The following is a 144,179-nucleotide window of genomic DNA, read 5'->3' as shown; positions in this document are numbered from 1 at the left end:
GTTGAAAATGTTTCACTCCATAGATTAAAATGTTAATGCTTTAAATAATTTGAATTAATCTCCAAAGTTAACCCTCGAGTCAACCTTGTCGCAGTTCTGGTCAAAAAGCACTTTTTCTACGTGTGTTTGTGGATAGCGTTGGCTAGATTTAATGTACAGTATATGCCAAAAAAGTAGCTCAGTATCACATTGTGGACTCACATTACAATAATCCATGTTTGTTTTTAAAAAACAATCACTATTAAGCTTGTGAACAACAAGTGTCACACCTTTCACCCTAGTTGCAGAACTGGACCAGTTAGGGTTAGAGTTAGGGTTAGGGTTAGGGAAACCCTAGGGTAACCCTAACCCCCTAACCCTAACCACAACCCTAACCCCAACCCTAACCCTAACCCTCACCCTAATTTAAGAAATGGTTAAAATCCTGAAAATGAATAAATATTCGATATGTATGGTGAGGACTGAGGTTAATAATGATATTCATGAAAGAAAATTGGAACAATACATGAAAAAGATATGTTTTACTGAGATCGCAGTTTCGGTCACTAGGGAGACAGGTAGTGGATTTTTAAAGGTTGACTCGAGGGTTAAAGCATTAAATTGGACATCCCTACTAAAAACACATATTATGTCTACATGTAACAATACCTCTTTGTCATGTCTAACAACACCTCTTAGCGTCTAACACCTCTTAGTGTCTAACAACTTCTCTAAGTGTCTAACAACACATCTTAGTGTCTAATAACACATCTTAGGCATGTCTAACAACACCTCTTAGTAATTTCTAACAACACCTCTTAGTCATGTCTAACAACACCTCTTAGTCATATCTAACAACACCTCTCAGTCATGTCTAACAATACCTTTTAGTAACTAACAACACTTCTTAATGTCTAACAATACCTTGTTGTCATGTCTAACAATACCTCTTAGTGTCTAACACCTCTTAGTGTCTAATAACACCTCTTAGTCATGTCTAACAACACCTCTAACAACACCGCTTAGTCATGTCTAACAAAACCTCTTAGTCATGTCCAATAACACCTCTTAGTCATGTCTAACAACTCATCTTAGTCATGTTTCACAACACCTATTTAGTCATGTCTAACAAGACCCCTTAGTCATGTATAACAAGACCTCTTAGTCATGTCTAACAACATCTCATAATCATGTATAATGTGGTGGAACCAGAGAGGTAAATTATTCATGTGATCAAATCATCTTGGTTGATACAAATGTATTGTTTAAACATGGTAAATCAAATACAATTTTGGTTAGGAGTTTGGTCAAAGACTTGACGTTCTCTGGCCAGGATAATTGGGTCAAGCACCACCCTCTCTCTGTGGGGTCACCTTATAAGCTATCTGGGATGAAAGGGTGCGGGAATGGATGGTCAGGTGATGGGTGAAGAAAGGAGGGTACAGGGGCGAGGGAGGTGTTAACAAAAGGTATTGCAAAGAAATTTCACACTAAGAACACCTCTTAGTGTCTAACAACACCTCTTAGTCATGTCTAACAAAACCTCTTAGTCATGTCTAAAAAAATTCTTAGTCATGTCTAACAATGTTCTTTAGTCATGTCTAACAACACCTCTTAGTCACGTCTAAAAAAAAAACTCTTAGTCATGTCTAACAATGTTCTTTAGTCATGGCTAACAACACCTCTTAGTCATGTCTAACAACGTCCCTTAGTCATGTCTAACAATATCCCATCGTCATGTCTAACAACACATCTTAGTCATGTCTAAGAATGTCCCTTAGTCATGCCCAACAACACCTCTTAGGTCGCTTTCACACAGGGGCTGTTTGGTCCGGACTTTCGGACCAGAATTCGATAGTCCGGTTTTTCGGGTTTGTGTGAATGCGTGTCGAACTCGGTTCGCGGACCAAACAGGCGAACTCTGGTCCGCCTGAAAACGTCGGTCTCGGTTCGCTTCATCGGACCAAATGCGAACCAAATATAGGAAGTGATTATTATTACCACTGCTCGCAGCACTCACTGCAAAACAAGCACACTGCATCTCTATCTCTCTATCTCTCTATCTATCTATCTATCTATCTATCTCTCTATCTCTCTATCTATCTATCTATCTATCTATCTATCTATCTATCTATCTATCTATCTATCTATCTATCTATCTATCTATATATCTGTGCATCTTGGGAAGAAGGAAGCTTATTATATTATTAATAAAACAGCTACTTGTGGGCACTCATAAAAACACCGTGGTCTACAAGTTGTTTAGCGAGAGGATGGTGGTAATGTGCTTCAATAGAACAATGGATCAATGCCATGTCAAAACTCGCCTCCGCAGACAGTCCACACACAGACACACACGCGCGCGCGCGCGCACACACACAGGCTCGCAGCCACACACACATTTCCACTGTCCAATAGACAAGCGCCCTTTTCGACCGTGTGACATTGTTCAGAAGGTTCGGTGCGCCTCACAGATTTCTATGTGAACGCAGGCGAACCAAATGAAGAATGCAACAATGTTGCAACTTCACCACCAGAACCGCACCGAGTCCACCAAAACTATATGTGAAAGCGACCTTAGTCATGTCCATCAACACATCTTAGTCATGTCTAACAACACCTCTTAGTCATGTCCATCGACACATCTTAGTCATGTCTAACAATGTCCCTTAGTCATGTCTAACAACACCTCTTATTCATGTCCATCAACACATCTTAGTCATGTCTAACAATGTCCCTTAGTCATGCCCAACAACAAATCTTAGTCATGTCCATCAACACATCTTAGTCATGTCTAACAATGTCCCTTAGTCATGTCTAACAACACCTCTTAGTCATGTCCATCAAAACATCTTAGTCATGTCTAACAACACCTCTTAGTAGGGGTGTAACGGTACACAAAAACCATGGTTCGGTACATACTTCGGTTTTGAAGTCACGGTTCGGTACGGGTTTTCGGTACAGTGGGGGAAAGTTTGGCTTTCCATGTTCCACTCAGGGGTGATGTAGTGTGCAGTAACTAATTGTACTTGTAGGGCTGTCAACAAATATTCTATATTGAAATTAATAATCGACTTATAAAGAAAAGAAAAAATATTAATAATTATATTAGATTGTGAAAAAAACAGCCCCGGTGGGCGGTTAACATACCGTTGTATTCGTTCGGTACACACTAGAGCAGTTCGGTACGGTACGGTACACACTGAAACGGTTTGGTTCGGTACGGATACGTGTACCTTTACACCCCTACCTCTTAGTCATGCCCAACAACAAATCTTAGTCATGTCTAACAACATCTCTTAGTCGTGTCTAACAACGACCCTTAGCTGTTCTAAAATCACTGTAAAACACGGCCTCTTGTGGCTTATTGCTTAGTCCCAGTGCTCAGCAAACCTCTCCATTGTCAAGCAAACCCATCAATTTGTCTTTGTACCTGAATCATTTATAGACCCTGGAGAGAGATACAGAGGGAAACACTGATACTGGCAGAGAGACAATAGATAGACAGACAGACAGACAGACATACAGACAGACGGAAGGCAGACATACAGACAGACAGACAGACAGACAGACAGACAGACAGACAGACAGACAGACAGACAGACAGACAGACAGACAGACAGACAGACAGACAGACAGACAGACAGACAGACAGACAGACAGACAGACAGACAGGCAGGGGTCAGGCAGACCGACAGACAAACTGAGATAGGCAGGCGAGCGGGCAGGCGAGCGGGCAGACAGACAGGCAGGTCGACAGGCAGACAGACAGGCAGACACGCAGGCAGATAGATAGACTAATATACAGACAGACAGGCAGGCAGGTAGACATGCAAGCAGACATACAGGCAGCTAGACTGACAGAAAGAGATAAGCAGGTGGGCAGGCAGACAGACATAGAGAGAGAGAGAGCTGTCCTGGACATCTCTCTCTACTAACCCAGCTACTCCACTCACCCTAGCCCTGCCTACTTCCTAACTGCCCCTACCCCTTCCTCCCATTGGCTGGCTGTCTGTCCCTCAGCCTTTCTCTCTTCTATCTCAGATCAGACCCACAGTGAACCTGCTTTATCCATCTATTCATCCTTCCCTCTTCTTCCTTTTCTCTGCTCGGACCATCTTCTGTCGTTCCTCATCATCTATCTATTTTTCCTATCTATCTATCTATCTATCTATCTATCTATCTATCTATCTATCTATCTATCTATCTATCTATCTATCTATCTATCTATCTATCTATCTATCTATCTATCTATCTATCTATCTATCTATCTATCTATCTTATATTAACCTTCCCTCCTTTCTCTGATCTATATCTATCTATCTATCTATCTATCTATCTATCTATCTATCTATCTATCTATCTATCTATCTATCTATCTATCTATCTATCTATCTATCTATCTATCTATCTATCTATCTATCTATCTATCTATCTATCTTTTCAATTTAAAGAAATGCGGTCAACCTGGCCGTGTTAAAGCTCAACGAGCAGGGCCTACTGGACAGGTTGAAAAACAAGTGGTGGTATGACAAAGGAGAATGTGGCAGCGGAGGAAAGGATTCCAAGGTTAGCCCCGCCCCCTGTCTCCCAGGGAGACCCCCCCCCAACCCTGTATCCCCGGGGGGCAGGGCAGCCCTAGGGAATGTGTCCTGTAACACAGGCATCTGTCCCAGCCTACAGCCCCACGTTAGGACACCAGTCCTAGCCTACAGCCCCACGTAGTACACCTGTCCGAGCCTCCAGCCTCACGTAGGACACCTGTCCGAGCCTCCAGCCTCACGTAGGACACCTGTCCGAGCCTACAGCCTCACGTAGGACACCTGTCCGAGCCTACAGCCTCACGTAGGACACCTGTCCGAGCCTACAGCCTCACGTAGGACACCAGTCCTAGCCTACAGCCTCACGTAGGACACCTGTCCCAGCCTACAGCCTCACGTAGGACACCAGTCCTAGCCTACAGCCCCATGTCAGGACACCTGTCCCAGCCTACAGCCCCATGTCAGGACACCTGTCCCAGCCTACAGCCCCACGTAGTACACCTGTCTCAGCCTCTAGTGCCACATTAGGACATCTGTTCCAGCCTCTAGCCTCACATAAGACACCTGTTCCAGCCTCCAGCCCCACGTAGGACACCTGTCCGAGCCTACAGCCTCACATAGGACACCTGTCTCAGCCTCCAGCCTCATGTAGGACATCTCTCTCAGCCTCCAGACTCACACAGGACACCTCTCTCAGCCTCCAGCCTCACATAGGACACCTGTCCGAGCCTCCAGACTCACACAGGACACCTCTCTCAGCCTCCAGCCTCACGTAGGACACCTGTCCCAGCCTACAGCCCCACGTTAGGACACCAGTCCTAGCCTACAGCCCCACGTCAGGACACTTGTCCCAGCCTACAGCCCCATGTTAGGACACCTGTCCCAGCCTACAGCCCCACGTAGTACACCTGTCTCAGCCTCTAGTGCCACATTAGGACATCTGTTCCAGCCTCTAGCCTCACATAAGACACCTGTTCCAGCCTCTAGCCTCACATAAGACACCTGTTCCAGCCTCCAGCCTCATGTAGGACACATGTCCCAGCCTCACGTAGGACACCTGTCTCAGCCTCCAGCCTCATGTAGGACACTTGTCCCAGCCTACAGCCCCACGTAGTACACCTGTCTCAGCCTCCAGCCTCATGTAGGACATCTCTCTCAGCCTCCAGCCTCACCTGTCTCAGCCTCCAGACTCACACAGGACACCTCTCTCAGCCTCCAGCCTCACGTAGGACACCTGTCTCAGCCTCCAGCCTCACCTGTCTCAGCCTCTAGCCTCACGTAGGACACCTGTCTCAGCCTCCAGCCTCACCTGTCTCAGCCTCTAGCCTCACGTAGGACACCTGTCTCAGCCTCCAGCCTCACGTAGGACACCTGTCCCAGCCTCCAGCCCTATGTAGGACAGAGGAGATGGAAGGGGGGGTGGGGTCTGATCTTTAACCTCTCTGTGTATTTTGCCATCTAGGAATACATGTTTCTACTGTATATAAAGAATAATAAATCCTGTGTCCTCTTGTCAATGTTCTGTCACTGCTAACCTTGTGTAAACAGAGTTTCTTACATTTACATTTAGTCATATAGTTGACGCTTCTATCCAAAGTGACTTACTTCTTCAAGTTGAGATTATGACAGGGTTAAAGGTTAAACGTTTCCGTTGAGCAAAAGATTAGCTACAATATTATGTGCTTTTCCACAGTGGATAAACCTTTTTTGGACAATATCTGTCAAGCAATTCACTTTTACTGAATTGTATTTTCCCACATACTGTAGCATTCCAAGCATGACAACTGAAACCAATTGGGTCCCTTTACAAACAGACACTAAAAACACTTATCATTTGCCATATAATACCAAAGTTAAATCTAACTACAAAGGAAGGAATTGATGTATGTCTGTCTGTGTCTGTCTGTCCTGTCCTTTGCATATCTCAAGAACTGTTAGGGGATGCAGTTTGACAAATTTGGTGCAATTTGGGCATATGGTGGCACTATAGTGTGTATCTGTCCTTCACATATCTCAAGAACCGTTCATCCAATCAACTTTGTGCTCCATGGCCTTATTTTGTGGAGGAACCAAGAGAGTGCAGTGTCGAATTTTGTGGTATTTGACCAGATGGTGGCGCTATAACAACAAACTTTATGTTTGACGGTTGTATTGCTGAGGACCCAAGGAAATGCAGTATAGGGTGTGAAGTAAATCGGATGAGCGGTTCTCAAGAATGCTGCAAGCAGCCATACCACAGGTCTCCATAACACTGCAAGCAGTCACACCACAGATCTCCACAACGCTGCAAGCAGTGATACCACAACTTCCACAATCAAACTATTTGGGTGGAATAAACCTTTACAACTTTAAGTTAATTGACACCTCCCATAAGTATCTACGACAAACAGTTAATGAGATATGAAAGGGGGCATGGTTTATTCCAATGGACAACAACAACAACAACAACATCAACAGGTTCACTATGACATGTTGTAAAAAGGGGCCAGAGAGCTTATTGCATTCAAAAGGTGTAACTTTATGCTGAATATGTATTTCAATGGACTTTAATGTACAATAAAATACTTATCATTGACTGGACACTGGGTGGCTTGGTAGTGTAGAGGTCTAAGCACTGGAGATGCTGGGTAGTGTAGATGTCTAAGCACTGGAGCAGCTGGGTAGTGTAGATGTCTAAGCACTGGAGAGGCTGGGTAGTGTATGTAGAGGTCTAAGGACTGGAGTGGCTGGGTAGTGTAGAGGTCTAAGCACTGGAGAGGCTGGGTAGTGTAGAGGTCTAAGGACTGGAGTGGCTGGGTAGTGTAGAGGTCTAAGGACTGGAGTGGCTGGGTAGTGTAGAGGTTTAAGCACTGGAGTGGCTGGGTAGTGTAGAGGTCTAAGGACTGGAGTGGCTGGGTAGTGTAGAGGTCTAAGCACTGGAGTGGCTGGGTAGTGTAGAGGTCTAAGCACTGGAGTGGCTGGGTAGTGTAGAGGTTTAAGCACTGGAGCGACTGGGTAGTGTAGAGGTCTAAGCACTGGAGTGGCTGGGTAGTGTAGAGGTTTAAGCACTGGAGAGGCTGGGTAGTGTAGAGTTTTAAGCACTGGAGAGGCTGGGTAGTGTAGAGGTTTAAGCACTGGAGAGGCTGGGTAGTGTAGAGGTTTAAGCACTGGAGAGGCTGGGTAGTGTAGAGGTCTAAGCACTGTAGTGGCTGGGTAGTGTAGAGGTCTAAGCACTGGAGTGGCTGGGTAGTGTAGAGGTTTAAGCACTGGAGAGGTTGGGTAGTGTAGAGGTCTAAGACTGTAGTGGCTGGGTAGTGTAGAGGTCTAAGCACTGGAGTGGCTGGGTAGTGTAGAGGTTTAAGCACTGGAGAGGCTGGGTAGTGTAGAGGTCTAAGCACTGTAGTGGCTGGGTAGTGTAGAGGTCTAAGCACTGTTGTGGCTGGGTAGTGTAGAGGTCTAAAACTGTAGTGGCTGGGTAGTGTAGAGGTCTAAGCACTGGAGTGGCTGGGTAGTGTAGATGTTTAAGCACTGGAGAGGCTGGGTAGTGTAGAGGTCTAAGCACTGTAGTGGCTGGGTAGTGTAGAGGTCTAAGCACTGGAGCGACTGCGTAGTGTAGAAGTCTAAGCACTGGAGTGACTGGGTAGTGTAGAGGTTTAAGCACTGGAGTGGCTGGGTAGTGTAGAAGTCTAAGCACTGGATATGCTGGGTAGTGTAGAGGTTTAAGCACTGGAGAGGCTGGGTAGTGTAGAGTTTTAAGCACTGGAGAGGCTGGGTAGTGTAGAGGTTTAAGCACTGGAGAGGCTGGGTAGTGTAGAGGTTTAAGCACTGGAGAGGCTGGGTAGTGTAGAGGTCTAAGCACTGGAGTGGCTGGGTAGTGTAGAGGTTTAAGCACTGGAGAGGCTGGGTAGTGTAGAGGTCTAAGCACTGTAGTGGCTGGGTAGTGTAGAGGTCTAAGGACTGGAGTGGCTGGGTAGTGTAGAGGTCTAAGCACTGGTGTGGCTGGGTAGTGTAGAGGTCTAAAACTGTAGTGGCTGGGTAGTGTAGAGGTCTAAGCACTGGAGTGGCTGGGTAGTGTAGATGTTTAAGCACTGGAGAGGCTGGGTAGTGTAGAGGTCTAAGCACTGTAGTGGCTGGGTAGTGTAGAGGTCTAAGCACTGGAGCGACTGGGTAGTGTAGAAGTCTAAGCACTGGAGTGACTGGGTAGTGTAGAGGTTTAAGCACTGGAGTGGCTGGGTAGTGTATAAGTCTAAGCACTGGATATGCTGGGTAGTGTAGAGGTTTAAGCACTGGAGAGGCTGGGTAGTGTAGAGTTTTAAGCACTGGAGAGGCTGGGTAGTGTAGAGGTTTAAGCACTGGAGAGGCTGGGTAGTGTAGAGGTTTAAGCACTGGAGAGGCTGGGTAGTGTAGAGGTCTAAGCACTGGAGTGGCTGGGTAGTGTAGAGGTTTAAGCACTGGAGAGGCTGGGTAGTGTAGAGGTCTAAGCACTGTAGTGGCTGGGTAGTGTAGAGGTCTAAGCACTGGAGTGGCTGGGTAGTGTAGAGGTTTAAGCACTGGAGAGGCTGGGTAGTGTAGAGGTCTAAGCACTGTAGTGGCTGGGTAGTGTAGAGGTCTAAGCACTGGTGTGACTGGGTAGTGTAGAGATCTAAGCACTGCCGCAGCTGGGTAGTGTAGAGGTGGGTCTAAGCACTGGAGTGGCTGAGTAGTGTAGAGATCTAAGCCAGTGGGGTATGGGTCCTGGTCATTGCAAAAGCGACTCCTACTGGTCGGTCTGTTCAACAGGGGGGAGATAGCCTGAACCTCTGTGTGCGTTACACTCTCCCAGTGAAACTCCTAGCTGTCGGGTTAAAAGGGGAAAAAAGCGTATGGCGACTCCACGTGTATCGGAGGACACATGTGGTAGTCTACACCCTCCGAGACCGACAGTAGGGTAGTCTACACCCTCCCCAGACAGACAGTAGGGTAATCTACACCCTCCCCAGTCCGACAATAGGGTAGTCTACACCCTCCCCAGACCAACAGTAGGGCAGTGCAACAACCAGGAAGGGAATTGGCATAATTCACAAAATTGGAGGATGCGAGAATGTATGAAAAAGAGATAAAATGTTGTGGGATAAAACTTGAACATCCCCAAGTAAGTACAAGAAGCGTAAAACTACTTATGGTTAAAGACAGAACCCTAACGCTATTAAGATAAGATATTCCTTTATTGATCCCCTTGGGGAAATTCAGGCATTATACTGTAGCAACATGGGGGAGGGGGAGGGGAGGTACCGGTACATACAGGTAATAGTGGAAGACATAATACAGGTAATACAATTATGGTACAGTAGAAAAGTAAAAATAGGCAGTGTAAACAATATAATACATATATTAGGGCTGGGCGATATGGCCTAAACATCACATCCGATTTACGATTTTAATCGATTTTTTTCTCTTAAAAACTAGAAACACAAAGGAAATCATTCAAAGCTTTGTTTTTATTTGACACAAAAATATTATCAAACCAAGATGAATTTCCCTATTTGGGATTGAAGTGCAAACCTAACTTTCACCAATCTTCACTTACATTTTTTTTAATAATAATAATATATATAAAAGGTTACTCTTGATCAAACAAAGATGAATGTCCCTATTGGGATTAATAGTGCAATAACTTGCTTCTAACTTTCACCAAACATCACTTTTTGTAAAATAAAAGGACTAAAAAATATATATATACTGTATATATTTTTCTTTTTCTTTTTGAAAATCGATTTTCATTTTTTTTTAATCATCCTAAATCATGAATTTGAATTAGTCGATCAAATCGATTAATCGCCCAGCCCTAATATATATATATATAATTAACTCTGAGTATACGCATCAGTTATATTATGCATTACAATAAATATAGTTACAATAGACACTAGAATCTAAATATATACTATGAGTAAGTAAGTATACAGTATACATACACAGGTGCAGTATGCATAAGGTACGGCGTGATATACATCATACGTTATACGTTGTCCGCATGGCCGTAGCCAGCTATGAGGTCACAGAGGTCTGGACCTCGGTAACTATTTGTAACTATTAAAAAAAAAATATATATATTATAAAAAAAAAAAAATTATATATATATTTTTTTTAAAGTTTGGTCAACGACCGGCCCACTACTAGGCTGGGACAGCGGCCCATTGGTACTGACTGACACTGGGTTGGCCCAATCATGACTCGTGGTACATGACTGAGAGGGGGCTGGTACATGACTGAGAGGGGGCTGGAAGATGACTGAGAGGGGGCTGGTACATTACAGAGGGGGGCTGGTACATGACTGAGAGGGGGCTGTGGTACATGACTGAGAGGGGGCTGGTAGATGACTGAGAGGGGGCTGGTACATGGCAGAGGGGGGCTGGTACATGACTGAGTTGGGGCTGTGGTACATGACTGAGAGGGGGCTGTGATACATGACTGAGATGGGGCTGTGGTACATGACTGAGAGGGGGCTGTAGTACATGACTGAGAGGGGGCTGTGGTACATGACTGAGAGGGGGGCTGTGGTACATGACTGAGAGGGGGCTGTGGTACATGACTGAGAGGGGGCTGGTACATGACTGAGAGGGGGCTGGTACATGACTGAGATGGGGCTGTGGTACATGACTGAGAGGGGGCTGGTAGATGACTGAGAGGGGGCTGGTACATGACTGAGAGGGGGCTGGTATACATGACTGAGAGGGGGCTGGTACATGACTGAGAGGGGCCTGGTATACATGACTGAGAGGGAGCTGGTACATGACTGAGAGGGGGCTGGTATATATATATTTTTTAAAGTTTGGTCAACGACCGGCCCACTACTAGGCTGGGACAGCGGCCCATTGGTACTGACTGACACTGGGCTGGCCCAATCATGACTCGTGGTACATGACTGAGAGGGGGCTGGTACATGACTGAGAGGGGGCTGGTAGATGACTGAGAGGGGGCTGGTACATGACAGAGGGGGGCTGGTACCTGACTGAGAGGGGCTGGTACATGACTGAGAGGGGGCTGTGGTACATGACTGAGAGGGGGCTGGTAGATGACTGAGAGGAGGCTGGTACATGACAGAGGGGGGCTGGTACATGACTGAGATGGGGCTGTGGTACATGACTGAGAGGGGGCTGTGGTACATGACTGAGATGGGGCTGTGGTACATGACTGAGAGGGGGCTGTAGTACATGACTGAGAGGGGGCTGGTATACATGACTGAGAGGGGGCTGGTACATGACTGAGAGGGGCCTGGTATACATGACTGAGAGGGAGCTGGTACATGACTGAGAGGGGGATGGTACATGACTGAGAGGGGGCTGGTATATATATATTTTTTAAAGTTTGGTCAACGACCGGCCCACTACTAGGCTGGGACAGCGGCCCATTGGTACTGACTGACACTGGGCTGGCCCAATCATGACTCGTGGTACATGACTGAGAGGGGGCTGGTACATGACTGAGAGGGGGCTGGTAGATGACTGAGAGGGGGCTGGTACATGACAGAGGGGGGCTGGTACATGACTGAGAGGGGCTGGTACATGACTGAGAGGGGGCTGTGGTACATGACTGAGAGGGGGCTGGTAGATGACTGAGAGGAGGCTGGTACATGACAGAGGGGGGCTGGTACATGACTGAGATGGGGCTGTGGTACATGGCTGAGAGGGGGCTGTGGTACATGACTGAGATGGGGCTGTGGTACATGACTGAGAGGGGGCTGTGGTACATGACTGAGAGGGGGCTGTGGTACATGACTGAGAGGGGGCTGGTAGATGACTGAGAGGGGGCTGGTACATGACAGAGGGGGGCTGGTACATGACTGAGATGGGGCTGTGGTACATGACTGAGAGGGGGCTGTGGTACATGACTGAGATGGGGCTGTGGTACATGACTGAGAGGGGGCTGTGGTACATGACTGAGAGGGGGCTGTGGTACATGACTGAGAGGGGGGCTGTGGTACATCACTGAGAGGGGGCTGTGGTACATGACTGAGAGGGGGCTGGTACATGACTGAGAGGGGGGCTGGTACATGACTGAGAGGGGGCTGGTACATGACTGAGATGGGGCTGTGGTACATGACTGAGAGGGGGCTGGTAGATGACTGAGAGGGGGCTGGTACATGACTGAGAGGGGGCTGGTATACATGACTGAGAGGGGGCTGGTACAAAACTGAGAAGGAGCTGGTATACATGACTGAGAGGGAGCTGGTACATGACTGAGAGGGGGCTGGTACATGACTGAGAGGGGGCTGGTATACAGGACTGAGACGGGGCTGTGGTACATGACTGAGAGGGGGCTGATATACAGGACTGAGAGGGGGCTGGTATACATGACTGAGAGGGGGCTGGTACATGACTGAGAGGGGGCTGGTATACATGACTGAGAGGAGGCTGGTACATGACTGAGAGGGGGCTGGTATACAGGACTGAGAGGGGGCTGGTATACATGACTGAGAGGAGGCTGGTACATGACTGAGAGGGGGCTGGCTGGTACATGACTGAGAGGTGGCTGGTACATGACTGAGAGGGGGCTGGTACCATGTATTGTGCATCATTGTAGGTCAAACCATTAAAAAGTTAACTTCCACGGCAGCCATTTGGGATTTTGGTCTCTCACAAATTGTCCCGCTTTTTTTTTTTTAAATACACCCGGCTAAATTTGTTTATTAACCCTCCTAGATGACAAATCCATTAAGAAACGAAGTGCCACAGATGACCCAACTACTAGGTCCATATAGTCTCATCATAATATTATTTAAAAAATCATTAGGATAAGGGTTCCCTTGATAAAGATGCATGAAAAGGCTGTATAATATACAACACCTGTAGCTCAACTGCAAAAACTGCTTTTTTGATTTGATTAGATTTGTATTTGGAAATTAAAAACACATCATAAAAACAAATTATCTTGACCAATTTATATTCCTGAGGATATCACCTAAAAGCATTAATTAAAACACTTATTTCCAAGGTGGTCCTCGATGGAAGACATAAAAACACATAGCCTACTCAACTGCAAATTTTTGCTCAACTGCAAAAATGTATGCCTACTTATGTATTAGCCTACAAGGAAAAACACATTCACAACAGGTAGCAAAGTTTATTTTCAGCCAAGTATGGTAATAAGGTAACTATTAGGATATATATGGTATGGATTACTTGCTTATAACTTATTACTATCTGTGGTAGCTCTAGTCTCCACCTACACAAATAGTTTTTGTGCTGTCCATTGAGCATGCACCTTCACGTGGTAGGCACATTAACTGTAGGTCAAACTCCCCAAACAAACAAACACACCATTGATTTAATTGCTATATAAATCACGCATACAAAGATCTAACTATTACTCCTCTCTGAACATGAATATAAAACAAAAAGGTGATGTATTAACTGTGTAAACCTTATGCAATATTCATCATTGATATTTGGATACTTGAAATCTGTATGAACTGAGTAGTTAGTATCAAATTAAATAAGATGGAACAGCTCCACGCATTCATTGAATAAACAACTATTTGCTCATTACCAGTATGGTATTGCTTAAATTGTACAGCTTTTTGCACATCTTGGTCAGGGAATTCCAACAATTCTGGACCTGAATGTACCAGTTAATTGTAATCATCTCTCTCTCCTTGTGTCTAGTCAAGTCAGGTTGTGGAGGAGAGAGACAGGGATGAACAGGCTATAGACTACTTTGCCCATCCGGTGCCTGCTATGATGCAGGTGTTTTTACATCACCACCCAAAACAAGATTCAGCCAAGAGCAAGTGAGTTCACTGGTCCACTTGTCCATGGCACTTACTACCCAGCTTTGTAGTGGTTTGGGGGAATAGTACAGTAGGTACGCATATTTAAGGGGACCGCAAGGATGGTGTACTGGTGGGTGGTGTCCGACCGATTATGGTGGGCCGGTCTGGGCCAAAAGAAAAAAAGGGGACCTCCCTAATTTCTAAACCCTGGCTACGGCCCTGGTTGTCCGTATAGGTAGGTAGTTTAGGTGGGAGTCAGACACACCTGATCAGAGGCCAGACCCAGACTTTAAAATAAAAATTTAAATCTGAAAGTCTATATTCTAAAGCTCCCAGGTAGCCAGTCCAGAAAGATGATTCAGTCTCCTGCAACATTTTAACTTCTGCTCTGTTTATATGGGTCTTAAATAGTAATTATCACAATGTTTCCAAAGAATGACAACACAGTAGAATTACAAGATAATGTAAAGTGCTTTGCTTCTGTCTCTGTGTCTCTCTGCCTGTCCAGGGAACAAGCCTGTAGCCAATAGTTCCCAGGGCTGGCTGGGGCAGCATGGCTGTGCTACATGACGTGACACAGGGGAGTCCCACCCACATGTATGTAGCTCCTCCCCCCCGGACCCCCCACAACCAATGAGCAGACACACATGAACCACGTGGGACTCCGCCTCGGTCACCTTGTCTTGACTTGAGTTGTGAAAATGTCAAATGTCAAATGAATAACATAAAATAACATGTCCTATGATGTTATTTATGTTATTTTTACACGCGAAGAACCCCGGTAAACCTTGCGGTTTTGAAACTGAGTGAAGCAGGCGTCTTAGACAAACTGAAAAACAAATGGTGGTATGACAAGGGAGAGTGTGGACCCAAGGACTCTGGAAGTAAGGTCAGTCTCACCACTCTGTGACGCAGACGCTAGCCTGAAATCAGCAGTAGCATCAGCCATACATTTCTCTATTAGTGTTAGCTATACACTAGATACCTAAAGGTTGCTACTAGCCTGAAACTCATTGTGAGCATGCTTCAGTTCACCATCTAGCACGTTGTTGAATTTACCTTGATCATTACATCTCTATTTCCACTCACATCATAGCTATAGATAACAATTCATGTTCTATTTTGATCACACAGATATTAGTCGAAAGATGCTAACCTGAATGTCATTCTTAATACTCCATATTAGACTTAAACAATGGCATTAGCATCATGAATTAGCATCAATATCTCTATTCTAATTAGCATTAGCAGTGCTATCTCTATTCAATTTAGCATTCACAATATTATCTCTATTCAACTTAGCATGAGCAATATTATCTCTATTAAACTTAGCATGAGCAATATTATCTCTATTAAACTTAGCATTAGCAATAGTATCTCTTCCAATTAGCAATATTATTATATATATTCCAATTAGCATTAGCAATATTATCTCTATCCCAATTAGCATTAGCAATCGTATCTATATTCTGGTTTGCATTAGCAACACTGTCTATAGTCCAATTAGCATGAGCAATATTATCACTGTTTAACTGTGAAATGGAATGCTGTAATCATTGTTCAGGCTAAAGCTTGCTCACTGATCTCACTAATGATTTAAGTTAAATTATGTTACAAGCTATCCATGTTGTAATGATTGTTTCATAGTTGTAGTAGTTGCATGTGTTGTAGTAGTAGTAGTATGTAATGTAATTGTTGTAGCACTATAGCACCTATAGTAAATGGCTGCTTTTTTATATAGTACCATTAGTACTAAACATAGTGCCCATATGAAAGTGATCACTAAGAATCCATTGTGATTAAAATAATTGTGTAGTGAAACTGTTTGTCTGTCTAACCTTCTGTTTCCTCTTGTCGTTTCTCTGCCCCCACCCCCATTCTCCCCTCTTCCCCTTCTCTTCCTCCTCTTCCTCTATCTTCCCCTCCTCCCATCTCTCCTCTCCTTCCTCCTCTCTTCCCTCCTCTCTTCCTCCTCCTCTCTTCCTCCTTCCTCCTCTCTTTCTCATTTCTTCTCTTCCTCCTCCTCCTTTCTACTTCCTCCTTTCTTCCTCCTCTCTTTCTCCTTCCTCTTCTCTTCTTTTTCCTCCTCTCTTTCTCCTTCCTCCTCTTCCCTCCTCTCTTTCTCCTCTTATCGTCCTCCTCTCTTCCTACTTCCTCCTCTCTTTCTCCTCTCTTCCCTCTTGTATTTTATCCTCCTTTCTCCTTCCTCCCCTCTTTCTTCTCCTATCATCCTCCTTTCGCCTCTCTTTCTCCTCCTCTCTTCCTCCTCTTCTCTTCCTCCTACTCTTTCTTTTATCCTCTCTTTCTTCCTCTTCTCTTTCTCCTCCTCTTTCTTCCTCATCTCTTTCTCTTTCCTCCCAACTTCCCCCCTCCTCTTTCTTCCTCCTCTCTTTCTTACCTCCTCTCTTTCTTCTTCCTCCTCTCTTTTTTCCCTTCTCTCTTCCTCCTCTCTTCCTCCTTCCTCCTCTCTTTCTTCCTCCTTCTCTTCCTCCTCCTCTCCAGGACAAGTCGTCTCAGGCCCTGAGCCTGTCCAATGTGGCGGGTGTCTTCTACATCTTGGTGGGGGGTCTGGGCCTGGCCATGGTGGTGGCCCTGGTCGAGTTCTGCTACAAGTCCCGGGCTGAAGCCAAGCGCATGAAGGTGGACCTTAGCCCCTCCCACTGCCCCAGCCCTTCTCCCAGCACCCAGAATCTAGCCACTTATAGAGAGGGCTACAACGTGTACGGCTCTGAGGGGGTCAAGATATAATAGGGGTATGATTAGGTGGGGTCTTGGTGCTACAGTGTTTGAGGGTTTGGTGGAAGTCCTATTAGCCTCTCCACTGCCCTCTTATTGTTGGTATTCATGGTGTGTGGTGATGAGCTTGTTGTCTTTTGTTTTTTAGTTTGTTTGTTCATTTTTAATTTTTGTTTATCAGTCGTGATAGCTTATCGCCTTTTGTGTTTGTTGCTCACAACACATGTTTGTTTCCATGGTTTATTATAATTTTTTATTTGAGTTTGTTTTTAGGATTTAAAGGATAATTCTGGTTATAACTGGCTTCAAATCTTTGCATGGTGTTATTCACTGTTAAAGATGAAAAAAGAAAATGTATATTCTCCTTTGGTTCATTACAATTTACTCAAGCCTAGTAACAGACACAATGTTTCTGATACTGGAACTACATTCCCTGAGATCCATAGATGTCCCTAGATACCAATAACATGCAAATGGACCTTGTAGAAGTGGCGCAATCTTCCATTTACTTAGTTATGTATTTTCTGTAAAATCTTTGGAAAATATGGCTAGGGCTTAAGAGGTTAACGTTTTTATTTTAAGTTTTATTTATTACCTCTTAACACATTGGGCGCCATGCATTGTGCCCATCATTATGCCCTCTCTGCCACCGCTGTAAGCCTATGGAGATGTTTACCTTCTTTGCAGGGCTATAACTTTTTAAATATTATAGCTATATCTGCATTACTATGGCCCATTCAACATCGGGTATCTATCGTTCCGGATGTGGTGTTAATACGTTGTGTTAATAACGTCGAGAATATAAGTATGTTTTTAAGCTTTTCTGCTATAATTCCAAAAACACGTTATAGGCCCTGAAGCATATGATAGATTATCGATTGCCGTTTCTTTCCTATACACGCTATATTAAAAATGCAAATGTATATGATCGGTATACATTATGCTTCATCATGCGTGAAGGAAAGGGGGGGGGGGGGGTCGTTTATAATTCCTTGATTGTCAGTAACGGCTTTATTTAGTATGGGTTGATATATTGATCAGATGGATTGCAAACAAAGAAATGGACAATCAAGCTGAAAGTAACGTTAGTTTCCTCTTACCGTTTGCCGATGAGACTTCCGGTGTAACTCGCCCGACCATCCACCAGGCGGCGGTATTGAGGTGTTGCAATATCAGAACAGGGTCCGGCTGCGATCCGGAGGGAGGCTGGATGAATTATGAATGCCATGGCGAAAGAATGAAATATTGATCCCTAACACGTTGTTGGCGTTCAACGCATGGCGGGCAATAACGATTTACGCCGTTCTTGGCGCACAATGTGTTAAGCATCAGGCAAAAACGGGGCCATTTTTGTTTTTGTTTTTGACGACCGCATACCTTTTTTGCAAAGCTTAGCTTTACACTTTATACTTATAGCACATGCATGGTCTCTTTTGAAAGGTAACATTCTGAAATAGCTAAAGCACTTTGTATAAGAGAAACAGAGGTTTGAAGTTTGAACACACTGAAGTAAAAGTTGTGTGTACTCACATTTCTGTTTAGTGGTTGCCAGAAGCCTGTTTTTAAGTTCCAGCATAGAGGTAGGAGCTGGAAAACACTGCGGTTCCATAGCCTGAAGTCTTATAGTAAAGGTCCAAATTTTATGAAAATCTCACGGAATATTTGTGTTTGAGAAAGGTTTTGGTAATGTGTGTACCGGTAAAAAAGTGATTATCCAAAATGGCAGGCCACTTCCACTCGATTCTGACGCTTGAGTCAGGACAAAGTAATTCTTCGTAAAAACTTTCCCCACCTTCCTCCACTCTCACCCGCCCGTCTGGGATCGCTTTCGGAGCAGACACTCCTTGGCTACAACGGTGATCAATAATTTGCACCATCTGAGGTGATTGGTCAGTTCAGGACTGTTCAAAACCGGACGTGGTCACTTGATGGAGCGGCCTGTCAAATGGCGCTCGCTGGATATATCGTCATGTAACTCGAGACCCGAAGCACACAATTGGTTTGAGTGTGGTGGCGATCGAAAGGCGGAAAATTGAACTTTTGAGCATTGTATTGGATGATCAGCGAAAAATGCAGCCCAGAGCCGGTAGACGAGCGCAAAGTGAGTGCGAGTGCGCACAAGTGCGTGATGGCCCGCCGTCGGGCCGTCCGATGTTTAACTCATTGACGGCCACTAGCTTTCGCCATCTGCACTGTTTGGTGCCAGCGTTAATGACCATTTTAGCAATGTTTGCAGACCCATTATGTGTTCTGTATTATAGCTATGGAGACAATAGTATGGCTTATTTTACAGGCATTGTTCATAGTCCATTACTGACTAATCAGTTCATTTCTACACACTGTAGTTTGTTACACGCTACACGCTAAATATCGCCCCATTTCCAAAAAAATAAGTCTTTTTCCATACATCGCGAGATATGACACATTATGCAATACGCCCAAATTGTTCTGGTTGATCCCCTGAAGCCCCAAACACTCCAAAATCAAAGGTATATACCATGTACTATGTGTCTTCACAAAATCATCAGGGGAGGGGGGTTGTTTTAACTCAAAACTGTGATCGTTACCAAAAGCAAGTTTTACGTCCGGTAAGCTACGATACTGTGATCGGTACAGATTCAGAAGCATGTTTTACGTAAAAAAAAATACCAGCAGGTTACCTAAGATGGACCTTACCTCAGTCAGAAAGTACTCCAAAATGATCCCATGGCTCGTGTATATTGGGCATGGCTACCATACGGGAAATAATATCTCTGAGGCACCAAATCTTCCACCGATTGCTATGTTGTGATCCACTCCTAGGCGGAAACAGCCGGAGTGGATCACAAGACAAGTGATATCCTCAGTTCCCAGTTCAAAAGGTAGGCGATACTGCCACCTGGTGAGATTCGATCGTCATTGCAATTCCAACGTAGGTAGATGAATCACAGACACCTAGAGGGCTCCGGCTGACCGTATAGAATGCGGCTCAAAGGAAAAGATCAAAGGATCAAAACCTGAGTATATAGTATGTGACCTTCCTCTGAGCAGTAGAGCCGGTCAGCCCCTCCTCACAATCTCCCCTTTGAGTCTGCCAACCCTCACCTTCTAAACCATCACCTTCCCTTCCTCCTGTGAGTGACCAAGCCCACCCCTGGATGTGCAAGGTCACCTATCAAATGCAGTTGTCTACCTGTGGCCTGTCACTGTTTGTGCTGCCTGCTGATTGGTTTGTTGAGGGTTTTCTCTGTGTGTGTCACCAACCTGCTGTTTGGTTCATTTGAGAGTTTGCTCTGTGTGTCACCAACCTGCTGTTTGGTTCGTTTGAGTGTTTACTGTGTGTGTCACCAACCTGCTAGTTTGTGAATGTGTTTTCCAAGGTTTCTTAAAGGAACACTGTACACTGTATTTGCCATCTTCCCCCAGAGTCAGACAAGAAGATTGATATCAGTTTAAAGGTAGAATCTGTAATATTGTCAAACAACAACCTCTAGGCAAAAGATGACTGTTGACAGTTTTTGTTTTGGTCTGATGTGTGGGTTGGATTTCAGTGGGTATAGGGGAGGGGCTGCAACTGCTGGCCACACCTCAGACTCCAGAGAGGTCTGGAGAAGACACTTCAGACCAAAACAAAATAATTTAACAAAGCGCAATACCAAAGCGGTCAGCCAGGGCTTGAAAAACTTAGCTACCAGGGCAACAACGCTAACGTTAGCTCCACGGTCAGCCAGGGCTTGAAAAACTTAGCTACCAGGGCAACAACAGTAAACAACAAACCGTAAAAGCACAAAAACAATTTTTTTTAGGCCAGGTGTCACAACATGCAAGCCAATGAAAATAATGGTTTGGAATAGTTAGGACTGCATCGAAAAATCTGCTCCAAATGCATATTTGCTCGGAAAACCACAACATCTCATTTTTACTTATTATTTCTACATGAGGTAAATACAATGTGTAAATAAGACCGTTTTGGAGTTGTTGGAAGGTGTATTTCTTCGCTTTTGAGCTAGGCCCCCCTGCTTCCATGCTGTGTGCTAAGCTATGCTAGCATGCAACCAGTTCTCTCTCTGTGTATTGATCTCTCTTTGTACTGGTCTATCTCTGTACAGATCTCTCTGTACTGGTCTCTCTCTCTCTCTACTTGTCTCTCTCTGTACTGGACACAGATGAAACAGATAGTGATCTTCTTGTCTGACTCTGGGGGAGTAAATTATGTGTATTTCCCAAACTGCAGTGTTCCTTTAATCTTGATGTACTATGTGGTCTGTGCTTGGAACCAGCTGGATGAACATATATGCAGGGATGGATCTTTAAAGGATACAGTCAGTGTGGAGGAAGGATGAGGGTTCTCTCTCAGCAGAGATTTGGGGGTTTGGAACGAGAGGGGATCCGGTCAGAACCCTGGTAGAACCAACCATCCCTGTATATATGGATTTGTGTGTGTGTGTGTGTGTATGTGTGTTCAGTATGTATCAGTATTGGTTACATGTATCTTCATTTTCAGACAAAGTCTGACGACTGTTCCTCCTCTCTCCTCCTCTCTCATCTCCTCTCCCCTCCTCTCTCATCTCCTCCTCTCCCCATCTCCTCTCTCCTCTCCTCTCTCTCCTTATCTCTACTCTTCTTTCCTGTCCTCTCTCTCCTTCCCTCTCCTCTCCTCCTCGCTCCTCTCCTCCTCTCCTCCTCTCTCTTCTCCTCTCCTCTCATCTTCTCCTCTCGCTCCTTCCCTTCCTCCTCTCTCCTCTTCTCTCCACTCTCATTTCCTCTCCTCCTCTCCTCGCTCCTCTCCTTCCCTTCATCCTCTCTCCTCTCTCCTTTCCTCTCTCCTCTCTTCCCTTCCTCCATCTCTCTCCACCTCTCTCTCTCCATCCCTCCATCTCTAGCTGCCGTTTTCTGAAGCCATGAGGAACAAGGCTCGTCTGTCCATCACAGGGAGTGTGGGGGAGAATGGGCGTGTCCTGAGTCCAGACTGCCCCAAGGCTGTGCATGCTGACCACGCCCCCCTGTACACTGGACATGCCCCCCTGTACACTGGCCACGCCCCCCTGCATCACCCCGGCCTCACAATGGTTTCCTCCGGTCTGCCCTGAAACCAAAACACCTGGCGTGCCTTAACACAAACACAGACACACACGAACAGACTCACACACACACACATACTTAGACCTACACTATACGCACACATATATACATAAAGACATACATACGTAGGCATGAATACAGACACATATTCAGACTTATAAACACACACACACAGACACATACTCCAGCACTTGAAAAAACAGGTATGCACACACAGCTCCATAGTCATGTCATGGACCTGATGCCATTGCTACACACACATAAGCATTATTGCACACACACACACACACACACACATTACCACACACACACACACACACACACACACACACACACACACACACACACACACACACACACACACACACATTACCACATACACACACACATTACCACACACACGCACACACACACTCACACACTGAACTATAACTATGGTGAGAGAAGAAGGACAATATGAAGGTTTTCTATCTCAAAACATAGAACCAACTGAAATGTGAAACTATCATGATGGTGATGATGAAGATGATATCGACAACCTTCTCTAATGTGACTTGATTAGATGAGTTAAGCCACACACCCTGATAATGCCTTACCAGAAACAAAGACTTCAAGATCTCTATCATCACCATCACATCATCATCATCATCGTCATCATCATCATCATCATCATCATCATCAACATCACCATCACCATCATCACACCATCATGATATATGATATGATATGATATTTTCATTTATAATGCGCCCCCCAGCCGATCTTTACATCGGTCTGGGGCGCAGCCCGGGGAAAAAATTATACGAATAATTGACAGGACAATGGAGACAGGGAACCAGGCAGACGGATAGACAGAGAACATAAGAACACCTCAGACACACAACACAACAGCAAAGTAACTCAATGATCATCTAGAGCGAAAAGGTGGGTTTTAAGCAAGGCCTTGAATGTCTGTACAGTGTTGGCAGACTTGATGTTGAGAGGGAGCTTATTTCACAGTGTAATCACTGCAAAGGCCCGGAAACCCTTTGTCACCAGTTTGGCCCGTGGGACCCTCAGACACAGTTGGTCATTCGATCTGAGGGATCTGGAGCTCATGGAGCTCATTGAGGAACTCTTGGCTCTTGGACCAAGAGTTCCTCAATGTAGGCCAGAGCAAGACCATTGAGGGCTTTATAAGCGAATAACATGGTTTTGAATTTGATTCTCTTCCTCACTGGGAGCCAATGGAGAGAGACAAGGACTGGGGAGATGATGTCATCATCATCACCATCACCATCATCATCATAGTCGTCATCATATTCACCTGCAGAATGACCTTCATCACCAAGATAATCATCTTTGAAGACCAGGAAACTGTAAACTTGAAAGCTTTTGGACTTTTTGTCACAAAGTCCTGCTACTTCGCCATGGACTATTGGACCTGCTGAATGAGCTTTTCATATACACACACACAAACACACACACGCACACATGGCTCAGCGCAGTCACATGGGTTAGTAAAAATAGATAACAGTAATTAATGAACTTCATCAAAGGACATCTTCATGACAGTAAAACTATGTGGAAACTGGAGGTTGAACTGTATACTCTGATAAGGACATTTGTCCCACATGAGTCTCAGTACCAGCGGTTCTCAACCTCAGGCTCTGGACCCCCCACAGGGACACAAGCTGCTTTATGGATAATTTCAGGAATTACTCAAATATTTCTTATAATGAAAAATATTATATTGTGTAAACTACTGTAGAGTCGGTTGCAGTCAACTACCAGCTGCAAACGGGTCTGACCATTTATCCCAGGTAGTCAGTGCGGCCGCCTGTGGATCCCATGGTCCTAGGTTCAAATCCACTCAGTTACATTGGTGGCAGCGGTGGGATCTCACTGCCCTGCGAATCTGTATCCAGGTTTATGTAGAAAGAGGGGGTGGGATCTCAGTGCCTTAACCCTGGGAAAGTGCGCACATGGACAAAAGAACATGCAAGGACAGACTTCTCAGGGGGAGGACAACTGTAAAGTCAACCAGCACCTGCTAACGGGTCGGACCCTTTAGTTCAGCTGGTTAGTGCAGCCACCTGTGGATCCTATGGTCCCAGGTTCAAATCCACTCATTTACATATTGTGTTCATAAACACTGGGATGATATAACGAATATTTAAACATTTTAGATCTCATTCATTAATGCTAGAATTTGGTACATGAGAACAAACAGATTTATTTGTTATATTACAAAGATGAAATATAATGTCTTCCAGAGTAGTGTCCTTAAACCTATGTCAAGGAGGTTCAACAATTAGCTATCATCTTAGCATTGGCAGCATTTAGGAGCAGGACATTTAATGAAATCCATATTTTAATACTGGATCAACATGCCTCTAAATTAAAGTAGTTTAATTAGCAAAGTAGATCTGGGTGTCATCAGTCAAAATAATAAGAGACAGAGCCTTGTGGTACACCAAACTGCACTGTGGAGTACTTAGAAGTCGTATCAATGTGGAGTACACTATGTGTACTATCTGTAATAGGATCTAATCCACAATTTGTATGGTTCTTCATCTTATGTTCTGTAAATAGGAACCTGTTGGCAGCTTGTTGGTACAGTAGGTTGTAAGCAGGCATCTGTTTGTTTTTCTTAAATCCACTAGGTGGCGCCACAGTGACTCCTACAGCAGGAGAAAACCATATCAGATGGCATGGTTTTTAAAAACCTGTAAATAATAATCTGTAGCAAAACTGATCTCACCTCTTTCTTCTATGTTAGATAATCATTGCAATAATGGATCGAATTCTTTTTTTTATTTAAATTTTTTCTAACAAATCTACATAATATATATATATAATACAAATACAAATATATATATAATACAAATGGATATATATATATATATACCTATAGGGATTGGAGTCCATGGCGCACATTCTGTTAGTCAGCTGTTTGTCCTGCTGTAGTCAACATGTCTTTCTGTAACACCAAGAGTTTCACTCCAACATGAAACAGAGCACACTGGCATGACAGTAGAAATCACTCGAATATTACTGATGGTAGAAATCACTAGAGAATATTACTGATGGTAGAAATCACTAGAATATTACTGATGGTAGAAATCTTTAGAGAATAGTACTGACGGTAGAAATCACTAGAGAATATTACTGACTTTAACGTCTGTCAAGAGACCTTTGATATCTGACTATTTTATCTGTACTTTACAAACATGAGGAAACAGTTTTTTTTATTAGAAATTAAGTTTTGGAATGAAACCCTTCACACACATATACACACACACATACACATTGTTGGGTCTATAGTGTTGTAATGATCACTAGAGTTTGTGATAATCTGTGTTTAATCCTAGATGCTTGTATTTCTTTGCTTCTCAGTTTGTGTTGTTTTCTGTTGTGGACCTGAGGAGAAAGGATCTGACTGGGGAAGCTCTCTTTACCAAACCTGGTCTCACAATACAAGAGGTTATAAACAGAGCTCAACTTAGACTCCCTGATAGATGCCAAGAGCCTGAATAATAACAATGTGATTTGATTTTCTTACATTTTCACACATAAAAGGATGTTAGATCTCTCTAATGGAGAAAAATAAATATATTTCAATCATGTTTGTCCAGTGACTCCAAACTTATGGTCTAAGCCTCTATTGTTTCTATTGACTATTAGCATAGCTGTTTGCCAAAAACACCTCTCCTGGAGTTTTAAGCTATAGGGTAGTGGTCCGTATCCACTTCCATTAATTTGTGCTAGGCTATCTTGCAGCTGGATAACTTTCTACTGAACGCACAAGAAGAGGACAGTGAAAGAGTGGTATCGGTCGATCCAAAATGTGTACGATCTAGTCCATCCACAATGTATATGATCTGGTCCATCTATAATTTGCATGATCTGGTCCATCCATATGTCTTCATATCTCTGTTTTGTTTTTGTATTGCATGTGGGTCAATTACTGATTGAAATTATTTCAACTACTTTGGTCTGCCTGGAGTTCAAAAGGGGTGGGGCTATCAGCCTGTGGGACAATCTAATTGGATGCACTGTGCCGGGCATGATGAATTAATCCAAGAAAAGGAAATTGGATCCATCGCATGAGCATTCGCATGGTCTGCCTTCAACCATCTGTTGCTACTGAAGGAGTTCTAAAGCTGTGGCTCTGGACCCAGAATGATCCGTAGACCAGTTTATTTTGGGACCCTTCACACCAGTTGTAGTATATGTGACCCGGCCCAGCGGTAAGAGGCGCATGTCTGGAAGTCACATTGCGAGAACATTTATATTAGGCCATGTCCAGACGAAACCGATTTCGGTCGTATCTGTCAAAGTATTTTATCGTATGCATCTTTCATCTACACCGAACTGCGTTCTGGGAGCCTGAATACGCTATTTTCTGCTCCCAGAGTGGGCAAATCTTGTGTCGCCGTCTTTACAAGCCTATACGTGTCTTTTCCTGAAACGATGACGCGATAGCCCACCTCTCCCTTAACACATTGGTCGCCAAAAACGACTTACGCCGTTTTTGCCCGCCATGCGGTGAACGCCAACAACGGCGTACGCCGTTTTTGGGATCAATATTTAATTTTTTCGCCATGGCATTCATAATTCATCCAGCCAACCCCCGGACTCCAGCGGGACCCTGTATGAGATTGCAACGCCTCAATACCACCGCCTGGTGGATGGCCGGGCGAGTTACACTCTCGCCGAAACCGGAAGTGCCGATTGGTGCGTCGAGGAAATCCCTCCGGCAGTCACATCTTGTTACGGGACTCCAGACAAACACTATAGTGCATTTGGATCGCTTCCATAACGCAATAATCTATATGATTTCGGCGTTTATTGCGCCATACAAACCGGAAATGGATGTAGGAGATCGGCGTCAAATAATTAGGATCTTTCTCCTCCAGTCTCATCGGTGCACGGTAAGAGGACACTAACGTTATTTTCAGCCCGATTGTTTATTCATTTCACTGCAAACCATCTGATCAGCGTATCAACCCATAGTAAATAAAGCCGTTACTGACGATCAAGGAATTATAAACAACCCCCCCCCCCTTTCCTTCACGCATGATGAAGCATAATGTTATGGTTTGTAACCGACCCCAATCGCACAACACAAGACAGGTATGAGAGTAAGCCAAAACAGGGCAAATATTTATTATAGAACAAAAAGCGGCACAGTCCCTTTAAGGGAGAACACAAAAACACTAGAGTCAAGGAAATATGGAAAATGCGGCACTGTGCCTTTAAGAGGCGAACAGGCTAAGGGACTAAGGCTAAGGGCCAGGGCTAAGGGCCAGGGCTAAGTGTCAGGGCCAGGACCAGGGGCACTGGAGAGGGGGACAGGGACAGAGGCCCGGAGAGGCGGGCTGGAGACAGGGACAGAGAACAGGGTTAAGGCCTTGGACAGGGCGAGGGCCAGAGCTGCTTACAGGGATGAGGACAGGGTTCCGACGGCAGAGGCCGGGCACGGGAACAGGGGCCCGACGGCGGAGGCCTGGCACGGGGACAGGGGCCAGACGGCGGAGGCCTGGCACGGGGACAGGGGCCCGACGGCGGAGGCCTGGCACGGAGATCCTCTTCGTCCCTACACAGAGTAGGGTTCTGCTGCTCTTAACGGAATCCTCCTCCTCCTCCTCGGATGCTGCAGACGGGCAGCGCAGAACACAGGGGGTCCCAGGGGACCGGGGCGAGAACACGCCATCCTCCCGTGGAAATAGGGAGCGATGACGAGCCGGGGTCCGAGGAGAACGGGATGAGCACCCGCCATCCTCCCGTGGAAATAGGGAGCGATGACGAGCCGGGGTCCGAGGGGAACGGGATGAGCACCCGCCATCCTCCCGTGGAAATAGGGAGCGATGACGAGCCGGGGTCCGAGGGGAACGGGATGAGCACACGCCGTCCTCCCGTGGAATAATAGGGAGCGACGGCGAGCCTCACCCCAGGAACGAGGATCACGAAGAGACGCCATCCTCCCGTGGAAATAGGGGTGATGGCTGGCATGTCGTCTCATGCCGGAGACGCGGCAGGTGATGGTAACGTACAGAATACAGACCAGCACACAGAACTCCATGAACACAGAACGACCCGACAAGGACTGGAGGGGAGCCTGCAACCTAAGTACTCTCCCGAGCAGATTGCAAACTCCCAACAGGTGCGTGAAGGTAGAGGAACAAGAACGTCCAAGGGTGGGGGCTGGTGAAGGAGAGTAGACAGGGAAAATTCTCACAAGGGTGGGGGCTGGTGAAGGAGAGTAGACAGGGAATGTCCAAAGGTGGGGGCTGGTGAGGAGAGGACAGGGAAAAAAGGTCCAGGGAAACAGGCGAATCCTCACGGTACCTCCCCCTCCACGGGAGCCACCGGGCGACCAAAAAAATCAGACAGCGGGGCAGGGGACAAGACAAAGCAACACAAAAAAATTAAAATGGGCCATGCTAGCAGGGGAAGCTACACCTAAAGTGGGGCTAGCAGAGGGACAGGGTAGCTGCCAGAGCATTTCTAGCTACAGGGCCTATGCTAGCTGTAATGCTACATTAGCATAGAGGCTGCGCTAGCTGCCGGAGCTAGGCTAGCAGACAGGGCTGGACTAGCAAAGGAGAACAAACTAGCTGAAAGGACAGTCCTAGCTGTGGGGAACAGGGTAGCTAACAGGGGAGCTAACGAGGCTAACAGGGGAGCTAACAGGGAAGCTAACAGGGGAGCTAACAGGGGAGCTAATATGAGAACTAACAGGGGAGCTAAAGAGGCTAACAGGGGAGCTAACAGGGGAACCAAAGAGGCTAACTCACATACACTGTCTGTGCTGGCTGGGGTCGTCGACTGGTCGGGTCGTACTGTTATGGTTTGTAACCGACCCCAATCACACAACACAAGACAGGTATGAGAGTAAGCCAAAACAGGGCAAATATTTATTATAGAACAAAAAGCGGCACAGTCCCTTTAAGGGAGAACACAAAAACACTAGAGTCAAGGAAATATGGAAAATGCGGCACTGTGCCTTTAAGAGGCGAACAGGCTAAGGGACTAAGGCTAAGGGCCAGGGCTAAGTGTCAGGGCCAGGACCAGGGGCACTGGAGAGGGGGACAGAGGCCCGGAGAGGCGGGCTGGAGACAGGGACAGAGAACAGGGTTAAAGCCTTGGACAGGGCGAGGGCCAGAGCTGCTTACAGGGATGAGGACAGGGTTCCGACGGCGGAGGCCGGGCACGGGGACAGGGGCCCGACGGCGGAGGCCTGGCACGGAGATCCTCTTCGTCCCTACACAGAGTAGGGCTCTGCTGCTCTTAATGGAATCCTCCTCCTCCTCCTCGGATGCTGCAGACGGGCAGCGCAGAACACAGGGGGTCCCAGGGGACCGGGGCGAGAACACGCCATCCTCCCGTGGAAATAGGGAGCGATGACGAGCCGGGGTCCGAGGGGAACGGGATGAGCACCCGCCATCCTCCCGTGGAAATAGGGAGCAATGACGAGCCGGGGTCCGAGGGGAACGGGATGAGCACACGCCGTCCTCCCGTGGAATAATAGGGAGCGACGGCGAGCCTCACCCCAGGAACGAGGATCACGAAGAGACGCCATCCTCCCGTGGAAATAGGGGGTGATGGCTGGCACGTCGTCTCACGCCGGAGACGCGGCAGGTGATGGTAACGTACAGAATACAGACCAGCACACAGAACTCCATGAACACAGAACGACCCGACAAGGACTGGAGGGGAGCCTGCAACCTAAGTACTCTCCCGAGCAGATTGCAAACTCCCAACAGGTGCGTGAAGGTAGAGGAACAAGAACGTCCAAGGGTGGGGGCTGGTGAAGGAGAGTAGACAGGGAAAATTCTCGTAAGGGTGGGGGCTGGTGAAGGAGAGTAGACAGGGAATGTCCAAAGGTGGGGGCTGGTGAGGAGAGGACAGGGAAAAAAGGTCCAGGGACACAGGCGAATCCTCACACATAATGTATACCGATCATATACATTTGAATTTTTTAATATAGCGTGTATAGGAAAGAAACGCCAATCGATAATCTATTATGCTTCAGGGCCTATAACTACTGTTTTTGGAATTACAGCAGAAAAGATTAAAAACATACTTATATTCTCGACGCTAGTAACACAACAATGTATGAATGAAAAAATATAACGTTCCCACATCCGGAACGATAGATAATCAATGTTGAATGGGCCATAGTAATGTCAATATAGCAATACAATTAAAAAAGTTATAGCCCTGCAAAGAAGGTAAACATCTCCATAGGCTTTCAACGGTGGCAGACTGGCTATATTGATGGATATAAACCCATGACGCCCAATGTGTTAATCCGCATGCAAACCCAGCCAACATCACAACAACAATGGCATCGTACAGAGTAGTTGCATTCGTGTTACAGAAGCTATTGAGCTTGATCGGGCTTTTACAGCTAAATGTACTGCCCCTGTAGGCCTACTACCACTGTCGACAACAGATTGACATCTCCCTTAATCCGCATGCGCAAACCCAGCCAACAAAAAATAAACATGATACATATATGTCTTATATGTCCAGATATGTCCTGGCTAGAAGTGTTTATTAAACACCGGGAGGCTACTAGCTAGAGATTAGTGTCACATACTGTAGCTTTTTCTGAAAACCCAAGTAGTAGCCAAGCACATACTATTCCATAACATACGCCTTCAGTTGATCATGACAAATCCTCTCTTACCTTGAGATTAAAAAGCCTCCATAATTTAGTAAATAGTATTCCCATGGCTGGTGTTGAGATTTTACGATGCCAGCTTGTGAGAATTCGTTGTAGCCAGCCAGCTAGTTGATGCTATTCAATGCTATCAACATTAGCACTAACATACTCAACTAACGTTAATGTCATTCAAAATGTATTAACATAGGCTAGCTACAACACACAGTAACGACTAATACAATTACATGCATCATTCATTGTTTACAATGCACGGGTGGAGCTAGTCGAAAGGACTGGACACAGAGACAAGTTAAACATCAATCAATTAATTTAATACAACAGGTAGTTCGAGCTGCCTCCGACCGCACCACGGGGCTATTATATAATACGGCTTTGACGCGCTCTTTCTCTCCTGCCGATTAAAGGCATTCCTCCACCTCATCATTGAATGCCTTGCGCCGCGGTGTGTCTCTCCTATTCTTTGGAAACTAGCATCAGCTCAGAACCGGACCACACAAGTTATTCTACTAGCGTCTAAAACAGGAAAGACATGTATTTTGTACATTTGTGGCACGCACTTATTTGTTGAGACGATTTTCGTTTTACGGAAAACCTTTTTATTTTTTTTTCGCCTGATTTTCTATTTTTCTCCCCATCCCAATTTTAGTCGTTATGCCAATTCCCCCCCTCCCCTACCTGGTTGTTGTGCGCATGTTCCTCCTACTGGTCGGTACAAGGGAACCCTGAAGTCCACCACATGCTTCCTCCGACACATGTGGAGACAGCCAGTGGCTCTCTTCTCACCTGGCAGCAAGGACTCTCATTGGTGAAGCGTAACGTGTGGGAGGTCACGCTGCCTTCACCATTTCCTGCCTTTCGCTGAGCAGGCGCCCAGACTTGACCTGTAGGCATCGCTGTCCACAACGCCAGATTACCACCCACGACTTCCCTCCCCCTAACTCAGCCAAACGAGTTAGTATGACGACCGGCCAAAGCCGCAGGGCAATGCTGACTCCGGGAGTCGAGACCGCACCCTCTTGCATTGGTGACGAGCGCAATCTCCGCTACGCCACCCGACCGCCCACGGAAAACCTTTTTTGAATGAAAACGAAATGAAAACGAAAAAGATCAAAATTGTTTTCGTCTGGACATAGCCTTAGAATCACATTAATGGTTTTGTTGGCTAATCATCAGCCACCGGCCTTTGTTCTCATGTTTCTGTTGACGCCCATAAAAAGCACATGGCTTTTCTGTTGAAATTGCAACTATTCACCGGGTTATTCAACGAATCAACTATCAGTTGAAGATATGAGGAACTCTTTTGTGAGTGTTTCTTTACCTTCGTTGGGGGAAATCTAGGATTTCCCGGATCAATCAATGTAGACAGTCAGGTAAAAAAATTTATAAAACATGGTTTAATACACCAAAATAGGTTCAGGTAAATCAAAGAGATACAGCAGATGACTCAGAGTGAACACTGTCCGAGTGTGTCCAGACTGAGCTCAAGATCCGGTGATAGAGTTGTGCCCTTCCCTTCCTGATGACTTGTCGTACAGAACTTGTAAGTCGCTTTGGATAAATACCACCAACTGTATTGGTTACATTATATACAGGAGAAGTGAGAGGTGTGTCTATTGTCTTGGGGTAGTTGGACTGGAAAGGCGAGTGTTGTGGTTGGTCTGTTATGTGGGGGGTTTCGGGGTGGTGAAGGGGGGGGGTTGAAGGTTAGACAAATTTAGACAGAACTTGGTAATTGGGGGACAATGGGCTGTGTGACGGATGCGTCTGTGCGCCGCACCCGCACATGTTAACTTGTTCTGTTCCCTCACCCTTATTGTTTGTTTAGTTTGTTGTTTTTAATTTTTTTTTTAATCTTTTCCCCCCTCCTTTTTTCCGATTTTTCTCCCATCCCACTGTTAGTCGTTATGCCAATTCCCAACCCCCTTCCTGGTTGTTGCGCACCCCCCCTACTGTTGGTCTGGGAGGCCGGAGACTGTCACATGTTTTCCTCCGACACATGTGCAGCCAGCCGGCAGCCAGCCTGGCAGCGCAGATTCTCACCGGGAGAGTGTAACGTGTGGAAGGTCACACTACCTTTCTCCAGATCCTACCCTCGCTGTGCAGGCGCCCCGACCGAACTGTAGGGGTCGCTGTCCACAACGCCCAGGACCCACCCACTGCTTCCCTCCCCCTAACTCAGCCAAACGAGTTAGTATAGCGATCATCCCAAGCCAAGGCAATGCTGACTCTCTGGGAGTCGAGACCGCAGCCTCTTGCATTGGTGACGAGCACAATCTCCGCTACGCCACCTGACCGCCCCATTGTTTAGTTAGTTAATGTATGTTTGTACAGGTTTACATTCATGATGCACATACACTATTTCTATTTCCCCATAAAGACACATGACACATAGATTTGAATACTGATATCATATCCATTCTTTATTATCTGACTTACATGGTTTAAGTGCATCCCCCCCTCCCAGTGAGCTGTGGTGTTCCACAAGGAAGCATACTAGGACCGCTACTGTTCCTAATTTATGCAAATTACATGTCGTCAGCTTGTGACCGCAACTTGTTCTTGTTCGCGGACAACTCAGCCCTGCTGGTCTCTGACAAGAACAAGTTACAGGTTGAAAAAACCCTCAGCTCAGAACTCGGCAGAATCTGCACCTGGCTCGCTGATAACAAACTATCATTACACCTGGGTAAAACATTCTAAAACAAGTTCATTCTCTTCGGATCAAATAACAAACTCAGCAAGACCGACGGCTTCTCAGTTACAGTGGGTTACAATATTGTCACAAGGAAAGATGAAATTACATACCTAGGTTCCATCCTAGAGGCAAATATTTCCTGTGAAATGGCATCCAATGTAATAAAAAAAAGTCAACCCACGAACTAGATTCTTGTACCGGATCTCCTCTCTGGTAAACAAGAATACCCTGAAGACTCTGGCAGGAGCACTCATTCAAGGGTACTACGACTATGCTTGCACCTCATGGTACCAAAGCACCTCAAAGGCGCTAAAAACAAGATTACAAACATCACAAAACAAACTGGTCAGACTACTACTTGACCTTACTCCTAGAACCCACCTCACCCCTGCCCACTTTGACTACCTAGGATGGCTTAGAGTAGACGACAGAGTACAGCAACTTGCAATGGGCCTGGTCTACAAGATACACTACATGACTAAGGTACCCATGTACATGTCAAAATACTTCCCAAAGGTCAGTGAATACCACAACCACAACACCAGAGGGAGCTCCACAAATGTTAAACCCAGATTCGGCTCAAACAAGGGACTAAACACGTTTCGCAATTATGCCACATCAATGTGGAACGCCGTACCCAAAGCTGTAAAGGAATGTGAATCACTACCCACTTTAAAAACCACTCTCAAAGAGCACCTACGGGAGACTGCAATTCGTAACTGACCCCTGTAAATGTCCTAACCCAACCCCCTCCAATGTACAGTAAATGTCCTAACCCAATAATACACGAGACCCTCTTCTTGGGACCAAGTAAGGTTTCGTCGATATTCCAATGTACAGTTTCCCCCACCCCGCCTACCCAACCCCCCCACACCCAACCACCTCCAATGTACAGTCCCCCCCCCCCTCCTCAAATGTACAGTTTCTACGTCATTGTATTGTAATTTAGTTTTGTTATGTATTTCCTTATTAATTAAGATTATTGGTTGTTCAGTTTGGTAGTTATGTTGTGTGCGTATTGTTTATTAGATTAATCGGAATTGTAAGATATTATTTTAAGTAAAATATGAATTATCAATTAACCTACTTATGTTAATGTTCTGGCCAGGACCTATATATAGTTTTGAGTTCTCATTTGTCTTTGTCTTCCGTTCCCTTCAGGTCTGTTCTGTCCTGCTTTTATTATTTGGACCATTTGTGTTCTATTTAGTCAATTATGTATTTGCATGGGTATCTTAAATAAAGCCCCTATTTTTTGCCTACACCACTGTGTCCTCCTCGTCTGGCTGCTTGGTCCCTTACAGGCTGTCTGTCAGGAAGGGGGTAATTAAAATTTGGGGTGGCGGGCGAGATACAGTTATTCCACACTGGTATGACTGGTAAAGGACTGGTAAAGGACTGGTACAGGACTATATGACTGCTATAGGACTGTTAAAGGACTGATAAAGGACTGGTACAGGATCTATCACATACATCTCTTGATCTCATAATCTCTTTTACCAGTCCTATACCAGTCCTTGGTAAAGGACTGGTATAGGACTGGTAAAATACTGGTAAAGGACTGAAACAGGATCTACCACATCCATCTCTAGATCTCATAGGACTGGGAGTAGACATAATTTCCATAATGAAATATAATAATAAATGCAGATGTTTTAATAGTTTCCCTTGCATGAATAAACTTCTGAAATAACATTATGATAACGGTAAGTGGCAGTAATGGTGTAACACTAGCATTCAAACTACCAGAAAAAATATAGAAATGTTAAAGACATTGCTAAACAAACGTAGTGATGAAAATATATACTTTAACTGCTGTTTTGATAGAGTTAGTTAATCTTGGCTACATTTGAAAAAGAAACACCACATCACTTACGCCGGACGCGTCTATATTAATCCCAGCCGAAGAGTGCAAGAGCGCTTCCGCAATCTTCGCCATACGCCAGTACGGTAATGCGCATTTCCTTTTCCTTCGCCCAGGTGCTCGCCGCGCATGCGCATGAGGTCGCCGCTTGGTTCGACGCGGTTCAGACCATAGATATATATAGATATCTATGGTTCAGACCCCCATTCAACACTAATCACAGATGCCAGAACGCGCCATATTAATATATGCAGATGGTCAATCACATTAATACTATATGCTATTGCTATTGCTATATATTGCTATTGCTATGTCATTTGCCACTACACTACTACAGCACAGTGCTGGTGTAACTGGTGTTTACATCCGGGTCTGACAGGGTCACGTGGTGGAGATCGACCAATGGGAGGGAGGTTTAACCTCTTAAGTCAGATCGGCTGGTACTGTGCCGAGATTTATTTCACGTCACAAATAGATCAATACAGTCGAGCAAATGACTGATACAGGACTGGTAAAGGACTGGTACAGGACACAGCAAAGGACTGGTACTGGGACTGGTATAAGACTGGCACAGGATATATCACATACAGTACATCTCTAGATCTCATATAGGACAGGCATATATATGACTGGTAAAGGACTGGTATAGGCTGATTGATTGATTGATTGAAAACTTTATTAACAGATTGCATAATGGATACAATACAGTATGGCTCAATACACACAATTGTTAAGGGGATGCAGACCAGAGAAAGACTTTCATCTTGTTTACATCAGGGTCCCCCATTTTCAATTCATCATAACATTTATGACATACACGACATACAAATAAACAGTACTGTTACATCCAGACATTTATGATATACAAATATACAGTACTGTTTAAGAGACAGTGTTTATAAAATAGAGTATATACATTTGAGGGGGAAGAAACTGCACATTGGGGGGGGGGGGGGGGGGGGGGGGGGTTGGACATTTACAGGGGCCAGTTTCGAATTGCAGCCTTTCGTAGGTGCTCTTTGAGAGCGGTTTTGAAGGTGGGTAGGGATTCACATTATTTTACGGCTGTGGGTAGGGCGTTCCACATTGATGTGGCATAATTGGGAAATGTGTTTAGTCCCTTGTTTGAGCCAAATCTGGTTTGAACAGGATTTGTGGAACTCCCTTTGGTGTTGTGGTCATGGTATTCACTGACCTTTGGGAAGTATTTCGACATGTACATGGGTACCTTAGTGGTGTAGTGTATCTTGTAGACCAGGTCCATTGCAAGTTGCTGTACTCTGTCGTCTACTCTAAGCCATCCTAGGTTGTCAAAATGGGCAGGGGTGAGGTGGGTTTTATAGGACTAAGGTCAAGCAGTAGTCTGACCAGTTTGTTTTGTGATGTTTGTAATCTTGTTTTTAGTGCCTTTGAGGTGCTTTGGTACCATGAGGTGCAAGCATAGTCGTAGTACCCTTGAATGAGTGCTCCTGTTAGAGTCTTCAGGGTATTCTTGTTTACCAGAGGAGATCCGGTACAAGAATCTTGTTCGTTGGTTGACTTTTTTGATTACATTGGTTGCCATTTTGTCACAGGAAATATTTACCTCTAGGATGGAACCCAGGCAGGGCCGCCTCAGGGGGTGTGCGAGCAGTGCGGTCGCACAGGGCCTCGCGGGAAGGGGGGCCTCGCAAAATTAAAATTAAAAAAAAATTAAAAAAAAAATTATTTATTTTTTATTATTATTTTTTTTTATTTTTTTTATTTTTTTTTGCGAGGCCCCCCTTCCCGCGAGGCCCTTTTTCATCACAGACCTAAAATCTAGTTTTGCTTATATGCTTATATATTTCACATTAGACACGTTTGTAGAATGTGTCTGACTTCCTGCCTCTGCGGCTCTGCAGACTGCAGTTTTCCGGTTTCTGCGGATTTGCTGCTCTACAGATTTTAGGATAGTGTTTCCGGCCCGTCTGCCGTAATACCAAATAGAAGAAGAAGACACACGAGGTAGATAATTCAGCGCTATTCAGAGGAGCGAGGCGAGTGGATGTCTTTTCAAAAGCCGCATGGATCAGAAGAAATTACACCGTGGGCCAAGAAAGTCTCCTTCCAACTTTACCATTGGCGCCGGATTGATACTGCGTTATGGTGAGTCAACCTATGATTATATTCCCGCCGTGGACCTATGCTCTCTTTCTCTCTCTCTGGAGCCAAACTGGTCGACTAGCTAATATAGTACTACTAGTAGCTAACGGTGTGTGCCTGGTGTCAGCGCCTGTATTGCTTTTCTCATGTTGTAGTTTCAGTGGTAGTGCGTTAGCTCATGGTTAGCGATAGCCGGGTTGAGCTAACTGGCTAACTGATAGCATCAAAGTAACGTGCGCAGCCAGCAGCTAACGTCGTAGCTAGCTGCCGGCTGCGCACGTTACTTTGATGCCATCAGTTAGCCTAGGCTAGAGTTAGCTGTTAGCTTGTGCTACGAGTCGACCATTGACATTAGCCGTGAGAATAGCAGGGGGTTCTGGCTTATTTTGTCCCGCCAGCGAGAGGCCTTTCGTCAACGTGGAGACCTGTGTTGCGGCCTTTCGCCCTGCGTTCCTTTTGTGCAGGTAAGATTAATGAAAATGTCATGACATTACCCGACTCTTCCTTCCTTCCCCTCCCGAATGTTTTGTTAATAACGATGTTTTTTTCCAGGCAAAACATATGCTACTTCACAACATTTGGAGATACGACATGTGCTGTGTGTGAATGTCTTGGTCGCTTGTGTAGCTTGGGTAGCGTTGGGCCGTTGGCCAAAGCTGTGTGTGGCCTGGTGTCACAGTACCTGGCTAGCCTATTTAGCTGATGTCGGCCATTGGCTCCTTGCTGCTTTGGTTTCTCTGGTATAGACCCTCTTCTTGTTGGATTTAAGTGTTGATCTTTGTCCTTTTGGATCTCTCATACATGCTCTAGTCTCTCTCTAACACACACACACATGACAAACACACATGTTCTCTCTCTCTCTCTCTCTCTCTCTCTCTTTCTAACACACACAGTCTGCCTATGGCGGCCTTTCTCGATGGCTAGGCTGTGCTCAAGGATCTTCAGTCACAGTGCTCAGGTATTCTGCCACTGTGTACTCTCTGTTTAGGGCCAAATAGCATTTCAATTTCTTTCCAATGTGTCTCTCTCTCTCTCTCTCTCTCTCTCTCTCTCTCTCTCTCTCTCTTGGATTTAAGTGTTGATCTTTGTCCTTTTGAATCTCTCATACATGCTCTAGTCTCTCTCTAACACACACACACATGACAAACACACATGTTCTCTCTCTCTCTCTCTCTCTTTCTAACACACACAGTCTGCCTATGGCGGCCTTTCTCGATGGCTAGGCTGTGCTCAAGGATCTTCAGTCACAGTGCTCAGGTATTCTGCCACTGTGTACTCTCTGTTTAGGGCCAAATAGCATTTCAATTTCTTTCCAATGTGTCTCTCTCTCTCTCTCTCTGTACACTGTATATTGACTGTAGAACGGGAGCTCTCTCTCGCTCTCTCTTTTGCTATATGTTGACTTTATCATGCCCCGCCTCGGGCAGCGCTATTATTTAAGAATATGTTGACTGTATAACAGTAGCGGCCGCTGCTGCTGGTGCCTTGTAGGTCGCAGTTCTCGTTAATAGGTCGAGTTGAAAATGTAATGCTCTGAGATGCTCTGGAGCAATCTCTCTCTGTCTCTCGGATCAATCAAATCAAATAATTAACACATGTATGTTGTCATTTTAAACAACTCACCATTCATTCATTATGCATCAGCAGCAACACAAACACGCACAGCTCTCTCTCTCTCTCTCTCGCTCTCTCTCTCTCTCGCTCTCTCACTCTCTCTCAGATGATGTCAGATCCATTCAATAATAAACACATTTGTAAAGCTCGTTATTTTAAACAAGTTACCATTCATTGTCTGAGTGGTTATGTCCCACATGCAGCGAAATTAGAGAGAGAGAGAGAGCGAGAGAGAGAGAGAGAGAGAGAGAGAGAGAGAGAGCGAGAGAGAGAGAGCATTTTACTAGTAAAGTTACATTTTCAACAAGATTGCTGCTATTTAAACACTTCATGGAAACGGGGTAACGTTAACCTTATGTCGACTGTAGTATTGTATGACCTCGACATAACGTTTAAACGTTAACGTTACTCCGTTTCCATGCAGTAATTATAAAAGTGGCCGGCTAACGGAGCTAACAGCTAGCAGTAGCTGTAACGTTACAACGTTATGCGGCATCAGTAGACAACGTATCATGTATTAAACTAGAGTTAAGATCGCTAATCTACCTTGTTGTTGGCTTGTTGTTGTTGATAAAGTATATCCACTCCATGGCATTGTCCATCCAGCCTGTGTTGATGTCCATCCATTGTCCATACATGTCCCTCCACACTGCATCCATAGCTTGCAAGCTGTGTGAGTGAAGAGCTGTGTCTTTGTCCATTTCCGCCTCGAACAGCCTGCAAACTACCTGGCGTTCTATCGCCATGCTATAAGACAAACTCTAACCTTAACCAACTTTGAAAGAGTGCCTAAGCTCAGTGTAGTTGCTGTTGTTGTTGACGAGTCGACTGAACTGTTGTTAAGCCAACCCGAGAAATGCGGCTATGGAAAAAAACTGGCATCGCGTCGGCCAATCAGAGAGCGTCTCCACGAAATGCGGCTATGGAAAATTCTTCACGGAAGTTCACTCGGCTGCCTAGACCGCTTCAAATCGCGCTCGGATTCCAACATAATAGTCATATTTCAACGCACAACGCCGTATGCACTGATTGGCTGTGACGGAGACAGCGATCAAACTGTGACGCGCACGCAGAGCGCTATCGCTTCTTGCCCGGGCGAGAAATACGAAAAAATAAAAAAAAACGTCACTTCCTGCCCATGAAAACGATGTTTTTTTTATTTAGATAATAACGTTATATTGTGCATTGGAAATACAAACATACTTAAAATGAGTAAATATTATTAATTTTAAACATGTTTATATTATTTATAGGGCTATAAAACAAAAAAACTAAAAACGTATTTGTCTTGTTCTCTCATATAACCAGGGTAGGAGCTGAGGGGGGGCGGCGCCCGAGCGCCCCTAGTGGTAGAGCCGCCACTGCTGTATAAAAAAATATATATATATATATTTTTTTTTAACCTTTTGGGGGGGGGGGGGGGGGGGGGGGGCCTCGCGTTAAATCTCGCACAGGGCCTCGCATTTCTCCCAGGCGGCCCTGAACCCAGGTATGTAATTAAATCTTTCCTTGCGACAATATTGTCACCCACTGTAACAGAGAAGCCGTTGGTCTTGCTGAGTTTGTTAATTGATCCAAAGGGCTGGCTCTACCACATACATCTCTAGATCTCATAATGGGTCTGGTAAAGGACTGGTAAAGGGGAGTAGACATAATTTCCATAATGAAATATAATAATAAACCCAGATTTAATAGTTTACCTTGCATGAATTCACGTCTGAAATAACAGTATTATAACGGTAGGTGGGGGACCCTGATGTAAACAAGACTAAAGTCTTTCTCTGGTCTGCATCCCCTTAACAATTGTGTGTATTGAGCTGTACTGTATCCATTCTGCAATCTGTTAATTAAAGTTTTCAATCAATCAATAATGGTGCAACGCTAGCGTTCAAACTACCAGTGTAATGAAACTACCAATGTAATAAAAAAAGTCAACCAACAAACTAGATTCTTGTACCGGATCTCCTCTCTGGTAAACAAGAATACCCTGAAGACTCTGGCAGGAGCACTCATTCAAGGGTACTACGACTATGCTTACACCTCATGGTACCAAAGCACCTCAAAGGCGCTAAAAACAAAATTACAAACATCACAAAACAAACTGGTCAGACTACTGCTTGACCTTACTCCTAGAACCCACCTCACCCCTGCCCACTTTGACAACCTAGGATGGCTTAGAGTAGACGACAGAGTACAGCAACTTGCAATGGGCCTGGTCTACAAGATACACTACACGACTAAGGTACCCATGTACATGTCAAAATACTTCCCAAAGGTCAGTGAATACCACGACCACAACACCAGAGGGAGCTCCACAAATCATGTTAAACCCAGATTAGGCTCAAACAAGGGACACAACACGTTTCGCATTTATGCCACATCAATGTGGAACGTCCCTACCCACAGCTGTAAAGGAATGTGAATCACTACCCACTTTCAAAACCACTCTCAAAGAGCACCTACGGGAGACTGCAATTCGAAACTGGCCCCTGTAAATGTCCTAACCCAACCCCCTCCAATGTACAGTAAATGTCCTAACCCAATAATACACAAGACCCTCTTCTTGGGACCAAGTAAGGTATCGTCGATAATCAAATGTACAGTTACCCCCCCCCCACCCCGCCTACCCAAACCACCACCTCCAATGTACAGTTCCCCCCCCCCCCACCCCACCTACCCAACCCCCCCCCCCCCATCCACCCCACATACCCAACCTCCTCCAATGTACAGCCCCCCCCCACCCCAACCCCACCCCCCCAACCTCCTCCAATGTACAGTTTCTTTGTCAAATGTATATACTCTCTTTTTTAGACTCTTTTTTTGTATCACAAACAGTACTGTATATTTGTAAATCTGGTATGTCATAAATGTATAGATGTAGCAGTACTGTCTATCTGTATGTCATATCTTTTAAAGGTATGCTACGATTAGCCCTTTATGAAACATGTAACTGTTTTACCTGATGCTATTGTTGATGTGATTATGCTCCTTGCCACTGCACAAATGACCCTCTGTATTTATATTTGAATTGTATGTTTTTTGTTTAATGCCCTGTTTTATGTTGAAACTTGTTGTGTGCTGTGTTGGTCAGGACTCCCTGGAAGAAGAGATCTTGTATCTCAATGGGACATTCCTGGATAAATAAAGGATAAATAAAAAAATAAAAATAAAAATAAATATCTGTTCGCCCTGCCGAGACCCAGAACTGAAGAAAACTGTAATGTACAGGGCAATGTCCTACTGGAATAGACTTCCACAATATTTGGTTTCAATTACCAGTAAGGTGGGATTCAAGAGGAGACTAAGAGTGGCTGTAATGCAGAAAGAGATTGATTTTGGTTGGGTCTAATCTGTGTCTAATGAATGGGTTCTTGTGTTGGGTTATGTGTTGATTTGGAATGTCTTTGTCTAGTGGTTATGAGGAGTATTAGAGTATGAGTGTATGGAATGTCGTGCTGTTTTTGAGCATGTTTTAGTTTTCTCTGAGATGTCTTAGTTTGTTGTTTTATTGATATTTGTTATTGTTCTATATTAGAAAATTTGGCATACATATTTGTTTGTATGTCTGATTTTGATTGGTTTAATGTTCTATAATTGTTTGTATATTTTATTGGTGTTTTATTGATATTTGTATTGTTTTTAGGTTGTTTTATTGATTATTCTTGTTTAATTTTATATGTTTGGATCCAGACCCCAGGAAGAATAGTCGCTGCTGAGGCAGTTACTAATGGGGATCTGAAATAAAGAAATGTCATATATGTTATGATAAATTGAAAATGGGGGACTCTGATGTAATCAAGATGAAAGTCTTTCTCTGGTCTGCATCCCCTTAACAATTGTGTGTATTTAGCTGTACTGTATTGTACCCATTCTGCAATCTGTTAATAAAATGTTCAATCAATCAATCAATCAATCAATCCAGAAAAAAAGACAGAGACGTTAAACCTCCCATTGGTCACGTCTCTACTTTCCGTAGCTCCATTTCTGCAGACCCCTCTCTGATTGGTTGAGCCCATTTCTGCAGACCCCTCTCTGATTGGCCGAGCGCGCGCATGCGCATGAGCCGCGACAAGCGGATGGGAGCCGAATCCCGGATCCGAGTTTTCTGATGAATACCCCCAAAACATGGAAGTCGCGAACGCAATTTATACGCATGTAAGTATTGATTACGCCATAACGAATCATTAAAGAAATATACCGTTAACTGGAATATGTTGTGTGTGCCTTTACACATATTTATGTAATTGGTTTGTCATTAAAAACCAATAATAATCGCTCGCATCGCCGGCTTCGCTGACCAGAGCTCTCTCAGATTCAACGTTTTAATTGCAGCCTGGAACATACATGTTTCGGAACCAATGTGTAACTAGACAGTTACAATATAACATTTATATTAATTAACCCAATTAATGCCTTAAGAGAAAGAGTCTGGTGGTCAATGTCACTTCGGATTGCTACGGAAATGTTGTGTCTTACTAATAATAACTAATTCCTTGGTCAATAGAAGTATCTGTGATACTTTCTGAATATGATTTGGGAACATCAAATGGGCAGGGTTATAATAGAAGAAAGACAGTGTAAACAATATAATTAACTCTGAATATAATAATGAGGAAAAAGAAACAGGATACACAACAAGGTGCATGAGATGAGGTTATATGTAGAACATGGTGGTACAGTTACAGTAAGTGGGGAGTGTAAACACTAAACAGTGATTCAAACCCCCTCAATGTACAGTTTCTGACAGCTGGGCTGTGTTGAACTTGTCACGTGAAATAACGTTATGTGAATAAACCGCGAAATAACATAACGTTATGTTATATAACGTTACAATGTATAGTTTCTAACAGCTGGCTGTGTTGTGAAATGTGCATAACGTTATGAATAAACCGCGAAGTCACGCTAAATAACGTTATACGCGAATCTGGTAGTACATTTCTTTTTATCTTCTTGATATGATAACAGGCGTGTTCGAGATGGGATAGGCGGACGCAGATCTGCGCAGGTTATACTGCGTCTCTACATTTCGTAGCTCCATTTCTGCAGACCCCTCTCTGATTGGTTGAACTCCATTTCTGCAGACCCCTCTCTGATTGGTTGAGCGAAGCCCCTCTCTAAGGTAGGCGAGGGAGGTGCGCATAAGGTTATTGAGGTCGATGACTAGCTCAACTGGTTCGCCGCCTTGCTGTGGATCCTGCGGTTGGTGACAAGTTCGATTCCCTTCAATTTTTATTTTTTATTTTTTTTAACATGCATTCTTTCGCCGGTTAAGTTTAGGCATGTTAAGTTTAGGCATTGTTTCGGAGTTGGTTAAGGTTAGGGTTAAGGTTAGGCATTGTTTCGGAGTTGGTTAAGGTTAGAAGGGTTAAGTTTAGGCGCTGTTTCGGAGTTGGTTAAGGTTAGAGTTTGTCTTAGAGCATAGCAATATTCTTTCGTAGTTGGTTAAGGTTATGGTTAAGTTTAGGCATTGTTTCGGAGTTGGTTAAGGTTAGGGTTAAGGTTAGGCATTGTTTCGGAGTTGGTTAAGGTTAGAAGGGTTAAGTTTAGGCGCTGTTTCGGAGTTGGTTAAGGTTAGAGTTTGTCGCAGAGACTAGGCGTGTTCGAGATGGGATAGGCGGACGCAGATCTGCGCAGGTTTTACTACGGCCTCGCCAAGCGCGTTGCATGACGGTTAGAATGTTGTCCGACTTGCTCTGAAAATCTGACGAGGCGAGGCGCGGAACTCTCGCGGGAGCGAGCCACGCACAGCCTTCAGAGCGAGGCTCCACAGTACCTCTCACTCGGCTGCTCCCGGCTGGGAAGCGACTTGCTACGGTCGCGCAAAGCGCCTATTGGCTCAGAAAAGTTGTCAGTCACCAGCCACGTGACAGCCAGGGAGTTATGAGACGTTTGATTGATTGATTGATTGATTGAAAACTTTATTATGTTATGCGTTATCATCATATCATCATGATAAACTTCAAGCTGTCAGACACACACATACACACATGCGTCGTCTGTTTTGCCTCAACACTGTATATATAATTCTGTTTTGCCTCAATATACACAGTATACATATATATATTGATGCAAAACAGAATTATTCAGCAGTGTGTTGTGTGTGCGTGCGGCCAGGAGCGCGCAACAATATGGTATACATTATGGTATATGAATAGTATATTCCACTATAGCAGTATATGGTGTGCTGTACATTTGAATCTGATCTAATTTTGCACACGCCCATCGCATTATAATGAGCTGGACAGGTGTGTAATGTGTGTGTGGTGAGTGACGTGAAAGCGTATCTGCCATGCGAGACTAGGCGAGAGGCTCTCGTGAAATCGGCAGTGTCCGCCCTTTTAACTCCTCCCCCGGCTTCACTCGGCTACTCTCGTCTACTAGTCGAGGCCAGGCATGCGTTGTTCATGGGACGGGGTAGCACGGTGTGCAAGCTCACTCGCTATTTGCATATCAATAGCGCCGGTCGTCAGGTGTGTTAAATACGTTCTCAGACACATTCACACCTTAACTTGTTGTGAAGACGTGTTACATTCCATTCGTAGAGGCAATTAGGCACTGTCTTTAGTCTGTGCCCAAGCGAGGGGACATTAAATGCGCATTCGCGGGAGCGCGTGCACGTGGTGCGTGTCACCCCAGATGATTTCAATAACGCACCACTGGTCGAGGCAAACCGAAATCCATCTCGAACAAGCCTGTACTGTGGAGCCTCGCTCTGAAGGCTGTGTGTGGCTCGATTCCGCGCCTCGTCTCGTCAGATTTTCAGAGATTGAATTGATTGAAAACTTTATTAACAGATTGCAGAATGGGTACAATACAGTACAGCTCAATACACACAATTGTTAAGGGGATGCAGACCAGAGAAAGACTTTCGTCTTGTTTACATCAGGGTCCCTGATGAGCAAGTCGGACAATATTCTAACCGTCATGCAACGTGCTTGGCGAGGCCGTAGTAAAACCTGCGCAGATCTGCGTCCGCCTATCCCATCTCGAACACGCCTTTTGTCTTAGAGAATGGCAATAGACAGCCTATTTCCGCGCTGCAGCTCTCTCGCGCTGCCGTGGTCACATGGGCGTCATGGCCAATCAGAGAAAACGCGGAAGCACGCGACGTACTCTTCCGCTGGGAGCTACACGCAAAGGGCTCTGACGCAGACGAGAGGCTCTCGTGAAATCTGAAGAGTCCGACGAACTTCTCACTCCTCCCCCGGCTGCACTCGGCTACTCTCGTCTATTTTCGAGGCGAACCGAAATCCATCTCGAACACGCCTATTACGTCCGCCTTTTGCCGCGTGCGAGCTAAACCAATCAGAGAGGGGCTTCGCTCAACCAATCAGAGAGGGGCTTCGCTCAACCAATCAGAGAGGGGTCTGCAGAAATGGAGCTACGGAAAGTAGAGACGCCCATTGGTCGGTCTCCGCCACGTGACCCTGTCAAACCCGGATGTAAACACCAGTTAAACCATCGCTGTGTTGCGTCTCTACAATTCGTAGCCGCATTTCTGCAGACCCCTCTCTGATTGGTTTAGCTCGTCACGTGGTAAAAGGCGGATGTAATGTTATCATATCAAGATTGAAGATAAAAAGATATGTACTACCAGATTCGCGTATAACGTTATTTCGCGTGACTTCGCGGTTTATTCATAACGTTATGCACATTTCACAACACAGCCAACTGTTAGAAACTGTACATTGTAACATTATATAACATAACAGAATTAGTTATTATTTCGCGGTTTATTCACATAACGTTATATTGTTTACACTGTCTTTCTTCTATTATAACCCTCCCAAATCATATTCAGAAAGTATCACAGAGACTTCTATTGACCAAGGAATTAGTTATTATTTCGCGGTTTATTCACATAACGTTATATTGTTTACACTGTCTTTCTTCTATTATAACCCTCCCAAATCATATTCAGAAAGTATCACAGAGACTTCTATTGACCAAGGAATTAGTTATTATTAGTAAGGCACAACATTTAATGACAAACCAATTACATAATCCAACATATGTGTAAAGGCGCACACAACATATTCCAGTTAACGGTATATTTTTTTAATGATTCGTAATACTTCCATGCGTATAAATTGCGTTCGCGACCTCCATGTTTTGGGGGTAGTCATCAGAAACCTCGGATCCGGGATTCGGTTCCCATCCGTCGGGCAACAACTGTGGGTTTTCAGCCTCTCTCTGGAGCTTAACGGAGTTTCGAGTCCTGGCTAGAGGAGCTTGTCGCGGCTCATGCGCATGCGCGCGCTCGGCCAATCAGAGAGGGGTCTGCAGAAATGGCTTCAACCAATTAGAGAGGGATCTGCAGAAATGCGGCTACGAATTGTAGAGACGCCGCTGGCGTTGGAGGAGTGTTTACAACATGGAGTGCAGTGTGCAGCATGTCCTGATGGACTGTATTAAGTACAGAGAACAACGAAATTCCTTCTTTAGAGTTCTTTCTTCTCGGGGAGTTAATTCTTTCTCTTTGCCTTCATTTCTAGGCCTGGGTGAATGAGAACCACCAAGAGAGAGCTAGTGCTGTTGTGCAGTTCCTGCTTGCCGTGGGGCTGTATAACAGAATATAGGGAGGGCTGGACGCGTATCTACAGTGCTCCATCTGTCCTGTGGAGGGCGGCAATACACCTAGACGCGTAGAAGAAGAAGAGTGTTTACCGTAAGGCAGGAAACAGTGGAGCATGTGTTAGTGGAGTCACTGGAGTGTAGAAAATACAAACAAGAGAGACCGATCCTCAAAGACCGGTTGGAGAGAGACCACATCAAGCCTGGAGGTGAGAGAATTGTTGCGACTGAGCTCAGGGAATGTGGGGTACAGGGCCATTTTTAATTTTCTAAATAGTACAGGTTTGAGTGGAAGGATAGAGTAGTAGTAGTAGTAATAATTATCATGTGCATAATCCATCTAGATCCACACTCCATTTCAGAAGGTGGCGGTAATGCACCAAAAAGTTTGTGCCAACTGCCATTAAAAACCAGAAGAAGTGTTTACCGTATACAGCCAATAGTGTCGTTGTTTTCAATATTCAAGATATGTATTTGTAAATGTATGTTTAAGGCAATAGTGTATGTATTTTAGTAACTTTATTATTATGTATTTATGTCTACCAGGATACCCGAGGAGAGGATTTGAACACGGTATCCTGACTAGACTTCAGGATACTATCAATCTGAAGTGATATATCATCATGGATATTATTAGAAGGTGATATGATGTGTCCGGTTCGGTGGGCGTTCCGGTGCAGCTCATGGAGACCAAGCCGGTCTGAGTGGCTGCTGGCGGCCCGGTGCGTCCAACCAGAGGAGAAGGACAGGATCGGTCAGTTCCTCTTCGCCAAAGATGCCAAGTCCGCAATGGTCAGTTGACGTGTTTTTTTGCAGTTTGTGTGCAACAAATGTGGCCAGTCCTTAATGAAATCATTCAAATGTGCGTGTATATCTAGTAACGTTCTCTTTTGATCTGCCCCCACCGCTCTTTATCACTCTATTTCTATATTATTTCTCTCTCCCTCTATTTCTCTATATATAATTATTTGTATGCCTTTCTCTTGTTCTCTCTTTCTCCCTCACTCTAGGCTGGCAGGTTATTATTGAGGATGTTCGTTTGTGAGAGGATGAATATTCCCTGGTCTGAGATTAGATTGGAACGTTCTCCCAGAGGCAAGCCTTACCTGGCCAACCCACCCAAGGTGCTGAGAATACTGATTTGATTGATTGATTGATTGAAAATTGTATTAACATTGCAGAATGGGTACAATATAGTACAGCTCAATACACAAAATTGTTAAGGGGATGCAGACCAGAGAGACTTTAGTCTTGTTTACATCAGGGTCCCTCATTTTAAATTAATCATAACATATATTACATACATGACATACAGATAGACAGTATTGTTACATCTAGACATTTATGACATACCAGATATACAAATATACAGTACTGTTTATTATGAGTACAAAAATTGTCTAAAAAGAGAGTATACATTTGCGGGGGAAGAAACTGTACATTGGAGGAGGTTGGGTAGGGGGGGGTAGTAATCCCATTACTGTCATACAACACTAAGAATAAGGAATACTAAGTTCAGTTAACATTATTAATTCATGCCTGCTGCATTTAAATCCAAATCCAAGTGGGACCTTTTTTAGTCAGTTTGTCTGTGAAATGGTTATTAGGCTACTGGTAAGTGGACAAATAAGGGATCATGTATAGCTACGAGGTCATTGTCGCAAAATAATTGACCGACACTGCGTTCTGGAACACAGAGGCGCAACCGGGGTGTTCTAAACGCAGTGAAGGTCAATTATTTTGCGACAATGACCGAGTATAGCTATACATTATCCCGCTTATTACAGGGCTAACTTACTAACAATATACCTAATTAATTTTACACCATCGACAAGACTAGATCAAATGCAGACGCAGTTGTTCTGTGGCTCCTCTGTCATCGCCGGCAGCCGGCAGGTGTGTGGACTTGATTGCACTGATGTAGTGCAGCTGTGCATAATGGTAATGCTTAGCTTTCGTGACTGCGATCAAAATGCTTGATTGTGATTGGTCAATAGCGCTCTGTTGCCCCTAACAGCGGTCATTATTGCGCGTTGCCCATGACAGCAGTGAATTATCGAGAAATAATTGACCGCTGTCAGGGGCAACCGAGCGCTATTGACCAATCACAATCAAGCATTTTGGCGAATGTTAAAACGCCATGTAATAAGACAAACTACCGTAATTCCTCTAATAGTAACCCCGGCTTGTATTTGTTTTAACTAGGGATGTCCCGATCCGATCACGTGATCGGGATCGGCGTCGATCACGTGCTTTTCAGAGGATCGGGGATCGGGAAAAAATAATAATAAATCGGCAGTCAAAAAAAAATTGTATTCAACAAACATGACCATGTCCACGTCTTAAACTCATACGGAGGCCTTAGTTTTGGTTTTAAATTACATATAATATATCATCATTAATGTATTTATTGTCACACAGAGCAGAATAATTGTCCACAACAAACACATTCCCCTTTAATTTACACCGTTGCAACAAACACATTCCCTTTTAATTTAGACCGGCTACACGCTACACGCTCCACATCACAACAACAGTACAACACGTCGCTCCCGAAACACGGTTAATATCCACTGACTTGAGCAGCTAGACTTAATGTCAGAGGTTTGGAACTAAGTATTTTAAAATAGAAAGTCAAGCCAGTTGCAATGTTTGCAAGGAGGACAGGCTGGAGGCGAAGTTTTCAGACTAACTTTTCACCTGGAGGATAACGTGACTGAGGATTATCGTCTGCGTTTCAGACCAGAATGGACGTAAGTCGAACACTGAATGTATACTAATGTGCAAACATATATTGAAACTTTTAATATTTCTCATATGAAGCAGAAGCACATTTCTCAGGGTGAATGTAATAACAAAAGCCTCCGCGCTCGCGCCCCGGACTATAGGCAACAGATGGGCTTGTCTCGCTCTGCCAGTTTCTGACAAAAATGCGTCAAAATTGATTACTAATGTGAAAGATCGGATCGGAAACGATCGGATCGATAGATATTTAAAATCACATGATCGGGATCGGATCTGGAGCAAAAAAAGGCGATCGGGACATCCCTAGTTTCAACTGTAGCGGATACCAGGCTTGTATTAGGAGGAGGCATGTATAAGAGAGAGGCCTATATTTCTAATTTTCAAACCGATCATAATGAATAAATCAACATTTTGTGTCAGTTTGAACCCAGTAAAATGTACTTGGTTCATTTATTGAAACCAAGTACTGTATGAAATACGGTAGTAAACAGTGCAATTACAGGTGGCCAAAAAAAGTTAAATAAAATAAAATAGTGCAATCACAATACTGATATAATAATAATAATAACTTCATTTTATACAATTCTGAGGTAGGCTTACTCTCTTGGTAAACATTAACACCATACCATTATATGGTATTTACTGCACAGCCAGGCCAGCATATAACAACAATAACAAAATATATTGCCTATGGTAAATCCGTTGAGGGAAATACCGTAATTCCTCTAATATACATGAAACCCGGCTTGTATTAGGAGGCCGGCTTATAATTGCTTAGCTCAACAGCGCACCCGGTCATTAATAGAGACCCGGTTTTTAATTGAATACCGGTTACTATTAGAGGAATTACGGTATATCACATAATATAATATTCGACAGCATTGTTTAAGTCGGCTGTTTAGGTGCATTACATTATTTCGTTTTGTCTATGATAGAGATGGATTAAACAGTGACTGAGATAAAAAAAGATTTTTTGATCAAATTATTTTTATTACATTTTTTCCTTCACATGAAACGAGACAAAACACAATACAGTAATAATAAACAAGAATACATTTCCATTGGGATCTCAGGCATTAAAGCGTTCCGTCTTGAGACGGATTTCCGTCAATTTGATTATATTTATATAATATTTTCATATATATATAAATTATATAAAGTTTGCCAATAGGGATGTATCAGTAGTATTGGCAGTGGTAGTAGTCGTAATAGTAATCCAGTCTATTTTTTTTATTTTCTAAAAAATAAACTAGTTCAACACAGGTAACCACTTTTGCTTAAAGGGGAACTATTTTACTATTTATTTCACTATTTGGGCACTTTTACACAATTCCTGTGAGTCTATGGAACACATCTGTAATTTTTCTTTTTTTATTCATTGTTTTGTATTTCTAATCAAGTACTCAAAAACAGCATTTTTCTACCTCAAGATCTTAAGCCGTTTTGAGGCTGGGCTCCAACCACTGTAATCCTAACCCTGCCACATTATTATGCAGCTGAGACATCTCTGAGATCACAGATCAGCACATTTTCAGATGACTCAGTTCAGTGAGGGTGAATATTGTGAGAGGAGAATTGGAAGAATGCGCCAATATGAGAATTAGAGACATAGATCCTATTAATATAAGTCCACATAGCTAGGAAACAATGCTAAACACTGAAAAAGGCCATTTATAAGATGGTTCCCCTTTAATTTCTTTGATGGCTCAAATGTATGCTCTAGTGTCGATTTTGTGTTGTGAGCACTCGCCATCAATCAGAAGCTAGCCACAATACTTGCATTCACGCTCTCCAGCACACAGCCTCCCTGCCTGGCACAACAACCACAACAGTAGGGTCTATAGTCACAGTCAGGACAGTAGCTATACAAGTAGGCTCCCTTAAAACGGTAATGCTATAAAAAAAATAAAAATAAAATATAGTGGAGGTTAAAATAAGAATATGACTTGGCCTGAAAAAAAGCGGAGATTTTTCTTTGCTTTAATCTAGGGCTGTCTTAAATACTTTGAAGCTTCAAAGCTTCGTTCGATGGCACAAGCTTAGCATAAAAAAAAATCGAAGTAAAAAGAAATATATATATATATATATATATATATATATATATATATTTTTTTTTTTGCCTCAAATCTTGCGCCTCCATTCCAATGAAACAAAAGTAAGCGGCGCCTCGACTCCACCTCTCTACAACAAGCATGTGGAGATTATCTGTGTTGAAAACAACAAGGACATGTGCAGCAGACATGTCGACAAAGAAGTCATCAGACGTGTGGTTACACTTTAAAATATGCAAAGACAATGCCCAAAAAGCCGAGTGCCAGATATGCCAGCATATGGCATATCACAACTCTACAACAACTTTGTCAAATCACCTAAAAAACGTAAGTATCGTTGTACACGACGGCGACACCACACAAAACATTAATGTGTTACCAAGTTGGCGAATTTAATTGTAATCATCTGCTTTTGTAGGTGCATTGTCTGATATAATTATAAATTATAAATTAAATATAATATAATTGTTTGCTTGATAGACGAAGGTTGCAACATAATTATGTAATGTCATGTCGTTGGCTGTGAGAGCAGCCCCACTGCACCCAGGCAGCGCAGCCGAGTGAAACCTTGTTTCAGAATTGTCAGTGTTCTTATTTTATGATCTTGTGTTCTCAGGCCTGCTCGTGCCCTGAAGCCTGGGGCTGGAGTTTCAACCTGTCCCACCAGGGAGACTACACTGTGCTGGCCGCGGAGCAGAGACGGCAAGTTGGAGTGGACATTATGAAGACCACCATGCCAGGTAACAGTGTGTGTGTGTTAAGTTAAATGCTTACTCTACATTATGAAGACCACCATGCCAGGTAACAGTGTATGTGTGTTTGCTGCTTACTCTACATTATGAAGACCACCATGCCAGGTAACAGTGTATGTGTGTTTGCTGCTTACTCTACATTATGAAGACCACCATGCCAAGTAACAGTGTGTGTGTTTGCTGCTTACTCTACATTATGAAGACCACCATGCCAGGTAACAGTGTGTGTGTGTTAAGTTTGCTGCTTACTCTACATTATGAAGACCACCATGCCAGGTAAAAGTGTGTGTGTGTTTTCTGCTTACTCTACATTATGAAGACCACCATGCCAGGTAACTGTGTGTGTGTGTGTGTGTGTTAAGTTTGCTGCTTACTCTACATTATGAAGACCACCATGCCAGGTAAAAGTGTGTGTGTGTTTGCTGCTTACTCTACAATCTACATTATGAAGACCACCATGCCAGGGAACAGTGTGTGTGTTTGCTGCTTAATCTATTCTTGGTTGTTGTTGCTGCTGCTGTGACCATTTCCCCATGGGGATTAAAACCTAATGTAATGTAATGATGGTTACTGATGGTCTCAGGATTAGAAAGTAATGTAACGTAAAGTAATGTAACGTAAAGTAATGTAATGATCAATTGATTGAACACTTATTAACAGATTGCAGAATGGGTACAATACAGTACAGCTCAATACTAACAACTGCTAAGAGGATGAAGACCAGAAAAAGACTTTCATCTTGTTTACATAAGGGTCCTCCATTTTCAATTCATCAAGTCATTTATGACATACAAGACATACAAATATACGGTACTGTGTACATCCAAAGGGGAAAAAAATACATTGGGTGGGGGGGAGGGGTGGATTTTGACATTTACCGGGGCCAGTTTCTAATTGCAGCCACCCATAGGTGCTCTTTGAGAGCGGTTTTGAAGGAGGGTAGGGAGGGATTCACATTCCTTTACGGCTGTGGGTAGGGCGTTCCACATTATTGTGGCATAATTGCAAAACGTGTTTAGTCCCTTGTTTGAGCCGAATCTGGGTTGAACGTGATTTGTGGAACTCCCTCTGGTGTTGTGGTCATGGACTTCACTGACCTTTAGGAAGTATTTCGACAGGTACATGGGTATCTTCGTGTAGTGTATCATGTAGACCAGGCCCATTGCAAGTTGCTGTACTCTGTTGTCTACTCTAAGCCATCCTAGATTGTCAAAATGGGCAGGGGTAAGGTGGGTTTTAGGAGTGGTCTGACCAGTTTGTTTTGTGATGTTTGTAGCCTTGTTTTTAGGGCCTTTGCGGTGCTTAGGTACCATGAGGTGCAAGCATAGTCGTAGTACCCTTGAATGAGTTCTCCTGTTAGAGTCTTCAAGGTATTCTTATTTACCAGAGAGGAGATCCTGTACACAAATCTTGTACGTTGGTTGACTTTTTTTATTACATTGGTTGCCATTTTGTCACCGGAAAGATTTTCCTCTAGGATGGAACCCAGGTAGGTAATTTCATCTTTCCTTGTGACAATATTGTTACCCACTGTAACTGAGAAGCCGTTGGCCTTGCTGAGTTTGCTATTTGATCCAAAGAGAATGGACTCTGTTTTACCCAGGTGTAATGATAGATTGTTATCAGCGAGCCAGGTGCAGATTCTGCCGAGTTCAGAGCTGAGGGCTTTTTCAACCTGCAACTTGTCCCTGTCAGAGACCAGCAGGGCCAAGTCGCCCGCGAACATGGGGCTGATGCTTACTGATCTCTCAGGATTAAAAAGTTATGTAAAGTGATGTAATGTACTGTAATGTAATGATGGTTATTGATATCAGGATTACAAAGTAATGTGACGTGATTTAATGTAATGTAATGATGGTTACTGGTCTCAGGATGGACACATTGTCCTGTGTTTATTTATTAAACTGGAATATCCTCCAATTGGTTTCTTATCTTGACCACACAGTGTCACTGTTTACCTTTTTAATGTTGGAGTCAGCCATTAATAAAATTGTAATTATAGAATAGAAATAATACAACATAATACAAATAATACAACAGAATAAAAATACAGAATGTGATTAGTAATACAATTCAAATGATAAGAAAAAAACAAACGATAAAGGAAATTAAACATTAACATTGAAGATGAATGAACACAATGAATTAAATATCCAGTTAACCATTTCAGAATTACAACCACACCGGTATGTCCAGAACCTTGACAATCCAGTAATTTGTCAAAACAGCCACTGGCCAATGAAAGCTGTGAAACAAATAAAGTATCTCTCTCTTTCTTTCTCTTAGGTACCAGCTCAGTGTCAGAGTTTTTCAGGATAATGTCTCGTCAGCTGACAGATTCTGAGTGGCGAGTTGTCCGTCAATCGGGATCAGAACGGCAGCAGCTCCACGCCTTCTACCGCTACTGGGTAACAATGACAACCACCCCTGTAACCATGACAACCACACCACCCTGTCACTCCCATAACCATTAATAGGTCAGAGTTCAAGAGAATCCATTGTCCATCCATCTAGTTTAATATGATACCTTCACCATAACTAGTTTAATATGATAACTTCAATATTTTATCCAAAGCGCTTTACAATTTGTTCCTCACATCTCATTCACTCACACATTCATACACAGACGGCGGAGGCAACCATGCAAGGTGCCAACCTGCTCATCAGGAGCAATTAGTGTCATGCTCAAGGACACTTCGACACGCTGCCCGGGAGGCGCGGGAATCAAACCGGATTACCAGACGACTGCTCTACCTCCCAAGCCACTGTCGCCCCTAATATTGTACTCACCTTATCTAGTTTCATATAATACCCATCTTCACCATATCTAGTTTAATATTGTACTCCCACTATATTTAGTTTAATATGATACCATCACAATATCTAGTTTAATATGATACATTCACCATATCTATTTTAATGATACCTTCACCAAATCTAGTTTAATAAGATTATCTAACCATATCTAGTTTAATATGATGCTCTCACCATTTCTAGTTTAACTCTTTAGTGCCACCTCTTTGCCCATCTCTACTGACTGGTGCTAGCTTTTCTTGACCATTTTCACGATATTTCACGATCTTTGCGGAGCTATTGTATATTATATAGCTATGGAGACACTATTTCTAGTCCCACACTAAAATCCAGGCTGGTTTTCTAGATTGTGAGATAAAGTGTGTTTTGTGCAGCGTATGCGCAAATCTCGCGGCTGCTCGCTTGAAACCTATATTATTGCCAGGTCAAAGGTAAACACGTGACCTTATTTCTTCACAAAGCCGGGGGTTTTTTATATCCGACGCTGCGATCATATAAACGCATGTTTTATGATGGAGTTTTAGATGTTACCTTTGGTTTAGAGGTACTCCATTTCTCACTTCAAGTCCAAAGGTGTCTTGAATCAGAAGAGGATCAATACATATAACGTTAGGTAGCCCTCATCCGTCTTCTTCATCTGCTCGGGCCAGACTATAGACTGAGCCGAATAGGTTTCCTCATCAGTCGGTTTGATTATAGATGTTTTACCAGTAGTGCTTAGTCCAACAAACGCACCTTATCGTCCATAATCATCATCCGTATAATCCATTTAGTCTTTTTCATAATATCCAATAGTTCGCTCGCCATTGCATTGCAGCCAGGTTACTATTGTGTGCTCGGGCCAGACTATACCACGGAGCGGAATAGGTTTCCTCGTCGGTCGGTTTGATTATAGTTATTTTTCGTATAGCTTTGCGCTCTGCTCTATTGGAACTGTCCCTATAATCATATGCTATCTCCGGCTGTGCAGCTGGATACTGTTGCCGCGAGAGGCAGTCGGCTGGCCGACAGTCTTGCGACGCGGGCTCTCCGCCTCTGTTTGATCACGTCGATTAGCGGTGAGCGGCCGGGGCGGACGGTCTAAAAAGATGTGTCAGTTGTGCGGGGTCGGCTGCTCAGGCATACGGCCCCGCAGTACAGCCGGCTCCAAGCGAGGATTCCTTCGTTACCTCTCCATCACGTCCGAGGGGATTGCGTGGAGGGGACGGGGGGTTCTTGTTTGACGCCCCACGTAAACAGAGGCTTTGTTTTCCTGGGAGCCCCGATTCCCAGTCTGGGTTCGAGTCCCAAGTCTCTGAGGAGGGATGGCCTCTGCCATCCACACTGGACGTTGGCCCCCGCCTATCAAAAAGAAAGTGGGTTGTGCTTCCCGGCGCGAGGGGTGCGAGCTTGCATGTTTTTTAGCCAGAGCTCAAGGCGGCAGCAGGCCGCATAAAACGGGGCTTCGCTGTCGACGCCACTGTATCTCTGGCAACGCCGTCCTGTGAGGGAGGCGGGTGTTGTCTGCCCTTTTTTTCTTTGTGCTAAAGAAGAGGCAGTCGGCTGTCTGAAGTGATCAGGCCTGCATCGCTATTCCACACATTACACAGCTTCAGTAGTAGCCGGTATCTAACAGTGGGCCTTTGAGAGCTAGCCGTTAGCTTGCTGCTGCGTTAGCCGATAGCTAACGCTGGGCCGGTGAAGGCTAGCCGTTAGCTTGGTGCTAACCGCCAGCCTGGAGTTAGCCGTTAGCTTGTTGCTAACCGTTGGCGTTAGCCGTGGGGAGGTAGCGGGCCCTGAACACTCTGATTCGGCGTCATCTCTGGCAGAAGATGTCGTCAGCCTGCACCATGGGCGGCGAAATGCCGGAGCGGGACTCCAGCCATTGCCACTCCTGGCCCCGCCAGCAAGAGGCCTGGTCAACGAGGTGGACCAGCCATTGTTGCGGGCTGCGGCCATTCGTCCGGGGGTCAGGTAGGACACGTTACCGCTATGCCCCCCCCACCCAAATGTTTTTGGTTAATAACACAAAGGTCCCTCCTAGGGGGGAATGTTTTTGTTTAACAAAACGTGTTTACTTCACTGTATTTTGGGGGTTACGACGTGTGCTATATGAACCCACAGCTACAAATGCTGGGGGAGCCTTCTTGCTTGGAGTTTGTGCATATTTCTCTGAAATATGCTTGGTTGCTGTTGTATAACTTGCAAGGCTGTGTTCTAGCACTTAGCCGGGGCTTATGTCCTTTCTCTACCTAAGCCAGTGTTTTTTCTTACATGGTAAGGGTGAACTTGACGGCTTCATTGTATGTGTTCATTGTGTGTGTTTCATGAAATATGTTTTTAGGTTAAAACGTAGCATTTGAGTCCGCAACTGGTGTGCTATTGTTAGCTTACAGAGTTATACGTATGCATGTGAACCAAGGACTTTTGGTCCCTCTCTTCAGTCTGTTAATTTTTTCTTTGCTTCACACTTTCAGAGCCTTACCGCTTGAATGCCCACCATCCACTTCAATGTTAGCGTTAATAACGCCTAATCTATGTTTTAAATTATGGCTATGTGTCTAATCTGCCGTCGCTTATCAATGACTCATTTTCCAGTCAACATTGTCGAAGCGGATTGTTTTTTTATCGGTTCATTTTCGTTTTATAGCATTTTGAAAAGCCCTCGTTCTCAAGCAAAATATAAATATTCCATGATAATCGCCCTTTACTGGAATATATTTTTCGGCCTATTTATGAATCGTTTTCAAATAAACGCTAGATTATTGATAGTATATGTGTAAGTGTAACGGGGAAGCCCGTGGGTATGTCCACAGTCACGGAAACAGGTGTGTTGACGAGTGACTGTGGCAGTGCGGGCTGGTAAATTAAACTCACTTCCCCATAACAGGGTTAACAGACGCATAGGTACGGTAGTTAGGAGTGAATTCACTTCTTAGTGCAGCGGCCTGTGTCGTCGCCCGCGGACGCGGGAGCCCCGTTCGACTCCCCCTCGGGACATTACATTTAACATCAAACACAACGCAGACCAATATGATCCGTCACAGTGGTGCCCAGTGACCCGGATGTCCTGAGGGGCGTGAGTTTAGGGAGGTGAGTGTAACGGGGAAGCCTGTGGGTATGTCCACAGTCACGGAAACAGGTGTGTTGACGAGTGACTGTGGCAGTGCGGGCTGGTAAATTAAGCTCACTTCCCCATAACGGGGTTAACAGACGCATAGGTACGGTAGTTGGGAGTGAATTCACTTCTTAGTGCAGCGGCCTGTGTCATCGCCCGCGGACGCCGGAGCCCCCTGTTCGACTCCCCCTCGGGACATTACATTTAACATCAAACACAACGCAGACCAATATGATCCGTCACATACGTATGCACGCTATATAGGCGATCTGAAAAATCTATTCTCTGATTTCCTCAAAGCGATCGCACACACACACACACACACACACATAGGGCGAACGCTGAGATCTCAGCTAATACAACTCTGATTATCCCAAGACTTGTAAAATAGATTCCTTACCTCAGATCAGATGTTCTCCAAAAAGATCATTCCAATTCCTGATCGCCATTCCAAAAATCGATCGCTTTTATTGATCCAACGCTACATACTGTAAACACATATTCCACGCTGTTCTGAGGCTCCACAATGAATCCGATCGGCTCGGGTTACATGCCTGAGAAGTAAAATGGATTCCGGATTTTTCTTTTCTCATCCATTTTCATTGAGTCCATTCCAAAAGGGTGCATTACCATCTGGGAGACGATAGGGGGTGGTTTTTTCACATCTGAGCTCCTACAGGGGCTGCATACCAACGGGAGACTCGGTTGATGAAATATGAATTCAGATCGTTAATAAAAAAATAAAACGCTAATTGTCGTGGTGGGCATTCAGGCATTGGGCTGATAAAACGTCTTATCACGTGGTGGGCACTGAAAGTGTTAAGGGTAAAGGTAAAAAATAGCAGGTGGCAAGTTTTTTCGCACATAAACAGAGCCGCGGATAAAGCCTGTTTTTTACACAGACAAGGTTATCGGCTAAGGTTGGCGTGCATGATGTAAAGCTTTTACTCTACAGGTAAGTATGTGCTTTCATGTAGCGCGCTATGCAACTGGTGTCACGGCTCTGCTTTTTTATGGTGTCGTATCAGAGGTGAGGTGTGGAGGGGGGTGGACAGAATAAACCTCCCCCCGGATATAGTTATATCCTTTACGAAATCCTTTCTACCTATCAGTTTCCCTGACGAGGGTGTTCTCTCTCGTCACGGGGGGGGGGGGGTTTCCCTGTTTCCCACACCAAATTAGGATAGGTGGGATACGGGATTCCCCCGGCCATTTGAAGACGTCGCAGGCGCTTTTTCTTATTGGCCAAGAGACATGTCCGTGAGTTACAGGGCCTGTGCTACAGGCCGCTGTCATTGTAAAGGAGGGGATGCAATGAGAGCCGCCTCCTCCTCACAATTGTTTTACTCACGTTGAGGTCTCTGGCAAAACCGCTGTCTTCCCCTCTTACATAAAGAGCAGAATTGACGCGGTTGTTATTCCCAGGCTCGTCGTATGAGAGCCTGTGTCTGCGTCTCTAGTACCGGCTTCCTGCTGCTCATCCCAGACAGCGAGGGGAAACATTGTGGGGCTCTTTCTTGTTAGAAATTCGCCATCAATGTTCTTGGGTTCTTTACGAGCATACACGCTGTTTCATAAATCAGCGCTTGGTCTTACGAGACCGATCAGCGCTGGCCCAGGGTGTTTTTCAATGATTGAATCTGCTTTTTGGGACCGGCGCGCCTTAGTTGCCCAACATCATAAAAACAGCGTTTTTTATGCGTCGGCTGGGAAGGAGATTTTTGTCTCTACCGAGCGCCAGTGCACTAGGTTAGACTCGAGGACTCACGTGCATCTCCGGGGGGAGATGACGGAGTAGATCAAACATGGGCAGGGGGGTTTCACGCCCGTTAGGTGGGCCACTGGGAGCAGTGCGTTTGCGTACTGACCGGCTTGGTGGCGCACTCTGTGATGTTCGACACGCGTACCTACCCCCCTCTTAGGACTGGGGGCGGCGGCGTGACAAGGGCACAGGACATGTCCTGGTCGCGCCGGACCGGATCAGTTTAACCTGTTGTCCGCCGGGGCGCAGACAAGTTCTGGTACCCCGAAGGACCCTGGGCTTTTCCGGGGGGAAAATGCCTGGGCGGGCCGGACGTCACAGGGGTTGATGGCATGAATGTGTGTGTCATATAGATGCCACTACGAGTTGCCCTTAACACATTGGGCGCCGGGGGTTGTGCCCATCAAAGTACCCAGTCTGCCACCGTTGAAAGCCTATGGAGATGTTTACCTTCTTTGCAGGGCTAGAACTTTTTAAATTGTATTGCTATATTGACATTACTATGGCCCATTCAACATCGATTATCTATCGTTCAGGATGTGGGAACGTTATATTTTTTCATTCATACATTGTTGTGTTAATAGCGTCGAGAATATAAGTGTTTTTAATCTTTTCTGCTGTAATTCCAAAAACAGTAGTTATAGGCCCTGAAGCATATGATAGATTATCCATAGGCGTTTCTTTCCTATACACACTATATTCAAAAATTCAAATGTATATGATCGGTATACATTATGCTTCATCATGCGTGAAGGAAAGGGGGGGTCGTTTATAATTCCTTGATCGTCCGTAACGGCTTTATTTAGTATGGGTTGATATATTGATCAGATGGTTTGCAGTGAAATGAATAAACAATCGGGCTGAAAATAACGTTACTGTCCTCTTACCGTTCGCCGATGACACTGGAGGAAAAAGATCCCAATTATTTGACGCCGATCTCCTAGATCCATTTCCGGTTTGTATGGCGCAATAAACGCTGAAATCATATAGATTATTAAGTTTAGAAAGCGATCCAAATCGAGACATCGAGAGGCTTCGTCTCTGACTTTTATCGTCACTTACTTACGTCTTCGTATGAAGTCCTTCCCCAAGACTCAGTTTGGAGGAAGGATATACCAGACTTTGAAGTGGATTTTGATTGGTATGAAGTCTGGGCAAACGTTCGGCTGTCGTCACGCAACCCGGATCATCAACAGATTAATCTTAATTGTATTCATAGGATTTACTTGACTCTTAGACGATTGTACCTTATGGGGCTTAAACAGGACTCTCGATGCTCATTGTGTTTAAAGGGTGAGATCGGTACATTTATGCATATGTATTGGGAATGTCCCCCTGTTAAGATATTCTGGGAAGAAGTAACCACACAATTATCAGAACTTTTGTTTCTGACCATACCTGTACTGCCTTCGGTATTGTTGCTGAATGATGTCTCTCAGTTATCACACTCAGTACATGTTAAGAGGCTAATCTTGTCCGGTCTTACGGCTGCCAAAAAGCGAATAGCATCACGCTGGATTCAACCGGATAAAATGTGCCTGAAGGTATGGATTCTTACCTATCTAGATGTGATTTATTTAGAGATATCTACCGCACGAATTCTAGGTGTCAATGAAGCCAACATAGCAATTTGGTCAGATATGGTGGAGAAGATAAAGCACAGCATTTGAATTTGTAATCCTTGGTGTTAAACGAAATGGTGGTTACTGTCCAAGGGGGGTCCTGAGGGGGGGGGGGGGGGGGTGGGGCGGAAGGAGAAAGGAAGGGTGCAGAACATTTTACATTTACATTTAGTCATTTAGCTGACGCTTTTATCCAAAGCGACTTACAAGTTCTGTACGAGCTAGCAAGAGCATTTGTATGTATTGTAGTGTATCGTAATTATTATGTATATGTATATCCTTTAATCTACATTTTTGATTTAAATACTGGACTATCATAGTCCTATGATTTATTGTGGATTTTTACTTTTAATGTTTGTGTTTCTAGTTTTATGGCATATATATATAAAAAAGAAGAAAAAAAAAAAAAAAAAACAATTGTTCAAAAAAAAAAAAAGCGATCCAAATGCACTATAGTGTTTGTCTGGATCCACGTAACAAGATATCACTGCCGGAGGTATTTCCTCGATGCACCGATCGGCACTTCCGGTTTTGGCGAGAGTGTAATTCGCCCGACCATCCACCAGGCGGCGGTATTGAGGCGTTGCAATCTCATACAGGGTCCCACTGCAGTCCGGAGGTTGGCTGGATGAATTATGAATGCCATGGCGAAAAAATGAAATATTGATCACAAAAACGGCGTAAGTCGTTCTTGGCATTCAACGCATGGCAGGCAAAAACGGCGTAACTAGTTCTTGGCGACCAATGTGTTAACAGTGATGTGTGCATTGGTCCATACTATGTTATACCTTTTTTGCACAATGTTGGGTGGGTTGGTCCTTCTCTTCATTTCACCCCTCCCTCCCTGCTAAACCGGGGATGGGAGGGGGCTGTCGGGGAGGCTGCTTCTGTCAACTCCTCTATGCATCCCTGTGTAGGTCGTGTGAATATTAAAGGCAACCAACTTGCGTTCAGCTTTTCTCTGATTGGCCATGCCGCTAGCCCGCCCCCTTTTGCCGCGAGCGCGGCAGGAACCTTCAAGTTCCCTGGTGCAAAATAAATCTGGTAGTTCGTTTATGACGTTAATTAATAATAAACACTGTTAGGACTATCTGACTCTTAATAATAAACACTGTTAGGACTATCTGACTCTTACTAATAAACACTGTTAGGACTATCTGACTCTTAATAATAAACACTGTTAGGACTATCTCGATTCACGCGTCACTACTGTAACTAGAAACTGTACATTGTAACGTTATATGTTATTTTGCGTTTTTAACGTCAGTCACTGTACATTAAGTTTCAAGTTTCTTTAATAGTTGTCATACAGAAGTACAGAATACTTTTATACAAAATGCTTCTTACTGTTACGCTCCAGAGACTGTGCAAGACAAGATAACTATGAAATAAAATAACATAGTATAGCATGTAAATTAGAAGTAAAAAAAATGAGGTCACAGTGTTCAGTATAGACATATGTACAATGTTCGATGCATAATAGACGTAACTGAGTTACCATATAACAATATACTATGCAGTGTACTAATATATAATACTATATAGTGCAAAGCAGAAATGGGATGAGGTACAATTTAGGTACAATTTACAGTAGGTGTACGAGTTGTAGTGCAAATCCTTTATCAATAAATATAAAGTGTTTGTGTGATCTAAAGTGTGGAGAGTGGGTGCTGCAGTGTGTTGTTTGTTTAAGTGAGTGTGTGCTATGTGCAATTGATGGTTGTTGCATAGTGTTTATTGTTCGTTGAGCAGCCTGAGTGCCTGGGGATAGAAGCTTCAGTGTGGAGGCTGGTAGTTCGTTTATGACGTTAATTAATAATAAACACTGTTAGGACTCTTAATAATAAACACTGTTAGGACTATCTGACTCTTACTACAGGGTGTCCGCGGATCCTTAAAAAGTCTTAAAAGGTCTTAAATTTGTTTATCAATTATTAAGGCCTTAGTTTGTCTTAAAATGTCTTAAATCCATTTTCAGAGGTCTTAAAAATGCCATAGAAAGGAAAGATAAAATCCCATGTCATCTTATGTTTTATGAAATCTGGGGGAAAACTATAACGCGAGATAAAGTTTGACTTTTCATTGTAGAATCACGCAGACCGGAATGGGGCGGAACCAACACAACTCCTTGTGTAATGTGTTGGCCGGGGAACCATTTCAGCAACGGAGTCTAGCTAACGTTAGCAAGGCGAAGCGATAACGCTAACGTTACGTTTAGTTTAGTTTAGCATTTGCACTCGTTAATATGGGAAACTAAGTGCCAATTTAACGAGAACTGGCTCGACAATCCACTGTTTGCGTGATGGTTGGTCCCAGTCAAAGACCATTACAAGCCCAGCTGCAAAAAAAAAAAAAAGCAGTCGCGTCGCACATGCTGAGCGTTCTGCAAAAACCGCCTGCAAACTACTATTTCGCATTTATTTTCGGCCCCTGCCTCCACACCAGCTGCGCCATCTCAGGTAGGACTATAACATCTGCACCAACAGAAGTCCGGATAACATTCGGCTCCACGCCAAAGCTTGAAGCTGAGGTCTTAACTTGAAAATAATCTATTCACGGATGTAAACAAGGGACACGTTTGTGTTTATGTTCGATGAGATCTTCACCCACTATGTATTTCTTCCTCCCACCCACCCCCTCCTAATGACGTACAGTATCCTCCCATGTATGTTAGGATCTATGGGTAACAGTACTGTATATTTGCATATCGTATATGTCACAAATGTAACGGTACAGTACTATATACCTGTATGTCCCTATGCCATAAATGTCATGTATGTTGAGTATGTCATAAATGTCACTATGAATTGAAAATGGGGGACCCTGATGTAAACAAGACAAACATCTTTCTCTGGTCTGCATCCCCTTAACAATTGTGTGTATTGAGCCGTACTGTATTGTACCCATTCTGCAATCTGTTAAACAAAGTATTCATTCAATCAAAACCACAAAAACAAAACAACTGGATGAATGAATGAAAACTTTATTTAATAGATTGCAGAATGGGTACAATACAGTACGGCTCAATACACACAATTGTTAAGGGGATGCAGACCAGAGAAAGATGTGTGTCTGTCTTGTTTACATCAGGGTCCCCCATTTTCAATTATAGTGACATGACATTTATGACATACTCAACATGCATGACATCATGACATTTATGGCATAGGGACATACATGACATACAGGTATACTATATAGTACTGTAGTGTTACAATTGTGACATATACGATATGCAAATATACAGTACTGTTACCCAGAGATCCTAACAGAAAATATATACATATGATGGGGAGGAGACTGTACATTAGGAGGGGGGGTGGGGGGGGTTTGGACATTTACGGTGCCCAGTTTCTAATTGCAGCCTCCCGTAGGTGCTCTTTTTTTTTTTTTTTTTTTTTCTTTTTTTTTAACTTTGGCCATTTCCCTGGCTCTTTTATACGTTTATCGCATTTATACTTGGTCAAGTTCGACCGACAGAAGCAGGCTGAAAGGGTTCAGATGGGGGGGAAGACACTCTGGGAAAGGCACGGCTGCAGTCCGGGATTCGAACTCGCTCAGCCCCAGATCCGTGACGAGCACGGTTGTCCACGGCGCTGAAATAGCACTCGCGGTACGTGGTGAGCTACTGGAGCTCCCCCCGTAGGTGCTCTTTAAGAGCGGTTTTGAATGTGGGCAGGGGTAAAGTGGGTTTTAGGAGTGAGGTTAAGCAGTAGTCTGACCAGTTTGTTTTGTGATGTTTGTAATCTTGTTTTTAGGGCCTTTGAGGTGCTTTGGTACCATGAGGTGCAACTGCAAGCATAGTCGTAGTTAGAGCTGCCGCGATTACCGCATTACCGCGGTATCGCTGTTACATCACGGCCACCGCAGAGTAGGCTGAATACCGCATCACCGCTGTTTTTTATAATAATAATAATAATAAAGTACCCTCCTCTCGTTGGGCTTGCGGCTCTGCAGATATACCCTACTCCTCTATCGAGGTTCCAAGCGACCCTATTGGGTACCAGAAAAGTCACGTGAAACATTGCAGACCACTGATTGGTCAGAAGAGAGACGCGTTGGAGCGTCCTGCAGTTTTTTACGTCCTGAATGTCAGCCATTGATCAGAGCTCATCACAATACGGCTAATAACGTTAGCTTTAGCTCCCCGCCGGAGTGGACTACCATCGCTCCTCAGGAGTACTAAACGAGACATAATGATTTTACTGTCTGCAACGAATGTTATAATAAAAGCCCTTCGTTCTATACACTTGTCTGATTGAAAACTTTATTAACAGACCGCAGAATGGGACAACTCGGCACGCTCTGAGCAAAGAAAGGAACTGAGATATGAATTGAGTATTGCTTGCCTTGCTATGGTCCGGTAAATACGCTGATGTTATTGAACGTATAACTATATAATGTTAATGCCACAAAACGAATGCCTTTATTATAAAGTAGTAACTTTATAGTAATAATAATAAGAAAGGGTCGGGGGGGTAACCACCCCTGCCCGCGACACCGAGTGAACGGCGCACGACCAGAGGGGAAACTTCTAATCCGTGTTTCACTTTCAATAACTAATGCGTGCTTGCCTAATCCCAAACAATATTCATGCTGCAAAGTCATCCTCTAAAGAGGCAGGCTATATGCTATAAAGAGTAGACTACTAAAAAAAAATGCATTCAAACTTTTTTTTTTTTTTTTTTGTGCGTGCGGTAATAACCGCGGCGGTAGGAAATATTTTGCAAATTTGTGCGGTAAGGAAAACATCAATACCGCGGCAGCTCTAGTCATAGTACCCTTGAATGAGTGCTCCTGTTAGAGTCTTCAGGGTATTACTATTCTTGTTTACCAGAGAGGAGATCCGGCACAAGAATCTTGTTTGTTGGTTGACTTTTTTGATACCCTGGGGAGGGTGGTAATAGTTATGTGTTCTGACAGTGGCTGTTGCACTTGCTGCTTGGCCCCTGGTATATTTTGTTATATTTGCTATTTATGTTTGGTCACCCCTTTGTTGAAATTCATCCAATCCAGTTACTCCTTTAAGTTCAAGATTTTTTAGTTTCCAAGTTATGTTTTAATAAACATCTTTGGACCAATGTGTCCCTAAACTTAAACTAATTGGTGTCATTGCATGATTTTTGTTATTGTGAAATTGGTATTAAATTTAATTCTGAGTGGCATTAAAAAGTCTTAAAAAGCATTAAATATGACTGGGCTAAACCTGCAGATACCCTGTACTAATAAACACTGTTAGGACTATCTGACTCTTACTAATAAACACTGTTAGGACTATATGACTCTTACTAATAAACACTGTTAGGACTATCTGACTCTTAATAATAAACACTGTTAGGACTATCTCGATTCACGCGTCACTACTGTAACTAGAAACTGTACATTGTAACGTTATATGTTTCGCGTTTTTAACATCAGTCACTGTACATCAGTGTGGAGGCTGGTAGTTTATCAATGACTTTGCGACAGCCATATTAGACACAGCCATAATTTAAGATATAGTTTATGCATTCGCAAATATGAGAGCTCTGTCATTGAAGTGGGTGGTATTGCGTACTGCGTATTGCTGGCTCTCATATTTGCCAATACAACAGCGTTCACCCTGATGTAAACAAAACAAGTAATTGCGACGGCCAACGGAAGAATGATTCATTACGGTATAAATTAGGTTAACTGGAGCTGCGTATTGCTGGCTCTCATATTTGCGAATACAACAGCGTTCACCCTGATGTAAACAAAACAAGTCATTGCGGCGACAGCCAACGGAAGACGGCCGCTGCTGCAGGCGGCGCAACTCTCTGCCGCGCGGTCACGTGGCCGTGTGGCCAATCAGAGAACCGCTGAACGAAAGGCTGAACACAAGTTGGTTGCCTTTAATATTCACGCGTCCCAGTCCTCCAGGCCCAGGTCGGGCCTGCCCTCGTTGACCTGTTAACCCTTTTTAAACCTGAAACGCCTTGAACTGCATTGTATAGCCTATGTATATCAGGGCTGTACGCTAAGCTTTTTCACTAGGGGCACACTTATAATAATAATAATAATAATAATAACTTTATTTGTATAGCACTTTTCATACAGAGGTTGCAGTTCAAAGTGCTTCACAACAGTAAAAAATACAGGCATAAGCGAGCATAAAAAGATAGACAGGTAGAATCACAGTGTTTCACATTAGGATCTAGCATCCCAATAGGCTCTCCGCTTACAGTTTTCAGTAACACAAATAGTAAAAATTGTTTAAAATGATTCAGTTTAAAAATAGTAAAATAAAAATAAAATAAAATAAAATAAAAATTATAAAATAGAACGGACATAAAAAATACAGGCATGAGCGAGCATAGCAAGATATGGCAAGTGACAACAATGCATAAAGTTTACAGACAATCCATGCTGATTGATCTGCCATAAGCAAGTGAAAAGTTTACAGACAATCCATGCTGATTGATCTGCCATAAGCAAGTGAAGATTACAGTCTGTTCTAACAAACCAAACTTCCATGTATTAAAGTTTACAGACAATCCATGCTGATTGATCTGCCATAAGCATAAGATTACAGTCTGTTCTAACAAACCAAACTGCCATGTATTAAAGTTTACAGACAATCCATGCTGATTGATCTGCCATAAGCATAGTGTTTCACATTAGGATCTAGCATCCTAATAGGCTCTCTATTCAGTAATTCAAGTGCAATAACCGACGGACATAAAAAAAAATACGGGCATGAGCGAGCATAGCAAATAATAAGAATAGTTTAAAATGATTCAGTTTAAAAATAGTCATCAGTAAGAAGTAAAAAGTGCAATAACCGACACATGAATTTGATAGGCAGTGCAAAAGAGTAGGCAGGGTAAGAATAAATACAAGTTGTGTCAGGATATCCCTGATGTTTCCTCTTGCCACTAGGTGGTAGCAGATATCTATCAGTGAAATGCCTGAGCAAAGAGATAGGTTTTAAGCTGTCTTTTAAAGATGTCTAGCGAGTTGGCTTCCCTGATGTTTTGGGGTAGTTTGTTCCATAGTTTTGGGGCATAGTTGATAAAGGCTGCATTACCGATCCTCTTTTGACTGCTTCTGGGAGCCTCTAGTAGTCCAGCAGCTGATGATCGCAGTGTTCTTGCTGGTGTGTAATTTATTAGAGTGTTGGCGATGTAGCTAGGTCCCTGTCCATTTAGAGCTTTGTATGTAAGGAGAAGGACCTTAAAGTCAATTCTAAATGTTACAGGAAGCCAGTGTAAAGCGGCTAAGACTGGACTAATGTGCTCTCTCCTTTTGGTTCTAGTTAGCAGTCGGGCTGCAGAGTTTTGGATTAGCTGAAGCCTCTCTGTGGTTTTCTTAGGGAGACCTGTGAAAAGTGCATTACAGTAGTCTAACCGGCTAGACTACTGCAACTCCCTCCTCACTGGTATCACCTCCCGCTCCCTCCATAAACTGCAAATGGTCCAAAATTCAGCCGCCCACCTCCTCACTAACACCCGGTCCCGCGAACACATCACTCCTGTCCTCCACTCCCTCCACTGGCTCCCGATCAAACACCGCATTAACTTTAAAACACTACTCCTCACCTTCAAAGCCCTCCACAGCCTGGCCCCCCCCTACCTGACTGATCTCCTTCTCCCCTACCGCCCAACCCGTTCCCTCCGGTCCTCCTCCACTGCCTCCCTCACTGTCCCGACATCCAAGCTCAAAAACTTCGGAGATCGGGCCTTCTCTCGCACTGCACCCCGACTCTGGAACTCCCTCCCCCAGTCCATCAGAGACTCCCCTACACTCTCCACCTTCAAAGCTCGCCTCAAAACCCACCTGTTCTCCCTTGCCTTCAACCCCCCCCACCCCTAAACCCCCCCCTCCCCTCCAACCTGATCGATATGTCTCTAGTCTTTTTTTTGTGCCATCAGGCTGTCTCCCCCGTTCCCCCCATGGTCTCATGTTCCTTTGTTTTTGTTTCTTTGTTGTTTTGTTTTGTTTCTTTGCTTTCGCCTCTTTGTTTGTACCCCTGCTCCCGACTACTGTCAGCGACTTCGGGTTATTGAGAAGCGCTATATAAATTAAATGAATTATTATTATTATTATTAGATATGAATGCATGAATTAGCTTCTCAGCATCGTTCTGATTAATAAATGGTCGTACTTTTGCTATATTTCTGAGATGGAAGAACGATATTTTCGTCACTTTGCTAATATGATAATTGAAGTTCAGTTCTGAATCTATGACAACCCCAAGACTAGTGACCTCAGATTTGATCCAAGGGGTTAGTCCCCCCAGGTTCTTTATTAATGTTTCTTTTTTAGTTTTGGAGCCGATAATTAGAATTTCAGTTTTGTTCTCGTTTAGTTTCAGGAAGTTCTTACTCATCCATTTATTTATTGCCAGTAAGCAGTCTGTAATGGAGCTAATCGCTGTATCATTTGGTTCAGCAGATATGTACAGTTGTGTATCATCCGCATAGCTATGGAAATCTACATTATGTTCTCTGATGATATCACCCAGCGGTAACATGTAAAGGGAGAAGAGTAAAGGACCTAAGCAACTCCCTTGTGCAACTCCATAGTTGTTGTCGTATATATCAGACATGTGATCTCCTAGTTTAACATAGAATTTCCTCCCTCTGATGTGTGTTTTAAACCAGCCTAGCACATGGTCTGAGAAACCGACATGGTTTTCAAGACGATCGATTAGAATATCGTGATCGATTGTATCAAATGCTGCACTGAGATCTAACAGGATAAGGATGGAGATCTTATTCTCGTCAGAGTTTAGTCTGAGGTCACTGATTATTTTTGTGAGGGCAGTTTCAGTGCTATGATATTTTCTGAATCCTGACTGAAATTCTTCTAAGATGTTGTTTTCTTCAAGAAAGGAATTTATTTGAACTGAAACTATCTTTTCAAGTACTTTACTAATGAATGGTAGGTTGGATATTGGACGATAATTTGCCATTTCATTACTATCCAAGTTAGGTTTTTTTAGTAATGGCTTTACAACTGCTGTTTTAAAGGCATCCGGGAAAATACCAGTCCTAAGGGAAGTGTTTATGATATCTAGCACAGGGCTTGAAACACTATTAAATACCCGTTTGAAGAAAGCTGTAGGTATAGGGTCAATGTCTGAGGTGGAGGAGTTACATTCTGAGACAGTTTTGCAGAGTACATCTAATGTGATGCATGTGAAACTTCTCATGGTTACATTGCACGGTTTGCCGCAATCAACTTTATTTCCATCATGAGTAATGCTGGCCCTGATCAAGGTTATTTTGTTGTTAAAGAACAGTGCAAGTTCTTCACACTTAACCGTTGATGACTGAGGAGGTGTAGGGGCAGTGTTGAGTAGTACATTAATAGTGTAAAAGAGGATTCTGGAGTTTCCAGCATTTTCTGTAATGATTTTAGAGAAGTAATCTTTCCTTGCTAAGCGGATGGTTTTATTATAAGCAGTTAAAGCATCTTTGTATATATCACAGCATATGGTGGTTTTTGTTTTTCTCCATTTTCGCTCCGCTGCACGACATTTCCTTTTTTCTTCGTTGACCGTATTATAGTTTAACCAGGGCGAGGCTCTAGTTTTCTTCTTTTTCGTTTTTAATGGGGCGACAGAATTTAATATAGATGACATTGCATCATTGAGATTTTCTACCATTTCATTTAGAGAGCTGTCATGATTGTGTGGTTCATGTAGTCTGATAAGATCAATGAACTTTGATTCAGCTTTGTCGTTTAGGAGCCTCTTTTTAACTATGATTTCTTTTTTTGTTTTAGTAAGGGTTATTTGAGTATCAAAAAATTAGGGCTGTCTTAAATGCTTCGAAGCTTCGAACGTTCGATTCGATGGCACAAGCTTCGAACATTAAAAAAAAATCACAGTTAAAAAAATAAATAAAAATCAAATTTTTTTTTCAATTATTTTTTTTTTACTTCGATTTGTGTGTGTGTGTGTGTGTGTGTGTGTGTGTGTGAACTACCCATCCCAGTTAGGACAGCCGAATCTCGTCCAATCTTTCGCCGTCGACTAAAGACTCACTTCTTCAACCATTATCTGAAATGATAAAAAAAAAAAAAAAAATCTAACCGTGACTAACCTTACTGTCATGCACTTGTCCTAATAAACTAACCTACACTGTAACACGCAACACTTTGATGAACATTCAACATTGTTACTCAGCTGATAGAGTTGTACCCTTCTTGCTGTCTTGTCGTACAGAACTTGTAAGTCGCTTTGGATAAAAGCGTCAGCTAAATGACTAAATGTAAGTGTGTGTGTGTGTGTAGGTGTGTGTGTGTGTGTGTGTGTGCGCGCACCTTGTAGAATTCCACACATAAGAAAGAAAGATACTGGGATGAATAAACAAAATAGGAAATAAAATGTAGAAATGCATGCAATACATAAATAAATATGAATCTCCATATATGAAATATAACATTTAGATAAGGTGCTACTGAGATGTTTTGGTGAGTTCTTTGTTTTTTTGTGGAGCCTCTTCTTAAAAATGCATGAACATTCACTGATAATTGGTCTGTAGTGGAGTCTACAAGGTCTACATTGCCGGACCATGTAGAATCCGGACCTTGTAGACTGACATAATTCTGTGCATAGTTTAGTCTACACAGGCCATATTTCAAATAATCAAAATCTTACTTCATTCATCTTAAACATTCTTGATTTGGGGGATTGGTAGTTCCCATGAAATCTGAAGTTGTTCAAACGACAACAGCGATCCACCTTGAATTAAATCACACAGCCGAGTGAAACCTTGTTGGATGCGTCAGTCACGAAAGGGGCTACTTAATTAATTAATCCAACCCACTTTATTTATAGAGCACATTTAAAAACAACAACGTTTACGAAAGTGCTGTACAAGTCCCACAACATAAGATAAAAAATATATATATATATATTAAAAAAAAAATATTAAAAAAAATATTTAAAAAAAAAAAAAAAATCGAAGCTTCGAATTAAAATCGAAGCTCGGCCCCGAAGCTTCGATTGCCAAAAAAAGCTTCGAAGGTCAGCCCTACAAAAAATATACAGTGATGGTCGGAGAGAGGTAATTCAGTTAGAGATATTTGTTATGCTTAGCCCAGTTGTTATAACTAAGTCTAGTGTATTCCCAAGCCGGTGAGTTGCATTTGTTATATGCTGTATTAGGTCAAAGCTATCCAGTAGATTTTTTAGTTCCATAGTTTTGGAGTCTGTTTTCTTATTAAAATGGATGTTCAGGTCTCCATTTAGGATCACCTTATCATATCCGGTAACACATAGTGAGATCAGTTCAGAGAGCTCCTGTATAAATACTGGTGAGTGTCTAGGCGGGCGGTATATTGTGACAATAATAGTTGATTCTATTTTTAGTTCAATGGCAAGATATTCCATTGACATGAACTCGCCTAGTTCTGTGATTTTAAACAAGAGTTTTGAGGAGAAGATTGCTGCAACTCCTCCGCCCCTTTTATTTTTTTTCAAATATCGATCGCGTTTATTGATCCAGCGCTGGGTACTGGAAATATGTATTCCATGCTGTTTTGCGGCTCTGCAATGACTTGGATCCCCTCGGGTGGCTTGCCCGAGAAGTAAAATGAGGAAGCTGGATGTTTCGTGACGTCTGCCAATTGGTTCAAACTCTTTCTCTGAACCTCGACCCCGCAGGATTAATAAATTGGCAGGGTCAGGGTTCGTGGTGGAATCTGTTCGCTGGCGGAGTTGGCTAACTCCGACTCCGCGAGGTTCGTGGCCCCGAGATTGTGACATGGTGCACGGCATACCGAGTAAGCTCCTTAGGCGCCTGTCTAGTCCGCAGTGCTCTGGGTGCAGGTAGAGTTCTGCTCTTAAGACCTGTCGACCTGGATTGAGGGATCGACCTCCTTGGAGGGTTGTCTCCCCGGTGCGCCAGCTGGCCCCACGGCATTGTGGGGGGGAAGCCTCCTTGGGAGCGCTTCGGAGCGGTGTGCCAGGGGCAGAAGGGTCTTCACCTATTTTAGGCCCTGTCCGATACTCTGGCGATGTGGGGGGTGGTGTCGCCAGTGACCGTCTGGTGGGGTCTCGATGCCGCAGCCTCGTTGACCTCACCAGGCCCTTTTTTCAGGGGGTCCTGGCGCCCGGGATGTGGCCTGGGGCTGGGACCTCCTCCGCACCCCGCTGCTACGGCCTTGCCACGGGGTTGTTTTTTTTTTACCCCGACCCGCGATGTTGGGGGTTGTGAGTTTTTTTTTTTGGCTTCACATCCGTTCCCTGGTGGCGTGCGCGATGCGCGTCCGAGTAGTTGCGGGCCCTTCTATACAAAGGTAAGTCCCACGGTCTGCTCACCCTGTGCGTTTGAGGTACTGAACCCTCTTCGCACAGTCGGGTCCGATCTCCCTCCCGTCCCTCACTAGGGGGGGGGGCCTGGATCCTCCCCGGTATTCTGATGGTTGTAGGGGACCTCAGCGGGTACATCTGTCAGGCTTTCCGCTCTGCTCCACTCTTGTGTTCCAATAGAGCAGAGCGCAAAGCTATACGAAAAATAACGAAGGTTATCCTATAACCCTAGTTATTGGAGTATAGCGAGCGCTCTGCTCTGAGGACCCCACGTGTCTTCTGTTTCGGCGGTGAAAGACTGGGGAGCGTGAATATTTTAGGCAACCAACTTGTGTTTAGCGTTTCTCTGATTGGCCAATACGCCCATGTGACCACGGCAGCGCGAGAGAGCTGCAGCGCGGAAATAGGCTGTCTATTGCCTCGCGCTGCAGCGCGGAAATAGGCTGTCTATTGCCATTCTCTAAGACAAACTCTAACCTTAACCAGCTCCTTAACAGCGCCTAAACATAACCCTTCTAACCTTAAGCAACTCCGAAACAATGCCTAACCTTAACCAACTCCGAAACAATGCCTAAACTTAACCGGCGAAAGAATGCATGTTAAAAAATATTGCCATTCTCTAAGACAAACTCTAACCTTAACCAGCTCCTTAAAGAGGAACTATCTTATAAATGGCCTTTTTCAGTGTAGCATTGTTTCCTAGCTATGTGGACTTATATTAATATGATCTATGTCTCTAATTCTCATATTAGCGCATTCTTCCAATTCTCATCTCACAATATTCACCCTCACTGAACTGAGTCATCTGAAAATGTGATGATTTGTGATGTCAGAGAGACACCGCTGCATGTTAATGTGCCAGATGCCGCGCAGGCCACACAGTGGTTTAGGAGCCCAGCCTCAAAACGGCTCGAGATCTTCAGGTAGAAAAATGCTGTTTTTGAGGACTTGATTAGAAATACAAAACAATGAATTAAAAAAAATATATAATTACAGAGGTGTTCCATAAACTCACAGGAATTGTGTAAAAGTGCCCAAATAGTGAAATAAATAGTAAAATAGTTCCCCTTTAACAGCGCCTAAACTTAACCCTTCTAACCTTAAGCAACTCCGAAACAATGCCTAACCTTAACCAACTCCGAAACAATGCTTAAAGTTATGCCTAAACTTAACGGCGAAAGAATGCGAATGCACGTTAAAAAAAAAAAAAAAATTGAAGGGAATCGAACTTGCCAGCAACGGGCCGTAGGATCCACAGCAATGCAGCGCTGCCAATTGAGCTAGTTCTGGATAGTAAAAAAGGGCGGATTACTGCTACATAATGCCGCGGGGCGTGGCTAGACGCAAGTTGGGCGTGGTTAGACACAAGTTGGTTGCCTTTAATATTCACGCGACGCGTAGGAGCTGGTAGTATGGCCATGGCCCCGCTTATGTATGAGCGGATGTGGGCGTGGCCAGGCAGGTGAGGAGCGTGCATGTGGTTGAACGTTTTCATGATAGCATATGATTAAAGGGACAGTTCCAATAGAGCAGAGCGCTCGCTATACTCAAATAACTAGGGTTATAGGATAACCTTCGTTTTACAAGTAGTGCTTAGTCCAACAAACACACCTTATCGTCCATAATCAACATCCATATAATCCATTTAGTCTTTTTCCTAATATCCAATAGTTCGCTAGGCCAGGGGTTCCCAAACTTTTCAGGCCAGGACCCAGAAAATAAGGCGTCAGAGAGTCGCGGCCCAATGCACATCGTCAGTTTTTATTTTATTTTTTTTTGCCAGGCGACCGATTTTTTACGCCAAATATCACTTCAATCCTATTAAGTTAGTTCAAGTTAGTTATTCATTTATATGTGCTATTTATGAGAGGGCTAACTTGTTGCAAAATAATGATGATAATAATAATAGCCTCATTAAAATACTATTGTTGCTTCGGTTGTTTTCAGCATTTTATGTGCATAATCTGTTATTTAGTTTGAAATGTTCGTTGAAATAAGTAGATTTTTCGTTTGTTTATTTATTAAGTTAATATAAAACCATATAGTCACATTTTAGAATACAATAGAATAGAATTTTAGAATACAACTAGAAACACTGTCCTGGCCTGCTTCTAAGTTCAGTGGCCTGACAAAATAAAAAATACGTTTTTTTTTTCTTTCTTTTTTTCTTTCTTTTTTGGAAATCATCTCGCGGCCCACCTGTGGCTGCTCGCGGCCCACCTTTGGGTCGCAACCCCGACTTTGGGAACCACTGCGCTAGGCGATCGCGATTGTCAAACGTGTCCTGCTCACTGCTGCTCACAACGACTACCTAGTTGTTTGTGGGCTGTGGGGGCTGGTACTAACACACTAATAGCTGGCCCATGATGTTCATAACGTAGACAATACTGCCACCTGGTGGATTTTGATCGCCATTGCAATTCCAACGTTGTGCCAGGGAGCTCCGGCTAGATGTTTAGGATGGGGATCAAAGGAAAAATATCAAAGGATCCAAAAACAAGTATTGTGAAACACGAGTATACTCGTTAATGGCACCCAAAGAGTTAATAAGATACTCTCACCATATCTAGTTTAATATGATACTCTCACCATATCTAGTTTAATAAGATACTCTCACCATATCTAGTTTAATATGATACTATCACTGTCTAGTTTAATATGATACTCTCACCGTATCTAGTTTAATATGATACTCTCACTGTCTAGTTTAATAAGATACTCTCACCATATCTAGTTTAATATGATACTCTCACTATGTCTAGTTTAATATGATACTCTCACCGTATCTAGTTTAATATGATACTCTCACCGCATCTAGTTTAAGGCGAGACACTGCAGGTGAATAGTCAAATATACTTTTTTTGTTGATTTTGAGATTGTTATATTTTGCTTCCTAAACATGTCTTCTATGAAACTAGTGACAATAAAACGTCAATAACACACATTTAGTTGTTTATTTTACATCATTTTGCCTTATTGCATCCATAAATGTGCACATATTTAATGGGGAAGTGCCTCATTTGCATATATAAACATACATTTCAGAAAACTTGCAATATATTTTTTCTTGGTTTATATGTACATAACAAATTGGGAAAGTTTCATAGTGATATCTATTCAAATATTTTTTGCCTATTAGGGGGTACTACACTGTACTACACTGTTTGTAGCCTGTGTAGTTCTGTTCAGTTCAATAACATCATTATTATTATTCAGTTATCAGGCATGTGTTGGTTGTCTATTACTAATGGTTTGATTAGGTATTGTGTTTGTAAATATCTGTTTAAAAAAAAAAGTATGGCATTTTACAATACAGAACTTTGAAGGCGTTTTCCCAAAAATGAGTTTTAAGAGTTTTTCCTCATACTCTGAGCCAGAAATCTCCACTTCAGTAGCACACACATACACCAAACTGTCCAGTTCTATTCATATCTATGTTCTGAAGGTATTTACAGAAGGGTTTGTTGATATCGCATTCATACCCTGATTTATATCACATTTTATTCCTAAAAACATGGCGAAATATGGAATTTTACCATAAAAATGGACTGAATGGAGTATTTTCTGATTTATGGAGTGATAAAAAGAGATATCCAAAATCCCCTCTGTAATAACCTTTGGCTCTAATATGTCAACAAAATGAAACTATAATTTTGAAAATGGCTTTATCCAATGTTCAGATTTCTGTCCTGGAATTATATGCAAATGTGTGCATATTTAAGTAGATAATGCCTCATTTGCATATTTAAACATACAATTTCAGAAAACTTGTAATACAAAAAAGTCTTGTCTTAATATAAGTAATCAACTGGGGAAGTTTCATTGTGATATCTATTAGTTAATTTTTTTACCCTATTCACCTGCAGTGTCTCCCCTTAATATGATACTCTCACAATATCTAGTTTAATATGATACTCTCACCATATATAGTTTAATATGATGTCTTCACCATATAGTTTAATATGATACTCTCAGGTAGAAAAAACCTGTATTCCAATCACATGCAATTTTCACTTCATAAAGCACACAGACCAAATTATGAATTATCATTTCAATCTATATGTCTCCCTCATCTCCTTTAAAACACTCTTGCTCTTTAATTGTAAAGAGTTAACGTGGCCAGCGGATTTCTTTCAGTTCTCATGTCATTATAGAGGTTGCATCAAGATAACAAAAGTCCTTCATCCATTTGTGTGTGTGTGCACTTATTTGATAACCAGCGGGCTATTCACCATGGAACACCATTTGATGGAAGCCGAGGTAGAATACCTTGGTGATGGATAATTGCCAATATTATAATAAAATGAAAGCAAATTATATCATTAACATTAAGCAGGTCATAATCACCCCCATGAGACTGAAAACATTTAAAAACCCTTTATGGTGCAAAGTATCTAGAAATATCTACACGATGCAAAGAAAAAAGTTATTTAGTCAGGTGACAGACAGTGGCCTCAGTTGGACAGATTTACACACAGGTGTCAAGTTCACCTCCAGGTTATCAAAATAAACCAGGGATACTAATCATGAATGTCAATTCTATAATGAATTATATAATGACGTGTCAATAATGGCACTATATCACAGTCAAAATGAAATTAGGTTGAATGTCTGAATACGACTATCTTGAGACATGCCTCCATGTGGATGAACCCCTCCCCCCAGGCAACGGGGTGCCAGTGGCTCAGGAGGTAGAGCAGTCGTCTGGCAATCCGGAGGTTCCCGGTTTGATTCCCGCTCCTCCCGGGCAGCGTGTCGATGTGTCCTTGAGCAAGACACTTAACCCCTAATTGCTCGCAATGAGCAGGTTGGCACCTTGCATGGTTGCCTCCGCCGTCGGTGTGTGAATGTATGAGTGAATGTGTGGGTAAAATGTGAGTAACAAATTGTAAAGCGCTTTGGATAAAAGCGCTATATTAAAAAGCAGCCATTTACCAACTGGCTTCTCTCTCTCTCTCTCTCTCTCTCTCTCTCGCTCTCTCTCTGTGTGTGTGTGTTCTGATTGGAGGAGAGTTTCAGTGACATGTGAGTTTCAGTGACATGTGATCCTGATGATATCAAAGTATGCTTGACTAGCAGAAGCAAGCAACCGTTGCCATGGTGATTAGCCGTGGAATAACTTTTGCTAAACACATACACACACAAATACACTGTTTGCCAAGTGATACAGATGGTCAAACTGTGTATTCAGGCATTTTACTGAACTTAACTCTGAAATGAATGGAGTGAGATGTAAAATTGCTTATACCAGTAATTACTTGGGCAACAATGGTTCAGGAGGTAGAGCCATTGTCTAATAATCAGAAGGTTCACGGTTCAATTCCGGCTCCTCCTGGCAGCATGTCGGAAGTGTCCTTGAGCAAGACACTTAACCCCTAATTGCTCCTAATTGCAGGTTGGCACCTTGCATGGTTTATGCCGCCGTCTGTGTGTGAATGTGTATATTATTGAAATATTGAGCCCTGTTCAAAATACATTACGACGATGTGACTGCTCTGTGTGTAAGGGGTTTGTGTATGAGTGAGTGTGTGCATGATCACTTCTATATTTACTTCTTGCTGTTAGCTGATTGGCTATCCTCCCTGTCCGTCAAGACGCTGAAGGAGAGCTTCATCAAGGCCATTGGCTCTGGCCTGAGCTTCAACCTGCAGAGGGTGGAATTTCACATCTCTTCTGAACCGATCAGAGAGGACCAGGCACTGCGCCAGACCAAAATGCACCTGGATGAGGAAGAGGAGGAGGGGTGGCTGTTTGAGGTGAGAGAGGAAGAGAGAGAGAGACGGGGGGCCGTGTCTGAAATCCCTCAGTACTTACACAATCAGACAGAAGCTACTAACCCTACTACTCTCAGTACCTACACAATCAGACAGAAGCTACTAACCCTACTACTCTCAGTACCTACACAATCAGACAGAAGCTACTAACCCTGTAAAGCGACTATTTAAAAGTGACAACTAAAAGCCGCTGAGAGGGCTTGGGCAGGGAGATCTGTCCGACACGCGAGTCCAATGAATGAGCCTGAGTCCGTAGCTACAGTTCAAGGGTGTTTATTTTAGCCTTCGGTTACATGCTCTTGCAGATGGTATACAATGGATTTTGATGGTAAATAAGTAACGTAGCACGGTCAACAGAAATATACAAATATACAGAAAACTACAAACCCCATTACCCTCAGTACCTACACAATCAGACAGAAGCTACTAACCCTACTACCCTCAGTACCTACACAATCAGACAGAAAGCTACTAGCTTTGGATTCCTTTTCCGTATGTGACCTAGTTTTTGCCATTTTCACACATGCAGTAGGACAATGATCACTATTAATTAGCAGGGACGTGCACAGGACTTTAGAGGGGCAGGTGCTCAAAGGCAGAAAAGGGCACTTGTCCTATGCACGTGCAAAGTGCTCAAGCCTGATTTTTGGGGGCCCTTTTTGGGTGGGGGTGCCCCCTTTCTATGCTTTTTGGGGGTGGGTGGGGGGGCCCCCTTTCTTTGCTTTTTGGGGGGTTTTGTGATCAAATATTGAATATTGAACTATAATAATCAGTGCAGGAGCTCACTTATCCTTGAAAGACACTTTTATCACGGACTTAAAAGGCCCATACATCTCCATAAATGTTCAGGGGGGAGGGAATAAGTGCTTAAAGGAAAACTTCAACATTTTGGGAAATTAGCTTATTTAACATCTTCCCTGGAGTTAGACAAGAAGATGCATACCTTTTTTTGTCTCTGTGCATGCAGTAGGCTTAGGGAACGCCTGCACCGTTGGCGTAGCTTAGCTTCATCACTGGAAGTGGGGCAGTCCTTTACCCTGAAGTTCCCTACAGTCACGAAATACACTCCAAATACAACTCAAACGTTCCTGTAAACATGTTGTGACCTGTGTATTTACCACGTGGAGAAATAAAAAATAATTGAATTCGACATTTATGTTTTTTAAGCAAATATACTCAGAATTTTTTTTTGCCTAACCACTCCTGTCGGGGCGCAGTGATTTCACGCAACGCAGTGCTACTTTCTAACGTGACGCCAGTGTTTGTTTACATGTTCATTTCATTCAAAGGATCCGAACCGATTGAAGTTTATGGATACCATGCCTTCAAATCCTCTTACCTTGACGATTAAAAGCCTCCACAATTTAGAAAACAGTATTTCCATGGCTGGTGTTGATATGCTGCTAGCTAACGAAAACCAACAAACACAGAACCGGACACTAAAGCAGATAACGAAGCATCTAATATACTTCCGGTCGGGGGGTTTCAAAATAAAAGAGCGACGTCTAAAGCACCGGAAATACGTTTATTTTGTACATCATCTAACGTTAACACGAACCTAAACTAACGTTACAACTAACCTAAAGTTACTTTAGGTTCGTGTTAATGTTAGATAATGTACAAAATAAACGTTTTTCCGGTGCTTTAGACATGGTATCCATAAACTTCAATCTGTTCAGATCCTTTGAATGAAATGAACATGTAAACAAACACTGGTGTCATGTTAGAAAGTAGCACTGCGTTGCGTGAAATCACTGCACCCCGACAGGAGTGGTTAGGCAAAAAAGAAATCAGAATATATTTGCTTAGAAAACGTAAATGTCGAATTCAATTATTTTGTATTTCTCCACGTGGTAAATACACAGGTCACAACATGTTTACAGGAACGTTTTTGAGTTGTATTTGGAGTGTATTTCGTGACTGTAGGGAACTTCAGGGTAAAGCACTGCCCCACTTCCAGCGATGAAGCTAAGCTACGCTAACGGTGCGGGCATTCCCTAAGCCTACTGCATGCACAGAGACAAAAAAAATTATGTATCTTGTTGTCTAACTCCAGGGAAGATGTTAAATAAGCTAATTTCCCAAAATGTCTGAGTTTTCCTTTAACACTTTGAGTGCCACGAGGTGGCGCCAGAGGTAGCGCTTCAATGCCACCATCGGCGCCAATGTTACGCTTAATATCGCCTAATCTATGTTTTAAATTATGGCTATGTGTCTAATCTGCCCGTCGCTTATCAAAGAATCCTTTTCCAGTCAGTGCTGTCAAGGCAGATTGGTTTTTTATCGCTTCATTTCCGTTTGAGAGCATTTTGAAAAGCACCCGTTTTGAGGTAAAAAAACAGTTCATTCTAGACCATTCTATGATAATCGTCTTTTACTGGAATATTCCAGAACGTTGATATTTGTCGGCCTATTTATGAATCGTTTTCAAATAAACGCTAGATGATCAATATTATACGTGCACGCAAGCACATTCGATCCGCGCACGGATAATCGCCGTGTTCATTTCCTCTTGGACTTTTACAGTGAAACCGAAAGATCCCATTTCACAAAACAGCCTATATCTTCATCAAAATTAGTCTGATTATCCTAACACTGATAACATAGATTCCTTACCTGACATCAGATGGTATCCAACTGGTATATTCCAATTCCTGATCACCATTCGAAAAAATCGATAAGTGTATGGATCCAACGTGTGTACAGTGCAGTACATGATTCCGCGGGTCTGAGAGGCTCCAGAATGAACTGTGATAACCCCGGCTGCATCAGTGGACTGGAAAATGTGGAGTACAGGATTTTTTCCCCCATCCATTTTCATTGAGTCCATTCCAAAATCCCTTATGTCATCTGGGAGACGATAGGGGGCGCTTTTTTCCACATCTGATCGCCGGCGGCGCTCGGGTATACTAGGGTAGGATCGCGTGATGCAATATGATTTCAGAAATTCAGAGAAATCTCGTGAGTGGCTTTCAACATAACTATCGGAAACCCGAGATATCTCGTGAGTGGCAGTGAAAGTGTTAAGTAGGCTTGGGCGGTATCACTTTTTTCATACCGTTATACCTTGATTATATAATACCCCGGTGTACGGTATTGAACGGTATGACTTTCATTTTCATCATCGGGGGGGGGGGGGGGGGGGGGGGGGTGGCAACCCGTGGCAATGTTACCAAGTAAACAAATCGCGGAGATGGCCAGTTAGCCCGCAGCATCCGAGTGCTACTATCATTAGCTCTCAGAATGGAGCCACTAGCCAGAAGCCCGCAGCATCCTAGTAATACTAACTGTTGTGAAGGGCCAGATTAAACTGAGAATCTACCTTTATTGTTTGATATACCTTGTATATTATTTATATATATACACAGAATATCCCTTTACCTGCGTTCAAACCATAGTAATATTCACTTTCCTTATGAATAATGCCCCCCCTGACGGCGGCGCCAGGCAGTCTCGCACTCAGACAGGTGCAATGGGCGAGTTTGGGGCAAGTCAGAACATGCCCGGAGACAGCGTATTGATACCAGACAAAGACTGCGGTTTGGGACTAGATTGTCACTTAAGTATATATACAGCGCAAGGTGCGCACACCAGTTAGTTCAGTTCAGTACCTTACCCCAACCTTACCCCGAGCACCTGCTTGTCCATCTAAACAAGCCAACGTAGTTCATCGTGGTGAAGTGAGCAACTCGTGCGTTGAGAACATGTGCGAATAGAATAGTAAAGTGTCAGAGTTTAATGCAGTAACGTCAAGATTGCAGAACCATTACTGGTTGGATTATATTGATTTGGAACGTGGTACCCGGAGAAGAGCATCGTTGATTTCCACTATCGTTTGGGATTCAACCTCGTGAGGATTACAACTCGGGCTGGCCTCGTGGATGGAGGCTGGCTAGCTGTCATCAATGCTATCTAGCATTTGGATTACAATTATTACTTTGCTGCTGATCAAGGGAGTTTACAAGGACCGACTCCTGTACCTGGAGTCTCTTTATTCCTCATTGAATCAGACGGAGTACCCGAACATTCCTCTACCCTCAAGGCCTTACACCCCCGGAGGGAACCCATTGTCTCCAGGCGGTACCAGTGTTGCCCTATATAGTTGCTACTATACGACAGGTGGTGTCAACTTAGACCCATCGTAGGATTCCTGCTATTCTTAGTGACTCATGCTATTGACTGACTTTACGCATATTCTTCGCCATACAAGCGCGACCCTAATTCTCATTCTGTAACCTAATGTTGCCTAATAATAATAAATTACCCTCAAATACTATTTCTTTGTCAATGCCGTGTTCTTGTGGGTGTTCACCATCTATATTTGATGTACTGTCTGGCCAGTAATTAAAGTACATAACTAGCAGTGGTTTAATCTATCACAATCTTTAATACAGTCAGGGTTTTGTAACCCCTCAGTTACAATTGGTCCTTCGAGCCGGATAATATTAATGTGTAATATTTAATATAATATTAATATTGACATGGCCACCGGTGGACACTCTCAAAACGGCTCCCCCAAGCTAGAACGCCCGCAGCGCAAACGTCAGCCACCTCCATATCTAGAGGACTTCGCTTTCGTTTTACCCCCTAGCTTATCTAAACGGACGTTAAATACGGATAAAACGGATAGTTTAAGCATGCCCACTCCTATCGACTTGGCGGCCCTGCCAGTAGAGACCCCAGAGAGTTCAAACGAAACTGACTTAGCTCACGGGGGGGGGGACCAAGCGGGACATGACGTGACTATACCTCCAGACAGCGTCACCGGGATAGACCCCGGAGCGCTCCAGGATAAAGAAAGCGCTCCAGGGATAGACCCCGGTGCACAACCAACCCAAGAGCGCGTACCCGAGACAGCCCTCGGCGCGCAACCACGAGAAGAGTACCGCGCTCAGGAGATAGACCTCGGAGCGCGCCAAGAGAACAGGTCTCCACCAAGCCCTGTCAACGCCCGATCACCTCCATCATTGTCATCCCCCAGCGAGGCCGACCAGAGACTGGCGCAAGCCTTTATCGCCACGCTGACAGCTTCAACCGAAAGAGACCGTATCCAGGGTGAGCGCGACCGTCTCCAAGCACAGACGCTTAGTGAGCGCGAACACTCTGCAGTGGAACGAGAACGCATCCGACTAGAAGAGAGTCGCCTCCAGGCTGACGCAGCGATGACCATCAGACTGGAAGAGAGGCGCCTCCAGGCTGAAGAAACCATTCAGCGAGACCGTACCAACGCGCAACGCGATGCACAGCGCGACGCCGCCAATGCACAGCGCGAGGCGGAACGAGACCGCGCCAATGCACAGCGCGACGCCGCCAATGCACAGCGCGAAGCGGAGTGGGACCGCCTGCAGGCGCAGATGATAGAACAATTGATCCAGAGGGCTACCCCCCACTCCTCCACACGGAGCTCCCGGAGATCATCACGACACGGGTCGAGGGCACCTTCCCCTCCCCGACACATCTACACGGGACCCAGCCAGCAGGAAGAACCTGCCTACGTCGCCGAGCCCCCTCCGCAACCAGTCTACACGGGACCCAGCCAGCAGGAAGAACCTGCCTACGTCGCCGAGCCCCCTCCCCGACCGGTCCATACGAGACCCAGCCAACGGGAAGAACCGGCCTACGTCGCCGAGAGACTAACTAGAAGACTCCAAGACCTAGCGGAGGAAGAGGAGGGATATCAAGCCCACCAGCACGAACCTACTTTGGACCAGGAGGCCCAGTACAGCCCCGACCTCAGCCCCGAGTCACTGCGCTACAAACCCCCGACCCAACACAGGGTTGAGTTTAATACACAGTCGGCACCGAGGAGCAGCACCTGGGGGCCCGGCCTCTGGTACCCACCCAGCACTAACCCACGACCCCACGTACGGGGAGACTCGCCCAGGAGGCCTCTCCCCCTACGCTCATCGGTGTCCCAGCCATCCATGGCATCTTACCTTGGCGCACCGACGTTCCCAGACTTTACGCGCAAGGACAGAGCACAGTACACGGAATTACGCATGTGTTTGGAGACTATGATGTCCGATGTCCACGACGAGTCGTACAAATATGCCATCCTCCTCAAGCATCTCAAGGTGCCCAGAGCGCATAACATAGCGCTGGCACATTCCAACTCAAGCACCCCATACTCCGCAGCTCTGGTGGCCCTCGACGCGCGCTATGGACGCATATGGGATTACGTGATCCAAGAAATACGAGATCGACCGCCTCCCCTCAGCCAAAGACAATAGAGCACTGGATGACCTCTCTATCAAGGTACAATCCCTCGTGGGGATGCTGGGGTCCCAAAAGGAGAAGGGGAGACATGAACTGTATGCAAATTCTAATGTGGAGCGGATACTGGAGAAGCTCCCTCCAGCCCGCCAAGAGCGTTTTCGGCGGCAGAGAGACCACCGTGACCCCAACGGCCCAGAGCCATCCCTCCTAGACCTGGCTGCTTTCCTCGCAAGGGAAGTTAGCAGTCTACGACTGGACACATTCGTGTGGAGTGGCTCTAGCCCAAGTGTAACTGAGGGGTACAATTCCCTGACTGTATTGTTAGATATGGTATTTAATACCACTACCTCTTGTACTTTAACTTCTGGCCATCCAGTACATGATATAAGTATGATGAACACTTTCCCACCTGATGAAACGAAGTCCACACAAATGTACAAATCGAATATTTAATATAGCAAAAGGTATATACAACGTTCACTTGTTTACACTTATGATTTGAAATATGCACTTGTATGGCAAATGAGTATTCGTAGGTAAATCAACATTGAATGTCCAATCTCTGGTTACGCAGGGAGTAAGTATACAACCTGGATATTTAGGAACTATAGCGATGGTACTTAAATGATTATAGCTGGATACACTAAGGGGGGGGGGGGGGGGGTCCCGCTGGTTGTAAGACAGTAGGAGGGGGGGGTTAGAGAAGCCGCTGGCGGTATCCCATCTGGCCGACGATTTCTTGGGAGAATTCAAAGTCTTGAACACGGTGCCCACAGAACCTCGGTCCGCAGACGAATACAGCTGGACCCTCTGGTGGACGGTAGCTGCCGGTCCACAACGGAGAGACGTGAGGCGACCTCACTGGTGTAGAGCGCCGTCTCACCTGGAGTCCTCTCCGGGGGGTAGTTCCAACACTCCGCAGTGTTGGCCGTTATCCATGGAATAATCAAAGCACCCAAAGCATAATCCAAGCCGTGGAAGGCTCGCCGTCGTCCGGGTAGAGTAATCCAATATACAGGTCCAGTCGCCCTGGCCCGGAGCTCCTCGGATGCAAGCACCACTAGGGGTCTGCCCAGCCTGGTTAAGCGTCCAGACAACGTCAGGAACGATGGGGGTACTGATAACTCTACAACTCTAACCGAACGATGCACCATACATAAATAGACTATTATTAGCTTAATAGAATACGTCCAACTCGACGGTACAGTGCCAAACTATGACCATTCAACTATCAATCCACACGATATCTCAATGCCTATTCTGAGGCCAAGTAGGCCTTACTACACCACACGTGCGTCGTGGGTGAGGCTTCGCGTCTGTCACTCTGTTGGAGGGTAAAGAACTGGACTAAAAGAAAGTTCTACTTTACTTGCGCCATATATATATGCGCTATGAACAAATAGTACCACTCGTATTTCGCCAGACGTATTCCTACGCGGAACCGGGGCTTGCCACGACATGTTGGGCGGCACGATTGAACTTGAACCTAGGGGTATGGCAACCTGGCGCCAGGTTCTCGTCCAATGGTAGAATGAAACTATTATGGGCTGTTTAGTAGACTAAAGGGATATTCAGTGCATATTGTACAAGGAATATACAGGGGATATCAAACGATATACAAACACTATTTAAATATATATATATAAATAAATATATATATTCGGTTTAATCTGATCCTTCACAACACCAAGAGATGGACCTCGGAGGTCCAACGATAACCGCCGGTCAGTGACAGTTATGCACCAGGCCGAGTCAGTGCCGCAGCACAAGAACCACAGCACCCCCCAGACCAAGGGGAAGTGGAAGATTGTATGCCAGTACTGTGAAAATGAACATTGGCTGTCTCAATGTGACACCTTCAAGAAGCTGACCGCTGACGAGGTGAGTCAGTGGATCAAAGCCAACCGCCGCTGCTTCTGCTGCGCGCGCAGCCATATGGCAGCTGAGTGCCGCCTAAAGAAAAGATGCAGCAAGTGCGACGGCGCCCACTTGGAGGTCCTACACGACAGCAACAAGAAGAAACCCGTACCCCCAAGCAGCTCGAGAGTGAACGTCATGTACATAGACCCTGCGAAGAGCGGGAGCTGCCGAGTGCTCTTGAAGGTGGTCCGAGTGCTCCTGAGCTACGAGGACAAGGTCCTGGACACTTACGCCGTCCTAGATGATGGGTCTGAAAAGACTCTCCTCCTCGCTTCCGCCGCAGCCCAGTTGGGCCTGCGGGGTGCCAAAGAAACAATGACAATCCGCACTATTCAGAGAGACCTGAAAACCATAAAGGGCAAGAACGTCTCATTCACGATAGCAGCGGTCGGGCAGCCCGCGAAGCGGTACAGCATTACTAAGGCATTTACAGGCCATGACAATGGTACCTTTTTTCGGTACTTTAGTCTCTAAAAATGTAATCTACCTACCTCAGTTGTAAAAAATAAAATAAAATCAAAACTTCAAATAACCACATTTTCGACCGTTTTCGGCTTGCCATTGCCCCGACTGCTTTGTTGTTGAATCAAGTCAAATCCTAGGTAAGCGTATATTGTGCGTGTGAACGTTGACATAAAAAAAAAGTTTTATTTAAATTTTGTTGATATCTCACGTGAATCGATACTCTGTAGTACCGACGTGTTTCGGTAAGTACCTTTTTAAAAGTACCGAATTCGGTACCCATCCCTAATAGTCAGTGGACCCGTTTGCCCTGTATGCAAACTGCAGTGGGTCCATGTTACTAGGGAGGGAGGCACAGATGTAATCCTTGACCAGCCTCTCAAAGCATGTCATGACCACAGAGGTGAGTGCCACCGGTCTGTAGTCATTAAGGCCTGTTGGAGAAGAGTTTTTTGGCACAGGGATTATATTTTGACATTTTGAAGCAGGCAGGGACCACGGACTCAGCCAGGGATATATTGAATATGGATGTAAATACTGGGGCCAGCTGGTTTGCACAGGACTTAAGTATTCGTATTTAAACCCTTGAACATTAATCTCACGCTGTGTTCCGTCAATGAGAGCGTGTGTCTCCCCCCCCCCCCCCCCCCCCCCCCCGCGGCAGCCGGCGCGTCAGTGACGTCATTAGCCGGTGAGCTAACGTCGCCACTGCTCGCCCCAAACCTGGCGTAAAATTAGTTGAGTTCATCTGCGAGAGAGGCATCGGCACTCACTATTGAGGGGGGGCTGACTTTATAATCAGTCATCGTTCGTACTCTCCGCCATAAGCCTCTCGTGTTGTTCTGTGTCTCCATCTTGTTTGCATATCGCCGTTTAGCAGCCCGCACCTCCTTGCATAGCATATAGGCTGCTACCTTATACTCTTCCATATTTCCCCATGCTCGGCCCGAGTTGTAAGCAGCGGTACGAGCATTCAGGGCCACTCGGATGGAATTATCCACCCAAGGTTTCTGGTTTGGGAAAACCCGCACCTTCTTTGTGGGGACAATACCGTCAGCTAATGTTGCTATAAAGCTAACAACAACATCAGCATATTCACTGACGTCACTGGAGCTTGACTGTATCATCCCCCAGTCTACGCCCCCCAGTGTGTCCTGTAGCGTGGCCTATGAGCTCTCGAACCACTGCTTCACCTCTCGCGACACAACAGCCTCCCGGGCTCGTTGTTTGTAGCTTGGTAAAAGAATGGTGTCGTGATCTGATTGACCTAGTGGAGGCGCTGGTACTGCCTTATAGCCCTGAAAATGAATGTATTCACATAGTCTAGCTTCTGGGGTAGACTACTGATATTGATATCAGATATGTGATATCACATATGTGATATTTTATATATCACATCATAAAATATGTGATGCAAAAATAGAAAGAGTTTCTGAGATAACATTTCTAAGGGAAGTTATTGACCAGAAATTAACATGGAAACAACATGTTAACTATATTCAAAAAAAAATCTAAGTCAGTAGCAATATTGTATAAATGTAAGGATATATTAAACTACAAAGCCTTGCACATAATTTACTGCTCACTTATACTTCCTTACATATCTTACTGTGTGGAAGTATGGGGGTCGACATTTAAAAAGACAGTAAATCCAATAGTCTTACTGCAAAAGCGGGCCATTCGGAACCTTTTCAAGGCTGGTTACTATGAACACACAAATCCATTGTTTATAAAGTCTAATATTATGAAATTGAATGATTTTGTTTATTATAAAACTATGCAAATAATGTACAGAGCTAAAGCAAAGTTACTCCCAGACGGGGTGCAAAGGTTTTTTTCAATACATGAAAGAAAATCAAAATAATATTATGATTTGAGAGATATTTGTAAATTTACTGTTCAAAAAGCTAAGAAAGGGATTAAAAGGAGGTGTATTTATATTATTGGGGTTAACTTGTGGAACAATGCTGATATACAGTTAAGAATGAGTAATTCGCTTTTGGTTTTTAAGAAAATAGTTTGTAAAGCTATTTTTGAACACTACAAGGGTGAATAATACTGTTTTTTTCCGCTATTTTCTTTTAGAATACTGTTTGAGTCTTAATTTTTGTTAAGAATATAGGACAGGCATATATAAGCATTATGCTTCAGTCTGTACCTTTTCAGTCACTGTAAAATCAAATATTGTTAAATGATGGTGTATATTGTATTGTGTGAGATGATGACTGAATAAACTACTACTGTCTACTACTACTGCATATTTAGGTGGATTATACCCTGACCGTTCCTGCACTTAAAGCTGGCTAGTTCAAGTTTGGGCCTAGGGACAGGGATAAAAGTGGTGATGGAAGGCTGTAGAGGAATTTCTACAAAAACATGGCATCTCTGAAGCAGGGAGGGGTGAGGGGACCTGAGATGATGAGTCTTTTGCCAAAAGAGTATTGCTGAGGGTTATGAAGTCAGATTTCAGACGTTTTGATTGCTGGAGTTTGATATCAACAATTCCAACGTGGATGATGGCAGTGTTTATTGAGGGAATTCACAGAGGAGTGGATGGATGACATTGTTTATATCCAGCACCTTTGCACCAGGTAGCAAGTCTCTGCGTTAGGGACATTGACATGCCTGACCATAGAGGACCCCACCACAACCACAGAAATGGGTGGTGGTGGGTATTTGGCACAGAGTGTCTGGTGTTGAGGCCTCTCCCTGTAATGCTGGTGTTTGAAGAGGCATCTGGTGGGGCAACCACAGGGAGAGCAGACGAGACAGAGACCTGGGAAGAGGGGTGTTCACTCACCAGCTCCAGTGCCAAGGTGCTAAACATGTTGAAGAGCTCTATCTGCGGAGTCGAGCAGGCCAGCACCTGTGTACCACTAGCCCAGCCACCGCTGTCTCACCAGGGATCCTTTAACTGGAACCTGGGAGGCCAGCCCATGGTAGAATGGTTTTATCCTCATCAACAGAGTCATGGGACACATCATATAATATAATATGATATAATAATATAATACAGCTATAGAAACGCTATAGAAAGGACTCTATTGATGTTTGTAATTGTTTGAATTGAAATAGGATTACATAGCTTCCCTGCACCTTTACTGTAAAGCACTCTTGAGCTGGTGTGTGTGTGTGTACTGTATGAAACTGCTCTACTGCCATTCTTGGCCAGGTCGCTCTTGGAAAAGAGATTTTAATCTCAATGGGTCAAATCTGGTTAAATAAAAGTTTATGAAATATAAGACCATTAAACAACAATAAAACAAGGTAGGTGAAAGCAGTGATGACGTGTTTTGTGTCTCTAGGAGAGTCTGTTGGACTCAGATCATCATGTTGCCGTGGCGATGGGACCCCCGGATCTGCCTGGAGCAGAGGTGATACTGACCCACACCGGTTTAAAACATGATAGTAAAACGAACTGACCACTAGAGGGCAGCAAGGAGCCATTGTAAACAAACCAATGCCTCTCTTTCTCCCTAAATAAAAACCTTGTCTTGTTTCTACATCACATCCCTTTCTGACACAATCTTGTTATGACTAAGATATTCACTCTGCATGGATTACAAGATTTCAACTATAATTGTTACGGATGTGTTGCGTCTCCCTACTGGGGCGCGTAACAATAATGCATATAACTTTCTCTTGGGCATTTCCTGGCTGTTAAATTCATATCAAGCCTAGCTAGTGACTGCTAAAATAGCAAACAAGTTATTTATTTGGAACAGTGCATATGGTTGTACAATAGTTTAATGTTGAAAACACTCACGCATGCATGCATGCACACACACACACGGTGGACCGGAGGACCAATCAATCACGCATTAGACAATGATGTGTCTATCTAAGCCAGACCTGGGCAATTTACGACCCGCAGGCCACGTCCGGCCCTTTGGGCATCCGTGTCCGGCCCGCGGTCAATCAGAACGGCGTACCAAACTTCTTTGAGCAGGAGCACGGCGCTAGTCCGCACTCCGGAAATTACCGGAATGCGTTCCACTCGACACCTGGCTACTTTGCATAATAACAACAAGCGTTGGAGCCTCGGGGGGGTGTGGTCTGCGTGCGCGAGCGCCTGTCAGCTCAGTGTGTGTCTCTCTCTACAATACGTAGCTCTGAGCAGACAACACATCACACAGCGTTGGCAGCAGCTATGAATCGTATTGGAGAATTCTGTGTTCACGGCGAAGAGGACAGATATTAGGCTATTATTATTATTATTATTATTATTATTATTATTATTATTGTCTCGGTCTCAATGAAGACTGAGCCGGCGAGCGAGAGTGAATCCAATGATGACTTTGCCTAGCTAACCCGCACAGTCCGCTTCCATTCATTGTGCTAAGCTGGGCTAATAATAATAACGACTTTGGAGAAGTGAGCCAGATAGCTTTCTACAGAACGAGTCAATGAATGAATCACTCTAGAAATAAATAATGCCTAAATGCTGGCTGTGTGTGTGTCTCTGCATTCAGTAGAAGGCTATCTGGTTGCACGTTATTAGCCTAGCTAACCGGCACTATCTGCTTCCATTCATTGTGCTAATCTAGGCTAACGTGCAGCCAAGCTAGGCTAACGTGATGAAGCCCAAGACATCACAACTACTGTATTGCTTTTTGTATAAAGTACAAAATCAATTGCATGTCTTTTAACATATACTGCAAAACATCTCTTCAGTGTTTGTGAAGATTAACAAGTTGAAAATTAAATGGAACACTGATGTAATGATTGTTTTAGTTTTTACTGTTTATTACTTCTATATTTCTATGTTTATTCTTCTGATTACCAGTAGCAGCTAATCAACATATATAATTTACTACTTTTTACAATGGGAGATAATGAATATTGAGCATAATTAAGTTCAAGTTATCATTGGTTCCGCCTTCCAACACAGTTCAGGTTTCTTATGTGGCCCCTTGTAAAAATGTATTGCCCACCCCTGATCTAAGCTGACCCAAGCTTGCACTGCAAAAAAGGTTTTAGTTTTTTTTCACTAGAAACCGTGCCATTCCTCGCCTGGATCAACAATCAATCTCAAATCAACACTATATTATCGGTATTATGTTTCATCATGCATGCATGAAAGGGTGGGGGTTTCTATGCTTCGATCGTCGCCAACGGCATACGTTGTAGAGTAACGTTACAATAACACTTTCTGATCACAACGAAGGCATGCTCTGATCAACGCAAGATTGATACCATATAGCCCTTACCTTGACTAGGATGCATGTACTGCAAAAAGAATATTCCAATTATCTGATCGCCATTCCAAGTATTGATGTTGATCGTGTTGTCAACATAATCCACCAAAGAACATGAATCTGCGGTGCTTGATTCTCCCCAATCCATGTGTTATAAACGTTACTCCTGCCCGACTAGGACAACCCGGACCGGACTTTTTAGATCGACATACAGGCCAAGCCAGAGAGATTCCAAGGATGTGCAATACCGGCCACAAGGCATTAGGCGGCGGTATTGGACACTTGCGATCTCAGACCCATTCCCAATGATAACATCAGGCTCCCTCGATCGATTATGAATGGAAATAGCGAATAAAAGAAATAACGACCAAAACCCGACTTTTCTGGGGTTTGGCGCTCAAGCGATGGCGAGTTAACCCGACTTATCTCGGGTCTGTTAAGTTTTTTGAAATTTCAAATGACAGAGTGGAGCTCGTTCAAATAAACATACCGGTACCTTATTATTAGTGATGCACGATATATCGGCCGATATGGCAGTTTTTTTACACATCGGTATCGGTCCGATATCAAGATAGGGCCGATATTAAAAAAAAATATATATATATATATTTTTTTTTACATGTTTTGGCCTTAAATAGTTTCAAAATATCAGTAATTTCTGAAAATAAGTTACAAAAGTAAAAAAATTATGCGTTTTGGAAAATAGCTCTTTATTTGATTATCATAAAAAAGTGTTTTCTATACAGAGATATCGACATCGGTAAATATCGGTATCGGCCAGAACAGCAATATTAATATCAGTTATCGGTATCGGCCACAATTTTCACATCGGTGCATCACTACTTATTATTTAGGTGAATGTTTCACATTGTAGGAGGACATGCCTGTCACCTGTCAAACAGTGACCACATACTCTGTCTCAACCTCACCTGTTTACCACACTCTGTTTTTCCACATACTCTGTTTTACCACATACTCTGTTTACCACATACCGCTGCTGGCGGGACAAAACCTCCTAACTCCATCTTTTTTTTTTCAACTCAGTAGATCATCCTCCATGTGTGTGGTTTTATAAAGTCTACACAATGGGAAAGCATTAAACCAGCGGTTCCCAAACTTTTTTGGCCGTGCACTGTGAGGGGGGGCTGTCACCTCCCGACCTAGCTGACGCACCCCCCAATGGGTTTCTGTTAGAAAAAATTGTTGCTGGTCTCCGTGCACAGATTTTATTTTTTATTTTATCTCTTTATGGATAGGGAATTTCTTTACATTTACATTTAGTCATTTAGCTGACGCTTTTATCCAAAGCGACTTACAAGTTCTGTACGACAAGACAGCAAGAAGGGTACAACTCTATCAGCTGAGTAACAATGTTCATCAAGTGTTGCGTGTTACAGTGTAGGTTAGTTTATTAGGACAAGTGCATGACAGTAAGGTTAGTCAGGGTTAGATTTTTTTTTTTTTTGTTTTTTTTTTTTTTATCATTTCAGATAGTGGTTGAAGAAGTGAGTCTTTAGTCGACGGCGAAATATTGGACGGGATTCGGCTGTCCTAACTGGGATGGGTAGTTCATTCCACCATTGTGGGGCAAGGACTGAGAATAGGCGGCTTCTCTTTGATGACCCTCCGGGAGCTTGGATAGGAGTAGGTCTGAGGCGGCCAGAAGATGCAGAGCGTAGGGGTCTTGAGGGTGTGTAGTTAGAGACCATTGACCGGAGGTAGGCGGGAGCGGTTCCCTTTGCTGCACGGTATGCTAGGTCGAGGGCCTTGAAGCGGATACGTGCAGCAATGGGGAGCCAGTGCAGGTCCCTAAGAAGTGGGGTGACATGGGCCGACTTCGGTAGGTTTGATATCAGGCGGGCCACTGCGTTTTGAATGAGTTGAAGAGGCTTGGTGGCAGTGGCCGGGAGGCCAGCTAGCAGTGCGTTGCAGTAGTCGAGGCGGGAGATGACTGTTGATTGGACGAGGAGTTGGGTGGCTTCTTTTGTCAGGAAGGTGCGTATCCTTCTGACGTTGCTCAGGAGGAATCTGCAGGTTCTGGTTGTCGCTGCGATGTGAGCAGAGAAGTTCAACTGGTCGTCGAGGACAACACCAAGGTTCTTGGCGGTCGGGGACGCGGTCACAGCTGCATTCTCGACTGTGATGGAGAGGTCGGTCAGGGGGGAGGATTTGTCCGGCAGGTGGAGCAATTCTGTTTTGCTTAGGTTCAGTTTGAGGTGGTTGGTCGTCATCCAGGCGGAGATGTCGGACAGACAGGCCGAGATCCGCTCAGAGACGTGGATATCTGAGGGAGGGAAGGAGAGGAAGAGTTGAGTATCATCGGCATAACAATGATATGAGAAGCCATGAGACGTGATAATGTTACCCAGTGATTTAGTGTAGAGGGAGAAGAGAAGGGGTCCTAGGACCGAGCCCTGGGGGACACCTGTGCGGAGGGGGCGGGTGGCCGACAGAGTCCCTTCTCCATGACACTTGGTAGGAGCGGTCGTTGAGGTATGATGTCAGCCATGTCAGCGCAGATCCAGCCACTCCCATTCCTGCGAGGGCCGCGAGGGGGATCTGATGGTTGACTGTGTCGAAGGCTGCAGATAGATCTAGGAGAATCAGGACAGAGGAGAGGCCTTTTGCTTTTGCTAAGTGAAGTGCCTCTGTGACCGCAATGAGGGCCGTTTCTGTGGAGTGGCCAGTCCGGAAGCCAGACTGATTGGGGTCTAGGAGGTCATTCTGTAAGAGATAAGCAGTAAGTTGGTTGGATACAGCACGTTCAAGTGTTTTAGAAAGAAAGGAGAGAAGAGACAGGACGATAGTTGGCTATGACGGTGGGGTTCAGGGTTGGTTTTTTTATGAGGGGCGTGACTCTGGCTTGTTTTAGGGAGGTGGGGACCACCCCCGAGTTGAGTGAGGAGTTGATGGTTGCAGTTAGGAATGGGAGGATGTCCGGTGCTATGGTCTGGAGGAGTGGGGAGGGTAGCTGGTCCAGCTGGCATGTAGTCGGACGGTTCGACGTTACCAGTGTCAGGGTCTCGGCTTCTGTAATGGGAGAGAAAGATGACAGAGTGAAGGATGAGGTTCTCGATTCAGCGTTTGGAATGGGTGGGGGTTGGGAGAAGGAGCTGCGGATGTTCTCCACTTTTTCCTCAAAGAAGATCGCAAAGTCTTCGGCAGAAAAAGATGAGGGAGGAGGGGGTGGGGGGGGGGGAGTGAGGAGGGAGGACATGGTAGCATGCAGTTTGCAAAGATTCTTGGCAGAGGCCTCGATCCTATGGTGAAAGAAAGAAGCTTTGGCATTAGTAATGGTTTTGGAGAATGTTAACAAGAGGTTGTGATATGTGTCGATGTCAGCAGTGAGGCGTGATTTTCTATACTTCCTCTCAGCCGCTCTCAGGACCTGTCTTTGTTCTCTCACTGCATCCGTCAGCCATGGACTGGGTGGGGAACGGCGGGCAGGTTTCTCAACGAGGGGACAGAGCTTGTCAAAGGAGGTTGCAAGGGCTGAGAGGAGGGTGGAGGTTGCCATCTCTGTGGGGAGAGCAGAGAAGGTGTCACTCAAAGGTAGAGCGGATATTATGTCAGAGGAGAGGGTGGAGGGGGATAGGGAGGCCAGGTTACGTCTGAGTTGGGGTGAAGACCTTTCGGTTAAGCATGAGAGTTAGTGAGAAGGATATGAAGGAATGGTCAGATACATGTAGGGGAGTTACCGTGGTGTTAATGATGCTGGAGTTACGGGAAAATATGAGATCCAAGGAGTTGCCTGCTTTGTGGGTGGGAGGCATGGCAGTGGGAGTCAGGTCAAATTGTTGTAGGAGGGAGACCACTGGGACCGACTGAGATGAGTTTAATTAAAATGTTCACGACAACATGGATGCATGTACTCTGCCAGCATGTTTAATATCCATAATACTAAAGGTTTGACTAAGATTTTTATGAAATTTTATTGTAAAAAAAAAAATTACCACCATTAGCCTTTTCATGTCACGCACCACCTAGAGGGCGCTCGCGCACCACAAGGGGTGCGTGCACCACAGTTTGGGAACCACTGCATTAAACCAATCATCTGTCTAAACCTCGTAACTCTCTTCGCCCTCAAATCTGTGTTTGTTTTTTTCATCTGCTGAAAAGTTGGGTTTTTGGAGTTATGAGGTTTTGTCCCGCCAGCAGCGATACTCTGTTTTACCACATATTCTATTTTACCACATACTCTCCTTTCCTTTGGTTGCCATGTTTTTCTATGTTGTCTCTTTCAACTGCCTAGTAGTTAGTGAGCAGGTACTTGGTTAGAGTCTGTCTCTACTTTCTACCTCTGATATATTCAAGATTTTTAACCTCCCTCTCTTCCCCCCCCCCTCTCTATATCTCTGTCTCTATTTCTCTATCTATCGCTATCTTTCTCTCATGCAGCCCCTCCCTGCCCCCCCCTCCTTTACTCTCCTGTCATTCAGTGATGTCATCTGTTTGGCCACGCCCCTAACAGAGGAAGACCCTGCCTACTGGGACAGCTTCCAAAAGAAGGAGGAAGCACCAGAAAGACAGAAGACATGAGACGATAGAGATGTGTGACAGTGTCACCTAATGAATAAAGTGTCTAATTAAATGAATGAATGAGGATGCTTTCCTTCGTTATGATATACGTTCCCTGTATGATTGGGATGAGGGGGAGAGTGCATGGGGCTTTAGAAGGAGATAGAGGACAAGGTGTGTGAAGGATGGAGGAGGGTCATTTGTTTGAGTACCTTGGAAGTGAGGAGCCAGGTGAAACCTCCATTAAGCCTTTTCTTATACCTAGATTGCAGTCTGAACTTAATCCTGGACTCCCAAGAAGTGGTTAAACCACATGATGTGTTTGGATAGATTGTTTGGATCTTCTGCAGGAACACACCATGAGCCAACTAGTTTGACTCGACTGAATTGGATGAGCTCTGGGTAGCCAGTGAGATATTTCCTTACTGAAATGGATGAGAGCCTTTGTGTAGCCGGTGATATCTTTCCTTACTGCACTGGATGAGAGACTGTGTAGTAATAATAATAACTTTATTTGTATAGCACTTTTCATACAGAAGTTGCAGTTCAAAGTGCTTCTCAACAGTAAAAATAGGATCTAGCATCCCAATAGGCCCCTGTTTACGGTTTCATTCAGTAATACAAATAATAAAAATAGAATAGACAGAGTAAGAAAAAGTGTGGTTTGATTCAGTTTAAAAATAGGCAAAAAATAATCAAATAGAACGGACATACAACAGGGTATTTAACATACAACAGAGCAGTTCAGTAAAAAGTGATCAAATAGTTCAATAAAAATATAACAGAGCAGTGCATCGTTCTTAATACTTTGAGTTTCTTTACAAAGTTCTAACATACAACAGCAGTGCATCGCTCTTAACACTTTAAGTTTCTTTACAAAGTACAGTTCTAAATTACCTTATAGAACAACAGAGCAGTGCATCACTCTCAACTTTGAGTTTCTTTACAAAGTTCAGTGTAGCCAGTCAAATCTTTCCTCGCCGTTTCTTGAGGATTATAAATATCAGCTGATTGGGGGAATTACTGTGCCGTAATTGACTTGAGTAATTGATTGAATGAGCATTATTTTAAGGAATGTACATGGATTCGGTTTAGATGCATCTTTGTTTTTGACAGACTGTATATTCAATAGTGTGAATGTTAATCTGTTGAGAGCCTGGAATATTTTTAAATGGTGCAGGACCTACAGCGTCACTGTTTTAGCTCCTTGAGGGACCTTTAATCCAGGGGGCCAGGTTGGACATTCAGGACAACAGCAGGCCTGGTCTATCTCAGAGACTGCTCAGCTGAAACTGATGCACATAGTGGATGTTGCAGGTCCAAGGCTTCATGACACAAACCCAACGTGTCTTTGTTGGGTTTGATATCAAGTCGGCAACAGGGACATTATTGGCTTAATAGACTCTAACAATGAACATGTTGCAGGACTATGACCCACCAGGGACATTCTGAATGCTTGGATAAATAATGGTCCTGTCCGGCTCTCTGGACACACATTTTTAATACATTCAAAGAAATATTTGATAGAAGCTTTGACCCGGATCCTCTTAAAGCTGTCTTTGGGTTTCTGCCTGAAATGGGAACACCCAGGGAGATTGGAATTGTAGTGGCCTTCTCCTCACTCGTGGCTAGGTGTTTAATATTTCTGAAGTGGAAGCATGTCTCCCAACCTAAAGGCTCTAAAACTAATACAAATAAAGTTTTCATTGAAAGTATCTATAGCCAAATCTTTGAAAACTTGGAGACCCTTTATCACACCCACGCACATACCCTGATTGATACTTGCAGAGGAGTGATGGGGGGGGGGGGGGGGAGGGGTTGTGGGTGTTAGTTTAATCTTCTATTCTTAAAAACTAAACTAAAGAACATTTAAATTAACAGATTTGTAAGATAACTATATTGTGTTGCGTTGAATAAAAATATGCGGAATAGATAAGGGACAATGGAGAGAAAAGTTAAAAGTGTCAGGTGATTGTACCAGTGTGGGTGCTTTATAAAGCCCCACTGAATAGAAGGTCAGGTGACCTGCAGTGGAGGATTTTGCAGGGAGTCAACAAGAGAGGAAAGAGGAGTCTGTGTTCCTCCATTTTTTCACACAAAGCCACTAATTCAATGTCGATGTTTTTTTTTTACTCATGATACTTTGAAACACTGAGGCCCGGAGGAAGACGAGGCCTCATTATTAACAGATTGCAGAATGGGTACAATACAGTACGGCTCAATACACACAATTGTTAACACATTCCCGGCCATTAGATTAGACGTGCCCCACTCTAGGACGCCAGCTTTTCATTACAACTTTTCACTGCATCACGTTGTTTGTAGAGCTAAATCTATATTTTATATATTTTTTTGATCTACTTTTTCTCCCCATTCTTCTATTTTTCTCCCATCCCAATTTTCGTATTATCCAATTCTACCCTCCCCTGTCTCTCGAACGTTGTTAGACCATGCCTCCCACTGGTCGGCTGCAATGTGGACCAAGCCTTGCATCACGTGTCCCCTCCGGTACACAAGGAGGCAGCTGTCGCATCTTTTCACCTGTACAGCGCGATCTCTCAGCGGCGAGGAGTAACGCGTGGGAGGCTCACGCTGCCCCCGTTGCTTCCTGATTCTGCTGTACAGGCGCACCAACCGACCTGTAGGAGTCGCTGTCCACAACGTCCGATCCCCACCCACCGGCTTTCCCACCCCCTAATATTGCCAATTGTATTAGTATGAACGACCAGCCAAGCCGGAAGCAATGCCGAGAGCTGGGCTCGAACCCAGCATCTCCTGCGTTAGTGGCGAGCACCTTGCCCACTTAGCCGCCCAATCTATATTTTATATTATAGCTATGTGTCAATTGACAGTATGAACCTTCCGTTCAATATGCCATAAAGAAATAATTTTTTCATCAATATGTTCCCGTTTTTATACCGTGATAAATATGAGCGTTATATTGGAATGGTCTGGTCAGTAGCGGCTCATGGATGCTTCGCCACTAGGGGCGCTATACCAAACATTTTGCAAACATGTACAGTACCACGCAACCGACTCATGGCAAGACGTGAGCGATTCGACTCACGCTCACGGCAATGAATCGGCTCTTATGAACGAGTCGCTCAGCTGTTACTACAACAACACACAACCAGTCAAATAAAGTATAGTCTAATTCACAACTTGAAACACAATATATAAATAGAAAAGTTAGAAACAAAACTCGCTCCGTCTCCAAACACACGCAGATCTCTCTCCTTCTCTCACACACAGCGCGACGTGGAATCGATTCGTTACACAATCAGACCTATTATATACCAAGAATAACTTCAGTATGAGTACAGGGCTGTACACATATTTTGCATATTGTTAAACGAGCCAAGGCTAGCTATTAAACTATCGATATGAATCGAAAATCTGGGACCCTGATGTAAACAAGACAAACGTCTTTCTCTGGTCTGCATCCCCTTAACAATTGTGTGTATTGAGCCGTACTGTATTGTACCCATTCTGCTATCTGTTAATAAAGTTCTCATTCATTCATTCATTCAAACATAGACGATATTGAACAAGCCATAATCCACGTATTTTCAATCCAAAAGCGAGAGAGAGAGAGAGACTCACTGTTTAGTTGACACGTCCAGGGCAGGAGGGCTTGCCTTGATAAAGTAGTGTATAATCCACTGTTGATGTATTCCAGACCACTGTCCACTGTGTCCAGACTGCATCCGCCATATAGCTTGTTAGCCAAGTGTTAGCTTGTTAGCAGTTAGCAGCACCACACAACACAAGTACTTCATTCCTTTGTCCATTTCCGCTCGAACAGACTGCAAACTACCTGGCGTTCTATCGCCATGCTCTAAGACAAACTCTAACCTTAACCAACTTTGAAAGAGTGCCTAAGCTTAACAGTCTAAAGAACTTGCAGTCACGGCACGCTCTAAGACAAACAGCTGCCTGCATCACCAACCTAGGAATAAGCTAGAATTGGAACATTAGAAATTGGATTCGGCCAATCAGAGATCGTCTCTGTGAAATTCTGCTACGGAAAAAAATACTGGCGTCGGCCAATCAGAGAGCGTCTCCGCGAAATGCGGCTACAGAAATTCTTGACGCTACTGGCTAGACCGCTTCAAATCGCGCCCGGATGCCAACACAATAGTCATATTTCAACGCACAACGCGTTATGCACTGATTGGCTGTGACGGATACAGCGATCAAACTGTGACGCGCACTCAGAGCGCTATCACGTCTAGCCCGGGCAGAGAAATACGAAAAAATAAAAAAAACGTCACTTCCTGCTCAGGAAAACAAGTGTTTTTTATTTTAGATAATAACGTTATATTGTGCATTGGAAATACAAACATACTTAAAATGAGTAAATATTATTCATTTTAAACATGTTTATATTATTTATAGGGCTATAAAACAAAAAACTAAAACGTTTTATTTTCTTCTTCTCTGATTTAACAGCAGGTGGGGCGGCGCCCGTGCGCCCCTAGTGGCAGAGCCGCCACTGGGTCTGGTATAATTCCTGCAAGGCTAGTTATAAGGCGCTGAGCTAATAACGTTAAATCGATTGGCGTTTCGGCCCTACACAAGCTACAGTTAAAAATCAAAATGCATATGATCGGTATCATGTTCCACCATGAATGCATGAAGGGGGGGGGGGGGGGGGGGTCGTTTCTGATTATTGATTACCAATAACGGCATTCGTTATTACAACAACATACGCTGATCAGGGGAATGGCTATCAGAACAAAGCCAAATCAGGCTGAAATTTACGTCAAATCACTCTTACCTGTGGCCGGTTGGATTCCAAAAATAATTTCCCAGTTATTTGATCGCCATCTGCTAGATCATATAGTCCATTGGCTGATGAAAATGTCCGCCCGGAACAAAACACCAAGTGTGCAACAGGGGAAACTGCATTCTCGAGACAGCGCCAATACCAGGATCTGGCCGGTACTGCACTTTCCGAGTCCCAATATGCCTTTTCCAGCCAAAATACAGCTATGTGACATTAAATAGGATATTAAAATCAAATAAAAGAAAAAACTAGTTAAAAACGTATACGTGATTGGCCGTCAAGCGCTGGCTCCCAATCACGTATATATACGTGAATGGCCGGGAATGTGTTAAGGGGATGCAGACCAGAGAAAGACTTTCGTCTTGTTTACATCAGGGTCCCCCATTTTCAATTCATAATGACATACGTAACATACAGATATATATCATGACATAAACTGTACATTAAGAGGGGGTGGGAGGGGGGGTTTGGACATTTATGGGGGCCATACAGATATATATATATATATTTTTTTTATGACAATACATGACACATAATACAGTACTGTTACATTTGTGACATACAAGATATGCAAATATACGGTACTGTTAAACAGAGATCCTAACAGATAATATATACATACGAGGGGGAGGAAACTGTACATTTACATTTACATTTAGTCATTTAGCTGACGCTTTTATCCAAAGCGACTTACAAGTTCTGTACGACAAGCCATCAGGAAGGGCACAACTCTATCAGCTGAGTAACAATGTTACTTGTTGTACATTAGGAGGGGGTGGGTTTGGACATTTACGGGGGCCAGTTTCGAATTGCAGCCTCCCATAGGTGCTCTTTGAGAGCGGTTTTGAAGGTGGGTAGGGATTCACATTTTTCTATGGCTGTGGGTAGGGCGATAGGAGAGGAGGCTAATAAATGTAGGCTAAATCACCAGTCAGCCATCCAATGGGAGATGGAGTATAGAGCATGCTCAGATTGCGCTGGAGTGTTCGGGGACCAAATTGATGGAAATGCAGTTCAATTATAACTAGGCAAAATCTGCATATGGCTCGCTGATAACAAACTATCATTACACATGGGCAAAACAGAGTCCATTCTCTTCGGTTCAAATAACAAACTCAGCAAGACCGACAGCTTCTGAGTTACAGTGGGTGACAATATTGTCATAAGGAAAGAAGAAATTACCTACCTGGGCTCCATCCTAGAGGCAAATCTTTCCTGTGACAAAATGGCATCCAATGTAATAAAAAAAAGTCAACCAACGCACTCGATTCTTGTACCGGATATCCTCACTGGTAAACAAGAATACCCTGAAGACTCTGGCAGGAGCACTCATTCAAGGGTACTACGACTACTGTATGCTTGCACCTCATGGTACCAAAGCACCTCAAAGGCGCTAAAAACTAAATTACAAACATCTCAAAACAAACTGGTCAGACTACTGCTTGACCTTACTCCTAGAACCCACCTCACCCCTGCCCACTTTGACAAACTAGGATGGCTTAGAGTAGACGACAGAGTACAGCAACTTGCAATGGGCCTGGTCTACAAGATACACTACATGACCAAGGTACCCATGTACATGTCAAAATACTTCCCAAAGGTCAGTGAATACCACGATCACAACACCAGAGGGAGCTCCACAAATCATGTTAAACCCAGATTAGGCTCAAACAAGGGACTAAACACGTTTCGCAATTATGCCACATCAATGTGGAACGCCCTACCCAAAGCTGTAAAGGAATGTGAATCACTACCCACTTTCAAAAACGCTCTCAAAGAACACCTACGGGAGACTGGCCCCTGTGAATGTCCTAACCCAACCCAAATGTACAGTAAATGACCAAGTATGGTTTTATCAATATTCCAATGTACAGTTTTGCTTGTACAGTGTCCCACCCAACCACCTCCAATGTACAGTCCCCCCCCACCTACCCTCCAATGTACAGTTTCTACGTCAAATGTATATACTCTCTTTTCTGGACTCTTTTTGTATCACAAACAGTACTGTATTTGCAAATCTGATATGTCATAAATGTATAGATGTAGCAGTACTGTCTATCTGTATGTCGTCTATGTCATATATTATGTTATGATGAATTGAAAATGGGGGACCCTGATGTAAACAAGACGAAAGTCTTTCTCTGATCTGCATCCCCTTAACAATTGTATGTATTGAGCTGTACTGTACTGTACCCATTCTGCAATCTGTTAATAAAGTTTTCAATCAATCAATCAGCATGTGGCATACTCCAACGTTTGACACATTATTAACACTTTGATCGCCATGGTTAAATTCATAATTTACCATCCCTCGCCATCTCTATTTGTCTATGGAGAAGTTCCCCTTCTTTGCAGGGCTATAACCTTTTAAATTGTATTGCTAAATTGACATTATTATGGCCCATTCAATGTCCTATATCTATTGTTCAGGGTGTAGCAACGTTATACTTTTTCATTCACATTCATACTAAAATACGGTCTAAAGTATAAGTATGTTTTTATCGTTTTCTGCAGCTTTCTCCAGAACGTGATTTATAGCTCCAAATGCATTATATTGATGATGAAATACAGTTTGATAGCAATCGGCGCGAGATAAAAAATGTCAACTGGACGTGGTTCTAGAAGTTACTACGTATCATCTGATGTTGACCGGATGGGCGGGGGGTCGTTTATAATTCCGTGGGCAACGTTATATCATTCATCTAGTGTGGGTGATATGATCATCAGAGCAGTTAGTAAAGAACACGTTGGAAAATAACGCTGGATCTTACCGTATCTTCCTCGCGCCGTTGACCGATGAGCGTGGAGCAGAGATATTCCTATTATGGGATGTATAAATACCCGATCCATCTCCAGGTTGTATAATAGTATATACGTCCAAATCATGTTGTTTGTCGAGTTATTTGCACCGATCGGTGTTCACTGTGTCAAGATGGAGTCCTGCTAATGATAGCGAGTGCCCGGACGAAATATGGGTGAGCACCACTTCATCCACATGACTTCCTGTTGGGCGATCTGCCGATCGGCCACCAGATGGCGCTCTTGAACCGTTAGAGAGTTGAGTGGAGCTCAGCAGTATATCTCAGGTCCCCGGAGGAGAAATATGATTTCGATCACAGATTTTTGAAATATTGATATCAAAGACGTGTGACGGCGTCTTTGGCAGAATGAGCATGGCGGGCAATGACGAGTTTCGGCCTTTCCGGCGATTAAAGTGTTAAGAGACATTTTTGGTGGCTTCTCCTTGATTTTACCCTCCTTGGGAAAGAAGAGAGGAAAGGAGGAGAACAAATTTGAGGAGACGAGAAGAGGAGAGAAAAGGGGGCTAATAAAGGCAGCCATCCAATAGGTCCTATTGAATAGGAAATGGGGGTGCTCAGATGCAGCTAAATTGTACTGCATGTGTCATACTCCAACGTTTAATGCATTATTATGAGACATTTTTGGTGGCTTTTCCTTGATTTTACTTTCCTTGGGAGAGGAAAGGAGTAAAGATGAGGAGAGGAGTAAAGAGGAGAGGAAAGAAAAGGAGTAAAGATGAGAGAAGAGGAAAGAGTGGATAGATAGATACTTTATTCATCCCCTAGGGGAAATTCAGGCTATCTCAAAGCTCACACAATAGACAAATACAGAAAATGACAGTTTCTCACCAACGTTCACCAACTATGTCCGCATCATGAAATAAAAAAGTAAGCACATGATTAAAGTCATGAAATCAGATCTACCAGTAATAATAATAAAAATGTGATAAAAAAAACGGTGTATAAAACAGGTGTGGGGAACAGGAAACAAACAACCAACAGCCACAGGTCAAGGTCCCCTGCACTAGACTGAGTGACAGACTGATGGCTGTGGGGACAAAGGACCTCCTGTGCCGCTCAGTCCGCGAGCGCAGGGAGATGAGCCGTCCACTGCGACTGCTGCTCTGCCCCACCAGGGTGTGGTGGAGAGGGTGGTTGGCATTGTCCATGATGGCCAGCAGCTTGCTCTGCATGCGACTCTCCACCGTGGTCCCCAGTGGGTCCAGTCTCCTCCCCACCACTGAGCCAGCCTTCTTGACCAGCTTATCCAGCCGCCTGGCATCCCGGGCCGTGGTATTGCCACCCCAGCAGACAGCGGCATAGAAAAGCAGACTTGCCACGACTGCCTGATAAAACATAACATTTCCCCACAGACAGGACCTGAGCCTCCTGAGGAAGAACAGTTGGCTCTGTCCCTTCCTGTAGAGTGCTTCTGCGTTTGCAGACCAGGCCAGCTTGTCGTCCAGGTGCACACCTAAGTACTTATAGGTGTGCACCGTCGCAATGATGTTTCCCCGGATGTTGACTGGTTGCAGAGGTGGTTTAGACCTGCAGAAGTCCAGTACCATCTCCTTGGTCTTGGTTGCGTTCAGGAGAAGGCTGTTCTGTTTGCTCCAGTCGCTGAAGGCTCCCACCCAGTGTCGGTGCTATGGGGGGGGGGGGGGGGGTGTTAAAGTTAGATGTTATGTATGATTGCAAGTAACTGTTTAACTGTGTCTAACTGTTTCCACAAGACGGCGCTATAGGCGGAGCTGCTAATGCTGCCACCAGGTAATGGGCATAAAAGGAGTTGTTAACTCCCCCTCTGTCTCTTCCACCGTCGCTCTCACAAGAGAAGGACTCTCATGTACTGCTGTGTACCAATGTGAAATAAACCACGCCGTTTAATGGCTAAAGAGAGAAACCATGTCTCATGAACATATTATTGTCGCCCCATAGCTGACTCTGTCAACAGGTTATGGGCCCAGATCACGCAGGGGCGAAATAATAAAGGGTAGCAAGTTTAGCTGAAGTATAGGCTAGGTTAGCACCGGGAGCACCGCGTGGCTAAAGGCTAGGCCAACAAGAGCTAAAGCTACGCCTACCATCAACAAGAGGATGGCGACAAAAGGAAAGAGCAAATGGCCCTCGTTCAACGGAAGAGCAGAGGACTATGAGCTCTGGGAAGAGTGCATGTTGTGCTGCATGCACGGTGTGTTGAGAGAACATTATATCGGACAAGGAAGACCCCGAATCGTATCCCTCTACATCACACTAACAGCACTGAAGAAGGGGCACACCGAGACTGTGACCGAATACGTCATCAGAGCTGAGCAGATCATTACGGCGCTGAAGAGTGCAGGAGAAGACTAATGATGGTGATGGTGATGAGAGGACTACCGGAGCTGTACAAACCGTTCACACTACTGGTAACACACGGTTCAGCGGACATGATGCTGGGAGAGTTCAAGGCCACGTTGCGAAATTTCGAGGCCTCAGAAGATACACACCCAGCCGCCGCGGAGGCGGGAGAGAGGGTGCTGAAGGCCCGAGCGACGCAGAGAGAGAAGACCAGGCCCACGACGGAGCTGGCGTGTTGGTGATGCAGAGAAAAAGGCCATCGGAAAGATAACTGCACAAAGACTGTTTGGTGTAGCTTTGGGGCACACAGACTAAGTGTGCAGGAAGAAACGCGACCAGAGCGTGCGGTACGCGCATGGACAAGATGGCGGCAGTGGACAAGATGGCGACGATGGTGGACGTGAGACGAATCGAGACGACGCCCGGAGAGTAGCGGGACAAGAGGACTTCATCTTCGTGGTGCAGACAGCGGCGTGGTGCGTCACCCGGCCAACGCAGCTGCAGCAGGCCCAAAGGAAGGGACTGATCGTGGACACAGGTGCATCGTCCCACGTCATCAACGACAGGAATCGATTCAAGAACTTTGACAACACCTTCGACCCGGAGAGACACAGCATGGAGCTGGCAGACGGGAAGCGCACCTACGGGTTGGCGCAAGGGAGAGGAGACGCACAGGTATGCCTCATAGACAGTGAGGGGCGCCGGTGTACAGTGACGTTAAAGAACGCTCTCTACGTACCCTCGTTCCCACAAGAACTATTCTCTGTAAAATCTGCTACTGCGAACGGTGCCAAAGTGTTCTTCAATGAAGGTAAACATTTTCTTGTAGAGCCTGACGGTACGCAATTTAACATAAAGGTGTACAAGAGAATGTATTATCTACAAACAGAGTGTAATGACAACGACAAGTGTAATAATAATGATACAGTATGTGTAATGTGACTGTCAGTCACGATATTCAGACATGGCATGAGATTATGGGTCATTGTAATTACGAGGATTTACTGAAAGCTGTCAGCTTTTTGTCAGTGAACAGAATGGAGGCATTTTTGACAGGTACGAAAAGGAAGACCACCGATGCTTCGTGTGACGGTAATAAACCAAAAAACAAGTTGAGAAAATATGACAAGGCTTCACAGCGCATGTGGTGGGAGGTGAGGAGAGACCCCTGTGTGTTCTATGTCAGAAAACCCTTGCAGCTGATAGCATGAAACCCAACAAACTGAGAAGACACATTGAGACATCACACCCCAGTCACGTCAAGAAGCCACTTGACTTCTTTAAGAGAAAACTCGAGGAATACCGTAAGCAGGAGAAACAAATGGTAAAAGCTGCATCAGTGAACAGCAAAGCACAACTGGCATCATACAAGGTCGCATACAGAATCGCCAAATGTAAGAAATCACACACGATAGCTGAGGATCTCATCCTCCCTGCTGCTATTGTGTGAGGGCTGTGTGTGTGTGTGTGTGGGTCATGAGCAGATAACAGGGATTCTTAAAGTTATCCGTGAAATGGACAAACACTAGACTGCTTACACAGATATTTTAGGAGAGGGGAAAAATTAAACAACAGAAAACAACCTTTACAGGTGGAAATCTCAAAGTGAGTAATTAAGAAAATAAATCAAGTCCCAAAAAACAGGACTACTCTCAATAAAGAGGTATAGTATAAAAGTAAATAAGCCACGAGGACACCTCCTAATAAAGGAGTTTATATTGGAAAAAGTAAAACAATAAACCTCCACTAAGGGAGTTTATGTGTAGAATCACATGAGTAGCCTAAAATAAGAACGACTACCATAAAGCTCAATTCTGAATCAGCCATCAGACTACACTTCAATATAATGAGCGTGACCAAAAGGACAACCAACACTAGGAAATGAAAAAGCAGTTGACACTGCAATCTCCAAACTTAAATAGACTCCACATGGCCATAGGCACAGCTGCACTGCATCAGGTGCAATCAAGCCCACACACCTGCCGACCCATGAGGCAATTAACCACAGGGAACAGGGATTGACAGCTATCCCTCACAGAGAGGTGAAATAAAGCAAAAGTAGATAGCTGTCCCTCACAGAAAGGTGAAATAAGGCAAAAACCATGACAGAACCCCCCCTCTAGGGGGCGGCTCCAGACGGACCCTCTGAGACACGTCTCTGAAACTCCCGAACAAGCTCAGGGTCCAGAACCCACGTGCACTCCTCTGGCCCATAACCCTGCCAGTCCACCAGGTACTGTATACCCCTACCAACCCGCCTACTGGACAGGATACGCCGTACAGTATACACAGGTATACCCAGTATAGCACAGAATGCCTTCCAAAACCGAGCAGTAAACTGGGGTCCACGGTCCGACACCACATCCTGGCAGATGCCATGAATTCGGAAGACATGGTCAACCACCAGTTGAGCGGTCTCCTGAGCAGATGGCAGCTTGACCAGCGGAATGAAGTGAGCTGCTTTGGAGAACCTATCCACCACCACCATGATGATGCTGTGACCATCAGAAGGAGGCAGACCAGTCACAAAATCCATGGCGATGTGGCTCCACGGACGACTAGGAATGGGCAAAGGATGAAGCAGCTCTGGTGGTGACTGTTGAGAAACTTTGTTCCGTGCACAAATGGGGCAGGCTGCCACAAATTCCCGAATGTCCTTCATCATACCAGGCCACCAGAACCTTCTGGCCAAGAAGTCACGAGTTCTGTGCACTCGGGATGTCCTGTCAGCCAAGAGGAGTGGCCCCACTTCAACACCCGAGAACGAATGCTGTTTGGTACAAATAACCGACCCGGGGGCACCCCACCCGGATCTGGTTCCAAACGTTGTGCCCTCCGCACAGCAGAGTCAATGCTCCATGTCACAGGAGCTAGGATCTATCCTGCAGGAACAATGGGCTCAGGAGGATGGTCCTCTTCTGATCCATCATATAACCGGGAAAGAGCATCCGGCTTGATATTTTTAGACCCGGGACGGTACGTCAGGAGGAAATTAAACTGAGAGAAAAACAGTGACCAGCGAGCTTGTCGCGAGTTTCTCCTCTGAGCACCCTGGATATATTCCACATTTTTATGGTCTGTCCAGACTGTGAATGGGTTTTCAGCTCCCTCTAGCCAATGGCGCCACTCCTCCAATGCCAACTTGACCGCCAACAGCTCTCTGTCCCCAACATCATAGTTTCTTTCAGCCGGCGAGAGCCCACGTGAATAGTACGCACATGGGTGTACCTTACCGTCGGACGATGAGCGTTGAGACAGAATAGCTCCGACTCCAAGCTCAGAAGCATCCACCTCGACGATAAATGGCAGGGATGGGTTAGGAGTAATGAGTATAGGCTCAGAACTGAACCTTCTCCTAAGCTCAATGAACACTGCCTCAGCCTTGGGAGTCCACTGGAAATGGGAAGGTGCTGTCTTCCTGGTGAGTGCAGTTATAGGTGCTACCACTGAATTGAAATTACGAATAAAACGACGGTAGAAGTTTGCAAATTCTAGGAATCGTTGCACCTGCTTGACCGAGACGGGTGTAGGCCAGTCTGTCACTGCTGACACCTTCTTGGGGTCCATTTGAATCCTCCCCTCAGATACAATGAATCCCAGAAAGGACACAGAGCGGACATGGAAGGCACACTTCTCAGCCTTCACAAACAACCGTGCATCCAAAAGGCACCTCAAGACCTGCCTGACATGTTTGACATGGTCAGAAATGGACTTGGAGAATATGAGAATGTCATCTAAGTAGACGAAAACAAACTTTTCCAACATCTCCCTGAGCACGTCATTGATTAACGCCTGAAAAACTGAAGGGGCATTAGTAAGACCAAATGGCATCACCAGGTATTCGTAGTGACCATTATGAGTGTTGAACGAGGTCTTCCACTCATCCCCTTGGCGTATGCGCACCAGATTGTAGGCATTGCGGAGATCAAGTTTGGTAAAAATGGATGCCCCCTGGAGGCGTTCGAACGCCGAGTTCATCAGGGGAAGGGGATACCGTTTTTTTACTGTAATGCTGTTCAGACCTCTGTAGTCAATGCAGGGTATCAGTCCTCCATCCTTTTTTCCCACAAAAAAGAATCCAGCACCCGCAGGTGAAGTGGAAGGTCTAATAAAACCGGTAGCCACAGCCTCCTTGATGTAGGTGTTCATAGCTGCGCTTTCGGGGACCGACAACGAGTACAAGGAACCACGAGGGGTGTAACTGAGGGGTTACAAAACCCTGACTGTATTAAAGATTGTGATAGATTAAACCACTGCTAGGTATGTACTTTAATTACTGGCCAGACAGTACATCTAATATATGGTAGACACTCATAATAACACGGCACTGACAAAGAAATATCATTTGAGGGTATTTATTATTATGCAGTAATTGGTTACAGATATGAGAATTAGGGTTGCGCTTGTATGGCGAAGAATAGGCATAAAGTCAGTCAGTAGCAATCCCTCCCCATCAACCTGGACCCTCTGCAATTTGCATATCGCCCCAACAGGTCCACGGAGGACGCCATAGCCCATGTGCTGCACACAGCAGCATCACATCTGGACAAGAGGCAGGGGAACTATGTGAGAATGCTGTTCATCGACTACAGCTCAGCATTCAATACCATAGTCCCCTCCAAACTCATAGCCAAGCTCAGGGACCTGGGCTTGAACTATGACCTGTGCCAGTGGGTCCTGGACTTCCTGACGGGCAGACCCCAGGTGGTAAGAGCCGGCAACTGCACCTCCTCATCCATCACGCTCAACATAGGGGCCCCCCAGGGCTGTGTTCTGAGCCCCCTCCTCTACTCCCTGTACACACATGACTGCGTAGCACAGCGGAACAACAACACCATCATCAAATTTGCTGATGACACAGTAGTGGTGGGCCTGATCTCTGCCAACGACGAAAGGGCCTACCTGGAAGAGGTAGAGAACCTGTCACAGTGGTGTCAGGAGAACTGCCTCTCCCTGAACGTCAGCAAAACAAAAGAGATGATTGTGGACTTCAGGAGGTCGGGGGTCAAGGACTACAGCCCCCTCAGCATCGACGGGGCACCAGTTGAGAGAGTGAACAGTTTCAAGTACCTCGGAGCCCACATATCCGAGGACTTGACATGGACCACACACATTGACAGTGTTGTGAAGAAGGCACGACAACGCCTCTACTTCCTCAGGCGCCTAAGGAAGTTCCAAGTCAGTCAGAAGATCCTTAGGAACTTCTACTCATGTACAATAGAGAGCATCCTGACCGGCAACATCACCTCCTGGTTTGGGAATAGCACTGCACAAGACCGTAGCAGACTACAAAGAGTGACACGTTCAGCCGAACGCACAATTAGAGGGGGGCTTCCCACCCTCCAGAACATTTACAACAAGCGGTGCAAGGGGAAGGCTAAGAGAATTATTAAGGACTCGAGCCACCCGAACAACTGCCTCTTTGAACTGCTGCCGTCAGGCAAGCGATACCGGAGTCTTATGGCGAGCACAGAAAGACTCAGAAGGAGCTTCTATCCCCAGGCCATCAGGCTGCTAAACGAACAATAATCGCTAAACGAACAATAATCACTATGCAACAACCATCAAATGCACACAGCACACACACCCACACGCACACACTCACTCAAACAACAACACACTGCAGCACCCACTCTCCACACTTTAGATCACACAAACACACTTACACTTTATATTTATTGATAAAGGATTTGCACTACAACTCGTACACCTACTGTGAATTGTACCTAAACTGCACCTCGTCCATTTATGCCTTGCACTATATAGTATTGTATATTAGTACACTGCACAGTATTGTACATTGTATGGTAACTACGTCTACGAACATTGTACATATGTCTAAACTGAACACTGTGACCTCTTTTTTACTTCTAATTTTTACTATGTTTTTATTTCATACTTACCTTGTCATGCACAGTCTCTGGAGCGCAACAGTAAGAAGCATTTTGTACAAAAGTATTCTGTACTTCTGTATGACAACTATTAAAGAAACTTGAAAACTTGAAACTAGCATAAGTCAATGGGAATAGAATAATTCCTACGATGGGTACTAGGCTAACGCCGCCTGGCGTAGAATGGCAATTATAGAGGGCAACGCTGGTACCGCTTGGAGACAATGGGTTCCTCCCAGAGTTGTAAGTTCTGGAGGAGAGAGGTATGTTCGGATACTCAGTCTGATCAATTGAAGAAGGAGGGGATTCACGTACAGAAGCCAGTCCTTGTAATCCAAAACTCAGCATCAAAAGCAATAACTGTAATCCAATTGCACGATAGCAACGATGATAGCCAGCTAGCCTCGGTCCATGAGGCCAGCCCGAATGTAGATCCTCACGGTGTTAAATCCAAACGACAGTGGAAATTAACGATGCTCTTCTCCGGGTAATACGTTCCACAATCAATATAATCCAACCAATACTGGTTCTGCAATCGCCGCCGTCGGTTCTCCTGTGCACATGTCCAGTAGGTTCTCCGACTAGGCCTCCTCGTGTGCTGGTACCAATGTATTTAGTCCACGCGCACTGGCTAAGGTCCACTAGCTAAACGAACGAACTGCTGGGTAATGCTACACACGAACAAACTGTTGTTGGCACGATACACAATAAATTAACGACTATTTACTTCACATTAAGCTAAGTCGAACTTGACGTTACTGCATTAAATCTGACACTTTTACTATTCAATTCTCACATGGTTCTCAACGCTCTGTTAGACGCACTGCTGCTCACTTCACTGTTACCGAACTGCTGCTGTTTGCACCTGCCGCAGTATATATACTTAATTGGCTATCTAGTGCCGAACCTCAGTTCTCGTCTCGAATCAATACGCTGTCTCCGGGCATGTTACGACATGCCCGGACTCGCCTTTGAACCTGACTTTGGGGGCTTGCGGTCTGGCGCCGATGGCGTTGTCCAATAAGGAAAGCGAATATTACTATGATTCGAACGCAGGCTTAAAGGGATATACCGTGTATATATAAATAATATACAATGTATATAAAACAATAAATGTAGATTCTCAGCTTTAATCTGGCCCTTCACAACAGCCGCCTCCTAATTAGTCTGCACCTAATTAGTTAAGGAAGACAGATTAATAGTCCAGTTAACTGCTCAATATCTGTTGTGAGGAGTAGGGCAATCTACAAAGTCAGTGGGTCATGGTCGTCATCAGGGGAGTCAGGGATCTCCGGCAACTCTATCAGCCTCGCCACGGGTCGGGTGTAGGTCCGCCCTTGGACTATGACTTCTGCCGCTCTGACCTTCCCATCGGCACCAGTGATCACTTTGCTTACGCGGCCGGCCGGCCACATAGCTCGGGGTAGTGACTGGTCTATGATCATAACGACTGTTTCCACTTTCAGGTTGTCCCTGTCCTTTACCCACTTCTGACAGGCTTGGAGGGACGGTAGGTAGTGGAGGAGGAAACTGTTCCAAAACTGGTCAGCCAATACCTGACTGTATCTCCACATTCTTCGGCCGTTCACTTCTTCAGGTCTGTACACCGCCTGTGGAAGGGCAGGGTCCAGCCGCCCCATCAAGAGAGAGTTTGGGGTGACTGGGTCGAAGTCTGCTACATCACTTGAGACGTAACCGAGGGGCTTCGAGTTCAATACGCCCTCGATCTCCGTGAGGACTGTCGTGAGGACTTCTTCCGCCACGGTCTGGGCCCCAAGCACGGCGTACAGAGCTGTCTTTATAGAACGGACTTCTCTTTCCCAGGTTCCCCCGAAATGAGGGGCATTCGGGGGGTTGAACTGGAATTCGACCTGATAGGGAGCGAGGTGGGTCTTAAGTTCTGGGCCCATGGCCTGGAAACTCTCTCTCAGTTCTCTTTCTCCGCCTTTGAAGTTTGTCCCTTGATCAGACAACAGCGCAGACGGTTTTCCTTTTCTTGATATAAATCTCCGGAAGGACATGAGGAATGAATCCGTACTCATGGTCTGAAGGAGTTCTATATGCACAGCTCGTGTGGTCATACACTTGTATACAATGCCCCACCTCTTCTCTGTCCCTCTTCCTTTCTTGACGTAGAGCGGGCCGAAGCAGTCCACGCCCGTGGAGTGAAAGGGCTTCTCGCCGAGTCGGAGGCGGCAGGGAGGCAGGTCGGCCATCATAGGTATACTGGGCTGTGCTCGCCACTTGCGACAGTCTAGACAAGTCCGTTGGAAGCGACGTACTGCTTCTCTCCCTTGCAGTATCCAGTAACGGCGTCGGATCTCAGCGAAGACTCTCTCTGCCCCAGCGTGGTGCACATCCTCGTCGTACTTCTTTATGATAAGCTCGGTGACCTTGTGTCGGCTGTTGAGGACGATAGGATACTTGACGTGATCCGTTAAGTCCGGGGCCCGTCGCAGACGACCACCCACCCTGATGAGTTCATGGGTGTCGAGCTCGGGGGCCAAGGTGAGCAGTCGGCTGTCTGAAGGGATTGGCTTTTTTCCCTGCAGGCAGTCTAGCTCATCTGGAAATGAGTCTCTTTGGGCTCGCTGTAGCAGAAGGAGTTCTGCCTCTGCGTAGTTCGATGCGTCAATGTCTGTGGTGGGGGGGACCTCAGGGTGGTGCCACAAGAATGTCTTTATCTGAGCACTCTCAAAGGTTAAGCAGTCGTCTATGTTAGGGTCCGTGGGGGCTGGGACGTGCGTCAGCCCGCAGAACATAGACTTCTTGATCTCTGCCTCCTCTTGACTAGCCTCCCGTGGTGTGGGGGTAGGCCACTCCTCCTCCGGGAGCTTGAGGCACTCAGGACCGTCACTGTAAATGTTGGGACGTGTGAGGTCGTCTAGAGACATCCCCCGTGTGATGACATCTGCTGGGTTTTGCTTGGTGTCAACGTACCCCAGCACGCTGATCCTACCAAGTCTTGAATCTCGGTGACTCTGACTCCCACGAAGACTTTGTATCTACAAGAATCGGACTGGATCCATGTGAGTACAGTCATGGAGTCTGACCACAAGATTGTCTTTTGCACCGTTATGGTGAGTTCACGTTGTATCAGCGTGGCGAGTTGCGCGCCTACCAGAGCTGCGCAGAGCTCTAGACGCGGGATAGATTGTTGCTTGCGGGGGGCTATTCTTGAGCGAGCCAGGATGAAAGCTGTGTACTTCTCCTCCCTCCTCTCGGGCTCGCAAGTAAGCCACCGAACCGTAGGCTACTTCCGAGGCGTCACTGAAGACGTGCAGGTCCATCTGACACGTCTCCAGCCGCACTGTGGGTGGGAAGTAGCTCCGGCGAATGTTCACATTTTGGAGCGAGCTGAGTTCTCTCTCCCACTCTCTCCAGGTGGAAGCTAGGTGGTCGGGTATGGGGTCGTCCCAGCCTTGCTCCTTGTCCCACAGTTCTCGCACGAGCATCTTCGCCCGAGTGGTGTAAGGTAGGATACACCCCAGCGGGTCGTATTGGCTTGCGAGTGTTCTGTATGCGCTCTGTCGAGTGGTCGGTAGAGGGGTCGACCTTCCCTGCTCCTGGGTCAGGGGTGTGTGCTTATAATGGAGCGAGTCTGTTTTGAAGCACCAGACGAGGCCCAATGTCATTTCCTGTGCTTCACCTGGGGTGGTCGCCATCCAGGTCTCACTGCTTGCTGCCTTTGTCTCTGGGGAGAGGCTGCGAAGTACTTGAGGGTCACTGCTGGCCCACTGCCTAAGGTCGAAGCCGCCTTTGATCAGGGAGGCTCGGAGCTTAAGTAGGATGGCTTCGGCTTCTTCTGGCGTTGATACGCTTTGTAGACAGTTGTTCACGTAGAAACTCCTCTCTACGCTTTGTCTGACCTCCTCGTCAGCTCCAGGGTCTTCGTTCACGTGCTTTTGTAGTGCGAACGTGGCACAGCATGGGCTGCATGTGGTGCCGAAGGGGAGGACCTCCCATTGATAGATGGAGGGTTGTTCATCGTCGATCCTCTCTCTCCACAGGAACCGCAGCAGGGGCTTGTCCTCCTCCATCAGTCGCACCTGCAGGAACATCCCTTTGATGTCGCCGCTGATGGCCACCTTGTCTTGGCGGAAACGTAGTAGTACGCCGAGGAGGGAGGGGCCGAGTGTCGGGCCGGGCAAGAGCAATTTATTCAGGTTCTGTAGTCCGATCTGGTAGCTGCAGTTGAATACAATGCGGTTCTTGCCGTTGTGGTGGACCTTGTGGTGGGGCACGTACCAGGATTCAGTCATCTGGTCTGCCTCTTGATTGTCAATTTTCTTGATATGTCCCGCTGTGATCAGTTTGTCGATCTCAGCGCGGTATACAGTGGCTTGAGTGGGGTCCTTTGCTAGACGCCGCTCGGTGTTCAGTAGATAGCGTTCTGTCGCTTCTTTTGAGGCGTGGAGGGTGGGCATCCCCTCTCGCCTCAAGAGTGGAGTTGCGTATCTCATCACTCCGTCGACCTCGACCCTCTTTGTCTTCTGCTCGAGGAGAGCTATGGCATATGTGTCTTCCTTTGAACGAACTAGTTTCTTTTCGTTCTTAAAGGGCATCGAGTCTAATGTCCATAGTCTCTCGACGTGCTTAGGAGCACTCGGACCACCTTCAAGAGCACTCGGGAGCTCCCGCTCTTCGCAGGGTCTATATACATGACATTTACTCTCGAGCTGCTTTGTGGTACGGGTCTCCTCTTGTTGCTGTCGTGCAGGACCTCCAGGTGGGCACCGTCGCACTTGCTGCATCTTTTCTTCAGGCGGCACTCAGCTGCCATATGGCTGCGCGCGCAGCGGAAGCAGCGGCGGTTCGCTTTGATCCACTGACTCACTTCGTCAGCAGTCAACTTCTTGAAGGTGTCACGTTGAGACAGCCAGTGTTCATTTTCGCAGTATTGACAGGCAATCTTCCACTTTCCCTTCGCGTGGGGGGTGTTGTGGTTCAAGTCAAGTCAAGTCAAGTCAAGAGTTTTAATTGTCACGGCATACAGGTATACAATGAAATGCGGCTGGTCTTGCCCGCGACGATGTGCAATACAGTGGTACAACATATAATAGAGTCCAATACAAATACAGTGGTACAACATATAATAGAATCCAATAAAAAACAACAGTGCAATAAACAGGTACATGGTGTGCCATCTCGGTATCTGTACATAGTATTTACAGAGCATATAGGACATGCTAGGTAGCTTTAGTAGTGCAATACACTGTTCCTGATGTTATACTAATTTAAGTGGCCTTTCCTCTGGCCATAAGTGTGCGTGTGTGCGGCATGAGTGTTAAAGTGGCTGCTAGTGTGTGAGCGTGCTCAGCGTGCGTGTCGTGTATGTGCTAGTGTGTGCTTGTGTGTGGATAGTTCAGTTTCTGTGTCTCTCAATGTTCATTGTTCAAGGCTCTGATGGCCTGGGGGAAGAAGCTTAGTCTAAGCCTCTCCGTCCTAGTAGCTGGGGTTCGCAGGCGTCTGCCTGACCTCAGCAGCTGGAACAGGCTGTTATTGGGGTGGTGGGGGTCTTTCATTATCCTGCAGGCTCTGGATTTGCACCTCTTGTTGTATAGAGCCTGCAGGGGAGGTAGCGCAATACCCGTGGTACGCTCGGCTGAGCGCACCACTCTCTGTAGGGCCTTCTTGTCCTGTGCCGTGCTGTTCCCATACCAGGCAGTGATGTTTCCGGTCAAGATGCTCTCTACAGCTCCTGAGTAGAAGGACTGGAGTATCTTCCCCGATACTCTGAACTTCCTTAACTGTCTCAGGTGGTAGAGGCGCTGCTTCGCTTTCTTTACTACTGTGTCTATGTGTGTTGACCATGTCAGATCCTCTGAGATGTGGACCCCCAGGTACTTGAAGCTGCTCACCCTGTCCACGGTAGCCCCATTAATCATCAGTGGTGTGTGTGTCTCCTGCTGTCCTCTCCTATAATCCACGATCAGCTCCTTGGTTTTACCAATGTTCAGGAGCAGGCCGTTGTCCTGGCACCAACGTTCCAGTACCTCAACCTCCTCTCGGTAGGCCTTCTCGTCGTTGTCTGAGATCAGCCCCACCACCACTGTGTCGTCTGCGAACTTCACTATGGAGTTGGAGCTGAACTTGGCCACACAATCGTATGTGTAGAGTGAGTACAGCAGCGGGCTTAGAACACAGCCATGGGGGGACCCGATGCTCAGGGTGATGGTGTTGGAGGTCTGACCCCCCACCCTGACCGCCTGGGGTCTTTCACTCAGAAAGTCCAGTACCCAGGCACTCAGGGCGGAGCTCAGACCTAGCTCGATCAGCTTGTCCACCAGTCTGGTGGGGACTATGGTGTTGAACGCTGAGCTGTAGTCAATGAACAACAGTCTAACATAGCCCCCCTTCTGACGGTCAAGGTGGGAGAGAGTGCTGTGCAGTACCTGGGAGACCGCGTCGTCAGTGGACCTGTTTGTCCTGTATGCAAATTGCATAGGGTCCATATCACTGGGGAGAGAGGCACAAATGTGGTCCTTGACCAGCCTCTCGAAACATTTCATGACCACAGAGGTGAGTGCCACCGGTCTGTAGTCATTTGGACATGTTGGGGAGGGTTTCTTCGGTACCGGGATGATGGTAGACATCTTGAAGCAGGCAGGGACTACTGACTCTGCCAGGGATTGATTAAATATGGCGGTGAACACCGGGGCAAGCTGGTTTGCACAGGACTTAAGTATGCGTCCTGTTATACCATCTGCTGCGGCACTGACTCGGCCTGGTGCATAACTGTCACTGACCGGCGGTTGTCATTGAACCTCCGCGGTCCATCTCTAGGGCTAGAACCGCTCCACACGAATGTGTCCAGGCGTAGACTGCTGACCTCCCTGGCTAGGAAATCAGCCAGGTCTAGGAGGGATGGTTCTGGGCCGTTGGGGTCACGGCGGTCTTTCTGCCGCTCTTGACGGGCTGGAGGGAGCTTCTCCAGTATCCGCTCCACGTTGGAATTTGCATACAGTTCATATCTCCCCTTCTCCTTTTGTGACCCCAGCATCCCCACGAGGGATTGTACCTTGATAGAGAGGTCATCTAGTGCTCTATTGTCTTTGGCTGGGGGGAGGCGGTCGATATCTCGTATTTCTTGGATCACGTAATCCCATATGCGTCCATAGCGCGCGTCGAGGGCCACCAGAGCATCTGAGTAGGGGGTTCTTGAGTTCGAATATGCCAGCGCTATGTTATGCGCTCTGGGCACTTTGAGATGCATGAGGAGGATGGCATATTTATAAGACTCATCGTGGACATCGGACATTATAGTCTCTAAACACATGCGTAGTTCTGTGTACTGTGCTCTGTCCTCGCGCGTAAAGTCTGGGAACGTCGGTGTTCCAAGGTAAGACGCCATGGATGGCTGGGACATTCGATGAGCGTAGGGGGAGAGGCCTCCTGGGCAAGTCTCCCCGTACGGGTGGTCGTGGGTTAGTGCTGGGTGGGTACCAGAGGCCGGGCCCCCAGGTGCTGCTCCTCGGTGCTGACTGTGCATCAAACTCACCCATGGGTTGGGTCGGGGGTTTGTAGCGCAGTGACTCGGGGCTGAGGTCGGGGCTGTACTGGGCCTCCTGGTCCAAAGTAGGTTCGTGCTGGTGGGCTTGATGTCCCTCCTCTTCCTGCGCTAGGTCTTGGAGTCTTCTAGTTAGTCTCTTGGCGACGTAGGTCGGTTCTTCCTGTTGGCCGGGTCCCGTGTAGATTTGTCGGGTAGGGGAAGGTGCCCTAGACCCGTGTCGTGATGATCGCCGGGAGCTCCGTGTGGAGGAGGGGGGAGTCGCCCTCTGGATCAATTGTTCCATCATCTGCGCCTGCAGACGGTCTCGCTCCGCTTCGCGCTGTGCATCGGCGGCGTCGCGCTGGGCATCGCGTTGCGCGTTGGTGCGGTCTCGCTGAATGTTTTCTTCAGCCTGGAGGCGCCTCTCTTCCAGTCTGATGGTCATCGCCGCATCAGCCTGGAGGCAACTCTCTTCCAGTCGGATGCGTTCTCTTTCGTTCTGTTGTTGCGCTTGGAGGCGCTCTCGTTCCGCTGCAGAGTGTTCGCGCTCACTAAGTGCCTGTGCTTGGAGGCGCTCTCGTTCCGCTGCAGAGTGTTCGCGCTCACTAAGTGTCTGTGCTTGAAGACGGTCGCGCTCACCCTGGATACGGTCTCTTTCGGTTGAAGCTGTCAGCGTGGCGATTAAGGCTTGCGCCAGTCTCTGGTCAGCCTCGCTGGGGGATGACACTGATGGAGGTGATCGGGCGCTGACAGGGCTTGGTGGAGACCTGTTCTCTTGGCGCGCTCTGAGGTCCATCTCTTGAGCGCTGCTTCTTGATTTCTCCCGCGCCCCGAGGTCCATCTCTTGAGCGCGGTACTCTTCTCTTGGTTGCGCGGCGAGGTCTGTCTCGGGTGCGCGCTCTTGGGTCTCTTGCGTTCCGGGGTCTATCCCGGTGGCGCTTTCTTTATCCTGGGGCGCTCCGGGGTCTATCCCGGTGGCGCTGTCTTGGGGTATAGTCACGTCATGTCCCGCTTGTTCCCCCTGTGAGCTAAGTCAGTTTTGTTTGAACCCACTGGGGTCTCTACTGGTGGGGCCGACAAGTCGATAGGATTGGGCATGCTTAAACTATCAGTTTTATCCGTACTTAACGTCTTTTTAGATAAGATAGGAGGTAAAACGAAAGCGTAGTCCTCCAGGTGTGGAGGTGGCTGACGTTTGCGCCGAGGGCGCTCTAGTTTGGGAGAGCCGTCTGGAGAGTGTCCACCGCTGGCCATATCAATATTAATATGATATTAAAGATTACTGATACCCTCCGGCTCGAAGGACCAATTGTAACTGAGGGGTTACAAAACCCTGACTGTATTAAAGATTGTGATAGATTAAACCACTGCTAGGTATGTACTTTAATTACTGGCCAGACAGTACATCTAATATATGGTAGACACTCATAATAACACGGCACTGACAAAGAAATATCATTTGAGGGTATTTATTATTATGCAGTAATTGGTTACAGATATGAGAATTAGGGTTGCGCTTGTATGGCGAAGAATAGGCATAAAGTCAGTCAGTAGCATAAGTCAATGGGAATAGAATAATTCCTACGATGGGTACTAGGCTAACGCCGCCTGGCGTAGAATGGCAATTATAGAGGGCAACGCTGGTACCGCTTGGAGACAATGGGTTCCTCCCAGAGTTGTAAGTTCTGGAGGAGAGAGGAATGTTCGGATACTCAGTCTGATCAATTGAAGAAGAAGGGGATTCACGTACAGAAGCCAGTCCTTATAATCCAAAACTCAGCATCAAAAGCAATAACTGTAATCCAATTGCACGATAGCAACGATGATAGCCAGCTAGCCTCGGTCCATGAGGCCAGCCCGAATGTAGATCCTCACGGTGTTAAATCCAAACGACAGTGGAAATTAACGATGCTCTTCTCCGGGTAATACGTTCCACAATCAATATAATCCAACCAATACTGGTTCTGCAATCGCCGCCGTCGGTTCTCCTGTGCACATGTCCAGTAGGTTCTCTGACTAGGCCTCCTCGTGTGCTGGTACCAATGTATTTAGTCCACGCGCACTGGCTAAGGTCCACTAGCTAAACGAACGAACTGCTGGGTAATGCTACACACGAACGAACTGTTGTTGGCACGATACACAATAAATTAACGACTATTTACTTCACATTAAGCTAAGTCGAACTTGACGTTACTGCATTAAATCTGACACTTTTACTATTCAATTCTCACATGGTTCTCAACGCTCTGTTAGACGCACTGCTGCTCACTTCACTGTTACCGAACTGCTGCTGTTCGCACCTGCCGCAGTATATATACTTAATTGGCTATCTAGTGCCGAACCTCAGTTCTCGTCTCGAATCAATACGCTGTCTCCGGGCATGTTACGACATGCCCGGACTCGCCTTTGAACCTGACTTTGGGGGCTTGCGGTCTGGCGCCGATGGCGTTATCCAATAAGGAAAGCGAATATTACTATGATTCGAACGCAGGCTTAAAGGGATATACCGTGTATATATAAATAATATACAATGTATATAAAACAATAAATGTAGATTCTCTTTAATCTGGCCCTTCACAACAAGGGTGAATAGAGCCCGGCTGCAATTCGATGGCGCAATCATAAGGTCGGTGCGGTGGCAGGATGGTGACCCTTTGTTTGCTAAACACCTCACTGAGGTCAGCATAGACAGTGGGAACTCCCTCTGGTAATGGGTGTGACTCCATGCTCATGATGTTGGTGCTCTCCATGAGGGGGTCAGCTGTACAAGTAAGCGAGGAGAAGTCCTCACACAGAGCCTCTAAACTGTCCTCCGCCAGAACCTCCTCACCGAGGGAGTCCCAATCAAACTGTGGATCCCATTCCAAACTCCCATCCTGATCGACAGATGGCTGGGAGTGCAATGGTTGAGAGAGTGGGCTCTGGAAACCAAGACCGCCCACTGCTTCAACAGGATCACAACCGCTCTCACTAAACTGATCATAACTCGTGGGTGACGGAGGAATTTGGAAACAACGGTGATGGCATTGGGAGCCCCACTGCATGACAGTGTCCCTCTCCTCACCCCAATTTATCTGTGGCTTGTGTTTACTAAGCCAAGAATGACCCAGTACAATGGGATACGTGGGGGAATCCACCAAAAAGAATTGAATGCGCTCAGAATGGTTCCCATAAGCAACCCGCATAGATAAATAATTGGTTCTTTTGGTGACACTGCCTGTACCCAATGGCCGTCCATCAAGCGCCGTGACACTACAGGGCTTATGGAGGGAATGTACAGGTACTTTAGAGTCCTCAGCCCATCTGGAATCGATGAAACTGTCCACTGCCCCTGAGTCTAAAAAGGCGTCAACCTTAACATACTGCCTATTCCAGCCTAAAACCACAGGCAAAAAGGTTCGAAAGGGGGTGATGTGATGTCTCACTAGTGTCTCTCTGCCCACTAGCGAGACTGACCGTTTCCCTTCAGTTTCGGACACTCCACCCTCGTGTGACCTTTTCTCCTGCAGTTCCGGCACCAGTCCGGCTCACGGTCTCTGATCCGGTTATCAACGCGCCAGCCTGTAGCCCCAGCCAGTGTCCTGAAAGCGATGGAAAACTCAGCTACACTACTGGTGCCCTGGCGCATGCGCGTCAGCTTCATGGCGACCTCTTTATCATAGAGTTCATGATCAAAAACGATCTCCATCTCATTCATGAGTCCTTGTGAGTCGTTTAAAACTGGAGCCTGAGCCCGTATGAGTGGAACAGCCCAATCGAGGGCAGGTCCCTCCAACAGGGATAGAATTAGGGCAACACGTGAATCCTCAGACTGAAAACGAGAAGGCTGGGCTCTGTACACTATTTGGCATTGTGCCAGAAAACCACAGCATTTACCTGACTCCCCATTAAAGCGTGAGGGGAGCTGGACTTTAGCCTCACAAGGTAATGACCGGGGGCCTGTGAGTAGTGCTTGAGAGACATTAGGTGGGCCCTGGTGAGGGGGAGGTAATTGTACATTGGCTATGCGGTCAGCCAAATCACGCATGGAACTATCCATCTTGCGCAATCCTTCATACATCTCCCCATGCTGTTGCACCATGAGAGCTTGTTGTTGTTGTAATTGTACGATAGCTTCCTCATGTGACAGCAATCCTTGACGCTGCACAGCTAGTGCTTGTTCGAGACCTGTGTTATCCGCTGACCCAGTCATGGCTTTTTCATTCTGTGAGGGCTGTGTGTATGTGTGTGTGGGTCATGAGCAGATAACAGGGATTCTTAAAGTTATCCGTGAAACGGACAACCACTAGACTGCTTACACAGATATTTTAGGAGAGGGGAAAAATTAAACAACAGAAAACAACCTTTACAGGTGGAAATCTCAAAGTGAGTAATTAAGAAAATAAATCAAGTCCCAAAAAACAGGACTACTCTCAATAAAGAGGTATAGTATAAAAGTAAATAAGCCACAAGGACACCTCCTAATAAAGGAGTTTATATTGGGAAAAGTAAAACCATAAACCTCCACTAAGGGAGTTTATGTGTAGAATCACATGAGTAGCCTAAAATAAGAACGACTACCATAAAGCTCAATTCTGAATCAGCCATCAGACTACACTTCAATATAATGAGCGTGACCAAAAGGACAACCAACACTAGGAAATGAAAAAGCAGTTGACACTGCAATCTTCAAACTTAAATAGACTCCACATGGCCATAGGCACAGCTGCACTGCATCAGGTGCAATCAAGCCCACACACCTGCCGACCCATGAGGCAATTAACCACAGGGAACAGGGATTGACAGCTATCCCTCACAGAGAGGTGAAATAAAGCAAAAATAGATAGCTGTCCCTCACAGAAAGGTGAAATAAGGCAAAAACCATGACATATTGATATGGTGTCCACAATAATTGATGAGACAACCGCCACAAAATTGAAGTGTATCCCCCTGTCCAATGACACCATTGCAAGACGTATATGTGACATTTAGAATGATCTGGAAGAACAACTAACGGAGTCACTGAAAGACAAACGTTTTGCAATACAAGTGGATGAGGCCACTGACAGCAATACAGACTGTTTGCTTATTTGCTATGTTCGCTTTGTAAATTCCCAGTCACTGAGTGAAGATCTGCTGTTTTGCAAATATGTCAAAAACAGAGCGACAGCTGATGAGCTCTTCAAAATGATTGACAGTTACCTGACAGAACATGGACTGAAATGGGAGAACTGTGTGGGCTTTTGCTCTGACGGTGCCAGGCCATGGCAGGGAAAAGGAGGGGGCTACAGGCGCTCATCAAGGGGGTCTCGCCAAACGCGCAATGGACGCACTGTGTCATTCACAGAGAGGCGCTAGCATCAAGACAGCTTAGCCCTGAGCTGAATGAGGTTTTGACAGAAGTTATAAACGTGGTAAATTTCATCAAAACCCGACCCCTGAAAGCGCGCCTGTTCTCTGCGCTGTGTGAGGAGATAGGAGCTGACCATTCTGCAGTGCTGTTTCACAGTGAGGCAAGGTGGCTCTCGCGAGGGAAGGTGTTGTCGCGAGTCTTTGAACTACGAGAGGAGATTCGGGTGTTCTTGGCGAGCAAGTTCAATGATGAACAATTTCTGATGAAACTGGCCTATCTCAGCGATGTCTTTGGAAAGCTGAATGAATTAAACCTTCAGCTTCAAGGTATGTTGATATTTTTTCTATCTTCTAGTATCTGTCATGTCTACTCTAAACTGTATGCTGTTCTGTTTAGTAGTGTCTGTCTGTTTGTCACTAAATGTAATATGAATTGATTACAAAAGGACCCCAATTGAAACAAGCCATTGGCTTTCTTGGGTTTTTTAATCCTATTTAGTTGACCTTGTACTTACTGTCATGTGATTTTTTTCTGCAAACATCTAAATAAAGTATTAAATTCAATTCAATTCAAGGCAAAGATAAATACCTACCTGACCTGGCAAACAAGATCACTGCATTCAGTGGAAAGCTGGAGATGTGGAGCAAGCGCCTTGATGAACAACAGACTGATGCCTTTGAGAACCTGACTGAGTTTGCTGAAAGCAGTGTTTCTCAAGTCACCACAGTGATCCCCTGTCTCAGGCAGCACATCTCTTCCCTGAGAGGATTCTTTTTAACACTTTAATCGCCGGAAACGCCGAAACTCGTCATTGCCCGCCATGCTCATTCTGCCAAAGACGCCGTAACACGTCTTTGATATCAATATTTCAAAAATCTGTGATCGAAATCATATTTCTCCTCCGGGGACCTGAGATATACTGCTGAGCTCCACTCAACTCTCTAACGGTTCAAGAGCGCCATCTGGTGGCCGATCGGCAGATCGCCCAACAGGAAGTCATGTGGATGAAGTGGTGCTCACCCATATTTCGTCCGGGCACTCGCTATCATTAGCAGGACTCCATCTTGACACAGTGAACACCGATCGGTGCAAATAACTCGACAAACAACATGATTTGGACGTATATACTATTATACAACCTGGAGATGGATCGGGTATTTCGACATCCCATAATAGGAATTCTCTGCTCCACGCTCATCGCCCAACGGCGCGAGGAAGATACGGTAAGATCCAGCGTTATTTTCCAACGTGTTCTTTACTAACTGCTCTGATGATCATATCACCCACACTAGATGAATGATATAACGTTGCCCACGGAATTATAAACGACCCACCGCCCATCCGGTCAACATCAGATGATACGTAGTAACTTCTAGAACCACGTCCAGTTGAAATTTTTTATCTCGCGCCGATTGCTATCAAACTGTATTTCATCATCAATATAATGCATTTGGAGCTATAAATCACATTCTGGAGAAAGCTGCAGAAAACGATAAAAACATACTTATACTTTAGACCGTATTTTAGTATAAATATGTGAATGAAAAAGTATAACGTTGCTACACCCTGAACAATAGATATAGGACATTGAATGGGCCATAATAATGTCAATTTAGCAATACAATTTAAAAAGTTATAGCCCTGCAAAGAAGGGGAACTTCTCCATAGACAAATAGAGATGGCGAGGGATGGTAAATTATGAATTTAACCATGGCGATCAAAGTGTTAAAATTCTTCCCTAACAACAGTGCTCAGTATGACTGGGTGGATCCATTCAATGCAGCAGGTTGGTATTTTATGTTATTGACTGACTAATTATGACATTTGTGCTGTAGGCTACATACATTTTATTTATGTTGTACATTATATAATAATAATAATAATAATAATAATAATAATAATAATAATAATAATAATAATAATAATAATAATAATAATAATAATAATAATAATAATAATAATAATATGCTACTATCTAGCTGGAATGGATTGTTGTAAAACAGAATCGAAATGACCTCTGACTCCACCCTGAGGCTGAGGTTTACAGCTCAGACACTGAGTGAATTCTGGCTTGGTGTGGTGGAGAGGGAGCATCCAGTCATAGGGCAGAGGGCTGTGGGCGTCCTTCTTCCCTTCGCCACATCCTATCTCTGTGAGATTGGATTTTCAGCTGTTGCTTCACTGAAGACAAAGCACAGGTCTAAGCTCAACATTGAGCATGACTTGAGAGTGGCAGTATCAAGCCTGCAACCTCGTTTTGAAAAGATGTGCAGTGCAAAACAGGCTCATTGCAGCCACAAATGCTGTGATGACTCACATAATTTACTTAAATTTTCTCTTTTTTTGCACAAATTGCAAAGTTCTTTCACAAGTTTTTCACAAAGTTTTCTATCTATTTAAAAAAAAAGCAGTGTCCTTGAATTGTATTGCAATGTACTGCAACTTCTTTCACAAGTTCTTTCACAAGTTTTTTCACACGTTTTTCACACGTTTTTTCACAAGTTTTTTCACAAGTTTTTCACAAAGTTTTCTATCTATTTTTTTAAAAGCAGTGTCCTTGAATTGTATTGCAATGTTACAAGATGTCTCTATTTTTGAAAAAGCAGTATTGAGTGTCCATTGAATTGTATTACAATGTTACAAGATGTCTCTATTTTTTTAAAAGCAGTGTTGAGTGTCCATTGAATTGTATTGCAATGTTACAAAATGTCTCTATTTTTGAAAAAGCAGTCTTTGAGTGTATTGGACTGTATTGTTATGTTGTTGCACAATTGCACAGTTGTAAAGTGGTTGCACAACTTGAAAGGTCACGATATTGGTGTTATTTCAATACATTTAAACATGGCCCATTTCATGACTATTTTGTCGGGGCGAGGGGGGGGGGGGGGGGCAAAATATTTTGGTCCGCCAAAGGGGCCTGACAGAAAAAAATTTGAGAAGCACTGGACTACACAATTAAAAAGGACCCAGAATTGGCTGACATAGTGAAAACGATCCCTCGAAACACCACATACACTTGAGAATGAACTTATAGTACACTTAGCAGTGTGGTGACTGAGGCTATAGTGGAATAAGTAGGCGACTTGCATTACACATTGAAAGTGGACGGAACACGCAATCCCACGGGATGCGAAAATATATCTGTTGTCATTCGTTTTGTAAAGCAGTCATTTGAAGTGACAGAACGCCTGGTAACCATAGCGACTGCTGACGCAGGTGATGCACGTTGACAGACACAGTCTTAGCTGAGCTAAACAATGTTGGTTTGGACTCATAAAAGATTCTCAGCCAGTTGTATGATGGGGCTTCAGTGATGTCAGGGAGGCACGGTGGCAGAAGCTACTGCAACAGAAACTGGATTGTGAGATAGCTTATGTACACTGCCTGAACCACCAGCTACATTTGGTCATAGTACATGCGATGTCAGCCAATGCAGCTGTAGTGGACTTTTTTTAATGTGTGTAGCATGTTGTACAAATTCTGCAAGAAGCCCACAATTGCTGTGCATTATAAGGGTGAGCATCTTAAACGCCTTCTAGAACAGAGGTGGACAGGGCACCTTGCCACCGTGTCTGTAATTCTAAAATCATTTGACAACATCACATCTCTTCTGACTGAGATCGACACTGTGCGGGCTCATGGCGCAGAGCTACAAATGGAAGCTGTGGGCCTGCTGCGAGAGATGACTGAGCCGAGCTTTCCATTCACTGCAAACGTAGTGCACACAGTGCTTGCCCTGCTTGACCCAGCAAACAAAATGCTACAAAGAGAGGATGCTGACTTATTGACAGGTTTGAGTGTTGTGGCTAGTTCAAAAGAATGCGCGTACAAAAACAACGTTGTGATGAGGAGTTTGACAAGGTGTGGGACATGGTCACAGCTACTGTACCAGTGCATCGCTGAGACAAACAGAAACCCCCAAACGAAAACGCACAACAAACACAAATATGGATGGGTATGTGGTTGAGGGAACTACAGGACAGAGGAATGATGACTGTTAAACAGAACTCAAGAGACTGTACTACAGCATTATCGAGTCAGTTGTTGGAGAAATGGATCAGAGATTTACTGAACGCAACACTCAACTGGCTAGGGCACTTGCTGCACTCGATCCAAAAAGTGATACATTTCTAGATGCTATATATATATCATATATATCGCCTATAATTGAGGCAGAGTATGAAGTTGCAAAACAGTTTTTCAAGACGGAAAAATAATCACACCCAATCGAGGAGGGGATCTGGACCACAAAGTACATTCTATCACAGTACCACACATCTCTCGTGGCCAGTGCCGTCTGGGAGAAATGCGAGGCCCTGTGCGAGATTTAAATGCGAGCCCCCCCCCCCCCCCCCCTAAAGGTAAAACAAAATTATAAAAAAGTAATATTACTTTAAAAAAAAATGTATTCTAATTTTTTTTTTATACAGTCAACATATTCTTAAATAATAGCGCTGCCCGAGGCTGGGCATACAGTCAACATATTCTTAAATAGTAGCGCTGCCAGAGGCTGGGCATATGATACAGTCAACGTATTCTTAAACAATAGTGCTGCCCGAGGCTGGGCATATGATACAGTCAACGTATTCTTAAATAATAGCGCTGCCCGAGGCTGGGCATATGATACAGTCAACGTATTCTTAATTAATGGCGCTGCCAAAGACTTAGTGGCAATGCACCTGTACAGTCGTAGACCTGGGAGTAACAGGGAAAATGCATAAAACACCCCTGGAACCTGATAAACAAGCTTAAAGCCAGGTACATTTTTCAAGCACGACATGCAGATTTGCAGTTTTGCCTTATTTGAATCAAACTCTATAAGAGAGAGAGACATCCACTCGCTCCTGTGGATAGCGCCAAATAGACCCCGTACCTGGCTGTACCCCCTCCCCTCGTGGATAATACCGGTCTTCTTCACATCTCTCTACCGACTACCAGATCGACACCAACCAGCTCCCCCTAGTGTTAGTCCTCCCACGATGCTTTGCACAAAAGTAATTGAATGAAACCAATAGTATATCTGCAGAAAAAAGAGCTGCAGAGCCCGGAACACTATTCTACAAACGTGTCTAATGTGAAATATATAAGCATGTAAGCCAAACTAGATTTTAGGTCTGTGATGGAAAGTGATTGTTAACATTCTATTAATTTAAATTTTTATAAAAATAAAAAATAAAAATAATAAAAAAAGGCCCCCCTGCTCCCACACCCCCTGAGGCGGCCCTGCTCGTGGCAATGCCCAGTGTACTGACTTCGTTCAAGCACGCATTAACGATAGGTTATGTATATAACCTAGTTATATGAGTATTGGCTGAGCGTCCCGCTCAAGCCTATTGAGATACCCCTTATCTCCTGTACCTACTGTACTCCACCACGAAACAACTTATGCACCCACACCTGACCGGGTCCCGCCCCTATGGAGGCGTAGCCTATAAGACCATGGTCCTGGTCACCAAACACCCTTCCTCGCCAAAATCCCGTTCCAGTAAAAGATCCCTCAAAAGGGAACTCAGGGCCGCTTAGAGCGGGACGCTCAGCCAATACTCATATAACTAGGTTATATACATAACCTATCGTTATATTTCGTATGGCTTATCGCGTCCCGCTCAAGCCTATTGAGATATGGGTTAGAGCGGACGCGAGACCCAACAGATGTACCCCCTGAGGACCCGTAAGCCCACATCAAGGGGTGCGGGGAGCCCTGTCACCCCATCCTTCCTAACGAAGGGGGGGCACAGTCAACTCCACCTGAGTGCGAACAAGAGGGAACTAGAACCCCTTGAACACACAGCACAGGCGGAACCACGTGTGACCTAACACACTGTGGCCCATACCCACACACTCCTGCTACCCTACCAAAGGACGGGAAGCAGGAAAGGCCACAGACCCCAGAACCGCCTGGGAGACAGAACCCCCGGTCATGTCCATGAGGTAAAACCTGACAAAGGGGCCCGGGGAGGACCATGAAGCTGCAGCACAGATGTCCTCCACCGAGGCCCCACCCAGGAGAGCGGCAGAGGCAGCCACCCCACGAGTGGAGTGCGCCCTGATGCCCCCAGGGGGATCCTGCCCAGCCAATGTGTAGCAGAGGGCAATGCCCTCGCACAACCAATGGGACAGGCGCTGTTTCGACAGTGCCTTACCGGCACGAGAACCACCGTAACAGACAAAAAGCTGATCGGTAACCCTTAGGTCCTGAGTACGGCTGTGGTAAATCCCCAAAGCACGGACCGGACATGACAGGTGAAGGCCCGCATCTAACTCACTAGTGTGAGGAGGAGGACGAAACGCCTGAACCACAATATCCCGGGAGCGGAAGGAACTCCGGATATTCTTAGGCATGAAAGCAGGATTAGGTCGCAGAGTGGCACCGCAATCGGCCCGAAAAGACAGGCACTCTGGACGTACCGAGAGAGCACAGAGCTCACCCACGCGTTTAGCGGAAGTGACAGCCAGCAGGAACGCGGTCTTGAAGACAGCCGTTCCAACCGCGCCTGCTCGAGCGGCTCAAACGGGGCCAAGGACAACCGACCGAGGACTAATTGAAGATCCCAAGTCGGAACCAAGGAGCGTTGCACCGGCTTAACGCGTTGAGAGCCAAGCAGGAAACGCTTCACAAGAGGGTGGCTGAACAAGACAGTCCCCTCAATTCCCTCATGATAGGAGGATATAGCCACTGCATATACCCTCACCGTCGAAGCCGACAGACTACCAAGAAGAGACTGGAGATAACTCAGAACAGCATCCAGGGGGCAGGAGACTGGGTCCCAGCCCCCCGCCTTATACCACTCCTGGAACGCACGCCATCTGCCCGCGTAAACCGCGACAGTGGAGGGAGCATGTGCACACCGGATGGTCTCAACCACCGAAGGGTCCATTCTCTCCAGCCTCACCCTCCCACCAGCCACACCAACAGCCGTTGGCCCAACATCGGAAACTGGAACAGTGACCCGTCGTGCTGTGAGAGGGCCGTCGCCAACCAAGGAATGACCCAAGGAGGAGCGACCAGAAGCTGGATCAAGACCGGGAACCACACTGACTTGCCCCGGTCCGGCGCGACCAGGATCACCGTCCTGTGCTCCCTCCTGTCAGAATGCAGGTAGGTGAATTCCAATGGGTGAAGGCAATCACAGAGACAGAGAGTGTTTACTCTTGAACAGGTTCGACTTTAATAGTAAGAACACAGAGTAAATTCTAAGAGAGAACAAGTGCTAATAGCACAAGTGGAAAATAAGGTAAATGGGAGCTTATTGGAGGTCCAGAGTAGAACCGTCCGCGTTATCCCCGAACGCAATTAGTGAAGACCTGACAATGGACAAGCAGAAGAGAGGTATGTTACATAGACACCAAATACCAACATTCCACACACACCCCCGTGACAGCCAATCAGGAACCACCCCTAAGTGACAGCACTAATTGACAGGGAAATGACAGGTGACAAGCCCAGTGACATATGCCAGGAATGTGGGTGGTCACCGACCGAGGTCGGTGTCCAGAACGTAACAGTACCCTCCCCCGACGAACGGCACCAGACGTTCACCTAGGAGCCTCGGGATTCAGCCGCCGGAAATCAACGATCAGGCTGGGATCTAAAATATCCCTTTGAGGCACCCAAGAACGCTCTTCTATCCCGTACCCCTCCCAATCCACCAAGAACTGAAACCCCCTACCCCTCCGCCTACAACCCAGTATCCTCCGCACCGTGTAAATGGGTTGACCGCCAATAAACCGGGGCGGAGGAACCACAGGCAGTGGCGGGGCCAAGGGCGATGAGAGGAATGGCTTCAACAGGGACACATGAAACGTCGGATGAACCCTCATAGAGCTCGGAAGTCGTAGCTTGTAAGCCACTGGATTAACCCGATGAATCACTTTAAATGGTCCTATAAAGCGAGGAGCCAGCTTCTTGGATTCCACCCGGAGAGGGAGATCCCGGGTGGAAAGCCAAACCCGCTGCCCTGGACGGTAAACTGGAGCCGGACGACGCTTACGGTTAGCCTGCCGTTGGGTACTAACCGAAACCTTCTGTAGCGCCTTCCGAACCTGTTTCCACGTCCTGCGACAGCGAGCCACATGTGCCTGGGCCGAGGGCACCTCCGCCTCCTGCTCCTGCTCGGGAAACAGAGGAGGTTGAAAACCATACTGGCACTGAAAGGGAGACATACCGGTAGAAGAGGAGAGAAGGGTATTATGCGCATACTCAGCCCAAGCCAACCTCCTACTCCACGTTGCCGGACTACCGGCAACGTAACATCTCAAGACCCCCTCCAAATCCTGGTTGACCCTCTCCGTCTGCCCGTTCGACTGTGGATGGAACCCAGACGACAGACTGACAGAGGCGCCGAGGCCGGCGGCAAACGCCTTCCAGAACCTGGAGGCGAACTGAGGACCCCGGTCCGACACGATATCTACTGGCAGCCCGTGGACCCGAAAGACATGCTGTATAATTAAATCAGCAGTCTCCCGGGCCGAAGGAAGCTTGGGGAGAGGGACAAAGTGAGCCGCCTTAGAGAACCGATCCACCACCACCAAGATGGTGGTGAATCCGTCCGAAAGGGGAAGACCAGAAATAAAGTCCAGAGATATGTGTGACCAGGGTCGTTTAGGAATAGGAAGTGGTCGGAGGAGACCCGCCGGTGCCCGTCGAGAGGTCTTACTACGTGCGCACACCGGACAGGCCGCCACAAAGGAACGCGTATCCCCCTCCACTGTCGGCCACCAGAACCTCCTACGGATAAATTCCAGGGTCCTGGTTGCCCCTGGGTGGCTGGTGAGGGATGACGCATGTGCCCACTGTAGCAAGCGTGAGCGCGCCACCTTGGGAACATACGACCGTCCCGGAGGACCCCCACCAGGATCGGGCTCCCGCGTTAGCGCCGACCTTACCACCTTCTCTATGCCCCAAGACACGGGTGCCAAAATCAAGGCCGGTGGAATAATGGGATGGGGCTGCTCCTCCCGACCAGGAAGATCAAACTGGCGCGACAACGCGTCAGGTTTGATATTCTTGGAGCCGGGTCTATAGGAGATGGTATATCGAAATCGTGTGAAGAACAACGTCCACCTGGCCTGGCGAGCGTTAAGGCGTTTAGCCCCTTGGATGTAAGCCAAGTTTTTATGATCAGTCCAAATAATGAAAGGATGTGCCGCCCCCTCTAACCAATGTCTCCACTCCTCCAGTGCCAATTTGATCGCCAATAACTCCCGATTACCCACGTCGTAATTACGCTCGGCTGGTGACAGACGGCGAGAAAAAAAAGCACACGGGTGCACTTTCCCATCCTTTAAGCATCTCTGAGAGAGCACCCCCCCCACCGCGACGTCAGAGGCATCCACCTCCACAATGAACGGAACCTCCGCGTCATGGCGGATCAATACAGGAGCGGATGTAAAACGACGTTTAAGATCGCAGAAGGCCGACTCAGCCCTAGGCGACCATTCAAAGCCAGGGAGAGAGGCCTTAGTGAGAGCTGTTAAGGGATTGGCTAAGGCGCTAAAATTGCGAATAAAGCGCCTGTAAAAATTTGCAAAGCCCAAAAACCGTTGTAACCCCTTGAGCGACGAAGGCCGTGGCCAGTCCAAAACTGCACTCACTTTGGCTGGATCCATGCGCAGATCGCCCTTCGTCAACACAAAGCCCAGGAAGGACACGGTGTCCGTGTGAAACACACACTTCTCAGCCTTAACGAATAGTTGATGCTTGAGGAGACGGTCTAGCACCTCCCGAACGTGCATTTGGTGTTGCACCATATCGCGAGAAAAAATCAGGATATCATCTAAGTAGACAAACACCGACACCCCAATCAAGTCTCGCAGCACGTCGTTAACCAGGGCTTGGAAGACTGCCGGAGCATTAGCCAAACCAAAGGGCATGACCAAATACTCATAGTGCCCATTGGGTGTGTTAAATGCAGTCTTCCACTCGTCTCCCTCTCTAATCCTGACCAGGTTGTATGCATTACGTAAGTCAAGTTTAGAAAAGACCTGTGCCCCCTGTAAGCACTCAAAGGCCGTGTCCATGAGGGGTAAAGGATATCGGTTCTTGATGGAAACGTCATTCAATCCCCTATAATCAATGCATGGGCGCTGATCCCCATCCTTTTTATCAACAAAGAAGAAGCCAGCGCCGGCAGGGGAAGTGGAAGGGCGTATGTGCCCCGCAAGCAATGCCTCCTCTATGTAGGTGTTCATGGCCAAGGTTTCGGGCGTGAGAGAGAGAACATTCGCCCGCGAGGCGGGGAGGTACCGGGTAGAAGATTAATGGGACAGTCGTATGATCTATGAGGCGGAAGTGCTTCAGCACGCGTCTTGCTAAAAACGTCCGCCAGGTCCCAATAGATCTCAGGCACCCCTATTAAATCGGGATTAGAGGGTAGATCAGAATCTGCCACGCTCCCCACCATCCTGGAGAAAGAGGGAGGAGACAAAAGAGAAGAGGGGGGGGGAGACAAGGGTTTGGGCAAACTCCCGCTGACGATCGACTTGACGTCGGCCGCCGTTGAGAGTTCGCCCGTGCTCCAATTAATGACACGAACACATGACGACAACCAGGGATGACCCAACACCATGACAGAATAGGGGGAAAAGATGACAAAAAAAGTAACCCATTCCCACTCCCCACCCTCCACCCGGATGTGTAAGGGAACTGTGCGCTGGGTGACGCTCCCACTGCCCAGAGGCCGACCGTCCAGGGCATAAACTGGTAAGGGAACCCCTAAATCCTCCACTGGGGTTCCCCACTCCTTCACCAATCCCACGTGAATAAAATTGCCCGCCGCCCCTGAGTCAATGAGAGCCTTAGTTCCCCTAATGTCACCCCCACAGTTGATCGCCACCTCAAAAAATGTACGAGAATCCGTGGTTTTGGCAGGAATGAGCCCACCTGCTGGCGCCTTTTCGAAGCCCGACGGCGCACCTTCCATCCCCGATTGGCGCCGAGCCGATACAGCCTGGACCCGACAGCTGCCGAAGCGGTGACCGGTGCGGCCGCACCGGAAGCAGCGTCGCTCTTTGATGAAGCGCTGCCTCTCGTCGTCCGAGAGCGACAGCGCTCCAAGCTGCATGGATTCATCACCCAGTGGCCCACTCGTGTAATGCATGGAATTATCAACACCAGGAGAAGAAGGAAAACATACCTGGGACTGGGTGTTGTTGACATGCTCCTTCTCCCTCTCCCGGTGCCGATTGTCCATCTTGATGGTGGTGTTGATCAGCACTTCCAGCTGCTCAGGGATCTCACGCGCGGAGAGCGCATCTCGCATCCGCGCTGAGAGTCCCCTGACGAACAGAACCACGCAGACGTTCTCCGCCCAAGCTGTCTCCCGAGCCAAGATCCGAAAATTGATAGCATAAGCTGCGACCGTGCGGAGGCCCTGCCGGCAGTCGAGAAGACGACCACCAGCCTCGAAGATCGAGAGTACCCGGGAAGTATCGAATACTCTTCTCAATTCCCGGGTAAAGGCGTCCAGACTGTCGCAGATTATCGCCCCTGCCTCTAATTCCGCCGTAGCCCAGGAGAGAGCTTGACCGGTGAGCAGTGTGATAATATACGCTACCTGCGCTGTCTCCGATGGAAATGATCGTGGTTGCAGCCGGAAAACGAGTAGACACTGGGTGATGAATTCCCGACAACCATCCGGTGATCCGTCATAGCGAGCGGGCGCCTGCAGATGTGGTTCGCGGGACCGCTCCTGGACCCCGAACACCCCCCGACTCTCCTCTGCGTGGAGCGCTGCTTCTCCCGCCGCCGACTGAACACCAGCCACTCCTTCTTGGGCTTGTCGGGCTGTGGCCAACGCCGACTGCGCCACCGCTTGGGATGATCCGACGACCCCATTGAGTCGGATTAACTCGGCGCTGACCAGCTGCTGATGTTCCTCCATCCGTGTCTGGGCTGCTCCCTGCGTCCGGAGCATCTCCATGATGGCCTCCATGGAATTCTGATGGTCAGGTCTTCTGTCAGAATGCAGGTAGGTGAATTCCAATGGGTGAAGGCAATCACAGAGACAGAGAGTGTTTACTCTTGAACAGGTTCGACTTTAATAGTAAGAACACAGAGTAAATTCTAAGAGAGAACAAGTGCTAATAGCACAAGTGGAAAATAAGGTAAATGGGTCCAGAGTAGAACCGTCCGCGTTATCCCCGAACGCAATTAGTGAAGACCTGACAATGGACAAGCAGAAGAGAGGTATGTTACATAGACACCAAATACCAACATTCCACACACACCCCCGTGACAGCCAATCAGGAACCACCCATAAGTGACAGCACTAATTGACAGGGAAATGACAGGTGACAAGCCCAGTGACATATGCCAGGAATGTGGGTGGTCACCGACCGAGGTCGGTGTCCAGAACGTAACACCCTCCGTTTCCGCTCCAACAGCTGACTCAACAGCTGTACAGGAGGAAAGGCATACAGAAGACCGGGCGGCCATGGAAAGGTCGAGAAGGCATCCACCCCCGAGGGGGGATGATCCGCTCGACTGAGCGAGAACCACAAGGGGCACTTGTGAGAGCGTCAACACGCAAACAGATCTACCGAGGCCTCCCCGAACCGATCCCAGATCTGTCTGACTATGTCGGGGCGGAGTTCCCACTTGTCGTAATGAGGACCGCCCCGAGACATCATATCCGCCCCCATATTCTCTGTACCAGGAATGTGGAGCGCCCTCAGACTGCGCAGCCTGCGGGATGCCCATAGCCAAAGTTCGACCGCCGCCCGGAGCAGGCGGATGGAACGAGTCCCACCCTGCCTGTTGATATACGCCGCTGCCGTCATACTGTCTGTCCTGACCAAAACGTGTTCGCCTACCACCAGTTGGTCGAACCGTTTGAGGACCAGGAGGGCCGCCTTCAACTCCAACACATTGATATGCGGGGTAGCTGGGCCAGCATGACCCGTCCAGCTGCCCCCCACTGCGTGGGTCCGACACGTCCCTCCCCAACCCGTGAGAGAGGCGTCGGTGAAGACCGTGACATGTGAGCTCCTGCTGCCTATGGGGACCCCAATGGTGAGGATACCCAGCCTCCTCCAGTGGGCGAGATCTCCCCATATCGACAAAGGAACCGTCAACCGTTTCCTTTTGTCCCTCACCGGATCTATTCTCATAGAGAGAAACCACCTCTGTATCCTACTCATGAAGAGGAGGCCAAGAGGAACCACCGTGTGAGCAGATGCCATAATGCCTAGCAGACGCATCACTTGCAGCGCCGTGACCGTCCCTCCCAGACGGAAACCCCCGAGCGCGTGACGGAGAACCACCCGACGCTGCTCCGAGAGGGTTGCAATCATGGGCCTTGACCTCAACGTCAAGCCCAAGTACTCCACCTGTTGACTGGGAAGAGGGGTACTCATCTTCCAATTCACAGCAAAACCCAGGCTGGTGAGGAATTCCACCACCAGCCTGGTATGAGACCTGGCAACCTCCTCCGAACGACTGAGGAGTAGAATGTCGTCGAGATAGAATAGAACTCGTAACCCCCGACGACGTAAGGGCTCCAGCGCAGTCGCCACGCACTTGGTGAATGTGCGGGGAGCCAGAGAATAACCGAACGGCATCCTCTGGTACTCATACGCTACGCCCTGAAACAGGAATTTCCTGTGAGGAGGGTAAATGGGGATGTGAAAATACGCATCCTTCAGGTCTATGGAGGTGAACCAGTCTCCCCTCCTGACAGCAAGCAGAAGGAGTTTGACGGTCAACATTCTGAACGGTCTCGCTACAATCAACCGATTGAACGCGGACAGATCCAGTATAGGTCTGACCCCCCCTGTTTTCTTGGGTATCAGAAAATAACGGGAGTAGACGCCTGACATTGCGTCCTCTCTCGGAACCACAACGACGGCCTGCTTTGCCAACAGAGATTGGATCTCGTCGGCCAGGGCTGTCACTGCTTCTGACCCTGACAATAGGGGTTGTGGGGTTGTGCGAACTGCAAAACAAGCCCCTCCCTCAACGTTCCCCTATAATCAATGCATGGGCGCTGATCCCCATCCTTTTTATCAACAAAGAAGAAGCCAGCGCCGGCAGGGGAAGTGGAAGGGCGTATGTGCCCCGCAAGCAATGCCTCCTCTATGTAGGTGTTCATGGCCAAGGTTTCGGGCGTGAGAGAGAGAACATTCGCCCGCGAGGCGGGGAGGTACCGGGTAGAAGATTAATGGGACAGTCGTATGATCTATGAGGCGGAAGTGCTTCAGCACGCGTCTTGCTAAAAACGTCCGCCAGGTCCCAATAGATCTCAGGCACCCCTATTAAATCGGGATTAGAGGGTAGATCAGAATCTGCCACGCTCCCCACCATCCTGGAGAAAGAGGGAGGAGACAAAAGAGAAGAGGGGGGGGGAGACAAGGGTTTGGGCAAACTCCCGCTGACGATCGACTTGACGTCGGCCGCCGTTGAGAGTTCGCCCGTGCTCCAATTAATGACACGAACACATGACGACAACCAGGGATGACCCAACACCATGACAGAATAGGGGGAAAAGATGACAAAAAAAGTAACCCATTCCCACTCCCCACCCTCCACCCGGATGTGTAAGGGAACTGTGCGCTGGGTGACGCTCCCACTGCCCAGAGGCCGACCGTCCAGGGCATAAACTGGTAAGGGAACCCCTAAATCCTCCACTGGGGTTCCCCACTCCTTCACCAATCCCACGTGAATAAAATTGCCCGCCGCCCCTGAGTCAATGAGAGCCTTAGTTCCCCTAATGTCACCCCCACAGTTGATCGCCACCTCAAAAAATGTACGAGAATCCGTGGTTTTGGCAGGAATGAGCCCACCTGCTGGCGCCTTTTCGAAGCCCGACGGCGCACCTTCCATCCCCGATTGGCGCCGAGCCGATACAGCCTGGACCCGACAGCTGCCGAAGCGGTGACCGGTGCGGCCGCACCGGAAGCAGCGTCGCTCTTTGATGAAGCGCTGCCTCTCGTCGTCCGAGAACGACAGCGCTCCAAGCTGCATGGATTCATCACCCAGTGGCCCACTCGTGTAATGCATGGAATTATCAACACCAGGAGAAGAAGGAAAACATACCTGGGACTGGGTGTTGTTGACATGCTCCTTCTCCCTCTCCCGGTGCCGATTGTCCATCTTGATGGTGGTGTTGATCAGCACTTCCAGCTGCTCAGGGATCTCACGCGCGGAGAGCGCATCTCGCATCCGCGCTGAGAGTCCCCTGACGAACAGAACCACGCAGACGTTCTCCGCCCAAGCTGTCTCCCGAGCCAAGATCCGAAAATTGATAGCATAAGCTGCGACCGTGCGGAGGCCCTGCCGGCAGTCGAGAAGACGACCACCAGCCTCGAAGATCGAGAGTACCCGGGAAGTATCGAATACTCTTCTCAATTCCCGGGTAAAGGCGTCCAGACTGTCGCAGATTATCGCCCCTGCCTCTAATTCCGCCGTAGCCCAGGAGAGAGCTTGACCGGTGAGCAGTGTGATAATATACGCTACCTGCGCTGTCTCCGATGGAAATGATCGTGGTTGCAGCCGGAAAACGAGTAGACACTGGGTGATGAATTCCCGACAACCATCCGGTGATCCGTCATAGCGAGCGGGCGCCTGCAGATGTGGTTCGCGGGACCGCTCCTGGACCCCGAACACCCCCCGACTCTCCTCTGCGTGGAGCGCTGCTTCTCCCGCCGCCGACTGAACACCAGCCACTCCTTCTTGGGCTTGTCGGGCTGTGGCCAACGCCGACTGCGCCACCGCTTGGGATGATCCGACGACCCCATTGAGTCGGATTAACTCGGCGCTGACCAGCTGCTGATGTTCCTCCATCCGTGTCTGGGCTGCTCCCTGCGTCCGGAGCATCTCCATGATGGCCTCCATGGAATTCTGATGGTCAGGTCTTCTGTCAGAATGCAGGTAGGTGAATTCCAATGGGTGAAGGCAATCACAGAGACAGAGAGTGTTTACTCTTGAACAGGTTCGACTTTAATAGTAAGAACACAGAGTAAATTCTAAGAGAGAACAAGTGCTAATAGCACAAGTGGAAAATAAGGTAAATGGGTCCAGAGTAGAACCGTCCGCGTTATCCCCGAACGCAATTAGTGAAGACCTGACAATGGACAAGCAGAAGAGAGGTATGTTACATAGACACCAAATACCAACATTCCACACACACCCCCGTGACAGCCAATCAGGAACCACCCATAAGTGACAGCACTAATTGACAGGGAAATGACAGGTGACAAGCCCAGTGACATATGCCAGGAATGTGGGTGGTCACCGACCGAGGTCGGTGTCCAGAACGTAACACCCTCCGTTTCCGCTCCAACAGCTGACTCAACAGCTGTACAGGAGGAAAGGCATACAGAAGACCGGGCGGCCATGGAAAGGTCGAGAAGGCATCCACCCCCGAGGGGGGATGATCCGCTCGACTGAGCGAGAACCACAAGGGGCACTTGTGAGAGCGTCAACACGCAAACAGATCTACCGAGGCCTCCCCGAACCGATCCCAGATCTGTCTGACTATGTCGGGGCGGAGTTCCCACTTGTCGTAATGAGGACCGCCCCGAGACATCATATCCGCCCCCATATTCTCTGTACCAGGAATGTGGAGCGCCCTCAGACTGCGCAGCCTGCGGGATGCCCATAGCCAAAGTTCGACCGCCGCCCGGAGCAGGCGGATGGAACGAGTCCCACCCTGCCTGTTGATATACGCCGCTGCCGTCATACTGTCTGTCCTGACCAAAACGTGTTCGCCTACCACCAGTTGGTCG

General features: G+C 45.7%; 2 protein-coding genes across 3 annotated transcripts in view; both read left to right on the top strand.

The window, feature by feature from the left end:
- Positions 1–23,477, top strand: part of gria4a (glutamate receptor, ionotropic, AMPA 4a) — a gene marked incomplete at both ends in the record, with an annotated part of 485,354 nt that extends 461,877 nt beyond the window's left edge. The window contains 4 exons of the mRNA XM_084308626.1: positions 15,025–15,139; positions 16,753–16,890; positions 21,849–22,034; positions 23,271–23,477. Of these exons, the coding sequence (XP_084164752.1) occupies positions 15,025–15,139; positions 16,753–16,890; positions 21,849–22,034; positions 23,271–23,477 (646 nt within the window). The remainder of the gene's footprint in view (positions 1–15,024; positions 15,140–16,752; positions 16,891–21,848; positions 22,035–23,270) is intronic.
- A 23,931-nt stretch (positions 23,478–47,408) lies between these two features.
- On the top strand, positions 47,409–98,865 carry aasdhppt (aminoadipate-semialdehyde dehydrogenase-phosphopantetheinyl transferase). Of its 2 annotated transcripts, XM_084318734.1 has the most exons (8): positions 47,409–47,804; positions 48,142–48,387; positions 48,606–48,719; positions 53,008–53,131; positions 55,430–55,551; positions 80,316–80,477; positions 92,399–92,467; positions 98,690–98,865. In XM_084318734.1, exons 2-8 carry the CDS (start codon positions 48,241–48,243, stop codon positions 98,828–98,830), a joined length of 879 nt encoding a protein of 292 aa, XP_084174860.1. In that variant the 5' UTR covers positions 47,409–47,804; positions 48,142–48,240; the 3' UTR covers positions 98,831–98,865. The 2 variants fall into 2 exon arrangements, with proteins under 2 accessions (XP_084174860.1, XP_084174861.1); XM_084318735.1 differs by lacking the exon at positions 92,399–92,467.
- The last annotated feature ends 45,314 nt before the right edge of the window (positions 98,866–144,179 follow it).

This window comes from Notolepis coatsorum (genome assembly GCF_963971535.1).
Source record: "Notolepis coatsorum genome assembly, chromosome: 1".
NCBI lineage: Eukaryota > Metazoa > Chordata > Actinopteri > Aulopiformes > Paralepididae > Notolepis > Notolepis coatsorum.
Note: the sequence above shows the minus strand (reverse complement) of the source record. Positions and strands in the feature narration are given on the sequence as shown.

Bases quoted from the DNA above. Each gene is read 5' to 3' on its own strand.
- aasdhppt (XM_084318734.1), top strand. From the start codon at position 48,241: ATGATGTGTCCGGTTCGGTGGGCGTTCCGGTGCAGCTCATGGAGACCA. The intron at 48,388-48,605 runs GTCAGTTGACGT...CCCTCACTCTAG, and splicing joins AAGATGCCAAGTCCGCAATG to GCTGGCAGGTTATTATTGAG. The intron at 53,132-55,429 runs GTAACAGTGTGT...TCTTTCTCTTAG, and splicing joins TATGAAGACCACCATGCCAG to GTACCAGCTCAGTGTCAGAG.